Source organism: Dama dama, chromosome 20 (assembly GCF_033118175.1).
Source record: "Dama dama isolate Ldn47 chromosome 20, ASM3311817v1, whole genome shotgun sequence".
In the NCBI taxonomy this organism is placed as follows: domain Eukaryota; kingdom Metazoa; phylum Chordata; class Mammalia; order Artiodactyla; family Cervidae; genus Dama; species Dama dama.
In genome coordinates this window covers 110,502,765-110,646,943 of record NC_083700.1, presented here as the reverse complement: position 1 = coordinate 110,646,943, position 144,179 = coordinate 110,502,765, and the positions used below count along the sequence as shown (strand labels likewise).

Here is a 144,179-nt window from a genome sequence, read left to right as displayed (position 1 = left end):
TAGAATCCAAATGTCCTGACCAGCTACCCAGATCATCCAGCCACAGCCAGACTTGAGATTCACCATCCACTCCTCTTTCCTTGTTTGCTTTTTAAATATTTCTTTTTATTATTTATTTACTTTGGCTGTGCTGGGTCTTTGCTGCTGCACGGGGCTTTCCTCGAGCTGCAGAAGGCAGTTTCTTGTGGTGTGAGGGCTTCTCATTGCATTGGCTTTTCTTGTTACAGAGCATGAGCTCTAGGGCGCGTGGGCTCAGTAGTTGTGACCCCTGGGCTCCAAAGTGCTGGCTTGGTGTTGGTGGCAGGCCAACTTTAGGAGTTGTGGCATGTGGACTCAGTAGTTTTGGCTCCAGGGCTCCAGAGCACAGGCTCAGTAGTCACCGGGCACTGGCTTATTTGCTCTGCAGCCTGTGGGATCTTCCCGGACTAGGAATTGAACCCATGTCCCCCTGCATTACAAGGTGGATTCTTAACCACTGGACCACCAGGGAAGCCCTCTTTTTCCCTTTAGGGGGTGACAATGTGCTCCTACAGGTTCCTAGTTCTCTGGGGAGGGGGAGAAGGGGTCCAAGCTGCCCTATCCACTGTGCCCGCTGCCACGCCCTGGTCTCCGGAGAGGGAGGGTTTGCTGGGTACACACATCCGGCCCCCCACCAAGCTCTCCCCATCTCCCGGCATCTGGCGATGTCGGCTCCCAGTGGACAGCACCCATTGGTGCTGAGATGGACAGGTGCTCTGGTCTTCATCGTCAGGCCTGTTCTCAAAGCAGCACATCACCAGAGTGAGAGGTCAGAGGTGTTCTGGCTTTTTGGCATTCAGATTAAAGCAGTTTGAATGGCATTTTCTTCCAGCCTCTCCTGATGTCCTGACACTCACAGTATAGATTGAAACGCTGTTCTCGGGTCTCCCTGCAGGGTCTGAAGAGGCTGTGAATGTAACAGACCATCCTGAGGAAGTCTTTTTTTTTTTTTTCTCTCTCTTTTTTTTTTCTCTTTCTTCTTTTTATTGGAGTCTGGTTGAAAACACCCCGATGCTGAAAAAGATTGAAGGCAGGAGGAGAAGGGGATGACAGAAGATGAGATGGTTGGATGGTATCATTGACTCAGTGGACATGAGTTTGAGCAAGCTCCAGGAGACGGTGATGGACAGGAAAGCCTGGTGTGCTGCAGTCATGGGGTCACAAAGAGTCAGACACGGCTGAGTCACTGAATGACAACGGTTGCTTTACAATGTTGCGTTAGTTTCTGCTGTATAGCAAAGTGAATCAGCTATATGTTTACGTATATCCCTTCTTTTTTGGATTTCCTTCCCATTTGTAAGGAAGTCTTTATTTCAAGCCTGCTGCTATTTCTGGGTAAAGTTTGGTTCGAGTTATACACCTTGTATTGCTTTACTTTGAAGGATTTGAAGGGTTCCAAACTTGCCACTCCCAAGTATGCCTCTTTGGATTATGGATTATTTCAAGTTAAAGGCAATGGGAGAGCAAGCAGACACAGGAAAAACTCTTCACCTTCCCCTAAGAGGTGAGAGAGAGGGGGGAGGAAATGGACATTTAGAAGGAAATTTCCACTAGCAAGCATACCCAGAAGAGATCTACTTGCAGAGAGAACATGTCCACAGGAGCCTGTTATCAGCATCCGATCAGTATTTACATCCATGTCCTCTCCTCACCTGCCCACTAACTGGGGCTCCTTCCCCCCGACCCCAAGTCCCAATGCCGCCTTCTCTGTCTCTTTCCTCAGCTTGGGAAGCTATATAAGCCTCAGTCATCTGAGAATCACCCTGAATCTCATATTTTTGTGAACACCTGTGTTTAGACACATATTTAAAGTCATTTATTTTCTCCTGTTCATCTGTCTTACATCAATTTTAATTCTTTGATTAACCACAGAACCTCAGAGGATAGAAGTGAAGTGAAGTCGCTCAGTCATGTCTGACTCTTTACAGCCACGTGGACTGTAGCCCACCAGGCTCCTCTGTCCAGGGATTCTCCAGGCAAGAATACTGGGGTGGGTTGCCATTCCCTTCTCCAGGGGATCTTCCTGACCCAGGGATTGAACCTGGGTCTCCCACATTGTAGGCAGACGCTTTACCACCTGAGCCACCGGGGAAGCCCAAAGGATAGAAGGGACCTTTTCCTCACTACAGCTCTGAGGAAGTTAAAAATACTAGATCTTTATTAAGTAGTTGAATTATTCAATTATGCCAGAAATGTAGAAAAGACTTGTTAAGAATAATTTTGAGCCACTGAATTACTGCTTTTTTTAAACCTTGTCTGTAAGATGATTGAATTGGGCATGTCTGTATATATAAAGGGAGTTTTGCTGTGCAGAGAATGGCCTCAGTTGCCTGTGTATCCAAACCTGCCCCCGTGATGTCATCCGGCCCTCTCTTCTCTCTTGCGTGTGACCTGAATGTCACGAAGAAGCCAGAAACGGTGGCTCACTGCAGGACAAGGGTGTCATTTGTTGTTCAATTCTGTGAACCTTTTCTTCTAGCATATTTATCTCCTAGAAATAATGGAAATAAGAGAAAAGGAGAACGCACTTTTGGGAACACCTGCTCTACACTGAGTGCGTCATCTCTGTGTCTTCTTTAACTCTCAAAGAGCCTGATAAAAGACATGTTCACACATTGACTATGGGAAGCCATTCTGGTTTATCCATGAGTTAAATTTTATGCTAACTACAGCAGCCTGTCTGTGGCTTCTCAAACATACATTGCACATCCGCTTTATTAAAGAAAAGGGCGCATTGACCAGAAGTAAAGAATGTGTGCTCAGTTGCTCAGTCGTGTCCAACTCTTTGTGGACCCATGGACTGTAGCCCACCAGACTCCTCTGTCCATGGAATTTTCCAGGCAAGAATACTGGAGAAGGTTGTCATTTACTCCTCCAGGAGATCTTCTTGACCCAGGGTTCAAACTCGTGTCTCATGTGTCTCCTGCATTGGCAGGCAGGTTCTTTATCACTAGTACCACCTGGGAAGCCCCAGAAGTAAAGAATGTCCATGTTAAAAATAAACACTGAATGCCTCCCTGGGACATGAATGCTGGTCCTCCTTCCATAAGACTCCCTTCCCAGGTGCCAAAGCCGTACTGACTCAATAAAATCCTGAAGGAATGCATCCCTAACTTGGTTTAATGTTCTTTGTTCTGACAAGATAAAAAGCTGTTCTGAAAACCACACTTCTCTGGAGCAGTTCCTGAGTGACCTGAGAGACTATCTTCTGGGTTGTGATCCTCAGTTTAGCTCAAATAAAACTTTTCTGGACAGTGAAAGCTATGGTCTTTCCAGTAGTCATGTATGGATGTGAGAGTTGGACCACAAAGAAGGTTGAGTGCCAAAAAATTTTATGTTTTCAAACTGTGGTGCTAGAGAAGAGTCTTGAGAGTCACTTGGACTGCAAGGAGATCAAGCCAGTCCATCCTAAAGGAAATCAACCCTGAATATTTATTGGAGGGACTGATGCTGAAGCTGAAGCTCCAATACTTCGGCCACCTGATGTGAAGAGCTGACTTATTAGAAAAGACCCTGATGCTGGGAAAGATTGAGGGCAGGAGGAGAAGGGGAGGACAGAGGATGAGATGGTTGGATGGTAACACCAACTCGATGGACATGAGTTTGAGCAAGCTCTGGGAAATGGTGAAGGACAGGTAAGCCTGGCATGCTGCAGTTCATGGGGTCGCAAAAAGTGAGACATGACTTAGCAACTGAACAACAAATTCTTACTCTAGATTGTTTATTGACTATTTTCATTGACCAGCCTCCAGATGCAGTTGTTAACATTCTCTTTTTAAAGATGTGGAATCTGAGGATCAGAGAGGTTAAGTTATTTATCTAAGATCACACAGCTGGTAGGTTGCAGACACAGGATTTGAACTGAGGCAACTCGGTTGTCAATACCAAAATCAAAGCTCCTTCTGCTCTAAACATGTCCCCCAGATGTCAGAAGACCTTCACCACTCCTGCAGTTCCCAGGGGGTTCCCTCTTCATCATCTCTACTGCCTAAGTGCCTGTGAGGTTGCGTGAGCTGCTTCTGTTCCATCATTCAGAAACACTGAGAAATAGCCATTCCAGTTAGGTAAGACATCTCATCACACCAAGCAGTTTGTGGATTTAGGTAGGGGACTAGCAGCCAGATTCAGGGTCTCAGCTCTTTTCCTCTCTCTCCCTCTTTCTCCCTGGTCCTCCTGCTGCTCAGCCATCAGTCGTCTTCTTCAGACCCCTTTTCCATGTTTGCCAGTGGAGAAGGATGAGCTGTGGGATACAGGACTGCCATATCTCTGTGGGTCCCAGACAGCCTCAAAAGAGTGAACAGCATCCTGTCTTTTCAGAAGAAGCATCTAACTGGCTCTTTGTCCAGACTGCCAAATCTCCTCTCATCTATACCAACCACTTTGGTGATAAGACACTGATCAAGCTTCGTTTCCGGAGACTGTTCTAACTGGAGGTGGAGGATTGCTTCATCTGGTGGAGAAATTTGTGTGCAATATTTGGGATATACTTATACTAAATAGTGTTTATCTGAAATTCACATTTAACTGGGAATCTTCTATTTTATCTGGCAGTTCTAAAAGGGAGGCAGAAGAGGGGCCATTAAGTTTCCTGGAGCTATTGTCCATGAAAGGTGGATTTAGAAGTTCAGAATTGGATGGTGTTTCAATGCACAACTGTTTGGGAGGAAGTAGTTTCTGAAATCTTTTGAATTCATTTTCCATGAATTAACCATTCCACTCGAAAAGTACTGACAATATTGAGTGAAAAGTGTTGCGCTAATTGGAAACACTGCCATCACAACATCCAAGTATCTTTTTAAGTAAGCCTAGGGAAATCAGTTTCACGGTGCTATTAGCATCCATCAAAATGAGAAGAGAGCCCAGTACCTAGGAAATGCCCTACAAAGTCAGAGGGGATGGAAAAGGAACCAAAAAAAAAAAAAAACTAAATGGGCAAACTTTCTGCCTGAAGTTTCATCAACTCTTGGCACCTGCCCTCTCCCACCAAAGCAGGCTTTTTTTTTTTTTTTTTTTGCCTACGCATCACATGAGGGACTTGGGCCACATCAGCTCCTCAAGTGAAAAGCGAAAACAAACCATCCCTGGGAATATAGATGCTATATAAATGTTTAATGTGGCTGCATTAACAACATCAAGGAGTGCTAATGTTCTGTGGACAAAAGAGTTCAAGTCTGGTGCGTGACAGGAATCGGCACATTAGTAGCTCTTGGAGCTCTCAGGCTTCTGTTTCCAATTTCCTGATGTCATTAAATGGTGTGGTGGGATCTTCACTTGCAAATCTTTCGTGATTTCCAAAGCTGATGGGTTTTCCCATTTGCTTTATAAGAGTCATGCACGTTCTTTACTGAAAACGTTGAATGTTGAAAAGAAAAAAAAATCTTACAAAACCTAGCTTGGAAAATGTTATACATAATCCTACTCTGCCAAACACTTGTAAACTCAGATACATTTCTTTTTGGTTTCTAAAAAATGCTATTTTGTATAGGGTACTTTTTTTTTTTTTGCACATCTTTCAGTTCAGTTCAGTTGCTCAATCATATCCGACTCTTTGCGACCCCATAAATCGCAGCAAGCCAGGCCTCCCTGTCCATCACCAACTCCCGGAGTGCACATCTTTAGGAACTCTTTAAACATCACCTTAAATAGCAACAGCATACTGGAAATGAAAGTGAAGGTGAGATTAGCAGAGAATTGTGTAATGAAGGATCCTAAATATTTGCCAGAGGTGAGCCTCAAATGTGTGAAGTCAAAAACGTAAGCTGTATGAGTTTGCAGGATCCACGGTGCTCATTAAATAAAACATAACATGTTCTTCGGACCAGGACCATACTGATGATACCCCAGGGAGAATTTCCTTCAAGAGTCCTTTGAGGGAGGATCTGCCTATCCTACAATTAAGCTTGTGTACAAAGGATAGGAGGGCTTCCCAGGTAGCGCTGGTGGTAAAAGAATATGCCTTGCCAATGCAGGAGACTAAAGAGATCAGTCCCTGGTAGCGAAGATCCCTTGGGGCAGGGCATGGCAACCCACTCCAGTATTCTTGGCTGAAGAATCCCATGGACAGAGGAGCCTGGCGGCCACAGTCCATAAGGTCACAAAACGGACACGACTGAAGTGGCTTAGCACTCCATGCACAGAAGGATAGGAAGACATTTTCATCCAAGTTTTATTCTTATAACTCCCACATCGCAGGCTGTATCATGAGCTCTTGATGTGAACTTTCCTACAGTTGCCAAAACATATGAGAAAATGGGCGTCACTTTTCTTAGGTTTCTTGTAAATATTCAGTACCCCTTTCTGTCTTTACTCATGGAAGTCCAGCTTCTGTGCCTGAAAGACCAGTCACCAGCTCATAGTGATGCTGTTAATTAAACAAGGAAGCCATCAGAATGATGTAGTTCTGATGCCAAGGCTGCGATGTATACAAACAGAATCTGAACCTGTAAATGCTCCAAGGTTCCAAAATTTAAACACTGAGGATGACCAATCACAACAGCCAGCTAGTCTATAAGCCAGAGCCAATCAATCATCATCTCACTTTGCTTCTGCCTTTTCTCTATAGAACTTTTTTTCCAGCTCCTGGGAGTGGAGTGTTTCCAAGCACTTCTGGTTTGAGGTTGCCCCACGCAAATCAATTTTTACTCAAACTCTCAATTTATCTTTTAACAGTGCACAAATACAAATGTATAAATATTTTCAAAGAAATGTTCTTTATAATTGCCAATGCATACAAAATAAAAATCACCCCACAGCTCGGCATTAAGCAGGTTGGCTAAGGTGGCTCAGTGGTAAAGAAATCCACCTGCTAATGCAGGAGCCACAGGAAACGTGGGTTTAATCCCTGGGTCAGGAAGATCCCCTGGAGAAGGAACCAGCAACCCACTCCAGTATTTTTGCTGGGATAATCCCGTGAACAGAGGGGCCTGGTGGGTTACAGTTTATGGGGTCACAAAGAGTCAGACATGACTGAGCACGCATACAAGAGCAGATAATTGAATATATTGATTATTGATTGAGATTTAAAGGAAACTACAGAAAATACAAAGCACCCACTCAGTAATAGAAAATTATTCAGCCATCAAGAGAAACAACTGTGAAGAACATTTATTGATGCTAATTTTTAAAACCTGGATACCAAAATTTATGGAGACTGGCATTGAGAGTTTATATGCATATAAAAAAACCTGGAGAAAATGGTTAAAATAATAATAGTGGTGGCTGTTTTTCCTCTTCCTGCTCTTAGCTGCTGACTTGTCTAAATTGCCTTGCTTGTTTTAAGTAATCCCGGTTTGGTTTGTTTTGTTTCATCTCCAGTGTTGGGTCAAAGAGTTAAATGACCAGGTCCCTTGATAGCCAGCCCAGACTTCTACTCACCCACACCAAACCTTCTGCAAGCTTGACTGATTTTATCAATTGCAAAGCACTGTTTGTTCTTCTGCAAACTAGGCTGGTTATCATCACTTAGAAAATTTGTTTGCACAGACCTCCCTGTTGCATCTCATAAAACTGACTCTTGCTAATTTGACCTGGAAAAAGCACCATGCAAGATGGAGCAGGATTGGAAGTGGTCTCTCACCTCTGCCAGTCCTCCAGGGATGAGGAGGGTGATTTCTCCTCCAGCACACATCCCTTTATGTAAGACTCTGGGGAGGCAGACACCCTTAGTGGCAGAGACTTGCCATTTTTTCTTTCCTGTCTTTGCTGTTTGGCAGCATAGTTTGTTGGAACCTCACGGTGGGGCGATGGAGAATTAGAAGAAGCTGGGAAGAGTGAGGACCATGGTAGGAGAGACTAGACTGGTGTAGGTCCCCAGGAAGGATGAAAGTCAACAACTCAAACTCATGTACAATGAAAGCAAGTTGGGCTTGAACTGGAGTTGAGTCATCTTTTACTCCACTGGGGCACAGTCCAGAGGTCAAGGTTTGGGTGGAAATTTGGTGGTCCTAAGTGGTCCTTTGGGCTTCCCAGATGGTGCAGTGGTAAAGAATCCACCTGCCAATGCAAGAGATGCAAGAGACGTGGATTGATCCCTGGGGTGAGAAGATCCCCTGGAGTAGGGAATGGCTACCCACTCCAGTATTCTTGCCTGGAAAATTCCATGGACAGAAGAACCTGGTGGGCTATGGTCCATGGGGTCACAGAGTCAGATCCAACAGAGTGAGTGAGCATGTACACATACAAATTGTCCCTTTACAACATGGAGCGGAATCCTCACCAAAGGCTAAGAATCTAAGGCACGGGTCTGGGAGCAGAGCTCCAATCAATGAGCCCAAGAAGCGTATTGAGAGGAAATGCAGAGTAGCAGGGAGAGTCAAAGCATTAGGGCCCACAAGGTGGTGTCTAATGCCAGCCCCTCAACCACTGGCCATGGCACAGCCCGCCCTGTGTCCCCTCCCTTAGGAGCTCACATGGTGGCCAGCTGGCCTGTGACTGCGGTGCCTTTGCTGGGTGGAGTCTACTTCCTATCCCACTGGGTGAGTTTGGGGGTGGGACTTGCTTTGGCCAATGAAATGCGAGCCAAAGTGACCTAGCCTGTCTGTCCCCTGCTGACCAGGTGGCATTTTAAGATCCATTGTCAGAGCTGTTGCTGTGGCTTGCTTTTCTTTTGTTTTGTTTAAGCTTTCTGGCTGTTTCCCTTCACCATGAGAAGAAGACCTTGGCCCCCAGATCAGCTGCCCCTCGGATGTGTTTCTGGACAAGGGCGGACAGAGCCAGAGCCAACCTTCTGCCAAAGTGTAACTTAGGCAAGAAACAAAGCTTTGTGGTTGTGTGCGTGTGAGCTAAGTTGCTTCAGTGGTGTCTGACTCTTTGCGATCCTATGGACTGCTGCCCACCAGGCTCCTCTGTCCAAGGGTTCCTTCAGGCAAGAATACTGGAGTGGGTTGCCATGCCCTCCTCCAGGGGATCTTCCCAACCCAGAGATTAAATCAACGTCTCTTATGTCTCCTGCATTAGTAGGTGGGCTCTTTATGACTAGTGCCACCTGGGAAGCACACTTTGTGGTTATAAGGGACTGATTGGGGAATTATTATTATTACTATTATTTTTGCCAAAGACTTACCTTTAAGATTCAATCCCCATAAGCCAGTTACTTAATCCCTGACAGTGCATTTCATGGGGCTATTTTCTATGGCTCTCTGGAAGATGAACAGGAGAATGGTGGGACTGCATTTAAAACAAAAAATGAAGGAGAAATAAGAACCGTGCCTTCTCCTGGACACTCTGTTCTGGTGATTGAAAGAGGGGTCAGTGGCGAGTTTCCATGACTTCTGTATTGTTTTCCCATGAATTGAAATTTCTTTTCTGCCTTGAAAAATATTGATCTAAAAATGAAGCTGGTCAAACACATGCATTTTTTTGATGTTTTGGAGAAATGCAATGTTCTCAAGGGAGAAGATATTCATTGTGGTTGAAATTACCCTCTTTTTGCTAGCCTGAGCATAACCTCTTGAGAATGAGAAATTGCAATGCTTCCAGGCCTCTAAACTCAGATTTATTTTTCTCAAATAGCTGAGCTAGAAAAACCTGCTTATGTCCCTATGTTACTGAAAGTGGGATCTGACTGCTCACTGTTCTAAAGCCAATAATGGAGAGGCAAGGCTGGTGGAAAGGAAAGTTAGCTTTATTTTGGAGATCAGCAACGAGGATGGGGGGTGGACTGGTATCCAAAGGTCAAGTCCCCCTGACAGTCAGGAGCAAGAGTTTTTCAAGGGGAATTTTAGGGGTGTATAGAGTGGCAGGAGGGAGCTGCATACAGAGCAGCAAAGTCAGCTCTGACAATCACCTCGAAATTGGTCTTGCAGTGGTCTGATCAGGGTCATCTTGATTGTTTTAAGTACACTTATTCTTCAGTTCCCATTCTTTGTTCCCATTATTTGAGATCAATTCTTGGAACTGTGGCCACAGGCTGCGGGGTTCCCTGGTGGCTCAGTGGTAAAGAATCTGCCTGCCAATGCAGGAGACACAGCTTCAGTCCCTGGTTGGGAAGATCCCCTGGAGAAGGAAATGACAATCCACTCCAATATTCTTGCCTGGTAAATCCCATGGACCAAAGACACTGGCAAGCTATAGTCCATGGGGTTGCAAAAGAGTCTGACATGGCTTAGCGACTAAAACAACAGCAAACAACAGCATGTCATGGCTACAGTCTGGTCATCATGTCGTTAATGTCTTCCACCTGGTGGAGGTTTTAGTATCAGAACAGCTCAAAGGAAGTGACTCAGAATATTATCTATAACCCTGGAAGGGAAGAAGTGAGTTTGCTCTGTCTTGTCCGACTCTTTGCGACCCCATGGCCTGTGGCTTACCAGGCTCCTCTGTCCATGGGATTTTCCAGGCAAGAATACTAGAGTGGGTTGCCATTTCCTTCTCCAGAGGATCTCCCTGACCCAGGGATCGAATCCGGGTCTCCCGCATTGTAGGCAGATGCTTTACAGTCTGAGCCACCAGGGAAGTCGAGGAAGAAGCAAACGTCCTTGACTTTGCTTAATGACTAAACTATGATTATCTTGTGCCGTTTGACAATTTTCCTTTGCTTCTGTATTTTCTCATTTCTCTCATTAAAGTTATTCTTTGACTGAAGTTTTTCTACAGACAAAAAGCAGGTGGAGGACACGCTGGGGGAAGGATCAGAGGGCCCTGCTCCATTTCACCTGCAGCTGCTCCTGCGAATGGAAATGGAAGCTTCTCTTGCTGCTTTGGGAGAGAGGCTGATCCGAGAAGGACTGACACTTCAGTCCAGCGTGAGCTGCCACGGTCTCCCTCTCCAGCACCTCCCAGTACTTGAATTTATACCTTCATTACCTCCTACCTGGACTTGGGAAACTGTTTGTGAGCTGGTCCTTCTCTAGTCTCTGCTTCTCCTAAAGACCATGGCTAGAGTCTTCTTCCTAAACCCCACCCCACCAAAGTCTTCCTCGGGTGAAAATCCTTGCTCCCTATTGTCTACCAATACCTCCACCTCCTTTCCTGAGTCTCAACAGTTCTCTCCAGCTTTCCTGCTCAGGCAGAAATTCTACCCATTCATTAAGAGCCAGGCATTTTCCTACAACTGCAATTTTCCTAAACCTTTTCTAGTCTCTAATCATAGGTAATTTCTCTCAACCACGAAAGCTAATTTAGCACTTCACCTTTAGTATAATAATAAATTATAAGATTATTGACAATCAAGGTAGAAAATCTGGATATTTAAGGAAATTGTGGAGAAAATGAAAATTCAGAAACATAACTGCCCCTCGGGAAACAATCACTGTGATCAGTGATTTTCCCCACATAATTGATAAGGACTAAAAAGAATGCTAATCTTTAGGGTGGGCACAGGGGTGAGAGGACTTCCCAGGTGGCGCTAGTGGTAAAGAACCCACCTGCCAATGCAGGAGACATAAGAGACGTTGGTTTGATCCCTGGGTCGGGAAGATCCCCTGGAGGAGGAAACGTCAGCCCACTCCAGTATTCTTGCCTGGAGAATCCCATGGACAGAGGAGCTTGGTGGGCTAGAGTGCATGGGGTCACAGAGAGTCGGACACGACTGATGAGACTTAGCATGCACACATGAAGGGTGAGAAGTAAAAACTATCAAGGAGTTGGGTGTGTACATTGGGTAAATGGCACGTTGGAAGGTGACAAGGAAACAAAAAAGTTTTAAAAATCAGAATTGAAAGATACCCATATTTTTGACCTAGCAATCCTGCTCCTCAGAATTTATCCTACAGAAATAATGGCATAAATATGCAAAGGTACTGGTTGGAGAAATCTCATTGCATCATTATTTTTAATTGCAAAAAAAAATGGAAATGTCATTGATATTCTAAATTGTACTAAGAAATGTTTGTCCTTAGTCACACAAGCCACTATTAAAAAAAGTACCATCAACTGGACAGTTTATAAGCAATCAGAATTTGATTTCTCACAGCCCTGGAGACTGGATATTTCAAGGTCAGGGTACCTGCAGATTTGGTGTCTGGTGAGGTTCCTGTTCCCACTTCATTGAAATCTATCTTTTTGCATGTGTCACATAGCAAAAGGGGTGAGAGAGCCCTCCAGAGTCCCTTTTAAAAGATACCAACCACAAACGTGTCTATGTTTGACATATTTTCTGTTATTCTGTTTGAGAATCATTATGATAACTTGGTCTGAGTATTCTTGACTTACATTAACTTCTCAGCCTTATTTTGAATACTGCCTCTCCCCCAGTGTCTTTCATTGTTATTTCTAGAAAATTAGGTGGCTATATTTTGTACATTCTCTAATTCTGCCCTTCATTTTTTAAACTTCTATTATATATATTTTACCTTCTTAACTTTTCATGCCAAATTTTAAAACAAATTAAGAAATTAAAAACTCAACATTCAAAAAACCAAGATCATGGCATCCCGTCCCATCACTTCATGGCAAGATGATGAAAAAATGGAAACAGTGACAGACTTTATTTTCTTGGGCTCCGAAATCACTGCAGATGGTGATTGCAGCCATGAAATTAAAAGACACTTGCTCTTTAAAAGAAAAGCTATGACAAGCCTAGACAGTGAATTAAGAATCAGAGACATCAGTTTGCCAACAAAGGTGTGCATAGTCAAAGCTATGTAGTCCAGTAGTCATGTATGGATGTGAGAGTTAACCATAAAGAAGGTTGAGTCCCAGAGGACTGACGCTTTTGAACTGTGTGTTGGAGAAGACACTTGAGGGGCCCTTGGACTGCAAGGAGATCCAACCAGTCCATCCTAAAGGAAATCAGTCCAGAATATTCATTAAAAGGACTGAAACCGAATCTCCAATACTTTGGCCACCTGATGGGAAGAGACTACCCATTGGAAAAGACCCTGATGCTCTGAAAGATTGAGAGCAGGAGGAGAAGGGGGTGACAGAGGATAAGGTTGGATGGCATCACTGACTCAATGGACATGAGTCTGAGAAAACTCAGGGAGATAGTGAAGGGCAGGGAAGCCTGGTGTGCTGCAGTCCATGGGATCACAAAGAGTCGGATGCAACTGAGCAACTGAACAACAACTTTTCACAGACATCTTTATTTCTATAATAAATTTACTGGTGCTTCTTGCATTACTCTGTTTTTAAAAATCAGAAGCAACCTAAAGGTGCATCAGCTGGGAATGAGTTGAATCCGTTATCAACGCGATGCTGTGAAGTTGTTAACAGAAGACAGATTGCATTCTAGAGTATCTAGTAAGGTTCATCTGCAGTACTGCGTGTGCGTGTGTTGTTGTTGTTCAGTCGCCTAGTCGTGTCTGACTCTTCGCAACCCCATGGACTCCAACACAAGGCCTCCCTGTCCCTCACCATCTCCCAGAGTTTGCCCAAGTTCATGTACACTGCATTGGTGTTGCCATACAGCCGTTTCATCCTTTGATGCCCTTTTCTCCTTCTGCCTTCAATCTTTCCCAGCACCAGGGACTTTTCCAATGAGTCAGCGGTTCGAATCAGATGCTCAAAAATACTGGAGCTTCAGCTTCAACATCAGTCCTTCCAATGAATTTTCAGGATTGATTTCCCTTAAGACTGACTAGTTTGACTGTATGTGTATTAATATGTGTGTATTGTTTTACTTACCTAAAGTCAGCTCTAATGTACTTTGCCTAGATTGTTTTCACAAACAGAAAAGGTACCATAGGTGTAGAAAAACTTTTTGGAATGAGGTCTATCTACCAGTGATTAATGGTGGATATATCAGAAGGATGAAATTCAGAAACATTCTTTTTCTGATTTGTACATTCTTGCATTTTATAATACTAAATAAAACATTGTAGTCCTGTTCTAGAATAACAATAATAAAAATTCATGACTGGAACTGTTTAAGTGGGATATCTTTACAGGGTTGTTTATAAAATGACTTAATGAAAAAATAAAAACTTCTTAGAAAATAAAATCGTATACTTAAAACTCTCGACTAAAAAATGAATATTCAGGGCCTGAATAGACTTTTTTCCAAAGAAGACTTGTAGGCCAACAGGTACCTGAAAATATGCTCAGCATCAATAATTATGAGGGAAATGCAAATCAAAACTACAGTGAGATGTCACTTTACACCTGTCAGAATGGCTTTAAAAAGACAGCAAATAGGTGTAGAAAAGGCAATGGCACCCCACTCCAGTACTCTTGCCTGGAAAATCCCATGGACAGAGGAGCCTGGTGGGCTGCAGTCCATGGGGTCACTAAGAGTCAGACACGACTGAACGAATTCCCTTTCACTTTTCACTTTTCACTCTCATGCATTGGAGCAGGAAATGGCAACCCACCCCAGTGTTCTTGCCTGGAGAATCCCAGGGACGGGGGAGCCTGGTGGGCTGCCGTCTATGGGGTCGCACAGAGTCGAACACAACTGAAGTGACTTAGCAGCAGCAGCAGCAGGTGTAGAAAAAAGGGAACCTGGTGCACTGTTGGTGGGAATGTAAATTGGTGCAGCCACTATGGAAAACAGTAAGGAGATTCCCCCAGAAATTAATGATAAAACTCCTGTATGATATAGCAATTTCAATCCCGGGTATTTATCTGAAGAAAACAAAAGCATGAATTAGAGAAGATATATGCATTCCTGTGTTCATTGCAGCATTATTTACAATGACTAGGATATGGAAGTAACCAAAGTGCCCAAGAATAGATGAATAGTTAAAGAAGATGTGGTATACACACAAACGATGGAATATTACTCAGCTATAAAAAAGAATGGAATCTTGCCATTTACAACAACATGGATGGACCTAGAGGGTATTATGCTTAGTGAAATAAGTCAGAAAAAGACAAATACTGTGTGATATATGTGAAATCTAAAAAAATAAAGCAAATGAACAAACAGGAAGAATCATAGATACAGAGAACAGAGAGGAGGTTGCCAGATTGAAGGGAGTTTGGGAGAGGAGAGAAATAGATGAAAGAGATTAAGAGCTACAAACTCTTAGTAACAAAATACATGAGTCACAGGTATAAAATGTACAGTGTGGGGAATGTAGTCAACAATTGTGCAATATTTTTAATTGGTGACACGTGCACTAGACTTATCATGGTGATCATTTTGAAATGTATAGAAATATCAAACCCCTATGTTGCATACAGAGTGTTGTACATCAATTATACTTTCAGAACAAACTAACAAACTGATAGAAAAAGAGATGAGATTTGTGATTGCCAGAGGCAAGGGTTGCAGGGAGGGGGAAATGGATGAAAGCAGTCTCAGGGTACAAACTTCCAGTTATAAAATAAACAAGTACTACAAAAGTAATGTACAACTTGATAAAGATAATAACACTGTTGTATGTTTCATAGGAAAGTTAAGAGAGCAGATCTTGAGATTTCCCATCACAAAGGAAAAATACCTTCTAATCTATTTATTTAATGTTATATAAGATGATGGATTTCCACTGAAATTTTTATGGCAATTATTTCATAATGTATGTAAGTTAAAAAATGGTACAAATGAACTTATTTACAAACAGAGTCTCAAATGTAGAAAACACAGTTACAGTTACCAGTAGGGGAAAATGGGGGAAGAATAAGTTGGGAGATCGGGATTGACATATACACATACTACCGTATTGTTGTTCAGTCACTCAGTAGTGTCCCACTCTATGACACCCCAAGGACTGCAGCACACCAGGCTTCCCTGTCCTTCACTATCTCCCAGAATTTGCTCAAACTCATGTCCATTGAGTCAGTGATGCCATCCAACCATCTCATCCTCTGTTGCCCCCTTCTCTTTTTGCCTTCGATCTTTCCCAGCATCAGGGTCTTTTCAAATGAGTCAGTTCTTTGCATCAGATAGCCAAAGTATTGGAGCTTCAGCTTCAGCATCAGTTCTTCCAATGAATATTCAGGACTGATTTCCTTTGGGACTGACTGGTTTTATCTCCTTGCAGTCCAAGGAACTCTCAAGAGTCTTTTCCAGCACCACAGTTTGAAAGTATTAATTCTTCAGTGATCAGCCTTCTTTATGGTCCAACTCCCATATCTGTATATGACTACCGGAAAGCTACAGCTTTGACCATATGGACCTTTGTCAGCAACACTGCTATATATGAAATAGTTAATTAATAAGAGCCTACTGCATAGAACAGGGAACACTATTCAGTATTGTGTAATAACCAAAAGAATCTTAAAAAGAGAGGATATATATGTGTGTGTGTGTGTATAACTGATTCACTTTGCTGAACAGCAAAAAATAACACAACTTTGTAAATCAACTACACTTCAGTAAAAAATTTAAAAAAATCATTATGCTGTATACTTTATACAGTATTGTATCATCAATTATTATCTCAATAAAGCTGAAAGGAAAACTGCACTTGTAAGTGAGGGTTAACATGAGAAGTTAAGAAAGTCCTGAGTGGATATCCTAAACTCTGGTGTAAACGCTCTCTGGGTTCAGCTCTGGGAACTCTGTGAACACTCTGTGAGTTTCACTCCCCTCTCCAACAGGGGCCCTGACTCCTCCAGGATGGGGAGGTGAGCTGGGAGGACCCATGTCTGCTTTCTCCTTTCTGCATTCACCCTCCGGCCACACTTCTTGAGACAAGGTCCTTGAGACTGCCCTAAAGCAGTCAAAGCCCCTTCTCTCCCTTGATGGATCATCTTCACACCAAGACAAGAATTTGCATCAAGAGACTTGAAAGATAAACACCAGTGTTCCTCACCTGCACCCAGTATGGGCTGGGCAGGCAGCAATGGTCTGGACCTTCTCAAGATCTAGGCCTTATCACTGGCGGCTGGGCTTTCTCACTGTGCTCCATCCTGACCTGCCGTTGCCCAGATGTCAGCTTTTCAGCAACAGAGACTTCAAAGAGCAGAGCCTCACCAAACATGCTAGGGAAGCCGGTTTCTCCCATGCAGTGTGTGAAGCTCAGAGGTTTCTACTCTGCGGGCATGGAGCTCTCATCTCGGCCTCCTTAGTGGGTGGGGTATCTGATGGGGCATCCTTCTTGTGGGGTATCCTTCTTGTGAAAGGAAAAACCCCTTCTTCATTGAAACAGAGCTTAAAACAAAGTGTTCCAATCCGCAGAAAACCTGAGGGTTTGTCCATTAAACTTTTCACCCAAAACTGTATATTTAAACCTGCTGAAGCTTTCTGCTGTGTTGCCTAGACAATAAAAGAAATACATTTTCACCTGGGATTCTGAGAGATTTCACACTGATTCTTTTCTGTGGCGGTCTTTCCTGAGTTGCTCCCCACCCCCACCATTTGGGACGAGATTCCTTCCTTAACTATATATATATAGGTTGACTCCAAGGACAAAATTTGACATTCACTGCAGCCTTTACAGATTGTCAAACTCATTAGCGCTGTTTCCAGTGTTTGCTAGAACGTAAGCAGAAGTGGAGATGAACAGCACACACACACACACACACACACACACACACACACACACACACCCCGCCCCAGGCTTTGCAGGCAGGACCATCAGCTACAAAATTAATGGTGATTTCTCAAGGGAGCTGATGACATTCTCTTTCAAGTTTCCGGGTTGCTGGACATTCACAGATGCTAAGTAGGGCTGTGACCCAGGCCTTTGAAGTTTCCAGCCCCACAGGTTGGAAAAGCAGTGTGATTTAGGATGGTCAGCAGGGGGGAAGAGCAGTTAAGTAGACCTCCCCCTCAGAGAGATAATGGCAACCCAGGGGCTTGGGCAGCTTGGTTCCTTTTGTGCCTGGTAGATCCAAGAGGGGGGTTTCCCAGGGGGCAGAAACGGACACAGTGATGGGATTGCTAATATGCCCTAGGATGAGAAGATGATTCTTTGCATAAAGATTAAAGCAATTGTCGATGATGAAAACAGCCATATCTGAGCATCAAAAGATCTCTTGGTGTCCCTAATGCATGATCTCGATAGTTATAAGAAGCAAAAGAATAATTTAAAACAATAAAGAGTGTGTGTGTGTGTGCCTGCCTGTGTGTAGAGGTGACAATGGGTAACTGAGGACTTATTGATGGAGTGAGCGTGTGTGTGTGTGTGTGTGTGTGTGTGTGTGTGTGTGTGTGTATGAAAGGCTAATCAGTTCTGAGCAATGATGAAAAGATTTTACTATGGACCTTTATGAAGGTTTCTACACTTGATCTGAGCTCAGAATTAAAAGAAAAAGATTAAAGCAATTATTTTGGTTTACAGTTTCTCAGAAAGAAGAGGGACTTTGAGGGGGCAGTCTTTTGAAAGGGGATGGGGGCAGAAACTTTGTTCATCAAGACTCAGCTATTTCCATTTGCACTTCCTTCCATAAGCACAGACCAAAAATCCTGAATCAGAACTCTGTCAACCGCTTCATGCCTTTCTCACTGCAGTGCAGGCTACCCGTGTCCAGATACTAAGGTTTATCATCACTCTGCCTGTTCAGAGTAACAGCAAATTCCTCAAAGCCACTGTCTCCCCAGAGGTATTCTGTGATCTCGTGAAAATGTACTTAGGTGGTTTCTGGATTAGCACTGTCCGGCGACATGTGGTGACTCTTAAATTTGAAAGTAATTGTTATTGGGGATCTTCCCAATGAAAAGAAAAAATTAAGCAGAGGTGAAATTTATAGAAGAGTCAATCCAACTTCACTTTCAAAGGCCCAGGCAGATAGAGGCCACCAGGGCTAGGACGCCTCCTTGTCTCCCTGGAAGTGAGTTACTGGACTCTGGGGGCCTTGTCTGAGTGGGAGATGTTCTGATGGGTAGACAGAAGCCCCAGCTCTGTTGGGAACCTCCAGGACACGGTTTCCTAGAGCCTGCTTCCCCTTTCGAAGGCCACAGAATGTCTTGGTTATGAAAACAGGTCCTACTTAGGAAAATTATAAAAAATAGTTTATAATAAATGGGATTTTAAAATTAAAGACTTGACTTAGGCTTGATTCTTATTTCCAGTTCAGAGCTTATAAATCTGTGACTTCAAAACACTGTAAGCTTCAGTTTTCTCAATTTTAAGATGATTATTCTTTTTAAAAAACAGTTTTTTATTGGAGTATAGTTGATTTACAATGTTGTAGTTCTACATAAGCCTATATCCACTCTTTTTTAGATTCTTTTCCCATATAGGTCATTACAGATTATTGAGTAGAGTGCCCTGTGCTATGAAGTAAACCCTTATTTACTTCATATTTTTCATATAATACTTCATATTATTTCATACCTTATGGAATAGTTATCCATTTCATATATAGCGGTGTTTATATGTCAGTCCCAGTCTCCTAATTTATTTCTGCCCTTCCACTCCCACTTTCTCCCCTATAACCGTAAGTTTGTTTTCTACATCTGTGATGTATTTCTTTTATTGTAAAAAAAAAAAAAAAAAAAAAGGATATTCTCTTACACTCATTTCTCCCTTGGTTTTTGTAAGAATTAACTGAGATAAACAAATAAACTGTTTCACCATAATAAGTGCTTATCCTGTAATGTGTTACTAAAAAATGTAAGCTATTGTATATGTGTTGCAGAAATATGATGTATATGGCACAGAGTAGGTCTTCAACAAATGCTTATTTCTATGTGTTTGTAAATAAGATAATGCTCATACTCTTTTAGAAAGATTGTTGTTGCTATTGTTTAGTTGCTAAGTCGTGTCCAACTCTCTTCCGACCCCATGGAATGTAGCCCACCAGGCTCCTTTGTTCATGGGATTTCCCAGGCAAGAATACTGAAGTGGGTTGCCATTTCCTTCTCCAGGGGATCTTCCTGACCCAGGGATTGAACCTGCATCTTCTGCATTGGACTGTGGGTTTTTTACCACTGAGCCACCAGGGAAGCCCTTTAGAAAGATACCAGGAGCCAAAATCCTCTCCCAGCCATCTTACCAATAAGTTTAAACATAAAGAAGGTCTGTTTGTCTGGGGGAGATATTTCTGTTTTCTAACTTATGAATGGATGAAATGATCCTTTCTACTTTTTCCCTTAGGGAGCCAGCATTGAACTTAATGTTATGCTTACTTACTCTGTTGTTTATACAGCCCTTTGAATAACTAATGAGTGCATTGCCTGGTGTCCAGTTGCGTCAGCACAGCAGAGCCTGGGGATCTTTCTGCCCTGTGAACACAGCCAGGGAGAGGCAAGTCTAGACCTCTGGTTGGCAGAGTTTTTCAGAGGCAGGGAGAAGAGCGTGCTGTCTCCTTGCTTTGTGGTTGCTGCTTGGGTCTCTCTGCATGGATAGGGGAGACACTAAGGGTAAAGGAATTGTCCCATTATTATGGTTTATTTTAAACAGCTTCAAGGGCTCTTCATTGTTTCTTTGTTTTGTTTGCTCCAATTGCTTCAAAGCTGGAGTGCCTTTCTTGGGAACAGAAGATGAGGTTAGCAGAGTCCTAAACAATTCAAGGGAGGATGGAGTTGGTGAGAGGACAAGGATGCTTTTTGAGAAACAGTGAAAAGAGAGAGGAGATAAAAAAATAATTAGTATTGTATTTATTATGGTAAGAGATATTATCTGACACTTGAATTCAAAGCCTTGGTAAAGAAAAAGATGGTTTGTATCTCTGGGAATAAATCATCTCACACTTTCTCAGAGTGAACAGTCACCTGGATGGGTTTCTTTAAAAAGCTGATTCACAGGACTTCCCTGGTGGTTCAGTGGTCAAGACTCCACACTCCCAGTGCAGGGGGCCTGGGTTCAATTCCTGGTCAGGGAACTAGGAACTCACATGCCACAGCCAAGACCTGGCACAGTCAAATATATATATATATGTATACACATATATGTACGTGTATATATATATATATATATATATATATATTTTAATTAAAAACACAGTTGATTCACAATACCCACCCCAAGGGGAACTACTCATTCTGTACACCTCTAGGAATATGCATTTTAACCTAGGACCCTGGAGGCCCAGAGCAAGGTGCCTTGAGAAGGCTCACTTAACACAACACAAAAGTTCACAGACAGCTGGTAACTTCATTGTGTGCGAGGATTACTTTGCTCTGGACTCCTCGCCCCCTGAGGTCTCTGGGGACTGGTTAAAGGAAGATTGCACCAAGGAGGATAAAAGAGGGGCAGAATCTTTTCATCCTTCCTGGAAAAATAGCTGTAAGCACTTTGGCAGATTGACCCGCTGGGTAGAGGCCTGGCGTATTGGGAAGGAGGAAATGGAATCAGTCCACTTAGTAAGTGACTCAGGACAGTGGCCGCAGAGTCCTTAACCTGCCCCCAGATGCAAACAGCCTTACAGAACGGGCTCTGACAGGCCCCGCACCTGGCCTCAGGAGTCAAGTGAGGTGCACACAGCACGGGTGCCCACAGGCAACGTGAGTTCAAAGATACAAGAGTAACTGGAAAGATTCACGGTTTACGAAAACAACAAAAGCCGAGGTGGTCTGAACTCACACTGAGGAAAGAGATACATCTCTATAGATATGAGGTCTATGAGGTCATATCTACAGAGAGATGGCTGGACCACAAGGGAAGGGCTATAGGATAAAATGTTCGGAAGACTCTGGGTTAAAATAAGTGGAATAGGACTTTGTTTTTTTATGGCAAGACTTCTCACTGTTCATTGCAGATTTGTGGGTTTGACCACTAGACCCCTTTGGCAAAGATCATCTTTCAAAATTAGTATCTCCTGGACTGGTTCTGGGAAATGCTGGACCACACAGCTCCAAGTATCTCCTCTGGCTCTTACAACCCACAGCCCACAGAGAAGTGAGACATGGGAAAGCCCACAAATGCCGCTGTGAGTGCAGCGAGAAGAGAGATGGCTGTCCAGAACCCTGCAGGCAGCTGGTGCACGAAATGAAACACTAAACGTTAAAAAATCCATACATACCGCTCACAAAATAATTGCCTCTCCAGACAGCATATCAGGTAGAAAAGAAAATCACTAGTGTGTGTCCTCAAGAATCAAAATGAAAACCTACTCAAGTGCATTGTAGTGTACACATTACAAAAAGAGATTACACTACCACAAGAGAAGAAAAGACCCCCGTTTAGCAAACGTCAAGTCTCACTGAAGGAAAAATAAATGCAGTGGCTCTTTGTGACATCCAAATTCTGATGTACTAGGCCTCAAGGAATCAGACACTGTCATGCCAGCAGCAATTGGACCCCACAGAGCAAGGCAGCCCCTTCTCAGAAGAGCACAAACTGCGCTACTTCACCCATAAAAGCAGGAACCTGGGGTGGGGGCTGGTGTCCAGGGAGGTCAGAGAAGGGAGACAAAACAGACACAGACAAGAATACCTTGTACTTTCATTTTTTCTTCTTCTTTTCCATTTTTCTTTCCTTTTTATAGGCAATGATTTGGTAAATTCAGAATCTTGGTCAATGAAATGTGATAAATAGGGATCATTGCTACTGCTAAGTCACTTCACTCATGTCCGACTCTGTGCGACCCCATAGATGGCAGCCCACCAGGCTCCGCCGTCCCTGGGACTCTCCAGGCAAGAACACCGGAGTGGCTTGCCATTTCCTTCTCCAATGCATGGAAGTGAAAAGTGAAAGTGAGGTCGCTCAGTTGTGTTCCACTCTTTGCGACCCCATAGACAGCAGCCTACCAGGCTCCTCCGTCCATGGCATTTTCCAGGCAAGAATATCGGAGTGGGGTGCCATTGCCTTCTCCATAGGGATCATTCAGTTCAGTTCAGTCGCTCAGTCATGTCCGACTCTTTGCGACCCCATGAATCACAGCACTCTAGGCCTCTGTCCATCACGAACTCCCGGAGTTTACTCAAACTCATGTCCATCGAGTCGATGATGCCATCCAGGCATCTCATCCTCTGTCGACCCCTTCTCCTCCTGCCCCCAATCCTTCCCAGCATCAGTCTTTTCCAGTGAGTCAACTCTTCACATGAGGTGGCCAAAGTATTGGAGCTCAGGGATCATTAGAGCAACGCTAAATTTTGCAAATTGAGTAAAGGTAAAATTAAGAGAAGACAGCTTTAAGGAAGGCAGGATTATAGCAACGTTAACTTCAATTTAGAGAAGAAAAGAAAAGTGTAGACCTCATTTTGCCAGGAAATGGGAGTATTAGCTCAGGCTTGAAACAGGCCAGTAACTTCATTTCTCTGCAACTCTGTTCTTTGCTTTACAGTATAATGTCTGCACATAGTGGGACTTCAACAACTTGGAGGTCTTAAATAGGGAAAGATATTTTTACTGTAAGGGAGAAAGGCTATTTCCTTTATTTACTTACTTTCTTTATTTATTAAAGGCTACTTTCTTTACTTATTACTTCAATTAATATAAATCTCAAAGAAGCAACTAGAATCATATTTAAAGCTGAAATGCTCCAGAAAGATCTGTTTAAGATAATACAGGAAAGGATGCTCATTATCACCACTCCTCTTTATCATTATTCTAGAAGTTATAGCCAATGCTATAAGACATGTGAGAGAAATAGCTTTTTTTAGAGAGAGAAAATGCCTATTGTCAGGAGATTACATAATTGTCTACCTAGAAATCCCAAAATAACCAACAAAAATAGCCAACAAAAAATAAATAGAATTATAACTAAAAAAATAGAACTTAGAAAGACATATATGTTAATGATTGTTATCCAAAATATACTAATGACTCTTAAAATTCAACAGTAAGAAAACAAACAATCTGATTTTAGAAATGGGCTAAAGGCTTTAACAAACACCCCACCAAAAATGAATTGCAGATAGCAAACAACCATATCTTATACCAACAAGGAAATGCAAATTAAAACAACAAGATAGCATTACACACCTATAAGAATGGCCCAAACTTGCAACATTGACAACACCAAGTGCTGAATGTGTAGTAACAGGAACTCATTCATTGCTGGAATGAAGAATGATGCAGCCACTTTGAAAGTCTGACAATTTTTTTTTTATAAAACTAAGCATATTCTCACCATATAATCTAGCAATCCCACACTTTGGTATTTATCCAAAGGAGTTGAAAAGCTGTGTTCACACAAAAGCCTAGGTAGGGAAGTTGTTTAGTTGCTAAGTCGTGTCCAACTCTTTTATGACCCCAAGGACTGTAGCCTGCCAGGCTCCTCTGTCCATGGGATTTTCCAGGCAAGAATATTGGACTGGGTTGCCATTTCCTTCTCCAGGGGATCTTCCCAACTCAGGAATTGAACCCTTGTCTCCTGCATTGGCAAGTGGATTCTTTACTAATTAATACCACTGAGACAGGAGGAAACTCACAAGGATGTTTGTAGTAGAGCTATTTATAATTGTCAAAATTTGGAGGCAATGAAGAGGTTCTTCAGTAAGTAAAGAATGAATAAACTGTGGTATATTCAGGAAACAGAATATTATTCAGCACTAAAAAGATATGAGCTATCAAGGCTTGAAGAGACATGGAGGAAACTTAAATGTATATTACAAAGAGAAGAAAGCCAACCTGAAAACTCTGAATGCTATATGATTACAACTACATGATATTCTGGAAAAGTTAAAACTATTAAAGCAATAAAAAGATCAGAGATTGTCACGGTTGTTGTCAGGGAGGGGTGAGGGAAGAAAGAACAGAAAAAGTACAGGGTGTTTTTAAGGCAGTGATACAATTCTATGTGATACTGTGGATACACATCACTATAAATTTATCCAAACCCATAAAACAGACAACACCAAGAATGATCTCTAATGCAAACTATGGATTTTGGCTGATCATACTGTGTCAGTGTAGGTTCATTTGTAACAAATACAGCACACTGGGGTGGGATATTGACAATAGGGGTGGCTGTGCATGTGTTAGAGCAGGGAGAATTTAAGATCTTCTTGACTTTCTGTTCAATATTGCTGTGAGCCTGAAACTGCTCTAAAAAATAAGCTCTATATTTTAAAAAGAACTCAATAGCTTGTGAGATGTACCTAAATAAATGGGAACCTTCTTATGAATGGCAATATCTAGTAGGAAGAAAAATTCACTGTATCTGTGTATTCAACAATTTGAGGGTTGAAAAGAATTGCTGGAGGCTTTCAAAAAGCAAAATTTCAGTTTGCTATGCACTGAGAACTATTTACATAGTATTTATATTGTGTTTGTAACTATTTATATAGCTTTTACATTGTATTAGGTATTTAAGTAGTCTAGAGATCATTTTGGAGAAGGAAATGGCAACCCACTCCAGTACTCTTGCCTGGAAAATCCCATGGACAGAGGAGCCAGATAGGCCATGGGGTCGCGAAGAGTCAGACAGGACTGAGCGACTTCACTTTCACTTTTCACTTTCATGCATTGGAGAAGGAAATGGCAACCCACTCCAGTGTTCTTGCCTGGAGAATCCCAGGGACAGAGGAGCTGTCTTGTGGGGTCGCACAGAGTCGGACACGACTAAAGCGACTTAGCAGCAGCAGCAACAGAGATCATTTAACTTATTGAAGAGGATGTGCACAGGTTATATGTAAATACTATGTCATTTTATATATGGTACTTGAGCATTGTCAGACTTGGTATCCACAGAGGTCTTGGAACTGTATGTATATACAACCTTGTAGATTATGTATATATGTACAAATATGCCTTATGTATATCCAGGAATAAACTTAGCATGAAAGTGTAAGAATCCATTCAAGGAAAAAAGAAAACTATAAAAGATATCTAACAATAAATAACTGAAGAGGCTTGGAGAAACCTACCGTGCTCCTGGATGGAAAACCTCTTCACTATTGTAAATATAATGCTTTTACCCCAAATTGGCTATAGGTTCAATGAGAGGCCAGTGAGCTTCCATTTTTCTTTTTAATATAATGACAAAGTGATTCTAAAGATAATCTGAAAAAGTAAATAGGTGGAAGACCTAATAATTTCTTTTAAAGATGAGTAATGATAAAGGCCTTAAAACATATTATAAACAAAGTAAAATATAAATATATCTAAATAAAGGAGACAGTTCAGTCACAACTTAACGTGAAAACAGTGACACAATAAATTAGTGGAAAAGGAAGAATCATTTAATAAATAGTGCTGAGAACATGGTCAGCATCTTAAGAATAAACAAATGAAATTCAATCCTTACCTAATGTAGTCTAAAAACTAAAGTAACAAGTTGAAGATTTTAAAAATAAAAATGAAAAATGTCTGCTTTCTTGGTCTGCATTAGGAGAAACTGCAAGGGTTTACAAATTTAAAGATCAATATTTCTAGAATCAGAAAATGTTAAACATATAATTTTTGAAAATGAGAATGTTACAAATTAAGCATATAGATGAGAACTAACATTATAGTCAGAGTCAATTTTTGCCTTAAGTTCTGTTATAATTAACCAAGAAAAAATTGAAATAAAGACACTAAACATTCAGGAAAGGAAATTAGAACAAAATTAAGAAAAAAACTAATATGAGAAAATAGTGAAAAGAAAATAATAAAACAAATACACATATTAATAAATTAAAGGCAGCTTTTGACAAATAAATGCTTCTTTAAGAAGCAATTAACAAAACAGATAACACTAGACTGCTTGCATCATGAGGGTAGGAATCCTGCCCATTTCATTGACCCTGGGATCCTCAACACATAAAACATTACCTACAATTTAGTAAGTCAACAAAAGCCACCTGTGAAAGGATAAAAATAGATATACAACTTGAAAGTGTAGTGAAAAGATGACAGAAAACATAATCACATAAAATTAAGAAAAACATGGAGGTAGCATGATAGGGAAGTTAAAAATTTAAATATTTCCATAAATTTAAAAACCTCTATGAAATAGAAAACAGTGTTTATCAAAATGAAGCCAACAAGAAAAAAAAATCCTAAAGTAAAATCGATGAGAAACTTGTTTAAAATATCTCCAAATAATAATCTAGGGCCAGCCAATTCAGTCTGTGACTATTACTTTAAAATCAGAAAAACCTACAATATTCATGTAGTGTAAACTGTTCCAAAATTTAGTTTTTAAAAGTGTGTGTGGAGGCAGGAAGGAAGGGAAGGACAATTCAAGCTATAAACTGAAGAAGAACATATTTATAATATTATAAATATTCACTGTCTCACATCTCATGCTTAAAATATTTTGACTATCATTTTATATGTCAAGAAATGCCTTAAAGAATGATGAGTGAAGTAACAGATTTGGAAAAATACTGGTCATGCCAATAGATAATTAGAGAAAGGAAAGTATATTCCTGACCCTGTATGTTCTCTCACTAAGCAAATATATGCAACAAAAGAAGAGATGCAAATAGATTATAAACATTGTTTAAATATCAGCATCATTAGGGGCTTAAAAATATTAAACAAGATCAAATTGCAAACATGAAAAAAAAAGAAAAGATAATACCCAGTTTTGACCAGGGTTGTAGGAAATAGTACTCACATATAAGGCTAGTTGGAGATAAATTTGAAGAACTTCTGTAGAGGGTGATTTGGCAATATGCATCAAAAGTCTTAAAAAATATTCAAATCTATCAACTTCTAAATCCCACTTTCTAGAATAATACTTTTTATCCAATATGTAACACCTCTTCTTGGGATAACCAGAGTATACCCAGGTTGCAATAAAGATGTTCATTTTAGCATTGTTTATACTCACAAATATGGAACCATGTCTGATATTTTGTTGATATAAATGCTTCAAAGTGTTTTCAATTTCATTTTCTCATTTAATTCTCAGAAAATCTCTTGGTGGTAAGATTATAATGCCCATTACAAAGCTTCAAAAATAATAAAGATCTCAGGAAAGTTATGGAACCTACTTAAAACCCTTGGGCTAATTGAGCTTGAGCTTGGACTGAGCCTAGGTCTCCGGAGGTCTGGTCCACATGGTCTCTACCACGTTAGGATACTAGAGATGGATTTTAGAAATTACATGGTTCATGCAAGCCCCGAGGTTGGATCAGTAACTTAGTCTGGTTAGCAAATGACTGAGCATAACCGCCTTCTTCTTGTAACAATAATCTTAAGACTGTATCAAATGTTGGTCTGTAACTCTCAGAACAGAGCAGAGAATGGTTTTGAGGACAAAGCCACAGGGAAAAGATTTGGGGGAAGCTAAGAAATACTCCAGAAGTTTGTTTCAGCAAATACCCAGCTTCCCCTACAAAAATATTTTTATTTTAAAATAAAGTAGTAGCATCACTCCTTTAAATTATTAATACCCGTGCATGTGTGCTAAGTCATTTCAATCATATCCAACTCTGCAACTCTATGGACTATAGCCCACCAGGCTGCTCTGTCCATGGGATTTCCCAGGGGAGAGTACTGGTGTGGGTTGTCATTTCTTTCTCCAGGGGATTTTCCCGATTCAAGGAGTAAAACTGCGTCTCCTGCCTCTCCTGAATTGGCAGGTGGATTCTTTACCACTGAGCCATCTAGGAAGCCCTTTAAACTATCCAATAGACTTTAAATATCAGAATGAATTAACATACACTATCATCCATTAAAACACAACCAGCAACAAAAAGTTCTTTAGCCATTGAAAATTTTGCATGCTTCCCTTTCTCTTTGAATTCACATTTCCATTCCTATAGAATTGAATCTGATGTGAAACATTTTATGTTTGAAAGTAGTCCATTGATTATATGTCTCTGAATCAAAAACGAATGTGCCCATGAGCAGGAGCTAACATATGTTTTTAATATCCCATGTCCATATGCATTGAGATACTAAAAATTACCTCTGGATCACATTACCATTACAATTATTAGTAGCAAAGAACTGACCAAAATACAAGTAGATTCCATATTTTAATGGATAAATATTAAACATAAAGGGGAAATGTTATCAGAAATTTATCTCTTCATGAGATGAATGATGCTATCTCAATTTTCAATTGTTTCATGAGTAGGATTATTCTTCTTCTAGAGTGAGTGAGAATTCAAAGTGAAACTACTTCTATGTTTTTCATTTTTATAACTACCAGCACTAAGGATTTTTCTCTTGCATGCAGAAGTTGATTTTTTTAATTTTTAAATTTAACTTTTTTTATCAGTCAGTGTCACTCAATTCTTTGAATTTTCTGAGTTATGTGCCAAAAACATGTGCTGCTTTTTCATCAAGAAAGAAAATAATTTTAATGATCATCAACTGTTGACTTTTTGGAAAGCAAACATAGAAATTGCCACCTGGTGTGTGAAAGGATTTTTATCTAGTCATTAAAGCCTTTCAACGTTTTCCAGACCATCACTGACATTAAATGGAGAAGGAAGTGGCAACTCACTCCAGTATTTTTGACTGGAAAATCCTGTGGACCGAGGAGCCTGGTGGGCTACATTTCATGGGGTCACGAAGAGTCAGATATGACTTGGCAACAACAACCAACATGAAAATGTCTTTTCGCAAAGAGTCCTGTGGGTGAGTAGGAGGCAGTTCCTTTATGAAATGTACCAAACAGATAGTGGGAGAGGGGAACCCCAGCTTCATCACCTGCTGAGGACACTGAGACTCTCCAGATGACTCAATTCCTCCTGCCTGGTCCCCACTGGAAACTCTTCTCATTTCTGGGGCTTTGTGGTCCCCAGGCTGAAGACCTCTGGTCAATAGAGCTACTGACCACCTGAATCAGGAACCTTAGTCAAAAAGAATAGTCAAAGAGGCTCCAGGCTAGGATGGCAGACTGACCATCAGAGTCTAGTTTTGTTCTCTCCTAACAGCACCCAGTCTCATTTTGCTAAATCAGTGAAAGACTGGGCAGGAATTAGAGGAGGGAGATGGAGACAGGGCCCCAGGTGAGCAGGAGCAAAGATGACAACACGACCGCAACAGCTTTGGGAGAACTGGAAAGAAGATGGGTGCAGGGATGGCTGAAGAGCTTAAAAAGTTGACTTCACTTTCAGGAGAGAAGCTGAGAACCAATCTGACTCTGAAAGGCCCTGGGAAGAGTCAGCTCTAGGTACCTGTGGAGCTGGGGGTAAACCCAGGACAGCTTGTGTACGCTGACGGAGGACAGTACTTTCAGACTGGAACCCTGTGACTCTGGAGACCGACCGGGTGAGGTCAGTGTCCTGGAGTCACTGATGGATGGTCTGTCTTTTACCTATGGACAGAACTCCTGGGTCAGCCTGACCCATCTGGGCTTGTCTTCCCTGTGTGTTGATGAGGTTTCTATTCTCCCCTCAATATACTGGCCCCTGGTCCACCTGAGATCTCTAATTTTACCTTACAAAAGTGTTCACACTTGGCCTCCTTGACAGCTGGAGGTGAGCCAGCAAGCTCAGAAGCTTAGAAAGTGTGACTAGCTCCCTGACCTTGTTCCTACTGGGGTCCCCAGCCCACCCCTCCCATCTGCCTGATGCCCCAGCGAGGGTGGTCCCTGAGGCTCCCAGAACCCACTCAAGATCTTGCTTATGGCTCCCCCAGAAGGGGCTCTTGTAAACTCCCAGGAAAGCAGAAGCCAGGCTCTACAATAGAGATGGTTCCACTTACTCTCCTGGGAGCTTTCATTTCCAAGCAGGGTTACAATCTTTTCTTTATGTCATAAGCACTAAATTTGTGCTTATTACCCTGTTTCTCTAAACGAAACAACACGTTGCTCAGAAATATATATATAGGTGGTAAAACAATAAAGAAAGCAAGGATGTGTTTAGCCTGAAAGTACGGGAAGGAAGTTCTTGGTGAGAGGCACCAGGCAGCCCTTGCAGGACTGCTAATGCCTTACTTTTTATCGGGAAGGTGGATGAGCGGATGTTTGTTTTATTACTGGCTTTCAATGTGTGTATTTATTTCATAAACACGCGTGCGCGCGCGCGCACACACACACACACACACACACACTCTCTCTCTCTCTCTCTCTCTGTTGAGAGCTTAGCCAGTGCTATTAATTCCCCAGGGAGGACCAATTCAGAATCCCTGCGTAATTGAGGTTCTGACCTGAACATTTAAGGAGCAGCTCAGGGCTTTGGTGACCCTCTTATGATGTCACTCTGGGTGTCCTGTTGCAGGGACTACCCAGTTTCCTTGGTAAGTCTCTGGGTGATTTCACCGCAGCTCCAGAAGCATTGCTGGAGAAGAGCTTCTCTTCTTGGGAATCTGCCCTCCACTACCCCTCCTTGTCCACCAGTGACATTTTCCTCCATGTTTCCTTCAAAGCATCCCGCCTTTCTTCCTTTTGAAGAAATAGGGCAACCAAACTGCCATCAGTCTGGAGGAACCTGTGCAAGCTCCTTGCCTCTCCAACCACCTGGGTTTGAGGCCTTAGAAGCCCTGACTTAGGGAGTCAGTGATGCAAGTGTTCTCATTACTGGAAGTGCTGCCTCCCTGCAGAGGAGAGCAACTTGGGGACCAGTTATGGTTAGTGAACTTCGGGCACTGGTGTTGGACTGCAGATGGCATACCCTGGCTCTGTGGCCATGCTGGGCTTGATTCTCTCCCCTCTGCTTGTTCGCTTGTCTTTACAGAAGATGCTGAGATGCAGCCCAGTAACCCGCCTCCAAACACTGGTCCTTCCGGCCCCACTTAGTTCTCAGGTTTCCAAGCCACTGTCGCGTGCTGCTGAAAGCCAGGGTGAGGGTGTGCCCCTCTTGGCCACGGCAAAGTGGCTTCCAGGAGACATCTCATATAATGACACTGAACGGACGCAGTGCTGGTGGTTCTGAGATTGGGTGGAGCAAGCCTTTGTCATTAAAGGCTCATTTTGGATTCTCCCCCTCTGTTAACACCCCAGGGTTTACAGCACATAAGCTTTTATGAGGAACGCTGCTCTCCAATCATATTTTCCTCCTTCTCACCCTTTATGCTGGTGTTCCTTGAAGACATTGCTTACATGCACTGTGTTTGGCATACAGTTTGTGCTCTCCAATTTTTCATTAACCTGATAAATAAGTGAATGAGCTTGGAACCCAGCAGGGAGCATGTTTTCTCAGCCAAAGCCGTTGATGGCAAATTCCTCCCTCACCTCCACATTGCTAGAGCATAAGCAGGACAGGAACACGCAGAACACAGAGGCCACTGATGCGGAGATGCTGATCCAGGGCCCGAAATCCAGCACTCCCAGCCCAGGACGCTCACCCCACACAGCAGGGAGTAACCTGTTTTGGTGGATGACGGGTGCAGCTTGGTGCAGTGGTGAAGGAGAGGAGAGGGAACAGGAGGTCCTGAGTGTCCTGGAGGAATGTCACACGGGGAGGGGATTCCCTGGAGTAAACCTGCAGCTAAAGACCATCTAGTCAGGGCTATGGTTTTGCCAGTGGTCACGTATGGATGAGAGAGCTGGACTGTGAAGAAAGCTGAGTGCCGAAGAATTGATGCTTTTGAACTGTGGTGTTAGAGAAGGCTTTTGAGAGTCCCTTGGTCTGCGAGGAGATCCAGCCAGTCCATCCTAAAGGAAATCTGTCCTGAAGACACGTTATTCTTTGGAAGGACTGATGTTGAAGCTGAAATGCCAATCCTTTGGCCACCTGATGTGAAGAACTGACTTGTTGGAAAAGACCCTGATGCTGGGAAAGATTGAAGGAGGGAGGAGAAGGGGATGACAGAGGATGAGATGGTTGGATAGCATCACCAACTCAATGGACATGAGTTTGAGTAAACTCCGGGAGTTGGTGATGGACAGGGAGGCCTGGCGTGCTGCAGTCCATGGGGTCTCAAAGAGTCGGACACGACTGAGTGACTGAACTGAACTGAACTGAAAGACGAGCTCCCTCACTTCATCATGTGAATGCAGGGTTGTCCCACTCTGACGTCACACCTCTTGAGCAAGTAATTCGAAGAGGACGCGGATGTGGCTTCAGAGACCCCAGGCCACATGCAGGCTCTGTTGGCTGCTCTGCTCCGGGAGCCAGGGCCAGCCCTGGACCCATCCGAGTCCTTGAAACTGCATCCCCCAAGTGGGGATGATGATGCCTGAATCAATGGGGTGACCGAAGGCAAAATGAGTGTACATTTAAAGTAATTGGCACTTGACCTTTTGAAATTAAAAATTGTTTTTGAAGTTAGAGCCAATGAGACTGGCCAGAAGATTAGATTTGGGGGACAAGGGGAAGAGGCAAAGGCTGTTAGTGGCCTTGACCGTGAGTACAAAGGTACCCAGCTGCTGCTGCTGCTGCTGCTAAGTCACTTCAGTCGTGTCCAACTCTGTGCGACCCCATAGACAGCAGCCCACCAGGCTCCCCCGTCCCTGGGATTCTCCAGGCAAGAACACTGGAGTGGGTTGCCATTTCCTTCTCCAGTGCATGAAAGTGAAAAGTGAAAGTGAAGTCGCTCAGTCGCATCCAACTCTTTGAGACCCCATGGACTGTAGCCTACCAGGCTCCTCGGTCCATGGGGGAACTGTTAAATGAACTAGAGAGCTGGAGGTGGGCAGATTTAGGGGGCCTGTGACTGCACAGACTTCTACCTCCTCCAGACCTCGCTGCCCAGAGCCCTTGTCCATTTGTTTTCCCGAGACAGTCTGTTCCTGTTTGCACAGCTCCTTGTGTCTCTGCAGTTCTCCTCTCCATCCAGCATAAGCAGGACTCTGCTCTGGCTGTGGAATGTTCTGGAAATCATCTCATCTTCAGCCCTCTCCGTGGAGTCCATTGAGGCTTCCCTGAGACTCAAAGCCCCAGCTTTGGCCCCGCCACCCTCATTCCCTTCCACTATGTTGACCCCAAAAGGGGTCCCCACAGACCTCCACTGGTGGGGTCTCCACTCATGCAGCTTCTGGCTTCTGGAACAGATGGGTGGGGCTTGGATAAGCAGACCCCAAAGCTACAAAAACATCCCATAGGAGGCCTAGTATAATTCCAGGTTCAGAGAGAATTGATGAAGCCCACAGCAAAGCCTGCCAAGGGGTCTGGCCCATCAGGCTGGTGGCTCAGCAAACCGGCTACCACATCCTTCAGAAAGGAATGACTTATCAGGTTGCTGGGGAGGATGGAGCCCCTGACACTGTTGTCTTGATCCACAGTGAGCTGGAGGCCGTCGTCCTGACCTTCTCTTGAGTGCTAACCTCTGAATCTGTCACAAACCAGCTGTGTAAGATAAAATGACAAAGCAAAAAAAAAAAAAAAAATACAAACACAAAATGAAGAACTTGTCCAAGCTTTAAAATAAAAAACAGATGCTGATCATCAATGAACACCTACTTTTATTGATTAACATTTAACTTCTTGCTGAGATATAGGAGGAAATAGCCCAGTCTTACGATCAACATGCAATTTATCCCACGGAGGGCTTCTTTCCTAGAAACATGACTAATAGGTGATTTGGGTGTGATCCCTGCTTTCCAGACCACATGACCAGGGGAAAACCAGGGTCAGGATAGCGGTCATAGGCAGTCTTCCTAGGGCGCTGCTGACACTTGCTGTTCTGGGAATATCATTCCCACATTCTAGAAGTCTCTCTGCCCAGCTCTTCCAAGAGGACCCCAGGGCTCTCCAGGCTGCTGCCATCAGCAGTCTTGGGGGCTCCCCTCCCTGCCAGGTCCTAAGCTGTGAGCCGTCACCGGGGGCCGCTCTCCTCTGGGGCTCCCCGCCACGCCTGAATCGAGGCTGCCAGCACCCGCGCCGAGTGCCCTGGGCTGCCTGCGGACCCTGACGGGCACAGCCCGCCGTCACTCTCGGGCACCAGGTGAGCTGCAGGCGGGGCCCCGTGCCTCCGGGTCCCCGGTCACTCCTTCTGCGGGCACTGCCCGTGTGGCGCCCTAAGCGCAGCCCCATCCTCAAGGGCCTCTCAGGCCCCGGGCGCATTCCCCTGTGGCGGCCTCAGTGCTTTGATGGAATCAATCAGAGGAGTGTCCGCAGCAGCTCTGGGGTCCAGGCTCCCCAGAAGAGGGTCTGCGACATGAGCATGGGTGATGAGTGATCTGGGTGAGAGGCAGATAGGAAACGGGGTGTTCAGGCAGGGGGACCCACCTTTGTGCTGGGTTCATCAAGCGCTCCGCACGCTGCCTCCCGGCGCCTACAGAGAGGCTGCGACGCCTCCCTGCCCCTCCCTCACCCTTCCTTGAGAAGGGGCTGAGCGCGAGTTACGGGCAGACCATGCTCAAAACGGCCCTTCCCCTCAGGGCTGTGGGCTAAAGGGCTGTCCCATCTCCTGAGCGGCAGAGGGGGCGTTAGTTCATTGTGTGAACGGCCCAGCCGGCCTCCCCTCGGGAGCTCCTAGAATCCCCAGGTCTTTCCCCCGACAGGATGGGCCCCAAGCCCAGTCTAGCCCTCGGAGGGTCCCAAACACCCCTTTGTCCCAGAATGCTCTTTATGATACAAACAGCGCCAACCCATAAAACGGGTGCAAGAAAGCCCAGTGTTAGGAGTTCCATCTCTTTTCTCCATATCCCTGACCTCAAGGCTTTTGTTAAATGTCAGCTATCATACACTTTCAATCCCATCATTATTCACCAGACCTGCATGGCAGGCACCGTAAGCATGAGTTTTGCCAGTAATCAGCTCCACGCATGTGGCCTCGGTTCACATGGAGACCCTGGCCAGGTGCCTAAGCTCCCACGTTAGAGATCGATTTGGGTTGTCCCAAATATTAGTGGTAGGCTTGGAGCCAGAATATGAAGTCTTTATTTTTCAATTTGATATTTTCATGTATATATTTGAAAAAGGAAAAGTGTGTTCTAAAACAGGGGTCTCCAACCCAGTACGGGTCCATGGTCTATTAGGAACCAGGCAGGAGAGCAGGTGGTGAACAGCAGGTGAAACCAAAACCACACCCCACCCCCCTCCCCCCATCGCCCAGCTGCCCCCCATTCTCCCTTCCCCCTCACTCCCATTCCCCTACCCCCTCACCCCCAGCCTCCCATAAACCCCCACCCCTCTCCACCCTTCCACCAACTCCTCCCCACCCCAGTCCGTGGAGACTTGTCTTCCACAAACTGGTCCCTGGTGCCAAAAAGTTTGGGGACTGTGGTTCTAAAAAGTCCATCAAAACTGAACAGTGTAGCGGGAGGCGGTGGGACCTGAACAGTGTAAAAAGGTACGTCTTTTGGTGGGGGCCTGGCCGTCTGGTCCCCTCCCTCCCCAGTGTGAAAACAGCACTGGTTTCTCACGAATCCCAGCAGGCACAGGTAAACCCGCTCAGTCGTACCCTCTGTGAGGACGTCTGGGACAGGACCCTGTGCTGGGCTGGGCCCAAAGAGGCAGAGAAGCGCTTCTTCAGACCCGAGGCTGGAGGAGGAGGGAGGCTCCAGCGTGTCCGTGGGGACTCATGACAGCAGTGAGCCCACCTGGAGGGCACAGGCATCCTCGCTGCCTTCCCTGCGTCCTGGCCTCTTCACTTGGGGGCCAGCACCACCACTGGTCCTTTGCAGGAAAGGGGACTCCCCTGAACCCTCTCCCACCTCAGTTCTGCTCATCCAGGCTTTCTCCATGGCAGCACTATTGACCTTTCAGATCACTTTTTGTAGAGGGGCCGTCCTGAGCAGGTAGGATATTGAGTAACATCCTTGGCCACTAAGATGCCAATCAGTGCCTCCCTCCAAGTTGTGATAACTAAAAACCTCTCCAAAATTTGTCAGCCATCCTTTGAGGGTCTAAATCGTCCCTAGTTGAGAACCACTGCATTGTTTTTCTCTCCTTAATCTGCCCACTTCCCTTTATCTCTGCCTTTGTCACCCTGTCTGGTCTCCCCGATGGTCACTATGTTTGCCGTCTAGCGTGTCTACACTTTATTATTCCTACTGCAGCAACGTTGACATTTTCTCAACACAAGTCTGGTCATGTCACCCTCTGCTGAAAATGTGTCCGTGGTTTTTGTTGCTCTTAAGACAAAGCCCCAAATCTTCCACAAGGCCCACAAATGCCTATTTGTGAAGTGCGCATGTACCCCAGCCCCATCTTGCCTTATACTCTTCGTTTCAGCTCTGCTGGTCTTTAAGTTTCAGACAGTCTCACAACCCCGGCTTCTCCTCCGTTCAGGGTCCTCTCTGCCTCACTGATTACCTGAGCTGTTTTTCCATCATCAAGTTCATTCGCATACCTGTGTCCTGCCCCATTGAGAGAAGCCCCTGGTTCCTTGCATGTTCGTGGATGGAGGGAGGGCAGGGACAGGAGGCAGGTTCTCCAAAGAAGAGCCTTGGAAATATTCAAAAGTTTGCCAGGGGGTATGCCAAAGAGAAGGCTATTGTTCATGAATCCTCGTGCATTAATTTGGTTTCAGTCCAGATACAGTTTTGAAAGGAAAGAAACATTAATTCTGTCTGGCTTGCTAAGTAGGGAGGAGTCTTCCATGTCAGAGACTGATGAAGTAATCGGTAACCAATGAGCAGAAGGTGGTCCCTTGAGATGAGAGTTGAGCAATGGACACCTGGGCAGATCATGTCTGGGCAGATCCCACCTGGGCAGGCAGCTAGAATCCAGATCAGAGTGAGCACATCCTGAGCTTAATTGTAACTTTAAACTTTCTTCTTGAAAAAATTGTCTCTTATTTGTTTACTGTATAACTATGTATTTGTTGCCCAAATTTTGAGAAACGTACAGAATAGAAATAAGCAAATTTAAATCACCTATAATTTCACCTCACAGTCCCTGCCAATTGGTTCATGTCATTGTTTTAATTGTTAGCTAAAAAATAGAAGTATTTGTTCCATGTTGTTCTGTAGTCCATTTTTGCACCTAAGTTGTAAATCTCGCATTTTCCAGTGCCATTTTAGAATCTCTGAAAATGTGATTTTCATGAACATAGCGTCCTGCCTTGGAGAATGGCAATGAATGGTCTCAGAGCATTGAAATCACTAACAACAATTTACAGATCTTGGCATTTTCAAGGAATTAATCATTTCTTTGTAGACAGGGTTGATTAAAAATGTGTTTAAAGTTTCCCGATTATTTTTGTTGTGTTTTCAAATTTTAGTTACTAATTTCATTTTAATTGCTAAGTTCATACAAAAGAGCCACTTTTGTAATTCACAGTTTTCCTGTGTGCTATTTTTTTTTTTTAATTTATTTTTTCCCCTGTGTGCTATTTAATAGTCACTTTTGTAACTATCCCATGGATGTTTGAAAGAAGTTACATTTTTGTTTTGCATGTAAATCTTTTTAATAATTATCCTTTAATCAATTATATTATTTTGTTATCCAAAATTTCTATGCTTCTTAAAATTTTCTATTCATTCTATGACTTGCAAATGAAATCTTATCTTGGTTTCTTAAAATTTTCAGTTACAATTTTTTTGTATTGAATTTTGTCTTAGATTTTTAAGTTTCTTCTTTAAATATGTCAGTGCTATTTTATTTGGCACATAAGGATTGAAGATCACTAGTTTCATCATAATTATATCTCTAGCAACCTGAAATAACCTTTTTTGTTTAATAATTTTACCTGCATCCCATTTTATCTGATAAAAGATTTGAAAATTCTGCTTTAATGTATTTATGTCTGCCTAATATATCTTTTTCCACCTTAAAAAAGAATCTGTCCTTTTGTTTTGGGTGAGTCTCATGACAAAACACATTTAAATTTTGTTTTTGATCCAGTCTTAGAGTCTTTTAAAAGGAAACTTTGCTAAGTGTCTCAAAAAGGATGTTTGCTCTTACTTTTGCCATCTTATTTTTATGCTTTTTTTTTTAAATGCACACTTGATATCCCTTTTCTGTCTTTTGCTCTATGGAGTATCTTTTTTTTTTTTTTTCCTTACTATAATTTGGAAGATATATATCCTATCCTTCCTGCCCCAGAGGCTTCCTTAAAATTGAGAGATAATTGGTACATTATCTGTGTAAGTTTGAGGTGATCTATTTGTACATCACAAGATGATGACAACAATAGCGTTAGCTAACACCTCGTGTCCCTATTTTAAATTTTACTAACTTTAACTCTAAGTTGTGAGATGCTTCACCCTTTGCCCAAAGCTGACATCTCTTTGCTGCCTTCATATCTACTACAGTGACATTCTTTGCCTGCATTTAGAACCAGGCTGTGGAAGCTGAGGATCCATCCCCAGACTCCCTGACTGCCCTGAGGTTGACAGAGACTTCTTGGAGCCTCAGGGGAAGGGAAGGCCATCAGCCACAGTTCTGGGGTCAGTAGGTATTTGATGAGACCCTTCCCACCTGGAATAGGAGAAGTATTTCCAGACAACCAGGAGTTTCAGGTGGCTTCATTGGTGGGTGAACTTTAAAAAATACAGACTGGCAGAACTGTTGGTGGTTGAGAGACGGAAGTGATCACCTTCACTTGGGGAGGCAATGTCTGGGAAGGGCCTGGCTCCCTCTGGTCTGACTCAGAGCTCTGTTTCAGAAGCCTCATTGTGCATCAGCTAATGAGCATTCCTCAATCTGTCCTCATCTGCACCATCATTGGCAGAAATCCCTCCTCGACTGGGGCCAAGCTTCATGGATATTCTTAGCTTCTGGTGCAGTTGCGATTTTGCACGTGCCTTCATGTGTCTTTCAGTGGGAGGATGGGAGAGGGTGAATCAGGCAACCAGGCACCTGCTCTGAACTCCCGTATCAACCAGGAGTCTGCAGGTTTGGCTCTGAGTGACAGAGTGAGCCATGATGCTGAAAATGTTTGCTCCAAAAGCTTATGGTGCTCATTTCAGCGGATACTGCAGTTCAGCGTTCCCCAAAGTACATATTGGGAGGAAAGAGATAATAAAACACACTGCATTTGGAAAATAATTAAAGCAGGGGAGGGAGAGTTTCCACGGTCAACCTTACTGGGGAATCAGTATGGTCTATGTCCCTTGGACATTCAAGATACACCCCAGTGTCTTAAAGGCTAGCGGTATCCTGCAGCAAACTGATTTCACTTTATCAAGACCAGCACATTTCAAATTTTGGCTTTGAAACCTTTTTGGTAGGGCACCTGGTAATGTCTAACAGAACTGGTGTTTTTCCCCAATGTTTATAGCAGCACTATGTACAATGGCCAAGGCACAAAAGTAACTTAAATGTCCATCCACGAATGAAAGGATATAAAATATGTGATACATATATGCAACAGGATATTACCTAGTCATAAAAAAGAATGAAAATGCCATTTACAGCAACATGGCTGGACCTAGAGATGATCATATTAAGTGAAATAAGCCAGGTGGAGAAATACAAATATCATATGATATCGTTTATATGTGAAATCTAAAAAAAAGAAAAATACAAATGAACTGATATGCAAAACAGAAATATACCCACAGACATGGAAGACAAACTTATGGCCACCAAAGGGGAAAGGGATAAATCAGGAGTCTGGGATTATCAGATACATACTACTGTATACAAAATAGATAAGCAATAAGGATCTATTGTATAGCACAGGGAAGTAGAGTCAATACATTGCAATAACTTATAAGGGAAAAGAATCTGAAAGAGAATATGTATATATACATATATACACTGAAACACTTTTCTGCACACCAGAAACTAACACTGTAAATCAACTATGTCAACGTCAGTCCATGCTCAGCCATTTCTGACTGCGACCCCATAGATGGTAGCCCGCCAGGCTCCTCTGTCTGTGGGATTCTCCAGGCAAGAATACTGGAGTGGGTTACCATTTCCTCCTCCAGGGGATCTTCCTGACCCAGGGATTGAACCCACGTGTCCATCAGCTCCTGCATTGGCAGGCAAATTCTTTACTTCTGAGCCACCTGGGAAGCCCAAATCAGCTATACTTCAGTTTAAAATACATAAATTACTTAGGAAAAAAAAAAGAACTGTTGATTTCTAGAATACATGTGGGGATCTGTGGTTGGGATGGGCGTGAGAGAGTCTGCCCATGGTGGGAAGGCAGCCCGTCTCCTCTAGGCACAGCCCAGTTTCACCAAAGCTCTGGTCTGAGAGCCTAGCTAAGGGCACATGGCTTGTTGATGCTTCTAAAGTTTTCAAATTAGTTAGAGTTCCGGACACCAATATACCTAGAGCATGTTTTCTTAACCTTCCACAGAACCAATGTTACTGACTTATAATTAACAATATGTTTTCAAACAGCAACTGAAAATGCTGACTTCAATGTTACTCAATAGACAAATATGATCTTTAGAGATATATTTCATCACAAGTACAGTTTCATCATAACCACAGATAAATGTGTCTCATTCCCTTTTCAACTATTGAGGGTCATCTGTGTTTTTCTCTTGGCCTTGGTTACCAGGAAACTCAAACAAATACAGTGTTCTTTCTCTAAGCTACTTTCTCACTGTTGTCTGGAAATACTGGATTTCTCTGTTTATTTGGCATAATCTCTGATTTTTTCCCCAGCTTTATTAATATGTAACTGACATATAATATTGTGTAAGCCTAGTTTGTACAACATGATGATTTGACGTAGTGTGAAAAGATGACCACGATAAGATTAGTGTGTCTGTCACTTCCCGTAGTAACCACTTTTGTATTTGCGTGTAATGGGAATGTTAAGGTCTACTGTCCTAGCAACTTTCAAATATACAATACAGTACTGTTAACTATAGTTACCGTGCTGTGCGTTAGATCCCTGGAGCTTAGCTATCTTCTAACTGGAGATCTGTACTCTCTGACCACCTTCACTCAATTCCCACCCACCCCTGCCCCTGATGGTTACCAAGCTACCCCAGGTTTCTATGAGTTTGTGACCTCTGAACTTTTAAATCCTCAATTTTCCTGTTTTGCTTTATGATTATTTCTTATACCATTAAGAATCCCTTTAGAACCAAGTAGTAGTCACATTCTCTATCTTCATGTATTATTTGTGAAAAGGAAGTCAAGAAAAATCCAATATTTCCCAGTCCAGACACTAGAAACAAGTGTCATGAACTCATGAATCAAGAGTACAAACAGTAATGTTAACAAAGAAGAAGAATCTGATAGGTCTATTTTTCAGTGTCAACAAAATCTTGAATTATTCTGATTTAATATTTTAAGCTCCAAGATTATTCTGATGTTAATTTCCATAACTATAGCCAGTCAGAGTTTTCCTTTTTCCTGTGGAAGTTTCAAACATACCCTAAGTTGAAAAACTCCCTGGGCCCATTTGCCAGCTTAAAGTTCAGATCATCAGCATTTTCCTAACAGCATGTCATGTTTTGTATCAATGGTTGTTTTTCAGTTGCTCAGTCATGTCTGACTCTTTGTGACCCCATGGACTGCAGCATGCCAAGCTTCCCTGTTCTTCACCATCTCCCAGACTTTGCTCGAACTCATGTCCACTGAGTCGGTGATGCCATCCAACCATCTCATCCTCTGTTGCCCCCTTCTCCTCCTGTCTTCAATCTTTCCCAGCATCAGGATCCTTTCTAATGAGTCAGCTCTTCGCTTCAGGTAGCCAAAGTATTGGAGCTTCAACATGTCTTTTCAATGAATATTCAGGATTGATTTTCTTTAGGGTTGACTAGTTTGGTCTTCTTGCTGTCTAAGGGACTCTCAAGAGTCTTCTCCACACATTTAAAAACAGTTTAAAGCAAATTTCTAAATCATGTTTTTAACATACTTACATACATATATTTTTAGTATAACCACCATGCCATTAGTGCATCTTTAAAAATTAACAATAATTTTTAATATCATCTTATACTCAATGGCAAAGACACTGATGCTGGGAAAGACTGAGGGCAGGAGAAGAAAGGTGCAACAGAGAATGAGATGGTTAGGTAGCATCATTGACTCAATGGACTTGAGTCTGAGGAAACTCCGGGAGATGGTGAAGGACAGGGAAATCTGGTGTGCTGCCATCCATGGGGCTGTAAAGAGTCGGACACAAGTGAATAACAACAATATTCATTTCATAATCAAATGTCTCTAGTTTTCACAGAAATCTCTTTTCACAGCCAGTTTGTTCAAATCAGAGTCCCCTGTAAGGTCTACACTCTGTATTCTGTTGTTATGTTGGAGATATTCTTACATATCATGACTTTCTGTTGTCTGGAACGAGACAGGTAAGGATGTAAAAGCATTCTCTTTGATGATGTGACTCCTTACGAATGCTACAGTAAACATCACAAAGCAGTTTCCTTTTTATCCTAAACATTGCACCACACAAGTGTAGGGGAGGAGAAAGCTTTCCTGGCCCTTCTTAGAGTCCCTGATTGGATGTGAAAATTAAATTGACAAAGACAGATTAATAGAAGCAAAGCATACCAATTTATTTAATATAACTTTTACATGACATGGCAACCTTCATAAGGAAATTAAGGCCCAGAAGAACGATTTAACTTGAGTGTTTCTATGCTGGGTTTAGTGAAGAATGGGCAGCATGGAAACACGCTAGGACAAAGAGTATGAGCTAAGGTTAGGTAAGTGGGAGAAACAGCAAAGGCATGTGTGTGGCATCTTCTCGGTGTCCCTCAGTTTTGGCAATAATGACGCTGTTCTCCTCCAGGTAGAGGAAGAGCACCTCTCTCATGAGGGTCCATGATCAGCTCTTGGGGAAGATCCCAGAGTTCTTCCTGCACCTAATATTTCCTCAAATCCCTTCACCTTAAAGTATTCAATATGCCAATATTCAAATATGTACCATATTTGAGAGTGGTCTGCAGAGAATCCCATGGAACAGAAGAGCCTGGTGGACTCAGTCCTTAGGGTTGCAAAGAGTCGGGCATGACTTAAGCGACGAAGCACATTAGCATTAGCACATTAGTCCTAAGCCTTATCATGAGAAAATAAAAAATCCTGTTATTACAGTTATGCACTCTTTTTAGTTAAACAGCCAACAGAGTGCACAGTGAATTTCATATTTTCTTTTTATCATGATGTGATATCAAAGCCACTTCTGTTTTACTAGAGTCTGCATAATTATGATTGGTAATAAGTGCATATTATTTCAACTTCTTGGCCACTATTCTATTGCTTTAGCCATTTTGGAGCCCTGGCTTGATCCATCAGGGGATGAAAGGGGGACTGCTAGCCAAAGTTGGAAATTTTTGTCCCCCACCTCCAGGCTTTTGGCCCCCGATATTGCTTTTAGCCCCCATTGCTTATGGGTCTATGGGGGCTTCCCAGGTGGCTCAGTAGTAAAGAACCTGCCTGCCAATGCAGGAGACATAAGAGATCAGGTTTGATCTCTGGGTCAGGAAGATCCCCTGAAGGAGGACATGGCAACCTACTCCAGTATTCCTGCCTGGAAAATCCCATGGATGGGGGAACCTAGCGGGCTACAGTGCGTGGAGTCGCGAAGAGTCATACATGACTGAGGTTACTTAGCATTCATGCAATGGGGGTCTATGGAGGTGAGGAAGAAGAATGAGAGGGTGGGGACAGGGAGTTGAGGGAAGTTAGCCATTTTCCTGGGATGGACCTGAAAGGTGTGCTTCTCTTCTACCCTCTGGGATGAGGTACCCTCTCCCTGAAGGACCAGCCCTGGGAAACCGTGTGTTCACCCCTCTTCTGAGGTTAGTCTTGGTTAGAGAAGAGATCCAATCTGCCAGCTTGTGTGTTCATGACAAGCTTGGAGGGTGCAGGCCCCAATCAGCAAAGAATAGGTAGGGACCACGTCCACTCCAGTTCTGTCCCCATTGAGGACAAATGGGTGACGGACATGGAGTTCAGGATCTACAGAGAATCAAAGTCCTTAATGTTAAATAATGTGATGTCTTTCTTTTTCTCTCTCTTTCTTCTCTCTTTGCAGTATAGTTGACTTACAATGCTGTGCTAATTTCTGTGTTATAGCAAAGTGACTTCGTTTGGCAGATATATTCTTTTTTATTTTCTTTGCCATTATGGTTTATCCCAGGACATTGAATATAGTTCCCTGTGCTCTCCAGGAGGACCTTGTTGTTCATCCACTCTCTATGTAAATAGTTTGCATCTGCTAACCCCAAACTTCCAGTCCATCCCTCTCCCAACCCTGCAGTCCCTTGGTAACCAAAAGTCTGCGCTCTATGTCTGTGAGTCTGTTTCTGCTTTGTACACAGGTTCATTTGTCTGTTTTAGATTCCACATACAAGTGATGCCATGCGGTACTTGTCTTTCTCTATCTGACTTACTTCACTTAGTTGGATAATCTCTAGGTCTATCCAGGTTGCTACAAATGACATTATCTCATTCTTTTTATGGCTGAGTAGTATTTCATTGTATGTACCACATCGTTTTCAACCCTTCATCTGTCTATGGACATAAATAATGCAATATCTTTTCTATCATTAGTTGATCATCTTAGAATAATCCTGTGACCAAAGGCTGGTCTTGCCAGGTGTGATCTGTAGGAAAAAAAAAAAAACAAACAGACACTATCACCTCATTTGTTGTGGCAAATGATGCACTCCACATAAAACAAGGATCACAATCTGGGTGCCTCTTGTCATCACAATTGTAAATAATAATACTTAGATAATATTATTTTTGTTGTCATCAAAAAAAGATTTTCTAGGAATATTTCTGTGCATTTAGATATTTGGGGGATTGAAATCAATCTTGAATTAAACATTTTTTAGAAGGAGAGATAAAAAGGGGGAGAGAGACATATTGTTTATCAAAACAGTGATACTAACCACCGGGAGGCAAACATAAATACAAGGCTCAGATGAAGCCATATTTAAACACCAGTCACAGAGGTTTTAAACAGAAGCAATACAGACATTACAGAGAGAAACACTGAAAACAATTTTGTCGCACACCAAGTTCTTCAAATGCAACCTCTCAGACACACCTCCATAACCCTGTTTTAACGAGAGGAACCTTGACAACAGAATTAATCAAGCCAACAACTCAGTCGGGAAGGACCTGCCGATTGAAGCTCCCAGAGATGAGGTCGGATGTAGGGAGACCACTGGACTTGCAACAGTGGTACCCTGTCGGGGAGGGGCTCAGAATTCTTGCACCTTAATATTTTGAATGTGCCAAAGCCCGAGCCGTGAGAAAAAGCCTTAGAAGTCACCTCACGAAATCATTTTGATTTCTAAAGCGGTGAGTGTCACTCGCAGTATCAGCATAACTAAGCCAGCGTCGTTCAGAAGTCTGAGCGAGGCACACAGCTGGCGTTGTGCGTTCAGACTGACACGCTTCCAGCCACGAGTGTCCCTGATGTTTGTGCGGGAAAATCGAGCCCTGTCACAGAATCTGCGAGACGACGCTTATCTGACAGCTCTGGGAAGTGCAAAGCCAAGCACGAGGGAAAGAAATATGTTCCCGACAGTAAGTAGCAGATGTTCTTAGATCAAATATTTCTGTGAAAAACTATAGAAGAATCAACTGATGAAACAGCAGAGGATATTTTCGTGGCTTACATCATGGTTTAAAAAAAAGAGAAGAAGGAGAAGAACTCTCTCCTGAGCTCAGCTTCCTTGGCTTCTTCATCTGTGGAGGGAGGGTGGGGGCTTCTACTCCTGGTAAAGAACCCGCCTGCCAATGCAGGAGGCGTAAGAGACGTGAGTTCGATCCCTGGGTCGGGAAGATCCCCTGGAGGAGGGCATGGCAGCCCACGCCAGTATTCTTTCCTGGAGAATCCCACGGACAGAGGAGCCTGGTGGGCTACAGTCCATGGGACCGCAGAGTCGGCTATGACTGAAGTAACTTAGCACACACGCACGCAGAGGGAGTGCGGAGGTTGCATTGCTCTGAAAATCAGGGCCCTCAATGTGGTTCTGGGCAGAGGCAGTTATGTGGTCCCAGAAGGGAGTGTTTTACTACCAGACATGGATTAGAGGTATTAGTACTAAAGCAAAGAGGCAGAAGCAGAAAATAAAAAGGGACAAAAAAAAAAAAAAGAAAGAAAACAAGAAAAAGTGAGGAGTATGATGGGGATGAAAAGTATTCTGAAATCATTATTTTACTCAGTGGTCTCCCCAGAGTCAGGTCACCTCTAGGAAAAGTGAAAATATTGTCTCAAACATAACCCTCTTGGCTACTGCTAAAATGCCATGGCATGTGGAATTTTTGCAGTTTGGGATGAAAAAATCAAGAATCCCACAAACCTGGCATTCAAACCAAAGCATTTTGCAAACTTTTCTTTTAAAAAATATTTGTTTTTATTTTTTTGGCTGCACCGGGTCTTAGTTGTGGCATGTGGGATCTAGTTCTCTGACTAGGAATCATCTAACCCGGGCCCGTGGAACCGGGAACGTGGAGTTTTAGACACTGGACCACCAGGGAAGTCCCCATTTTTTCATTCTTCTTGGCCCTTTCTACCTCCTGGCCTGATCTACCTACTACGTGTCACCCAGTCTTGAAACTCGGACCCTTCCTTCAAGAACCCTCTCTCTCTCTAAGCCTGGGAGTGTCGGATATCTTCCCAAGGATGCAATGGCCCCGGGAGGACCCACGGGTAACCCACACATGGCCATCTTTCTGGTCCTTCTTCCCTTCTCACTCCCTCCTCTGTCTCCATGGAGATGGAGGCTTCTCTCCCTCATCCCTGCTCCATCTTTGAACCTGTGCATCCAAACAGGTCCAGGGGCTCTGCTCACCTGTTCTCTGTTTGTCGGGAGTGTTGTCCTGGAGGCCCTTATAGTTGTGAATAACAAAACACTCTGCTTCCTCTCTTGTTTTTTACAGTTCATTTTGTCACTACCAGCTCCACAGTTAAGCATTAAGACAGAGTAAATTTGGCAACTATTTGGGAAGAGAGAGACAGGGAAGCTCAGCCATCCCATGTCCCTGCTGTGTTTGCATTTTGCCTCTGTTATTCCCACCTCCGTATATCTGGGACTGCTAATAACCTGCATCTGCAGAATTGGTCCTGCCCCAGTACTGAATTCTGTGAGAGGCAGAACGCTTGCAGAGATGCACAATCACGTGTCCCTTGTTATACTGAGGTGAGATTAGAATTAAGCAGCCTCCCGGGCCTGAGACTCAGAAGCTCCCTGGCCATCACTGGTATTCTGAATTGTTCTCCAAGTGTCTTTCTACAACAGCACCTCCATCGCTCAGCTTCTCAAACCGGAAACACGAGGACAGGGGGGTCACCTTTTCAGTTTCCACTTGCAGAGGAAGTGGAACTTCCACTTCCACTTTCACCTTCCATGGGATCAAACACTTGGTCTGCCTCTGGGACATTCTCAAACCTGCTCCCCATTTTTCTAACTCCAGGCACCACCCATGTTCATGTCTCAGCAAAATTACTAGGATTGTCTCCTAGTGGGCTTTTCAGACCTTCCTTGCTTATCTCAACCTAACAAACTATTTGATCTTTTAAATAAACGCAAACCTGGTCATGTTAATCTGATGGTTTTCCTTCCGTGTTTTCCATTGAGTTGGGGATAGGAGTGCCTTTGCATTTGGGGTTGCCTTGGCTTGGAACACTTTGCCCAATGCTATTTATATGACTTGATGGCATCACTTTCTTCTGATCTTTGCTCAAGTATAATTCTGACCACCCTACGTAAAACTGTAGCTCTCATACCTCTTATTCCCATGTTTTCCTTTCTATCTCTCTATACAGTTTCTCACCATCTGACCTACTAGAATTTTGTTTCTTTTTTTTTTTATTGAAGTATAGTTGATTTAAAATATTATGTTAGTCTCAGGTGTACAATGAGATAATTCAGTTAAGTTCAGTCACTCAGTCATGTCTGACTCTTTGCGACCCTATGGACTGCAGCATGCCAGGCCTCCCTGTCCATCATCAACTCCTGGAGCTTACTCAAACACATGTCCATAGAGTCAGTGGTTCCATCCAACCATCTCATCCTCAATCCATCTTATTATCGCTCCTTGCTATTCTTTGGAACTCTGCAGTCAAATGGGTATATCTTTCCTTTTCTCCTTTGCTTTTCACGTCTTTTCTTTTCTCAGCTATTTGTAAGGCCTCCTCGGATAACCATTTTGCCTTTTTGCATTTCTTTTTCTTGGGGATAGTCTTGATCACTGCCTCCTGCACAATGTCATGAACCTCCATCAATAGTTCTTCAGGCACTCTGTCTATCAGATCTAATCCCTTGAATATACTTGTCACTTCCACTTTATAATCATAAGGAATTTGATTTAGGTCATTCCTGAATGGTCTAGTGGTTTTTCCTGCTTTCTTCGATTTAAGTCTGAATTTGGCAATAAGGAGTTCATGATCTGAGCCACAGTCAGGCCCTGGTCTTGTTTTTGCTGACTGTATAGAGCTTCTCCATCTTTGTCTGCCAAGAATATAATCAGTCAATCAATTCAATTATACATATGCATATTTTTTCAGACTTGTTTCCATTATAGTTTGTTATAAGATATTGAATATAGCTTCCTGTGCTGTACAGAAGGCCCTTGTTGTTATATCTATTTATATATAGTAGTATGTAGCTATTAATCCCAAGCTCCTAATTTTTCCCTCCCCTCCTTTTTCCCTTTGGTAGCCTTAAGTTTGTTTTCTATGTCTGTGAGTCTATTTCTGCTTTGTAAACAAGTTCATTTGTATCATTTTGTTAAGATTCTACATATAAGGGTTATCATGGGGTATGGGCTTTCTCTGACTTACTTCACTTAGCATGATAATCTCTAGGTCCATCCATGTTGCTGCAAATGGCATTATTTTGTTCTTTCTTATGGCTGAGTAATATTTCATTGTGATACACCACAACTTCTTTACCCGTTCATCTGTTAATGGACACTTAGTCTGTTTCTACCTCTTGACTCTTTAAATAGTACTGTTGTGAACATGGTGTGCACGTATCTTTTCAAATTAGAGTTTTTGTCATTTCCAGACACATGCCGGGGCGGGATTGCTGGGTCATTTAGAAACTCCGTTTTCAGTATGATTCTCCATAGTGGCTGCACCAGCTTACACCCCCACTAGCAGAGCAGGAGGGCTCCTTTTCTCCATGCTCTCTCCAGCACGGGTTGTTTGTAGACTTGTTGATGATGGCCATTCTCACTGCCGGGAGCACTCTATTGTTCCCCCATGACTCCCTCTTCCAGTCCATCCCGGGCCCCCAGTGTGAGCTCAGTAAAGCGGGTACCTTGTACCTTCTGCTTGTTACTCTGGCCTCAGTACCTACAATGGTGCATGTCACATGATAAGCACTCAACAAACATTCACCAAGTGTTGAATTAAATCAAGAACTTAGTAGTGAGTGGTGGATCAGGGTTTAAATTCAAGCAATCAGATCCCAGAAATCTTGATACTTGCCATTAATAAGTTTCTATGTACCAGGTAAGATGCCATCTGTGAACATAAAGTAAAACACAAAATACATTTTGGAAAGAATCACACCTTCCAGAAGCCCATGCGTGCTCAGTCATTTCAGTCATGTCCATCTCTTTGTGACCCCATGGACTGCCAGGCTGCTCTGTCCAGGATTCTCCAGGCAAGAATACCAGAGTGGGTTGCCATGCCCTCCTCCAGGGGATCTTCCCAACCGAGGATTGAACCTGTGTCTCTTTTCTCTCCTGCACTGGCAGACTGGTTCTTTACCACTAGTGCCACCAACAGATCACAATAACAGATCACAAAAGGCCATGGAGATACCCAGGAGACAGGTAGTAAAATGTAATTTTGTAGCATTTATAGTTGAGAATTTTACATCCCATCGAAAGAAAACACAACTCTGTGAAAATCTGTGAAATGGTTTCCAAAATTATCAGAAAATGCTGTGTGGTAAATGTTTGAAAGAGAAACATAAGGCTATTTACTATTTCTGAGTGAGAAGACATTGAACCCAAGCAAGCAAATAAAGAAAAACACTAATAAAACACAGGAAAATGCAGTTGACTGCTTGTCTCGAGACAGATGCAAATGGAAGAGAATTTTCCGTCATCCTTTCTCCGCTGATGGGGGAGAGGAAAGATTCTCCCTGCCCCTGCAGTGGACAGGTCAAAGGCAATCCATAGATGCTGATGGAAGCATCAGAAAGTTAGTTATAGAAAGTAAGCTCCTCCCCTGATGGCTCATCGATAAAGAATCCACCAGCAATGCAGGAGCCACAGGAGACACGGGTTGGATCCTTGGTTTGGGAAGACCCCCTGGAGGAGGGCGTGGCAACCCATTCCAGTATTCTTGTTTGGGAAATCGCATGGACAGAAGAGCCTGGAGGGCTACAGTCCATAGCAATCTCCTCCCACCTGAAGGGTTTGAGGGTGGGGGGATGTCGCAGAGAACAAATAGCTTATTACCTCATTCAGCCAAGACCCTTAGACATTCCTCTTACAAAGAAACAAACTGACACAGGAAGGCAGAGTTCTCTACCCCAGGGCCTTAAATCAAAAGCTAATAACATTAAAAAACACCCTGACTGTTTGGAAATTTTTTTAAAAGTCCCCTAAACAGCAGTTTGAGAATCTTTATCAAAATTAACAATATACTGTCACTATACCCAGCATATCAGTTTCTTTTTTTTAATATTTATTTTTGAAATATAGTTGATTTACAGTATGGTGTTAATTCCAACACATTTGTTTCTGAGTCACCACCCTTCAGAAATATTTGCCGATTCAGCAGGATGTATGCCTCTAGGATAGTCATTGGAGTCTTGTGGTTAACAGTAAAAACCTTGGGGGAATCCAGATACTATCCATAGGGTTGTTGTTATTGTTTGGTTGCTAAGTCACGTCTTACCCTTTTGTGACCCCATGGACTGTAGCCTGCCAGACTCCTCTGTCCCTGGGATTTCCCAGGCAAGAATACTGGAGGGGGTTGCTCTCTCCTTCTACAGGGGATCTTCCCGACCCAGGGATCGAACCCGTGGCTCCTGCATCGGCAGGTGGGTTCTCTACCATCGAGCCGCCAGGCAAGCCCCATCAATAGGGCTGCTGCTGCTGCTGCTGCTAAGTCGCGTCAGTCGTGTCCGACTCTGTGCGACCCCACAGACGGCAGCCCACCAGGCTCCCGCGCCAGTAAATTATGCCATCATTAAGAAGAATTCCGTGACTCAACTTCTGACCTGGGAGAAAAGCTGAGTGGAAACTCCATGAGAGTGGGGATCTTAGTATTTATCTCCTAATAAACATTAAGTGCATAGATCTTTGAATGTATGTTAACTGAAAATAGGAAATCAGAGAAAATTCCAGGTTGTGAACCATTTATGTTCAGGTGTACCATACATGCATGTGTACATATATGTGCATAGAAATGCCTCAGAAGAGGGCAGGAAGGAGGCACCCTCACCTTCCGCCCTGGGAGAAGAGGGGGATCAGGATGGGTGGAGGGGTGGGAACAGTGGAGAGGGACTGCCCCTTCCTGTTCAGAATACTCCTGAGTCTTTCAATATTTTCCAACAAGAATGTTTCCATCCATGTATTTTTTTTAAAGACAAAAGAGATAAAGAGAATAAAAGAGAATGGATACATAAACCTCAAAGCTGGTTCTCTAAGGATGGGCTGGAGAGAGCTCTAGTAACTTCATCAATAAAAGTTATACATGAAAACCAGAAATGAAAAAACAAAATCTGTGGATATTATACTACATGAGAAGACTGGGCACAATCACATGCCAATAAGCTTTAAAGTGTCAATAAAGGGTCATCTTATTCTCCCCTGTGTGTTAAATGAAAAATGTTAATCCAAAGAAAAACATGAATAGATTTTTTAAAGACAAAAAATTTTTAAACAAAATCAAACAATAGAAAAAGATTCGTTTAAGCATTGCCTCACCCCCAAATTCACTAGGGAATTCATTTAAATTATCAAGGAAATGAGTCTCCCCTCACAAATTTTTCCAGACAAAGAAAATGTCACTTTTATTTTATGTAAATAAGCTATTTTCTAATATTAATACTTTTGTCAAAGGTAGCATGTTACTAATAGAGCTTCAAATATCCTTAAGTACCTGAAAATAAATTCATAGATACATACAGTGTTTCCATTTGTCAGGGAAGCATTATTCCAGAGAGTCAGAGGCAACATAATGGTAGAAAATCTGTTAACACAAATTTCAGACTAAAAGATAAAAGCAGAAATGTATCAATTGATGCTGGAGAGACATTTAATAAAGTTCAACAATCATTCTTATGGGGGGGAAAAAACCTCTCAAGTAACTAAATACTAGAAGACCATATCTATACCAAATGGACAATATCATGCTTTAAGACTGAAGAACCAGAAACATCTCCAATAAAATCTAAAATGGAATTCTATCATGTTCTACTACCTAACATTGCTCAAGAAAATCTAGCAATAATACGAAGCACAGCTTTTATTAAAAAGACCACAGAGGACAAAATTATCTTTGAGATATGATCCCTTACTTAGAACACTCATCAGCCACAAATTTTAAACTGTCACAACTAAAAGGAAAGCCCATAAGATGCTGGATTTCAACCATGAACACAAATCAATGATTATAAAATACATTAAGTCTGACTTACAAAAGCAGCCTAAATTGAGGATTCTCAAGATTATGGGTGGCTTACGAACAAGGTTTAGAACGTGGTCTTGCTGGACCTCTATGAACAGGATGGACTGTGGGAGGGTGGCAGCTTGAAATTGGCACTTCATGATGGCCTTGAGCCCACCAGGACTGTAGCCCGCCAGGCTCCTCTGTCCATGGTATTTCCCAGGCAAGAATAGTGGAGTGGATTGCCATTTCCTTCTCCGGGGGATCTTCCTGATCCAGGGATTGAACCCATGTTTCTTGCATCTCCTGCGTGGGCAGGTGGATTCTTTACCAGCTGAGCCACCAGGGAAACCCTGAGACCAAAACAGTATGAACTCTAACGGTTGAAACCTTGGTCATAATTTGAGACCTTTCACTCTGTTGGCTGTTTTGTTGCCCTCTGTCTGTGGTTCCATAGAGATGATCTCTAAAAGAAAAGAAAATCATCTGGCCACCCCTAGAAGAGACCAAGGTAAGAAGTGTCTTGCTTGGCGCCCAGAACACTAATCCCAAAAAGCATTTTGTGTGGCCCCGCCTGAGTGGAAGGCCACTGCAGAGGGTTGGGAGTGATGCCTGAGCCCAAGAGCTGGTCCCAGTGGCTCAGGAGAAGAGACCAGGAGATGACCTGGGTGTTCCTCCTGCATGGCTCTAGGCAAGCTCAGTAACATCCTGAGATGAGCTTCTCCTACAGGAGGCAACCTGATGCTGGTCCTGTGCCGGGAGCCAGCACACGAGATCCCACCCATGACAAGGTCGTGAGGAGGAGACCTGACAAGCAAGGCAGATCAGGACTTCAGGGATTTCGAAAAGCTGCCCCGGCGCTCACCTTAAAGATGATCGCTGTCTTTCTGATGCTTGCTATATTAGCCTACTCCCTAATTTCTGTGACACGGGTAGAAGGCCTTCTCCAATCTCTTTCCAAACAGAATCAACTTAGAACTTTAATTAATATGTCCGCTGGACGGTGGTGTCCTATAAGATTATCCAGGATGAAAGGAGTGTGTCAATTTAGACCCCTTTGCTGGCATTCTAGCCTGCTTGGCAAATGCCTACTAATGCACATGACTGCTCACAACACCTTAACCATAAACAGCATAAAGAACCTGATCACATAAAGGCCCTAATAGGCACAGAGCCCTTCGGGGGCGTGAGGAAGCCCTATTAGAGAACACAAAAATTTATTCTAAAAGTGGTTATAGTTAAAGATTTAGAAAAATAAGAGTTTAGAATTGTTCATTTTAACCAGGAATGCTAAACAGGGGCTGCTTCACTGGAGCTGCAGAGTCTTTGTGTGGTAAACTTTTCAGATAAATTTAACTGATAACTTCTGCAAAAGGACTGATCTTTGTGTTCATTAAAGAATAGATTACGGAAAACAGCTGTGCTTTCACCTAGGTCACAAAATGTCAATAGGCCCCAAGGCCAGAAGATAATGTACAAGACCCTCATAAACAAGGAAGTATGCAGAAAACACCCTGGTTTCGTGTAGGACAAGCTGATGTAATGTTAAACTATCTTCCCCTTAGAAATGTACTAACTTAGGGTATAAAAGCCACGGTAAAAAATAAAGCATTGCCAGACTCTGCCAGACTCGGCTGCACCCCCCGTCTGGTCTCTCTCTCTCTCTCTCTTTCTCTCTCTCTCCCTCGCAGACTTGGCCCTATCAAGGCTGGTCTCACGTCTCTCTCTCGCCGACGCCGTTCATCCTGAGGGTATCCCCTGTATCCTGCTGAGGCTGGACCCCGGCAGTCCTGCTTCCCCTGTGCAAGCATCAGAGGACCAACAGCGTGGCTGGGGGCGGGGGGGGAAGCAGAGTATTGCTTTCTTGGTTTCAGGCAGGAAAACTATTCTTGCCCATTGTTGTCTGAAAGAGTGATTTTCAAAATTGTGGGCCATGATCTAGAAGAGGATAGAGAATCTATTTTGTAGGTGTTGAGCAGCATCATTTAAAAAATGAAACTAAATGGAAGAGAAGAGAATTCAGAACATTAGCTGATTTCACAGATAGTGAGAGCAGTGCTCTTCTGTAACACTCTGGTTTCAGGTGTAAGTGTGTGGGCCGACATGATGGAGAAGTATTCATATTGTGGGTTGCAAGCACCCTTTGCCTTGGTTTTGGAGGAGGAACTGGGCAAACCCTCATAGATAAGGGGCTCCTGGGAAAGGAGTTACCGGCAGTGGAGGAGGCAGGATGCTGTAAGCATGAAGGCAAATGCTTCCTTACATACCTGGAGATATGGAGTCGCTCCAGCCAAGCCCTTGGCATCATCCTTGCCTTCTGTTCCTCTCTCTTCTCTGCTTCTAAACTGTATGCAAATGATGTCTAGTGTCGTTCAGTTGCTGAGTTGTGCCAAACTCTTTGCGACGCATGGACGGCGGCACACCAGGCTTCCCTGTCCTTCACCAAATCCTGGAGCTTGCTAAAACTCATGTCCATTGAGTTGGTGATGCCATCCAAGCATCTCATCTTCTGTTGCCCCTTCTCTTCCTGTCTTCAATCTTTCCCAGCATCAGAGTGTTTTCAAATGAATCAATCCTATGCATCAGGTAGCCAAAGGACTGGAGCTTCAGGTTCAGCATCAGTCCTTCTAATGAATATACAGAGTTGATTTCTTTTAGGGTTGACTAGTTTGATCTCCTTACAGTCCAAGGGACTCTCAAGAGTCTTCTTCAACACCACAGTTCAAATGCATCAATTCTTCAGTGCTCAGCCTTCTTTATGGTCCAATTCTCACATCCATACAGGGCTACTGGAAAAATCATAGCTTTGACTAGATGGACCTTTGTTGGCAAAGTATGTCTCTGCTTTTTAATATGCTGTCTAGGTTGGTAATAACTTTCCTGCCAAAGAGTAAGCGTCTTTTAATTTTATGGCTGTAGTCACCATCTGCAGTGATTTTAGAGCCCCCCAAAATAAAGTCTGTCACTGTTTTCACTGTTTCCCCTTCTATTTGCCATGAAGTGATGGGACCAGATGCCATGATCTCAGTTTTCTGAATGTTGAGCTTTAAGCCAACTTTTTCACTCTCCTCTTTCACTTTCATCAAGAGGCTCTTTAGTTCTTCTTCACTTTCTGCCATAAGGGTGGTGTCATCTACATATCTGAGGTTATTGACATTTCTCCCGGCAATCTCGATTCCAGCTTGTGCTTCATCCAGTCCAGTATTTCTCATGATGTACTCTGCATGTAAGTTAAATGAGCAGGGTGACAATATACAGTCTTGACGTACTCCTTTCCTGATTTGGAACCAGTCTGTTGTTCCATGTCCAATTCTAACTGTTGCTTCCTGACCTGCAAACAGATTTCTCAAGAGGCAGATCAAGTGGTCTGGTATTCCCATCTCTTTAAGAAACTTCCACAGTTTGTTGTGATCCACACAATCAAAGGCTTTGGCATAGTCAATGAAGCAGAAGTAGATGTTTTTCTGGAATTCTCTTCCTTTTCCTATGATCCAATGGATATTGGCAATTTGATCTCTGGTTCCTCTGCTAAATACAGCTTGAACATCTGGAAATTTTCAGTTCACGGACTGTTGAAGCCTCTCTTGGAGAATTTTGAGCTTTAATTTGCTAGTATGTGAGATGAGTGCAATTGTGCGGTAGTTTAAACATTCTTTGGCATTGCCCTTCTTTGTAATTGGAATGAAAACTGACCTTTTCGAGTCCTGTGGCAACTGTTGAGTTTTCCTTATTTGCTGGCATATTAAGTGCAGCACTTTCAAAGCATCATCTTTTAGGATTTAAAATAGTTCAATTGGAATTCTAGCATTTCCACTAGCATTGTTCATAGTGATGCTTCCTGAGGCCCATTTGACTTTGCACTCCAGGTTGTCTGGTTCTAGATAACTGATCATGGTTATCTGGATAATTAAAATCTTTTTTGTACAGTTCTTCTGTGTATTGTTGCCACCTCTTCTTAATATCTTCTGCTTCTGTTAGGTCCATACCTTTTCTGTCCTTTATTGTACCCATCTTTGCATGAAATATTCCCTTGGTATCTCTAATTTTCTTGAAGAGATCTCTAGTCTATTAATGATGTCTGCTTTGCCTTAAATATATATCAGAATCCTATCACATTCCACCCTTTCCTCTGCAAAATGGAGGCCAGAGTATCTAGAAGCTGTCACGGGACGCTGGCATTTGGAGACTCCCCAGGAAGGACATCTTACAACTTTATTCTGGTTAATTACCATGAAACTTGTGAACCATTGAAGGGAAAGGCGGCAGATTTTTATAAAAGCCATGTCACCCCCTGCTTTATCTTTCAGCAGACAATACAGGCTCCTTCTCTGTGATGTCGCCAACCCCAGGACTTCTGTGACGCTAGCTCCCTAGTGACAGCCTTGAAGCTCTTGTGCTTCCTCAGGGGTTTTGACTGTGTCGGGCTTTGTGGAGAGGTTCCCATTTCTGCATAGGACCCTAAGCGACCTTGAGCAGCCTCTGACGCAGATGATTCCACATGGCCCTAGGGGAAGCTGCCTTGCTTGTCTGGGCTGTGGTTTTTCCAGTTTTTTAAAAAAGGGAAAGCAGCTATCCCCTGAGTCAAATTATTGTGACCGGTAGTAACTCCCTGAGAAATGTCTGTAAAAGTTACAGGGTTGAAATCAATACTGGATAAAATTAAGCAGTTTGCTGTGTCTCCTTCTAGAAAAGGATTTTGATCAACATCAACATCAGTTTTCTGGGGAGATCTGTCTATGGGCTCTTCAGATTGGGAGCTGAACTTGCATATGGATCAGGGGGTGAGGACAGGCCAGCACACCCATGATTCCTGATGGGGGGCCAAACTCAAGGTTCCACCCACAGTCCTGGTGGCACGAGCCCCTCCCGCCCCCCCAGGCTAAGAAGCTGTAACTCAATCCAGGAAGGTGTTGGAACAATAAGCTTGCACATAGCGTTGTTGGCTGCTTCCCAAGATGGCAGCTTGAGCCCAGCAGTGGCTTGATTTTGCTGCTTATGCCTAAAATCCTCTGCCTTGGGGGGCTCAAATAAAATCGTGGAGAGATGGCAGTTACTTGGAGAAATGGCAGACTCTTCTCCTTTGCTTCATTTTCCAGATCAGTGCTTCTGTCTCTAGTTCTGTGTCAGATATGCTCAGTGAGCGCTCAGTTGCTCACTCAGTCGTGTCTGACTCTTCGCAACCCCATGGACTGCAGCCCACCAGGCTCCTCTGTCCATGGGATTCTCCTGGCAAGAATACTGGAGTGGGTTGCCATTTTTCTCCCCCAGAGAATCTCTTCAACCTAGGGATCAAACCTGCATCTCTTGTGTCTCCTGTATTGGCAGGCAGATTCTTTACCGCTAGTGCTACCTGGGAAGCCCGTGTCAGATACAACTGTAGGCAAACAAAGATTGAATTATGTACAACTTAACATGTACGGAGGACTTTTTAAAAGGACTATTGGAAAAATGGATCAGACCTTAATCATTTCTCTAGAGAAAAATTTGTTTTACGGTTACAAAGTACAGTGGGTCTTAGTGATAGAAGTCCCTGGTAATTGGGCAACGAGATACCTGCTCAGGGATGAAGTTTGGGGTCTTGGCATGAGCAGGAGAGTGGTGGGTGGATGTGGACCAATTCATCCACACTTGTAGAGGAATCGTGACATCTGCTCATGAGTTGCTATTTTGTTTGTTTTGTTTTGCTTTGATGTGAAGTATTTTTAAAGTCTACTGAATTTGTTACAATACTGCTACTGTCGTCCATGTTCTGGTTTTTCAGAAGTTTCCAAGTCACCGCTAATCCATGGTTGACTGCCCTGGTGGTACATGGGGCCAATGAAATAAAGGAGAACTTAATACTTTAAGACATCCTCCTATGTCTATGAGCACTGCAGTCAGAGTCAGGAGATGAGAGGGTGGAGAATGGATTTATGCAATAAGCTTGCTGTGGTTGCTTGATTTTACATTTGACGGCAGCAGGTTGGAAAGACTGGCTGAATTGTCCCACAGAGCAAAGGGATGATTCCTTTTATGTCACAGCATGCCCACTCTTTCTCAGAACTCTCTAGTCCTTGCCTACCTAGGCTTAAATTCTCACTCTGGTCCCTTTAAGCAGTTACCCTCAGTTTCATTATTTCTGGCTCTGCGTGTGTAGAATCCCAAAACAAAACATGTCTGGTCCCGTGCTGGTTCATGCTAGTGGCTCTGTCAATCTGCCTGTGTAGCCTTGGGAGTGGGAGGGGTGCCCCGTGATTCTGAAGATGCCAGGAGGTAGGAATGTAAAGGTAAGTTACAGAGACCAGGCAGCCCAGGCGAATGAAATGCTGCAGCTTCGGGTTGCACTGTTTCCTCTGCTTAAAGACTCAGCCTCCTCTTGCAGGAAGGCCACCATCACAGGCTGGGGTAGACCTCCATCCCTATGCTCACCTCTGTGGCAGCAAATATCATACAGAGCTGCAACCTTCTGACTGCTTATCTGCCCTTTGTTCCGGGTCCACGAGCCAGGCCTCTGTATTACAGCAGCTTACCCTCTGACGTCCAACACGATGATTAACTGTATATAGGTGTCCAGTGAACAGACACTCTAAAGAAGCTTTCCAGACTCAGGCAAAATTTCTGCCCAAAAGTCGTGTCCACGTGTGTACATTTGAACACTGTGTGTGTTCGTGTGTGTGTGTCTGTGTTTGAGAGTATGTGCTTACCTTTAAGGACTTCCCAGGTGGCTCAGTGGTAAAGAATCCACCTGCCAATGCAGGAAACATGGGAGACACGGATTCGATCCCTGGGTGGGGAAGATCCCCTGAAGGAGGAAATGGCAACCCACTCCAGTATTCTTCCTTGGAGAATCCCATGGACAGAGGAGCTTTGTGGACTACAGTCCAGAGGGTCACAAAGAGTCAGACAAAATGGGACAACTGAGCATGCTTAACTTTATATGAATATGTGTGCCTATGAGTAGGTATGTATATGAGTGTCTATGTGTTTGTGTGTGTATCTGACTCTGTGTGTGTGTGTGTGTGTGTGTGTGTGTGATGAGGTGTATATCTCTGTGTGCCCCTGTAGAGGCAGACGTGTCCTGGGGGTGGGTGCAAGGCATGCAGGGTGTGGGCAGAAGCAAAAACAGAACCACAAAGAGAGTCACCGTTCAACAGACTCATATCAGAAGGAGACATCAGAGCAAGGCACTCCAGGACGAAAATGTTAGCTTCCAAAGCAAAACATGTCCTCGTTTTCTTGCTGTGACATTTGCTGGAGCCACAGCCCTGGTCATTCCATGTGGTCAGTGTGGCTCTTTTCCTCATGGGGAAGCGAGAGCAGGTGCAGGTTTAGCTCTGAGCTCCTTTCCTAAATAACTTCCCGTCTGGGCTCCCCATTTGAGGCCTCAGTCCCCAGACTTCCCCTTTCCCCAAAGTTCCTGCGTCTTTCTGATCTAAGAGTTTAACCTCTGAGACCAGAGTGTGCTGACCCACGCTAAGTCTCTGGCTTGCTTGCTCATGGCCTTTGGGATTTGCAGATAGAGTTGAAAACCTTTGGACTGTTGTCAGTCCTTGGTGTTCTGTCTGGGCAAGAGTGTGTGTGTGTGTGTGCATTGAGAAGGGGGAGAAACTGATGGACACAGATGGGATTACCTTTCAGGAGACAGACAGAAGGAGGAAGAAAGGATAATCAGGCAACAATTCCATATCCCCATGTTACTAAAGTCCTCCTGCCATCATGTTTGTCAGCTTTTCATTTAGGTCAAGGGTTTGGAGGCCAGGTTGTCTTCTCCTCACTTATAGGAAGACTGGTGTATCTGCTCTCTTCTGCCATAACAATACAGTGCAAATATCATGCCCAAATTGGGTGCTTTACTTATCATTCCACTTATTTCTTTTATTAAATTAGTTTATTTATTTTCAACAATTGCGTCTGACCCAATAAGACAAGTCCTTACAAGGGACTGGGGCCTTCCTGGAGACTGTGTGAAATGGGCTGGATGGGAAGGAGGCCAAATGCTGGCTTTGGCGATGGAGGGGCCACAAAACAAGGAAAGTGAGGGTCTCCATGGGCCGAGAACGACCCGTAGCTGATGGTCCTCAAGAAACAGGGACTTCAGTCCCAAGAAATTGAACTCTGCCACCAATCAGAACGAGCTTGCAAGTAGATTTGACCCTAGAGCCACCAGCAATGAAGGTAGGCTACTGACTACTGTGATTTAAATCTTGTGAAACCTTGAGCACAGAAATGAGTTGAGCCCTGCCTGGATTCTGGAACCAGAAATCCAGAACTATAAGCTATAAATAGATTTTGTCTCAAGTCACTAAGTTGGTGGTATTTGTTACATAGCAGTAGGACACTTATAACCCACTCCAGTACTCTTGCCTGGAAAATCCCATGGACCGAGGAGCCTGGTAGGCTGCAGTCCATGAGGTCGCGAAGAGTCGGACACGACTGAGCGACTTCGCTTTCACTTTTCACTTTCATGCATCAGAGAAGGAAATGGCAACCCACTCCAGTGTTCCTGCCTGGAGACTCTCAGGGACGGGGGAGCCTGGTGGGCTGCCGTCTATAGGGTTGCACAGAGTCAGACACGACTGAAGCGACTTAGCAGCAGCAGCAGCAGGACACTCATGTAGCCTGCCTACTTTCTTTGAAGGAGAAAGGAAAAATTCAGAAGGAAAGAACACACATTAATATCTCACTGAAGCAGCCTACCACAGCTGCACTGATACTTGCTCTCCCACAGGGGAGAGAAATTGCTTTAACTACTGTATCTTTGGGCTTCCCAGGTGGCTCATTGGCAAAGACTCCTCCTGCCAATGCAGGAGAATCTGGAGACTCAGGTTCAATCCCTAGGTCAGGAAGATCCCTTGGAGGAAGAAATGGCAACCCACCCCAGCATTCTTGCCTGGAGAAGCCTAAGAACAGAGGAGCCTACTGTGCTACAGTCCATGAGGTCACAAAGATTCAGATGCTGCTGAGTACGCATGCACCATATCTTCACCAGCAATGACTTTTATAATTTTGTTTTGTTGACAAGTGAAAAATGGTGTCAGACAGGGTATCCTTAAAGGCCTGGGAATAATCTGTGTTGGAGTGAACATTGTCGTGGACACCTGTAATTACTCCTTAGGTAATAGTTCTGTGAGTGGGGTAAAACAAAACTATGTGTTTAATGATTTAGATCAGTAACTTCATAGCTTTCCAAAAGAGCTCACAGTCACCATGTAGAAGATCACACTCCTGCCAACATGAGTTTTAGTTGACTTTTTGTTTGTCTGTGTTTGTCTAAGTAAAATTTGTATTGAAATATGGCATTGTGTTAGTTTCCTAGGAATGCTATTATTTGCTCCAAGCAGATGTGTGTTCTCTCATAGTCCTGGAGGCCTGAAACAAAGACTTTGGCAGAGCCATGCTCCCTCCAAAAGCTCCAGCGCAGGGTTCCCTAACCTCAAGGATCCAATGCCTGATGATCTGAGGTGGAGCTGATTTAATATATTAGAAATAAAGTGCACAATAAATCTGAAGCACTTGAATCATCCCCAACCCCTTACCACCACTCCCGCCCAGTCCATGAAAAAGTTGCCTTCCACAAAGCCAGACTCTGATGTCAAAAAGCTTGGGGACTGCTGCTCTGGGGGAAGACCTTTCTGCTGTGGAGGAAAACATTTTCCTTTGCTAGGGTCTTCTGACTGGTTTAAGAATTAAATTTACATGAGACAGATTAACAAGAGAAAGCAAACAAAAATTTAATAACGTCTACATGGGAGAGACCCTGGAAAACTGAAATGGTTGAAGTCCTTCCCTTAAACACGATCTTCAGCTAAAGACAAGAGAGGAGGTTGAGGAAGTAGATGGGGTTTCAAAGCAGAAGAAAGTGATTCTCGCAGAGATAGAAAAGCAAATATCTGGTAAACAACTGTTTGCTGGGCTTGCAGGGACAATGGACACAGATGGACTCTGATCTCCAGGCCCTGCCAGTGTCTCCACCTCACCTAGCCCATATTCTTTGCAGGCATCGTTGGTGATAGCTCTCTTCTGGGAAGAGGCCCTTTGCCTAAATTCTTTAGGCAGCCAAGGGAAAAGTAAAAAGTAAGACTTCTTGAGTCATCCGGTTCTTAAAAATAATCAGCCTAAACGAATCCCCACACCAAAGAGACACATTTTGGGGTGGTCCATATTGTTCCCTGCCACAGCCCTGCCTCTTTCCAGCTCTGTTGTTGGCATTCCTGGAATTCCCTGGCTTGTGGACACATCACTCCAACTTCTGTATCATCACATTACCCTCTTCTGCGTCTGCATTTTCCCTGTTTTTTTTATAGGGACACTTATTACTGGATTTAGAGCCCACACTTAATACTCAACATTCAAAAAACTAAGATCATGGCATCCAGTCCCATCATGTCACACAAATAGATGGGGAAAAAGTGGAAACAGTGACAGATTTTTATTTTCTTAAGCTCCAAAATCACTGCAGGTGATGACTACAGCCATGAAATTTAAAGACTCTTGCTCCTTGGAAGAAAAGTTATAACCAACCTAGACAGCATATTAAATAGCAAAGACATTACTTTGCCAACAAAGGTCCATCTAGTCAAGGTTATGGTTTTTCTAGTAGTCATGTACGGATGTGAGAGTTGGACTATAAAGAAAGCTGAACACTGAAGAATCGATGTTTTCAAACTGTGGCACTGGAGAAGACTCTTGAGAGTCCCTTTAGACAGCAAGGAGAGCAAACCAGTCAATCCTAAAAGAAGTCAACCCTGAATATTCATTGGAATAACTCATGCTAAAGCTAAAGTTCCAATCCTTTGGCCACCTGATGCAAAGAGCTGACTCACTGGAAAAGACTCTGAAGCTGGGAAAGATTGAGGGTAGGAGAAGAAGGTGATGACAGAGGGTAAGATGGTTGGATGGCATCACTGACTCAATGGACATGAATTTGAGCAAACTCCAGGAAATGGTGAAGGACAGGGAAGCCTGGTGTGCTGCAGTCCATGGGTCACAAAGAGTCGGACATGGCTTAGCAACTAAACAACTAATCCAGAAAGATTTCACCCCAAGATCTTTAAGTATATCAGCAAAGACCCATTTTCCAAATAAAGGTCACATTCATAGCTACCTGGGGTTAGGACTCAGATAAATCTTTTGGAGGATCACCATTTATCCCAGTATAGACATCCAAATATAGAAGTCCACAGACCATAAGTGGACAGTTCAATTAATTTTTACATGCTGAACACCTCCATGTGACAACTGCTTAGAATGACACCAGAACTGCAGAGACCCCCACTGCACCTCCTCCCCGCCAGCCCCTTCCCTTCTCCCCAGAGTCACTCTCCATTCTGCCCACTGTCACTCCACTGGCTCTGCCCGCATTTGAACTTCATGTAGGTGGAATGCTGTGTGCACTGGGAGTACACCAACTCTGCTGCCTCAGTTTCCTCTGGCAGTACACCTAGAATCTCAAGAGAGCCACTTAATAGAAGAAATAAGAAAAGAAGTTAATAAAATGACCAAACTTGCTATAAGTCCACCAAAGTAAGTCACTTTTCATTTAGAGATATGTAACCACTTAAATGGAAGAAGAAATGGAAACCCACTCCAGTATTCTTGCCTGGGAAATCCCATGGACAGATGAGCTTGGTGGGCTACAGTCCATGGAGTTGAAAGAGTCAGACATGACTTAGCGTGCTAGGGGGAGGGGAACCAGTTAAAAATAAAATTTTTAAAATCCCGTTTATAATAGCACCCATGAGTAGAAGAGCTAAAGATATCCTTATTAATAAATATGAGGGGGCAAATAAATTAAAGAAAAAATTAAACTGAAAAAATAACTTTGTTTTTAGACAGAGCAGCTATGCATCAGAACAGAAAATGCTCTATTTCAAAGTGAAAAGCCTTCCCAAAAGAAACTGAAAGAGTAAGTAAGTAGAAACACTGAAGAAAATTGTCCCCACAAAGAGAAGTGAAGAACTGGCCTCCCCAGGTTTGTACTGTGTGTCAATATACACCAAGTGCTTCTGAGCATCATGGGTTTAAGAAGCAGCCACATGTCAATGGACAGAGATCAGCCAGAACCAGATCTGCATTTAACATATGTTATATGAGGCATCACTCATTAACAGAAAATGAAAGATTTCTCAATCAAGGATGACCCAATAATTGACAAGCTATTTGGGGGAAACACCTGCTTCTAACATTATCACACACCGGAATAAACTGTAGATTGATCAGAGCTCAGTCATTAAAAAGAAAAAGAAAAAAAACAGAGGGAAAGAACTGTTTGGTTTCTGTATGGAGAAAGGACTTCTAAGTTTAAAACCAATGGAAGCCCATTAAGAAGGAAATGGTATGTCGGCATTCGCATAAAAATTTTATGTCAAATATCACAAAAAACATGAAAGTCAAATTATAGTCTGAAAAAATTTTTTTATAAAGAAGACTAAGAAAGGGTTTAAATGTTAATAGACAGTTCCAAAGCACCAGTGAGAAAAACTGAAATATTCTATTAATGAAATAGGCAAAGAAAAAGCTTAGAAAACTCAAGAAAGATGAAATGGAAGAACTTTATAAACAAATGACAATATAGTCAATCTTGCTAAGAATAAAGAAAAGCAAAGCTGAAGAAAAGGACCAATTTTTGCTTTCACAAGCATTAGTGAAGGTGTGTTAGATAAGCTATACATTTTCATTTCTAGTGGTGGGAGAATAAATTTTTACAGTCTTTTTGAAAATCAGTTTAGCAGTTTGTGTCAAAAGCTGAAAACATTCTAATATACTTTAAGTGGAAAAACACAAGGGTTTGACTTGTATATATATACACATATACATATATGTATATACATATATGCCACTGGGTAAGTCCGATTATACATATATATATTATAATCGGGCTTACCCAGTGGCTCAGCAGTATAGAATCCACCTGTCCTGCAGGAGACACAGGAGACTCGGGCTCAACCCCTGGTCAGGGAGATCCCCTGCAGGAGGGCATGGCCTCCCACTCCAGTATTCCAGCCTGGAGAATCCCAAGACAGAGGAGTCTGTCAGACTACAGTCCATAGAGTTGAACAGAGTCGGACACGACTGAAGCGACTTGGCACACACGCATATATAAAATCAAAGTGAAGTAAATAAAAATACTGGCTTCCCTGGTGGCTCATGGTAAAGAATCTGCCTGCCAATGTAGGAGAATCGCGGTCCATCCCTGGGTTGGGAAGATCCCCTGGAGAAGGAAATAGCAACTCACGCCAATATTCTTGCCTGAAAAATCCCACTGGACAGAGGAGCCTGGCAGGCTGCAATTCATGTGGTCACAAAAGATTTGCACATGACTTAGTGACTAAACAACACTAAAGGGAAGGAAGAAAATATACCCCAAGTTTCCAATATTACCTTCTGAGTATTTGGGGTTCTTTCCTTTTTACTCTTCCAATTTTCAAAAAGGGTTAATAAAACAAGCAAACAAGAATGCTAAGTGCATTCCCAAGGGATTCTCTGATGCCACATTGCAGCAGGAAAGACCCAGAGTGTGAAGATACAAACAAAGCAAAACAGACAATCATACCTGTTTGTTCATAATAAATCCAGTGGCATCATGTTAGCCCAACAATAGGTAGGATTTGGTGGTCTGCAAGTAAATGAAATCTCCTACTAAATGGAATTTACCTCATTGAGCAGAGAAGGTCATATTTAGGCTTGAAAGGTTAATGAGCAGGACTTTTTCAGGTATAAAAGCCAGGGAAGGACCTCAGTCCAAGAATGGCCACCAGCAAAGCTGGGCTGCCTGAGCCAGTTGTGTGGGCAGGACGATAATGGATGAATGATGGACACTGTCAGGAAGAGAGAGGCTGGACCATTAAGAGCATCTGGAACTTGTGCTATATAGAGGGAGACAGGAGTGATGGGGCCACTGGATGGATTTCAAACATGAACGTCACATAATCAGGTGTGTCTGTGGGAAAGATCAGCAGTGCAGAGAATAAACAGGGGGCAGGGGAGATACTGTACAGAGGGTGATGGATTCAGAAGCTTCTAGAACCTTCCTTCTGGAAGATGATGGAATCCTAAACAAGAACAGTCATAGTTTAAGTTGAAATGTTGCGGGGGGGTACTGTTTGGAATGACAGCTCCTCAAAGGGCTTTTGAGATTACTCCCGGTTTCCTCCCCTTAGAAAAATAATTGGCCAATAGCAGACAATCAATAAATGTTTGTTGAATGTATAAATGAATCAGTAAAAAGATACAAGATATTTAGAATACAATACTAGAGAGAACTGGTGAGTTCCTGGATACAAGAAATAATGGTAGAGAACTTTAGGAAAGGTTGAAATCAAACAATAATTCCTCCAAACAATCATACCAAGAAGCAAATTCATCCAATGTTGCCTTATAGCCTTCCTGAGATATTATTGCATTATAGTAAGATGCTTTTGAACTATGGTGTTGGAGAAGACTCTTGAGAGTCCCTTGGACTGCAAGGAGATCCAACCAGTCCGTCCTAAAGGAGATCAGCCCTGGGTGTTCATTGGAAGGACTGATGCTGAAGCTGAAACTCCAATACTTTGGCTACCTCATGCGAAGAGCTGACTCATTGGAAAAGACCCTGATGTTGGGAGGGATTGGGGGCAGGAGGAGAAGGGGACGACAGAGGATGAGATGGCTGGATGGCATCACTGACTCGATGGGCATGAGTTTGAGTAAACTCCGGGAGTTTGTGATGGACAGGGAGGCCTGGCATGCTGCGATTCAGGGGGTCGCAAAGAGTCGGACACAACTGAGCCACTGAACTGAACTGAATTTTAGTTATAATTCTATAGACCATCAAATTTTTTTCAAGGACCACTTAACTGTTTTTCTTCTAAAAGGGAACAGACCCATTCTATGGACATAAGCCCTTTGCTAGGATTAATAGAAAAAAACATTTTCTCCTCGCCTCATTGTCTTATAATTTTAGCTTTTTAAAAAATACAGAAATTTTACATTTTCATATTTTCAAAAGTAACAAGATGTCACTTTGAGAGTTCTCCAGAACAGAGTCATTGGTGTCAGTGTCAGTTTCCTAGTTGTGATATTCCACTATAGTATGTAAAATGTTTCCATGGGGAGAAACTGGGTGAAGAGTTTAGGGGGAATCTCTCTATTATTTCTTACAACTGCAGGTGAATCTTTTATTTTAAAATTAAAAAAAAAAAAAATCCCTGAAAGGCTCATCTTCCTCTCTGAGGATCTTTTCCACAGCAATGCCAAAAGAAAATCTTGGATTTACGTACAGCCCCTGGAAAATGTGAGTTATCTGTACTTTCTTTGTCGATGAGCCCAGAAGAGAAGAGTGTTGCTTGGCTGTTGTATTTGCAGCTTTTCTGTTTTCGGCGGCAATTCCAGAGTAAACACACCTCTTATTTACAGCCCCCAAACTGTGAGAGTGTCACCATGGCTATCCTTGCCACTCTTCTGAGCTTTATCACTTTCACTCCGGATGTGGTTTGCTCTGTAGAAGGCTTGCCACCATTTCAAAGGAGCAAAAATGAATCATTTCTGAGTGCTCTGTGCACTGGTGTGGTACTGCGTTGCGTATCTCGAGGTGGTTCAGTCCAGACCCTGTGAAAAAGGTTCTGGTTCAATCAACATGGTCCCCTGATTATAGGCAATAGCTGCAGAGGTACAGCCCTGGCTGAGTGTGTGTTTGTGGTGAGCTGGGAGATGAGAGAGGGCAGGGAGCTGGGGGACAGAGAGAAGCCTCACCCAAGCTTGTCCTCTTGCTCACTCTCCTGTTCTTGACTCTCAGGATGTCTCTGGTCTCAAGGCTCTTGTAGCCCCAACCTTTTTCCAGCCCCAGGCATTTGATCCAAGGGAGACGCTCTGCACAGGCTGGCTGGCTAGATCGGGTTTCTGGTTGCCCCGTGACCTGTCTTTTGTCTCTATTAGTCACCCATCCATCTTTGGGACCACTACACAGCCTCCCAAACTGTGCTCCCTGTGTGCTCATTTGGCCCTTGTCCAACTCTGTGGTCAGCCAGAATGATCTCTAAAATATTACTCTCTAGGTTAATGCCCCTGGGACTCCAGAGCAGCTCTGGGCAAATATGAAATATGGTGCACACGGACCTCCCTGACTGGACTATGCTCGCCCACCCAGCTCTGCAGGCCACCCTCCGGCTCTGTGTGCAAGGCAGTGAAGAGTGGCCCCACCTAAAGGACCCCACAAAGCAGCTATGGGCACCTAGGATCTTGGGGGTTCCTAACTGGGAGCAGCTGGGTTTAGGGTCCCAACCAGAATCCCATGACTTTGAGAGTGTCCGAGCTCTGAGTCCACTTCCTCCTAAACTGTCTGGGGCTTAGTATCTGCTGGACGGCAGAGGGCCTGGCTTCAGAGTTGACCTTAGATAGTCAGCATCTGGGTGGAGTTGGCGAGGCAGGACCCATGTGTGACTGCGGGGCACCAAGAGGCCACCTGCCCCAAAGAGCTTCACCTCCTGACCTATGAGCCCAGAAAATACCTTGACACAAGCAAACAGCCACTCTGTGGTCCCAACACAGATTTCCAGCTGTAATACCCACTAATCCTCTTCATGGGTTTTCTGATTCAGTCTGGTTGGGCATTCTCAAATCTCCCCAGCCATCCACAAAGCCTCCCTCTGCCTATGAGGGGGAAGGGCAATGCTGGAGCAGGACCGAGAGCAACAGCAGGCTGGGGACTGCTTTTGGGGGACTTCGCCAGTGGTCCAACAGTTAAGACTCCAAGCTTCCAATGCATGGCGGAGGGGTGGGGGATGGATAGGTGTGGGTTCAATCCCTGGTCAGGGAACTAAGGTCCCACATGCCTTGGGGTGCAGACAAAAAGTTAAAAAAAAAAAAAAAAAAGATTGCATCTGGACAAGGACAGAACCAGGATGCTGGCTCCCAAACCTGAGCACAGACACATGTCTGGTAACATCAAGGACACTGCCCAGAATCCATGTATACTGGGGTACTGTGCTGTGCTGTGCTTAGTCACTCAGTTGTGTCTCTTTGCAACCCCATGGACTGTAGCCCACCAGGTTCCTCTGTCCATAGGGATTCTCCAGGCAAGAATACTGGAGTGGGCTGCCATGCCCTCCTCCAGGGGATCTTCCCAACCCAGGTCTCCTGCGTTGCAGGCAGATTCTTTACCATCTGAGCCACCGGGAAGCCCAAGAATACTGAAGTGGGTAGCCTATCCCTTCTCCAGCTGATCTTCCTGACCCAGTAATCAAACCAGGGTCTCCTACACTTCGGGCAGATTCTTTACCAGCTGAGCTACCAGGGAACAGCTAAGTAGTACAGTTTGGCATGTCTAGATAATTGAGCTTGGATATCAGCCAATCCGGCTCCTCCCGTTACAACTGCGGAAACAGGTTCAGAGAGATTCTGAGGCCTGTGCCTCTTGCAGCTAGAACAGGCAGGAACCTTTGTGAACCAGCCAGGGCCCGCAGGCCTGAATCACAGCTTGATCACTACAACGGAGCGGGGCTGCTGTCCGTAACTGTTCAGGCCTTGCCTTGTTCCTTAGAGACTGTAGTAAAAGCAGCACCGCCTAGGGGTGTGCAGTGCCCAGACCGCACAACTGTACAGAGAGTCTGTGAGCCAGAGTCAGGGTGAAGATCGGGAGCGATAGGAGGCCCCATCACTGGGCTGGGTCGGCAGTGAGAATGAAAGCAGGTGGGGTGCAGACGGCTGACAGCAAGGCCCTTCCCAGAAAGAGAGAGCTCCTTGGGCATTTAGTCTTGAGGGGAGCTCTGATGGATCCAAGGTGCTAACCACTGAGCCCACGCACATGGGCCGGGGATCCAGGATCCCAGCCTCGGGGGTCAAACCGAGTCAGGAGCGACATCCAGCAGCCCTTTGCACTAACAGGCCCGGTGCCCAGAAGGAGCACATGGGCAGAAGTTGCGGTGCACACTCCCGGGCAACACCTCTGCAGGTGGTGCAAGCTTGGGGAAAGCCAGAGCCGCTGCAAGGCGTTTAAATGCGGAAAGTAAGCTCCAAAGGATTAGTGACCCTCAGATTCGCAGACCTTTTTCAGGCTACAGATGTTTGTGGATACTTGTTTCACTTCATCCCTGAGACGCGGGGCTCATGGTCCCCCATGCTCCAAGTGTATTTCGCAAGTCCTTTCCTGTGAAAGGACAAAGAACTTGAACAGAATAGTCTGGTTCCAGGTGCCCGGCCTGCACCACAGCGCTCTCTTCTGGCCAGACTGGAAACGGGGGCTCAGTTCAATTCAGTTCAGTCGCTCAGTCGTGTCCGACTCTTTCCATGGACTACAGTGCGCCAGGCCTCCCTGTCCGTCACCAACTCCCGGAGTTTACTCAAACTCATGTCCATCCAGTCGGTGATGCCATCCAACCATCTCATCCTCTGTCGTCCCTTTCTCCTCCTGCCTTCAATCTTTCCCAGCATCAGGGGCTTTTCCAATGAGTCAGTTCTTTGCATCAGGTGGCCAAAGTATTGGAGTTTCAGCTTCAACATCAGTCCTTCCAATGAACATTCAGGACTGATTTCCTTTAGGATGGACTGGCTGGATCTCCTTGCAGTCCAAGGGACTCTCAAGAGTCTTCTCCAACACCATAGTTCAAAAGCATCAATTCTTCAGCTCCCAGAAGGATGGAAGGAGCAGGTCGGGGTGGGCCCCTGACTCAGGCCATGTGGCAGAGAAGTGGGGTGAAAATGAAAGAGACCTTCTAACAGGCGGATCCTGACCACGGCGACAGGGCACTAGTGTCTGAACCTTCTGTCCCCAAAGGCGCCAGAGAGCAAGCCCTCCCCCACAGCTGCTCCGTGGGCATCTCTGTGTGTTTTCTCCAAACCAGTTCCTTTTCGGAAAACTTGCCTCTTTTTGTGTTCACATGTCTTTCTCCCTGGAAGGCCCCCGCCACCAATCCAGGCCAGCTGTTCTGTCTTCTGTGTTTCTTCAGCCCTTTATTATCCTACATTCCATACCAGATTCATTTTAGATTGGCTTGTGATTTTTCTTTTTTATTAAAAGAGTATATTTATGGAGAATGCCGAGAATGTAGAAAAACGCAGAGGCAAAAATAGACATCACCTGCAATCCATCCCCCATGATATCAATCCCATTATAGCTTATATTGTGTGCATACTTAGTTGCTCAGTTGTGTCCAACTCTTTGCAACCCCCTGGACTGTAGCCTGCCAGATTTCTCTGTCCATGGAATTCTCCAGGCAAGAATACTGACATGGGTTGCCATTTCCTTTTCCAGGGGATCTTCCCAACCCAAGATTTAAACTGGGGTCTCTTGCACTGCAGGCAGATTCTTTACCATCTGAGCCACCAGGGAAGCCTGATACTTTGCATTATTTTCTTCTAAATCTTAAGTATATACTTAGATTGACACTTTACAAATAATCTTATATTCTATTTTGCTGCTTAGCATTACACTGCAGGTGTGTTACAAAACATTTTCCAATACTCTTTTAATGGCTTTATCACATTCCATCCTGTGACTGGTCCATAATTTATATTGGACTGTGGTGCTGGAGAAGACTCTTGAGAGTCTCTTGGACTGCAAGGAGATCAAATCCATCAATCCTAAAGGAAATCAACCATGAATATTCTTTGGAAAGACTGATGCTGAAGCTGAAGCTCCAATATTTTGGCTGCCTGATGCAAACAACTGACCCACTGGGGAAAAAAAAAATCAACCCTGATGCTGGAAAAGATTGAAGGCAGAAGAAGAGGGAGACAAAGGATGAGATGGCTGGACAGTGTCACTGATGCAATGAATATGAACTTGGGCGAATTCAGGGAAATGGTGAGGGACAGGGAAGCCTAGTGTGCTGCAGTCTATGGGGTCTCAGCTTGGCGACTGAACAACAAACCTCCCTTGCTGGATATTCTTATTGCTTTGAAGTTTACTTTTGGGGACAATGTTATAGACAATAGCTTGTCAGTGAATTTCTGTCCTTGGGGTAGAATCCCCAAAGTCAAACCACCAATCAGAGGATCCCAACAGCTTGAAAGCTCCTGACATTCCTGCCCAGCTGTACCCTCACTTCTGCAGGTGTGAGCTCACTCACTTCTCCTGCTCACCCTGGATCAAGTGGCTGGGTGACTATGGCCTTTCACTTCTGTTTCAACGTGCATTTGTCTGACTATCAGTCAAGTTAGCATCCTCACTACAGGGATTGCTGAAATCTCTGAAGGGGACCAGTGAATGACAGTTTTTTCCCCTGCCTTTGGTCCAAGAATTTCAGAAATCAGACCAAAGAGGGACGGAGGGGCTGAAACATCACCTCTGTGCCTAATAAAGATGAAGACGGAGGAGGCAGCTTCACGTGAGAGCCAAAATGCCTATGAACTGATGTAAGAATTCAGCTTCATCCTCTCTCTGAATCTTTTCTTTGTATCCTTTCTCTGCATCTGGAGTGGTGCAGGTTGGACAGTTGGCAAGGACAGACCCTCCCTGATGTGGGTACTTCCTCTTGAGGCTCAGTTTAGGGGAGCAGAGGAGGATCACCCTTGCAGGCATCTGGCTCTCGGAAGGGAAATGGAAGTGATGAGTGAGCACCCCTACTTACTTTTCTGAAAGGCCCTCTTCTCTTAGGAGGGGCTTTCCAAGTGACTCAGTGGTAAAGAATCCACCTGCCAATGCAGGAGCCCCAGGAGACTCAGGTTCAATCCCTGGATTGGGAGATCCCCTGGAGAAGGGCATGGCAACCCACTCCAGCATTCTTGCCTGGAGAATCCCATGGATGGAGGAGTCATGGAGTTGGACATGACTGAATGGACTGAGCACATAAACATACTTTTCTTAGGAGAATGTAAAGCAAGAAGCTGCAGGGAGATCAGTAAATTTAGGGAAAAGTCCCCCAATTAGGATGTTTGGAGAGTGGCAATGAGCCCTTTCTCTTTTGCTTTAATCTGCCAATGGTGCTTTCTCCTATTAGTATTTATTTATCAGCATATTTCCATCTGGGTTGACCTGTATCAGTGCCTCGTTGAATAATTTTTTTCTACTTTGTCTTTTGCTCTTAAGTGAAGTGTTATTGAGCTATGAAAGTTTTATGTTATTATTTAGCCAGATCTATCATTTCCATCAGAGGAATCGGCCACCCCCATCTCTACCACATTTGGGAGAGTCCCCTGTGCCAGGCACCCTGCTCAGACCTGTGCGTATACCATCTGAAATCTTCACAGCAGCCCCCATGGGGAAGAAGCGATTCTCCAAACCGAGGTTCGTCAGGTGCAGTGAACCACCAGTAACGCGGGCGTGGTAGGACCAGGATGATCTGACTCCAGTCGCTGTGTCCATAAAGGCCAGATCGCCCTGGAGTCAGGAACGGTGGCTCAGGGCTCACATTCCACAGTCGAGCTTTTGGGAAATGAAAACGCTCATTTTCATTAGGGCTTCTAATTCCTATGCCAGGAAGTGAGCTTGTCTTCACGGATAATTTTTGGTAGGGATGATACAGATTCCAGTGTAGGAATGATAAAAGGCCAGGGAGAGGCTGTGACTCATTTTAATACTGTGTTTTGAGAAACATCAAAGCTGCCGCAGATTTATCTGTCTGCCTGGAGACACAGCTGTTCCCGGAAAGCTCATCCTTGCAAACTTGTCTCAGACTTCATCCAGTTGGTGGCCCCTTTCTTTCCATTTTGTTTTCATTTATATTCATAAATTATATTCATTGAAATTATTCAAAAACTGCGGTAAGGTATCTAAAAATAGTTAATAGCCTACTATCTCCTCTATCAACCTTTTAAAATAATCATGCTTAAATGATAATAAATTCTTGAATAATAAATAACTGGAATAATATTACTTAAATAATTAATAATTCAATAATAATGAGTACTACCGCTCGTGGAATGCTTCTTTTGTACCAAGAATATAGCATCATTCATTTACTCAGCAGAACGAGTGAACGCTACCCTAGCACGCGAGTTAGACGCTACCCTTATTCCTGTTTCACAGGCTAAGAAACTGAGGGGCAGAGAGCTTAGTAAGTTACATAAGGTCCCACAGCCAGAGCTGGGCTTCCACTTTGATGTTTGGCTCCCGAGGCCATGGTCTTAGCTACTCTACCCTGTCCATCTTCGGCAAAAATGGTGCATGTGTTAATGTTCTCTGCTTAGATAAACGTGGAGGAACATTATGTAGCTCAGATAACCACCTTTTCTTTCTTTTCCTCTTTTCTTTGTAGCAAACTTACTTGTTTTTCTTGACACTATACTTGGGCACCACATCAGATGTAAGCAGAGAACTGAGGGAATCTTTTACAGTGGTGGTCTTGCAGTCTGTGATTGAATATTCTGTATGTAACCCCTTCACCACTCAGAGGCTGTTTCCATTTGTTTTCTCTTTAAATAAATGCTGAAATATGTATCCTTACACACAAAACTTCACAAAATGTGCTTTTTATATCAAAAGACTAGATGACTAACATTGAAATTGCTGTGTCAAAAGCCTTGCATATTTAAAATTTTAACACATTAGTCTCATGTGGCCATAAGCTATTTCTACCATAAGCTATTTCTACCAGACTTTTAAGGAAGAAATCTTTTAAATTTTAAACAAACTCCGTCAGACAAGAGAAAAGACGGATTACTTTCAAACTCATTATATGAACTCATAACCTTGATATAATACAATGCCATGACATCACAGAAAGGAAATACTTGGTCCTATGTAACTCATGCATGTAGATATAAAATATTAGAAAACATAGCCCCAGAGTGTATATAAAGATGACATGACACATTTTGCATTTGTGCCAGTTGTGCCAGGATTGTTTGATGTTATAAAATTTACTACATTAATCAGTCAAAAGAGAAAAACAATATAATAAACTCAGTAAATTCAGGAAAAAAACATGTATTAAAAGGAAATGCCCAATCACAATTTTTAAAAAATTCAAAATTTGGAAACATAATTTCCTTGAATAGCAAGCTGTATCTATAAGAAAAGTAGGACAAATGTCTTCCTTGATGGAGGAATGTTAAAAGCATTTTTTTAATTGAAAAACATGAATCAAGGATGCTCTGTCATCATTTCTATTTAACACTGTGTTCCTAGCCAGTCTGTACAACAAAAATGATAGTAATAAATTGAGATAGTAAAATAACTAATTACAAATAGACCATTCATAAACCAATAATGAAAACATCTCATCATCTGAATTAAGGATTATTGCTAGTCCAAAGCTGTGCACCTGAGATCTAAAGAAAAAGGCAAACAACTAAACTCTCATTTATTTCACAAAAATAGACACAATTCCACTAAGTGAGTATGTGAAAATGGCTTTGCATCTCCTCACATCATTATCAGAACATTGGCATGGGTAGCCTTTCCCTTCTCCAGGGGATCTTCCCAACCCAGGGATCGAACCCGGGTCTCCTGCAATGCAGGCAGATTCTTTACCATCTGAGCCACCAGGGAAAACCTCATCAGCATTGGTTGTTATCAGTATTTTTAGATTTTGCAGGTTTATGATTGAGAATTTGGCTGTTGTATTGTTTTTATTTGTATCATTGTCTCAGGTTGTAGAGCATCTACCTGCAGTTTGAAAGACCTGGGTTCAGTCCCTGGGTTGGGAAGATCCCCTGGAGAAGGGAATGGCTACCCACTCCAGTATTCTTGCCTGGAGAATTCCATGGACAGAGGAGCCTGGCAGGCTACAGTCCATGGGGTCACAAAGAATTGAACATGACTGAATGACTAACACTTTCATTTCATTTTCATAACCAGTGGTGAGGGGAACATCTTCACAAACCCACTTTTCCTTGTGTTGGTCGTTCACCTGCACTGTGCAACCTGACGTTTGCTCTTCTCCCGTCTGCTCTGGGATTTTGGAAAATCTTATTTCCAGCTCCTTGCTGACCAGTTTTCTGTTGGATTCAGCCACTGGGAGATTCTGGAAGCAGATCAGAAGGATGGGGGAGGGAAGGTCTCTGCAGCTGGCTGTAGAGAAGGACCCAGAGTTGACAGATGCTTTGGCTGCTGAGCTGGTGGAAAAGTGGGCGATTCCACATTCCACTGATCCAGGCAGGGGCCTTGGATGTCTCCATCTTTGGTCCAGGCAACATCTCTGGTGGGTCCAGAATCCACCCAACAGAGTTTCAAACAGCCCTGGAGTAGGAGCAGCAGGTGGACTTCAGCCTCTGACCTCTGGTCTACAAAACCGCCTCCCTTTTCTCATCATTTCCTTCCCCCTTCTTCTTTGCTCTCCCAGCCCTTCCAAAACCTTTGCAGCTACCTTACTTCTAGGCTTATTATAGCCACCTTATTTCTAGGCTTGAAATATCTAGAATAGTTTCTGATTGCACCTTGCCTAAAACTTTGTGTATATAATTTGCCCCATTTTCAGAGTTGAGTTTATTTTCATTTCTGTTCATTAAAGAAAGCATTCTTTCTATGTGAGCCATTAACTTATCTGCCATATGTCTTGCAAACATTTTCTTCTAGTCCATGTGTGGTTATTAATCTTGTTTATGATGTCTTTTCCAGAGAACTGTCCCCTTTGCCTTATGATTTCAAAATCTGGAGGTGTGACTATATGTCCCCAAGCTTATGACAGCTGCATACAGCATTTTCAGGCTTATCTAATGTCTTTCTGATACCCACTCAGATGTTATTCTTTGTATCCTCCTGAGTTCTGAGGCCAAATTGGTGCTTCTTGTACCTCGGTCATTAGATATGCTGCCTGCCTCACTTCCAAGTCCACTCCTGGTTATAAAAATTACAAAAAATGCAAAACTAACACAAGAAAAGGATATGAAAATTGAAATTATGACTGAGGCACCAAGAAATAGTATATGGTGGTGGTGGTTTAGTTGCTAAGTCATGTCTGACTCTTTGCAACCTCATGGATTGTAGCCCACCAGGCTCCTCTGTCCTTGGGATTTCCCAGGCAAGAATACTGAGTGGGTTGCCATTTCCTTGGATTCTTTATGGACTGAGTCACCAGGGAAGTTCAGTGCTACACAAAATACATAATAATCCATAACAGTCGATTCTTAAGAAAGAGCTCCATAATTTATGGGACCAATATCCAAGCCAAGGAGTGGTGAGAATGTGGAGGGGGTCAGGCTACGTGTGAAGGTTTTGGAGAAAACCTTACTGTGTGCCGTGTTTCTCCCTCTCTCACCAAGAGAGAGGGAGGTGGAGGAGAGCCCGAGCCTTCACCTCAAGCAGAGAGACGGGCGTTTCAACCAGACTAACCACAGGCTCTGTTTGTGAGACCACTGCAGCTGGGGGACCCATGGGACTGTGGACTGGATGGTAAGACACAGGCTGCCTCTCTGCTCTAGGAGTTGCTGCTGCGGTGCAGAGAACTTCATTTCTAGGCTGTGGAGAAGCCAAGAATGTGTAGGTACGTCTACGCATGAGGAATGGCCTCACTTGACTGTGAGTGAGAGTCAGCATGAGTCCTGCCTGGGAGGGCACATAGAGGGGTGCCAGGACCCCAGCAGCAGGAAACTGGGAAGATACTGGCTTCCTAGATACAAGTGGACATGAACCAACTCAGTGAGCATGAACTTCGGGGGAACTCTAAGAGATGGTGAGGGACAGGGACACCTGGTGAGCTGCAGTCCATGGGGTTGAATTGGACACGACTTAGCAACTGAACAACAACAGATACGAGGGACTACCAGCAAGAGAGGAGAGAGAAATAGAGCATTTCCTGCCACATCAGAAAACAAGAATGTCAGAGTCATCAGTGACTTCAGCCCTCCAATGTGAGCTGGTAAGCCCTAAGAGTACTCAGGAAAGAGAAAAATCCTTGCCCATCCAGCAGCCGTCAGATTGCAGCCACTCTCTGTGGCGAGCCCCAAGGGAGCTCAGGTTGTGAAAAAATGCAGGACACTGGCCCAGGATAGCTGAAATGCACATGAAAGGAACAATTTCAGTGAGACCAGACTCTTGCATCTTCCCATACATAGAAAAGCACTAAATTCTTCAACTTGTAATATCTGGATTTCTTTAATTAACAATAATCTTTTGATGTTAAGACTACCTGCCCTTTTTTTAAAAACTTCTATATAACCTTGCTCCTCTACTCACTTCCTCAGAGCAGCTCTCTCAGGACTACTGAGATGTGATCTCTTGGGCTTGAAGTCTGAAAGATTCCCACCAAATAAAACATAGCTCTCAACTTTTAGATTGGGACTATTTTTTAAGTCGACAGTAGTGTTGCCCTGGTCAAGGGAACTCAGGAAAAATAGTCAGGAGAGGGTCAACCTTAAATGCCCACAAGGCAGAGAACAAAGCCAGCCCATGGCAGAACAGAAAATCCACCCAGAGTTCAACCTGCTTACATGAGGGGATATTACCTCTAAGTCAAGTTTATTTGGCTATTCCAGGTGACTGGTTTCTTTAAATTCTGAATTAATACTATGCTTTGTGACTAAAGGCAGCCACAGGTTTGTCTTCACAGAAGAGTGAGCATGTAACATGCAGGTTTTTATTCACAGGCAAAGGAAAAACTTCCCCCACTAAATGGATATTAAAGGGCAGGGAGAGACAAGACTAAAAGTGTGTTGTAATTATAGCCCCTGTATGTGCTTATTTCAAGCAACACTTATAGGCCCAAAAGTCAATAGCTTCTTACTGAGCTCAGAATCTCAGCAGAAAATATTAAGAAGATAATTCTAGGCACAGTAGCAAAAGAAGCAGAATAATTAGGAATAAGATAAATCAGAAAAATGTGCAAGACATGTGAAAACAACCACATATAAATTCTGCTGATGAGTATTAAAAAGATAAATGTGATACAAAGAGATACAGACAAAACCCATTGATTTGTTCTTGTTGTTTAATCACCAAGTCATGTCCAAATCTTTTGTGACCCCATGGACTGTAGGCTACCCATCTCCTCTGTCCATGGGATTTCCCAGGCAAGAATACTAGAGTGGGTTGCCATGTCCTCCTCCAGGGGATCTTCCTGACCCAGGGATCAAACCTGCAGCTTCTGCATTGACAGGTGGATTCTTTACCACTGCGCTACCTGGGAAGAGAGCCAGACCAAACCCATCATTATAAAAACTGTTAATTATTCTCATACTCATTTATGTTAGATATGATCCAATCTGTAGCCCAACAGAATTTTTGAAATGTGATCAAATAATTCTAGGCTTTAGCTGTAGGAAAAATACAACTGGTATAGAATAGCTGGTTATTTCTGAAAAAGAAAAATTATCACAGAGTAAGTCTTTTCACACATTAACATGAGTGAAGTGAAAATTCATTTATTCATTCTATAAATACTTTGAGCATCACCTGACCTGAGCAAGGTGCCATTTGAGATGTGGGTGCCCTCACATAGAAGCAGGAAGCACCCATGGGAGGCTCTTCAGTCTCTCTGTCTCCCTGCAGGGCAATCGAGAAGACACCTGCCCCTGACCAGGGAACTATGTGACCCTGGAGCCAAGGACAGTCTAGATCACCACCTGGGCCCTGAGGAATGGTCCAGCGAGCAAGGGAGGACTTGCATCCTCTTTCCAGACTTGACCTCCAAGTCATGCATCACTCTGACTGCAGTCTGTGAACCGCACACCCACCCAGACTCATGGGGATAAGGCTCCTCAGAACTGCGGAGGGGACTGGGTCTAGCAGAGCCTAGTAGAGGGAGACGGTGACAGCCACCTTTGGGGTGTCTGTCTGTTCCTGGGGAGAGTTTCCCTGCTGGCTCATTGGTAAAGAATCCACCTGCCAATGCAGGAGACTTGGGTTCAATCCCTGAGTTGGGAATATCCCCTGGAGGAGAAAATGGCAACCCACTCCAGTATCCTTGCCTGGGACATCCCACAGACGAGGAGCCTGGTGGGCTACAGTCTATAGGGTCACAAAGAGTCAGACATGACAGCATGTCTGGACAGCAGCAGCGGGTGCTGGGGAGTCCGGTTCAGCTGAGGTGCCCTGGTTGAGTGAGGGCTCCGCGGAACACAGGGAGCACCAGGAGGAAGACTTAAGGAGGAGGAGAAATGTCCACAGGTAACTCAGCAGGCCCCTGTGGAGACTTCCTGGGCCCAACCCTTCCCTCGTTCTCTGCTTCAGCTCCTCTCAGAGGTCACCAGATAACAGCTGGGCTTCCCCGGTGGCTCAGCTGGTAAAGAATCCCCCTGCAGTTCAGGGTACCTGGGTTTGACCCCTGGGTTGGGAAGATCCCCTGGAGGAGGACATGCAGCCCACTCCAGTGTTCTTGCCTGGAGAATCCCCATGGACAAAGGTGCCTGGCGGGCTACAGTCCATGGGGTTGCAAAGAGTCGGACACAACTGAGTGACTGAGCACAGACACCACCCCCCGTGGCAGGTGTTAACTCCTTGATGGCCCTGAGCACGTGGCCCAGGCTTCCTGGAGCCTAAGGACTCGTAACGTTCACCCCTGTGACCCTGCCCTGTTGCCTCACCATCGGTCAGTCAAAGAACCACGCACCAGCTAGTCACCTATCCCGTGACCCCTGTTCCTCCCCAGCTGGCTTTTAAAAAGACTTTGCCGAAGCCCTCAGGGGAGTTTGAGGTTTCAGAGGCAGAAGCCTCCTGTCTCTTGCAGAGTCCTGCAGTAAACCTTTCTCTGCTCCAGACTCAGACATTTCGGCTTCTTTGGCTTCACTGTGCCTCTGGGCACAGGAAACCATGCTGACAAATGGGGCTGGGGCCCAGGAGGGGGCGTGAGGCTCCTGGGCACCACTTTTAAGAAGGTGCTTACTCTTGGGCCAGGGACTGATTGCCTCCCTCAATCTGGCACCTCGCGCGCCCCAGCCTAGTCCCGAGGCCATGGCAGCAGGAAGAAGGAAGCTGCATGTTGCGGACGTGAGCCCAGGTCACCTCCTGAGACAGGGCCGCTGAGAGCGCCGGGGCTTGTCCTGTCCCTGGGCTCCTGGTCAGCGGCCTCGAGGAGGCCTGTGCTCAGCAATCTTCCACCAAGAACCAAGTAAGCAGGATGAGCATTTTAATGTCATAAAAGGATACTCAGCTGCATTCTCTGGAGACTTATCCAGGTTGTTAACGTATCAATTGTTCCGTCACTCAGTCGTGTGTGTCCGACTCTTGCGACCCCATGAACTGTAGCCTGCCAGACTGCTCTGTGCATGGAATTCTCCAGGCAAGAATACCAGAGTGAGTTTGACATTCCCTTCTCCAGGGGATCTTCCCGACCCAGGGATCGAACCCTCGTCCCAGCAAGTGGATTCTTTACCGTCTGAGCCACCTGAGAAGCCCGATGTATCAATTGTTCTTTCCTTTCCGTGGCTGAGCAGTGTTCCATTGTGTGGGTGTCTTGGGGTGTTTAATTATCCGCTCTTCAAAGGGCATTTGGGTTGTGCAGTTTCTTGCTATTTTGAATAAAGCTGCTGTGGACATTCACATGCAGTTGCTGTTGTTCCGTCACTAAGTCGTGTCTGACTTTGCGACCCCATGGACTGCAGCACGCCAGGCTTCCGTGTCCTTCACTGTATCCTGGAGTTTGCTCAAACTCACGACCATTGAATGGGTGATGCCATCCAACCATCTCACCCTCATGCATATTCAGTTACATTTTCATTTCTCTGGGATCAGTGTTGAAGGGTAAAGGTTTTAACCCTCGATATAGCAGCTGGGGAGAGCGAGATGTTTCTAGTGCTTGGACAACAGAAGAAATGCTTTCTGAGTAAAGGAGGAAAGAGCAGGAAGAACCAAACCGTGTGCCAGCCTCCTTCATGGGAGCTGTGAGTGTGGGTAGAAGTCACACAAGTGTTTCCCCATCTGCATTTCAGGGTCTTCTTCATGGGCACAGGTGAAAATAGAAGCACAAATAGCTGGAGGAAATGAAGTCTGTGAAACCTGCACTTTAAAAATTAATTGTAAAACATGAAACTGAGAGCTCTGCAATTACTACATCATTTATAACTGGGGCCGTGACCATAGACCAGGAGTGTCTGGTCACGCCATTCTGTAGTTCGCCTGCAGGTATGAATGTGGGGAGTGATTTAATCAGGGGCCTGTGATAAAGCTGAGTCACAGTGACTATGTAGTACCTGCAAAGCTCTCAAAGAAAAAGGCATCTTCTTAGCATACATATGTTTATTTAAAAGAAATTTAAAGAAAATTTGACTTTTACATGAATCCCATACAATGATGATAAAAAGATAGGTATTGGACTTGTATGTGAATCAAAGCTTGGTAGCTAAACAAAAACTTTCTTCAAAGACAATGAGCAGATTTCCCTATAAAAAAATCATATCTTTTCGCATGAAGCAAAATCTTGAGAAATAGCCTCAGAACATAGAATAAAGGATAAAGAAGTGAAAAGATGATAGATAACAAATGCGAGAGAATTTAATAGAAAAAAAAAAAAATTCCAACCATCTAACAATATTCCCCAAAAAGGAAAAATAATGCAGAAACAATGTCTGAACATAGGAAAAATTAAAAAAAAAAAAAAACAACTTTCAGACCTTTCAGCTCAGTTGCTTAGCTATGTCCAACTCTTTGTGACCCCATGGACTGTAGCCTGCCAGGCTCCTCCTCTGTCCATGGGATTTTCCAGGCAAGAATACTGGAGTGGGTTGCCATTTCCTTCTGCAGGGAAATGGAGACTTCAATGTAAAAAAAAAAAAAATGTGGCCAAACTCTTAGCAAACTTAATTAAAATCTGGCCATACCTGACCCTGATCTGAATTACATTTCCCGCTTTGGGCTGAGCCGTGCAGTTTTTGGGATCTTAGTCTCCCGACCTCAGCCCCCCACCCCCAGGGACTGAACACATGCCCTCTGCAGTGAAAGCATGGAGTCCTAACTATTGGACCACCAGGGAATTTCCTGAATTACATTTTTTAAAAAGCCAGACTCTACAGGAAGAGTTTTTCCAGAAGATAAAAAATAACTCCAAATGTGTAATGTGTTACCTTCAAAGAATAAAAACCAGATTGATCACAAATTTCTTTGGAAGTTCAACCTAAGAAAATTAATTTGCTTTGTAAAAAAGCCATAAAATGTGGACCCTAGTAATTTTTAATTTAGAGGATTTGCAATTGATATTTGCAAGCAAGAAGCTGGAAAACATTTTTAATGCATAACTTCCCTTGGAATACAAGATCATAACTCCTTCTAACATAATAATTGATAAATATTCTTGAGATTTCATATACAGAGCCATATTTAAGAATGATTAAGCTTTGTTGAAAGAAATTGAGTAGGTCATAAGGACTAAAATTAGTTAAACTTACAAATAATCACAATAATTCTTTTAAATTTGCACATGAATTTTGAAATCATAGCAAATAATAAATGAAACCTATGAAAACTAATAATAAAAAAATAATGATGTGATGTGGTTTACAAGCTCAAATAAAATTGCAGAAGATTGGATGATGTTGGAATAATACATCAATTGGTAATCTTCGTCTCCAATAAAAAGTAAAACACACTTGATTTTTCTTTTAGCATGAAAATATTTAAACATAGGTTCAAGACTTTTTGAGAAACTGTAGCATAAAAGCTAGTAAAAGCTGAACTCAGATTTTAAACTTCCAATTTCTGAAGAAGTGAAAGGAAATAAAACCCAGTGTTTATAACAAAAGAGAAAGAAATGAGAGGGTGAAACAAGAGGATACATAAGATCTAGCAAAACACTATGCTAATAAAAGGGTTTTGCTTCTCTTATCAAAAAGCATGATTTGTATTATGTTTTTAAAAACTCATTAACTAGATTGCTACAAGAAATCTATGCAAGAGAAATAGATGGTTAAATATAAAATAAACTCTGGACCCAAAACAACAATAACAGCAATTTTAAAAAAAATATATAAGTATGGCAAAATTAATATCAGACAATTTTAGGAAATAAACACAAAGCAGGACCCAAAGTTATCTTATTGATTTATTTATTAGTTTTGGTCGCACTAGATCTTCATTGGTGCAAGAGGACTTTCTCTAGTTGCAGCAAGAGGGGGCTACTCTTCCTTGCAGTTCATGGGCTTCTCGCTGTGGCGGCTTCTGTTGTTTTGGAGAACAAGCTCTAGGCCCTTGGGCTTCAGTGGAAGTTATAGCAAGTGGGCTTTAGTAGCTGTGGCACATGGGCTTAGTTGCTCTGAGACAAGTGGAATCTTCCTGGATCAGGGATTGAGCCCATGTCCTCTGCACTGGCAGGCAGATTCTTATCCACTGCCCTACCGAGGAAGTCCCCAAATCATTTTATATTTAGATAAAATCCATGGCTAAGCTACATCATAAAATATATTTATGTGATTAATAGCTTAATATGGATGGAGAAAGAAGTGGCAACCCACTCCAGTATTCTTGCCTGGAGAATCCCATGGACAGAGGAGCCTGGTGGGCTACAGTCCATGGGGTCACAAAGAGTCGGACACGACTGAAGCGACTAAGCACGCAGGTTAATGTGGAAATTCAGAAAAATAAAACTGGTAAATTTCTGTTATACTGCGTGAGTAGAAGACCTCAGCACTACTCTGAATTGCTGTCATCATGCTATGGAAATGAAATGGCGTAGCTTAACCATAAAAAAGGCAAGGGGTCTCACAGATACAGTCTATGCCTGGTGCTCTAGATGGCTTCACAGAGTTAACAGTAGTTTTGTAAGCATTGAACTTTTGAACATGAGATTCAGGCAAAGCGCCACGGGAAAACAAAGTCTGATTCTCCTTAGGCTAATTAGCCATACAACTTCTTTGATAGTTGCTCTTTTCTGGAGTTTACCCCCAGTGTCCCTGTTCACTCATGATTCCTTTGTTTCTCAGGCACATGGTACCAACCATGTAGGGATCTTTGATCACACAGAACAGAGACCGCTGGGGCCTGGAAGAGCTCTGTATTAAGTTTCGGTGGTCGTGTTTGTGACCTGTCTAGAGGCATATTTCAATCTCTGCTGCGAGTGTAATTACCATCTCTTTAACCACTTACATAATCAACCACTGTTTACTAGGGCCAATGTATATTTGACCTTAGGGTGACAATGTGTTTTACCCATCAATATCAAACAGCCCAGTTGGCCTGGGTGTGTTAAAAATAGATTTTGATTTGGGGGGAAGAAACTAGTTTTTAAATTATACACAAGTAATACATGAATGGGCTTCCCAGGTGTCTTGGTGCATAAAGAATCCACCTGCAATACAGGAGATGCACGGGACTCAAGTTCAATCCCTGGGTTGGGGAGATCCCTTGAAGGAGGGCATGGAACCCACTCCAGTATTCTTGCCTGGAGAATCCCCATGGACAGAGGAGCCTGACGGGCTATAGTCCATGGGGTTGCAAACAGTCGGACATATCTGAAGCAGCTGAGCATGCACGCATGCAATTCATGAATACATTCTTATTGTTAAAGAATCAATGATACATGAATACACTGAGGAGATTGAAATAAGTCACGATCACAGACTCAACCTGGATGCTGGGGTACAGTGTTAGCCACTCAGTCGTGTCCGACTTTGTGATCTCATGAACTGTAGCCCTCCAGGCTACTCTGTCCATGGAATTGTCCATGGGATTATCCAGGTAAGACTACTGGAGTGCATAGCCATTCCCTTCTCCAGAGGATCATGCTGACCCAGGGATTGAACCTGAGTCTCCTGCATTGCAGGCAGATTCATTATAGTCGGAAGTTGGGGTAACAGTGGTGCCCTGAACAGACAGAATCCTTGACCTTGCAGTGCTCCCTGCTCACAAGACAGCCAGCAAGTCTGATTCTTTGTGAAGCAAAAGTTTCATTGCTATGACAATAACACTCAACACCTCTCATCTGGCCTCTGCTGGGGAAAACACAGTTTCATCTATTGTTTTATTTTCATTTTCTTCCAGAAGATGGAAAGCCATAATTGCTGAGTGTGTGGGTTTATTTTTCTGTTTTTGTGCTGCTACGAGATATTTTAAGATAGTCTTTGAGAGGAAAAAAAATAATTCCAAGAAAGAACCTTCTGTTGTTGAAAACTCTAGGTTTTTCATGTGATAATATGTGACATGAAAGCATATAAGAAAAAAGGATTCTTTTAAATTTTTCACTGTTTTTGAATTTCTCCATGAAAATATGTGTGGTTTTAGGCCCAGAATTGCTGACGTTCACTAACAGTCCAAATCTGCTTCTGCTTAGAGTTCAGGATGCTTGGAGACTTGAAAGCAGGAGCTGGAAGGAAACTTCGAGATCTTGGAGGGCGGGGTTGGCACATGCATCTTAAGGAGGGAACAGGTTCTGTTTCACGTGGTGCCCGTTCCACATGCCTGTGGGTGTGGCTCCTGCCATTCTCCTGATGACAGGCTGAGGCCCTTCTGGACTCGGCTGTGACTGAGGGTCTATAGCGGCTCAACTTCCAGGCCAACCTGGGAAACCACACTCGATTCCTGAGAGCCCAGGGTGGTGAGGGTTGTGAGTGCTACACCTCTGATGGGGCAGACAGGGGGATGGTGACCCCCATGACTGTCATACGGTTTAGCAGCATTTATCCTTTTGGCTCTGTTCACCCAGCCTGACCCCATCTTCATCTGCTTCTGGTTTATTCTTTTATTTTGAAGGTCACCAATTTTACCCATTCTTGCTTTCATATTTAGTTATAGAAAGTAAGAAATATAAAAACCACTCAGCTCCTCCAGTCTGTCATCTAGTACATAGCTATTCTTTACAGGGGTAGCCTTCCTGAATTCCTCCTAATTCATTCAGAGCTATTTATATTCATTGGTAGACACATTCATATAAAACATTCATATAAAACATGTGTGTGTGTGTGTGTGTGTGTGAACTCTGATGCACACAAATATAATTTTTTAATCAACACTCTCTAGACATATTTCTAGATTAGTATGTATATCTACCTCATTTTTAATGCCTTCCTAGAGTTCCTCTATTCAGCTCTACAGTGATTTATTCCATCATTCTATTCTGCTACAAATTAAGGTGTTTTTCCAGTTTTTCCCTTATTTTCCCCAATTATTTTCTAGCAATACAAACTGAACATCCTGCAACATTATTTGTGCAATTATTTCTGTAGTATGGTTGCTCTGCAGTGTTATTATGGAGTCAAAGCATATGGTATTCCATTAGCCTATTCAAAACAGTGTGGTTGATACCCTAAAAATAGACATTAAATGAAAGAGAATACATAAAAAATCTAACATATAGGAATTTAATATCAAGAAAATGTAGCTTTTCTAAATGCTAATGGAAGTATAAATTCAAATAAATATCATTACAATTAACTATCTATTTGCAAACGTACACTTGATATCCTCCTCAGACAACATATAAAGTAATTTCCATGTGGATTAGAGAGCCAAATGACATAACAGCTATTTAAATATCACCAGAAAATATGAAAGATTTATTTTCTTAACCAAGGAGGAGTTAGGGGTAGAGATGGGAACAGGATGGAATGCCAGCATATACAAGGAGGAAGCTTGTAATAATAATATAATAACATAATAACATGGACATAATTGAATTCATGAAAATTAATGCTGTGCATATCACACACACAAAGTGTAAAGTGAAAGGCAAATGACAAACTGATCATTTCAGCATATTTAAGAGCAAATGTGTCCAATAGGTAAAGATTTCCTATAAGACAAAGATAAAAATTCAACCAAAAGAATATAAACAAATAATTAACAGAAATTGTACAGAGAGGTAATGCATTAGAAAAAGATGCTCAACACTGCTAATGAGGAAAATGAAAATTAAAACATCAGGAAGGAACTATTTTTCTACCTTATATTAAAAAAAAATTTTTTTTAAACTGATAATAGCCAGTAGTGGTAAAACGTTGTACAAATGGGTATTCTTATACACTCTTAACTGAGGTTTAAATCTGTGTTCTTTAGAAAATAATTTTGCAGATTTTATTTAAATATTATGTTCACTAGTCTTCCTCTTGATGAAATGACTTTCCCTGGAACGCTAGCCCCATTCTAGGCTCTTAGGGAGAGCTACAATTTGAGTACCTCTGCTTGCTCCAAGGAGTTGGTAGATACCTACGTCTCTAATACCATAGAGGCGATCACCCTGCACAGGCAGACTGTCTACCTGCGCTCATCTCATTCAAACAAAATGTCTTTATTTGAGGCTTACTACCCTCTATAGTTGGCTTCTCTGATAACTCAGCTGGTAAAGAATTCACCTGCAATGGAGGAGACCCTGGTTCAATTCCTGGGTCGGGAAGATCCCCTGGAGAAGGGATAGGCTACCCACTCCAGTGTTCTTGGGCTTCCCTGGTGGCCCAGATGGTAAAGGATCCACTTGCAATGTGGGAGACCTGGGTTCGATCCCTGGATCGGGAAGATCCTCTGGAGGAGGGCATGGCAACCCACTCCAGAGTCTTGCCTGGAGAATCCCATGGACAGAGGAGCCTGGTGGGCTACAGTCCATGGGGTCACAGACAGTCAGACACAACTGAGCAACTAAACTCACAGAGTAGTTGGAGGTGCTTCTTTGCTAGAAATCTTGATTTCCGAGCTCCAACTTTGTGCAAGCGCCATTGTCTGTTTGCTCTCGGATACAAAGAAAGAATGAATACATTTTTAAAATAAATGTTGCATTCTTGATGAAGAAGTATCATGCAAGACTTAAGTAATACTTTATAAAATAGTTAAGAATGACAGGAAAGCTTAATAGCCATCAGGTATCCTTCTTTCAATAAACTGTGGAAAATTCTGAAAGAGATGGGAATACCAGACCACCTGACCTGCCTCTTGAGAAACCTGTGTGCAGGTCAGGAAGCAACAGTTAGAACTGGATAAAAAATAAATAAATAAAAATCTAAAATAAATAAATAAATAAACACAACAGCAAAATCATACCTCATGAAATAAATAGATTATAAATTATAATAGATTATTTTATTACAATCAATAATTATAATAAATTATAATTATATGCTAAAAAAAAGAACTGGACATGAAACAACAGACTGGTTCCAAATAGGAAAAGGAGTACATCAAGGCTATATATTGTCACCCTGCTCATTTAACTTATATGCAGAGTACATCATGAGAAACGCTGGGCTAGAGGAAGCACAAGCTGGAATCAAGATTGCCGGGAGAAATATCAACAACCTCAGAAAAGCAGATGACACCACCCTTATGGCAGAAAGTGAAGAGGAACTAAAAAGCCTGTTGTTGAAAGTGAAAGAGGAGAGTGAAAAAGTTGGCTTAAAGCTCAACATTTAGAAAACTAAGATCATGGCATCTGGTCCCATCACTTCATGGGAAATATATGGGGAAACAGTGGAAACAGTGTCAGATTTTATTTTTCTGGGCTCCAAAATCACTGCAGATGGTGATTGAAGCCATGAAATTAAAAGACACTTACTCCTTGGAAGGAAAGTTATGACCAACCTAGACAGCATATTAAAAAGCAGAGACATTACTTTGCCAACAAAGGTCCATCTAGTCAAGGCTATGGTTTTTCCAGTGGTCATGTATGGATGTGAGAGTTGGACTGTGAAGAAAGCTGAGTGCCAAAGAATGGATGCTTTTGAACTGTGGTGTTGGAGAAGACTCTTGAGACTCCCTTGGACTGCAAGGAGATCCAACCAGTCCGTCCTAAAGGAGATCAGTCCTGGGTGTTCATTGGAAGGACTGATGTTGAAGCTGAAACTCCAATACTTTGGCCACCTCATGCAAAGAGTTGACTCATTGGAAAAGACCCTGATGCTGGGAGGGACTGGGGGCAGGAGGAGAAGGGGACAACAGAGGATGAGATGGCTGGATGGCATCACTGACTCAATGGACATGAGCTTGGGGAAACTCTGGGTGTTGTTGATGGACAGGGAGGCCTGGTGATTCATGGGGTCGCAAAGAATCGGACATGACTGAGTGACTGAACTGAACTGACTGATCCTTCTTTCATTTATTCTTTGTTAGAATGAATAACGGTTTTTCTACTATACTGATTTTTTTTAAAGAAGCACCACTTAGAGATATTCCCCAATTCTACTTTTCTATTTTCTATATTAACCTCTCCTCTGTTCTGCTTTTGCCAAGCTCTCACTTCTTAAGTTGCTTTTAATGCATTTTAAAATTAATGAACATGTGGAAAGTGCTGAATTTATCTCTAGGAAAGACTTTGGCTGAATTACATTACTTTGATATGTAATATTCTTGTAGTTTTCTTATGATATGTAGTATTGTAGTATTCTTATGTAGTATTGTAGTATGTAGTATTCTTATGACCATTTTCTAAGTAATGGGCTAGTGAGGAAGTAGAGTCAATGAGTATAGATGATCCTTTTAAGACAGAAAGGGGAAGGAGCATGGAGGAAGCAGATGGAGAGGAGTGTGCAGTATTGTAGTATGTAGTATTCTTACGTAGTATTCTTATGTAGTATTTGATATGTAGTATTCTTATGACAATTTTCTAAGTAATAGGCTGGTGAGGAAGTAGAGTCGATGGGTATAGATGATCCTTTTAAGACAGAAAGGGGAAGGAGCATGGAGGAAGCAGATGGAGAGGAGTGTGCAGTCAGGAGGAGTCTCGTTGAGACTAGAAAGAACTAAGCACTTGTAAATGCTAATTGGGAAGAGCCAGTGATGGGAACGTTGACAGACAGCACAGAAATGGGGAGAGATGCCAATAGAGTGAGGCCCTGAGGGTGGGAATTTTGAGCACTGTCCCTGATGGCTCCTTTCAAACGAACGGTCCCTCTGACCATGTTGCCTTGGCTGCCTCCAGAGAGACTCAGAGGTAGAGAATGGACTTGTGAACACAGCTGGGGAAGAAGAGGCTGGGACAAACTGAGAAAGTAGCATTGACATACATACACTGGTTGGTTGGTTTGGTTGCTAAGTCATGTCCAACTCTTGTGGCCCCAGGGACTGTAGCCTGCCAGGCTCCTCCTCTGACCATGGGATTTCCCAGGCAAGAATACTGGAGTGGGTTGTCATTTCCTTCTCCAGGGGATCTTCCTGACCCAACAATCAAACATGTATCTTTTGCATTGCAGGTGGATTCTTTACTGCTGAGCCATCAAGGAAGCCCATATATACACTATGAGAGTTGGACACGACTGAGTGACTAAACATACAGTGGGTGAAATAGACAACTAGCAGAAAGCTGCTGTATATCACAGGGATCTCAGCTTGGTGCTCCGTGATGAATTAGAGGGATGGAATGGTAGGAGAGGGAGGCTTAAGAGGGAGGGGATATACATACATACATACATACATGTGTGTGTGTATATATATATATAATTATGACTGATTCACATTGATGTATGGCAGAGACCACCACAACATTGTAAAGCAATTGTCCTCCAACTAAAAAAAAAGGAAACACGCCAGCTCTGGGCCCCTCTCCTCTGTATCTGCCCATCCCCATCACTCAACCAAAGCTGGCTCGTGTTCTGGATCCACACGGTGCTACAGGAGGAAGCGGAACAATGTTGAGTCCCCATGTGTAAATTGTCTTTGCTGGGCTGCTCCTCAGACTTGGTTTGGGCTGAGCTGGCTGGCTTGGGATGCACAGACCAGAAATGAGAGGAAAGGAGTCCAGTTGGAAGTAGACTCAGGTCAAGTTGCAACCAGAAACCCCACATGCCTGCTCAAAACAGAGCTCTGATGGTCTCATCCTCCCCTAAAGTCTCTGATGGCTCTCCAGTGCCCACCCAACACACCCAAGCCCTCCCAGTGGCTTTCCAGGGCTGCTGCTGCAGAGCTGTAGGTAACACTTTTGGATCTTCCACCAAGCTCTTTCTCTAGGGGGCTAGAATACTGACCTCACTTCCTTTGTTCATGCCTTAAATGTAGGATCCTCTCTTTCCTTCAAATTTATTGCAAAAGTCACTTCCCCCATGACGCATGATCTGGATTCCCACGCACAGAAGTCACCTTCATTCTCCTCTAATTGCCATCACTCTTCCTTTTTGTCCTCTTTCCACAAGGATTCCCATCTTGAGCCTAAACCACCTCATTTGGAACTCAGCCAAGTCTGGACCCGTCTGTAGGATGCCTGGGATGAAATTTTCAGAGATCAATTTACCTGGGAGACCATGCACCTCTTGACAAGAACTCATCCTGAGAGAACAGAATCAAGGCCAGCAGGAGATCAGTGACAATGAACTTGAAGACACCAGCCATCTGGGCACCAGAATCCATACAAATATTAGCACTGGGGTTGACCTTGGGGGTGAAGACCAGCCCCAGGGACTGAATAAGATCTCAGAGGCCTTGGCATCAGTGTTAGCAGCTCCAGGGAGGATGTCCAGGCCATCTGATGGCAGCAGAGACCACGGTGGCAAATGGAAGAATGTGAACTTGAATCCACCTAAGTCAGGAAGGAGGATGTATTGGCTCACACATCCTGGAAAGATTGAAGGCAGGAGGAGAAGGGGACGGCAGAGGATGAGATAATTGGATGGCATCACTGACTCAATGGACATGAATTTGAGCAAGCTCTGAGAGTTGGTGATGGACAGGGAAGTCTGGCATGCTGCAGTCCATGGGGTCGCAGAGTCGGACATGACTGAGTGACTGAACTGAACTGACTGACATCCTGAAAGACCAGGGCAGACTTGGCCTCTGGGAACCCAGACCCCACGGTGGAGATGATACCCTCAGGTATGACTTTGCTCCCTACCTCATCCTTCTATGCTCTGAGCTTGTTCCCTTCATGAGCAGTGGGTTCACCCTATTCAGCCAGAGACCTGGCCATTGTTGGCACTGCCTACTATCATCCCAGCTTGGTTACCCAGAGCACACCTCGGTACTTGCAAGGATGGATTGCGCTTGGGGAGAACCCCTGTGCCCACTCACAGACTAATCAAAGAGGCCAGTGGAAAGAACCAGGAATACAAATGGGTAGTCACATGGCAGTGAACTGGTTGTAGTAGAGGAGGAAGCGTTCCCATAGGAAATGATGATCTGACTACCCAAGGAGGGCAGTGCTCTATGGAAGTGTCTTCAGGGGCACTGGGAGCAGAGCTGCAGAGGAGACATCCCTGGGACCCCACTGGAAGAGGAGAATGGTGGTGGATCTCCACAAGGACACCACAGGCCATGTTTCCTGAACCCAGAAGACTACCAGAGCCAAGTGGGAAGAAGTTACAAGGGCAGAGATCTCATAACTTAGAGGTACCCCTCTTGTGATAGTTTTTATCCCCTGGTTGTGATGCCCTGAGTGAACCGGGTCACAGTGCTTTGTTATAGACATGTGTAGGTGCAAATTACAGTTCTTACAAAGTCTTGAGCTTCTTGGCAGCCGGACCTGTTTCTGCTCCCCCAGAGGACACAGCCCAGCACCTTACATAATGCAGAAGATGCAATTAGCAGTCAAATATATTCATTTTTATCCTGATCAAAAGGCCCAGCTTTACTTTTTTATCTGACATTGTCATTTGGGACATAAATTAATCCTTAACAGTGAGTCAGCCCCAAATAGCCATGGTGTTGGGGGTCCCTATTATGGAGCTACTCAGGTGTTCCTACCAAAGTGCCACGGGTGGAGGTTACAACATCTCAGACATAATGGTCCTTTCACCCTCCTACTGTGCCCTGTGGATTTCAGAGAACCTCTGTCAGCTGGTCCTCAGGGTATTTCCAGGAGGGAAGGGATGTGCAACTTGCTCCCATTCCAGATAAAGGTTTGAGGCGGGTCCAACCTCTGCATGTTTGGACTCTGAACCCAGGGCTTGTTTCAACACATTGCACTGCCTGCTAGTGAGGATGGTTCTGGGTGAATTACATCTTTCTGAAGAGCGTGAAGTGTTTGCCAAACAGCTCTTTTCCTTTTGCTGGAAACTACAGCTTCCCTGATGTGTAGACACTTGGTGCCATGAATCAACGACCCAGACCACTTACCACAAATTACAAGTGACAGACTGGAATGTGCGTTGTCATGTGAATTTCCATCTCAGTGCCTTTGGAGCTCTAGGAAAAGCCACTTGGTGTCCCACCCAGGTCACTGGAAAGTTGCCTGATGAAAATGGAAAGAAAAAAATGTAACCCTCTCTCTTTTTGCTCCTGCCCACTGCCTCACCAGACCCCTGCCCCCCATCTCCCCTCTGTTTCACATCCTATGACTCACAGGACCTGCAAGTGAGTCACTGAGATCCCCGCAGGGAGCGTGGTTGGCCAGGGCCAGGTATCCTTCTTGTCAGGAGGTGCCTCCCACGCACACTCCTTATGACATGCCCCAGCAAGCCTTGGGAAGAGAGCGACCTCAGAGCTGCTGTCTGCCTGCTCAAGATCTCTCTTCTCCATTGAGAGACATCCTTACACCCACCCTCCTGGCTGAAGACAGGTGGAACTTCCTGTAGTTGAACAGCTCTTGTGGGTGGTAGATGGTTTTTCAAACACAGCGAACACTTCCTGGTCTCCCCCTCACCTGGGCAGGGTCTGAAGACAAGGCCTCCATGTGTCTATCTGCAATGGTGAGAAATCTCACAGACCCTCACAAGCTGATGATTTCTGACAAAATGAAACCTAAGTTGCTTGGTTGAATGTGCTGTGTTCAGTCGCTAAGTTCTGTCTGCCCCTTTGTGACCCCATGGACTGTAGCCTGCCAGGCTCCTCTGTCCATGGGATTCTCCAGGCGAGAATACTGGAGTGGGTTGCCATTTCCTTCTCCAAGGGATCTTCCCTACCCAGGAATGGAACCTGAGTCTCCTGCATTTCAGGCAGATTCCTTACTGTCTGAGCCACCAGAGAAACCATAAGTTGTTTGGTTAATAGAGCATATTTGCAGAAAATATTCTTGGCACAGTACCTGAGAATTGGTACCTCTACATGGATTAAATTTCTCTTCCCTTCCTTTCCTTTCCTTCTTTTTCTCTTATTTTCTTTCCTTTTCTTTTCTCTATTAGAATGCAAGCTTTTAGAAAGCAGGGTGCTAACTATCTGGCCCAACTCCTTGAATCATGCTTGGTGCATGCTGAGCTCAACAGATATTTGGTTTATTGACCGATTTTTCAAAATTGATGTCAGAATGTTCTGAACTCAGGGAAGTAATGGACCTTCTGTTTTCTTCCCCCAGTGAGTCACCCATAGATTCACTGCAGGATAACAGTGGCGACGTTTTATGTGCCAGACACACTGTTACACATTTCACATAGGAGCATCTCATTGAATCCATGTAAAACCCTATGGTGTTGGCATTGCTATTATTTGCATCTTTACCAACAAAGAAACTAAGATTCTGGGCTTTCCAGTCTGTAAGTGGATGAGCAGGGATTTGAACCCAGGCCCTGCTGACTGCAGAGGCTATATCCATCCCTAGTTGTGTGTCAACAGGTCAAATTAATCACCTTTATGTGACCCAAGTGGAGAAGGAATTGACAAACCACTTCAGTATTCTTGCCTGGAGATCCCATGGACAGAGGAGCCTGGTGGGCTATAGTCCATGGGGTCGCAAAGAGTTGGACACGGCTGAGCAACTAACACATATGTGACCTGAGAGAAGTGACATTTCATTCAAGTTTCAGCAAGATTGCTGGGACATTGAGTCAATGACCAAGAAACCCATGAGGGCAGGCAGTCTGAGCCACACAGCCCCCCAGTATCATAGAGAAACCCCCAGTCTCACAGAGAGACTCATGGCCTCTAGAGTGGCCAGGACGTGACCAGGACTCTACCGAAGAGCAGTTATTCCAGGAAACCAGGTCACAGAGAACAGGATCTTCACCTTGATGGGAACACAGATTGCCCTCTCCATCACTGATGTGCAGCCATCTCAGGAGTCATGGGATTCCTCTGCCCAGACCCACAACCTGCCCCAGGTGAGGGTAAGTGTGCCCCATACCTGATCTCATTTGGTCTTTGAACTTCATGTGGGCAATCTCTGTGTCTCTTGGCTCAACTCAGATAAAAATGACTTTTTCCAGGTGAATTTTATCACAGATGAATATCTATGCCTATCTAGCCTAAATATGTATGTGTATATATATGATATTATATACACACTCACACATCCCTACTGAACCCAGAGTTCTTTGCCCAGTATAATTGAAGACCAGCAATATCCACACACAGTACAACCAGACTAGGAACACCTCAGCTCCTGGACCAACATTCCTCTCCTCCAATCCCCACCTGGTCTATGGCTGGTGGGCTGGGGTTGCTTCTAACAGGGACGTTTGCTTTGCATTCAGACTCTCCTCACCTCAGCAAGAAACATCATGGCTTCTCAAGTGCCCGTCCAAATAGTCAGGCATAGAGAGGTGTCTCTGATTCGCTCTGTAAGGGCCACTCCCAGTGGTGTTCGGCCCTGAATGCTGTTGACCCGGTTTTCCCCTTTGACCTTGGCCCGGGTCACCAGGCCACCCTACTCGAGCAGCTCCGGCACCGCTAATGCAATTCCTATCAACGCTTCTGTTTTAAATGAGTGACTCTGGATTCTTTGTTCAAACAAGTCTTTCTTCTGAGCATCAATAATTAACTGCTAAACCGGTTAAGTCCAAAGCCCTCTCAGAAAAATTGTTAACATTTGAGCATGAAGACAATCCTGGTTTACATTTAATATATATATTTTTCATTATATTGTACAGACTCTAGCAAATCTAATCATTTTGATTTTGCAGCTGCTTGATAATCATATCCTAATCTTTCTTTCACTCAGTGTATCCTTGAAAGTTCTAGAAGAACATATGTTAGCCTCAAATACATTTCTACTAAGCCCCAAGCAGACCCAAGATCCTGACTGTGCTCCAAACCAAATTTTACTGTTAAGTATAAATTGCTACTTTGTTGAGGTTCACTTTAATGTTTTTAATAAATGTTTCTCCACCAAATTTGAAAGAGAGCAATTGACATGCGGTGAACATATATAACAGGCTCCTTTGTGTAGTTAAAGGGCAATGCCATCTGTATCCTCTTTTATTTAGCCAAGGTAACTCAATTTTTTCCATCGATAACAATAAACAATGAAACCTCATCTGTTTGGGGAATTGTGCAAAGGGACTTCGGATCCAATTCCATGTTATAGTTATTAATCATCTAGCTAATTGGCTGAGCAATACCATTGCCTAGGGCAGTATAAATTCTTTCGACCCAACAGTATTTGCTTAATCAGATTTTACAAATCAACTAATGGAAAAATAAATAAATGTGTACAAGGCTCTAAAGGGGACATTAGATGACTGACATCTGTCCTTGTGTTTAAGAATCTTACAGTCTAGTTGATGACACATGACATGACTTTTCTGAGCAAGATGGCAGACCATGATTCTCATTTAACAACCACTACATAAATTCCCTCGAGTCATTTTTGAAACAAGCATCCTTCTGTATCCCTTTGTCTGTGTGTCCATAAGTACATGCAAACACTATATGCCCTCATTGCAGAATGAAGTTAAAAATTAGCCACCTCCCAGAATCTGTGGGGCATTTCTGCAAATACAGTGTTGACAGGACAAGAGAGAACAAACCACTGACTTCTGAGAAATTCTTCATGTTCAGAGGTAAACATGCCTGTGAAGGAAGTAGGTCTTATTTAAGGCGTGGGCTCTCGGGGACTTTCCTGGTGGCCCAGTGGTTAAGACTGCTCTTCCCCAGCAGGGGACATGGGTTTGATCCCTGGTTGGGATACTACGATCACACATACCATGCAGTGCACCCAAAACAAGAAAATTTTTAAAAAATTAAATTAAATTAAAGCATAACATAGGATCTTGGAGGATGGGCTATGCAGGGGGCAGCCTGGGTTCTCCAAAGTCCCCTAATTTGACTTTGCTTCCCACATGCACAGTAGAGGGCTGAGGCCCTACCAGTCATGGAGCTTGCTACTGATGCGTTGGCATCCCAGGCAGAGGACCCAGGGTATGTGTATGGGTGTGTCTGTGTGAGTGTGTTTGTGTATGTGTGTGTGTGTGTGTGTGTGTGCAAGCCCACCTGTGTAGTGACACGAGCACTTTCCCTCCCACCAGTATCTCTCTAGGGATCCAAACCAGGGTCAGGATGACATGAAGCTCCTGGCTGAACCCCATCTCCTACTCTGGCAAGCCCAACCACCAGACTTCTGGGCTCCCAAACTGACAATCCACCACCAACCCTTCTCTCTCTTAGGGCTGCTGGACAAAATATTGGATGCCCAGTTAAATTTGAACTTCAGATAAACAACAAGAATTTTAAAGTAAAAATATGTCCACAACATTCCATAGGACATGGTTATGCCAGAAAAAATTGTCGTCCACGTGAAACTCAAATTTAAATGGGCATCCTGCTTCTTTTGTTTATTTCTTCATTTCTGCTAATCACTTTACCCTTGAATGCCTGGGATGGCATGTGAACCATCTCAGCAAGGCAGAGTTAACAGTACAGGCCCCTGGTACAAACTGCCTGCACTGTAACACTGACCCCACCACTTACAGGCTTCAAAACCCCAGCAAAAACCTCTCAGGGCCTCAGAGTTTTCATCTGTAAAATGGCGATGATAGTAGCAAATACCCACCCAAGATTTTTACTGATTCAAAACCTGATGGGCAGAAAGGAGGATGGCTATCAGATTGACCGAGGTGTCCACTCTGGTAAAGATTCATGAGCACAGACTTGAACCGTGAGGCTGAAATGTGTCACCGACTCCCATCATATATTCCTGCCATTAGTTGCACATTCAGAAGAATACAGAAACCATAGAATCGAGGGGGCTTAGCTGTGTTTTTTTTTTTTCCTTTCACAATGAAAACATGAATTTCACGCATTATAATACAAACAGATAAAATCTTCTGATGAGTTGGCAGAGCTGCAGCCCCCACACGGGACAACATTAATGGGGAAATAGCAGGTGCTTGCTTACTGCGTCGTTCCCATGCGTGGTCCTGCTGCTAACTTGGCAGCCACCCTGGAAATCGTGAAAATGACTGACATGTCTATTTTCACATGTTTGTCTGCCAAGAATGAGGCTAGACTAAAACAATTGGATTTTTTTTTTCTCGGCAGGATGTGGTTCCCCGGGGCTGGGAGAGGAGGGGAGGTTGGAGGGGCTGGGGGAGGGCTGTTCATCTTCCCTAAGCCACTGCTGTGACCGGGCTGGTCTCTCTGTCCACTTCTGACCACCCCTTGGGAATACAGATCCTGTTGCAAGTTCATTTCAAATCTCCGAATGTGTGACTTAGGAATTCTACTGCTCCTTGCCTGCCATCTCTCCTCTCAGAACACTGCGTGAGTGAGTGCTGTAAGTCGCTTCAGTTGTGTCCGACTCTTTGCGACCCCATGGACTGTACCCCTCCAGGTTCCTCTGTCCATGGGATTCTCCAGGCAAGAATATTGGAGTGGGCTGCCATGCCCTCCTCCAGGGGATCTTCCTGACCCAGGCTCTCTTAGGCTTCCTGCATTGGCAGTTGGGTTCTTTAACACTAGTGCCACCTGGGAAGCCCCCTGGAACACAGGTGTGTGTTCAAAAGAGAATAATGAGTGTCAAGGGCAAGGTGATGTTGAAAAGAGGGTGGGCAGTCCACTTAAGTAATGCCGGTGAGTAGGGAATGGGAAGAAGCAACACGGGATCCTCACACCCCACAGCAATTTCTTCATCCAAACTCTTCCTGTGCAGGTGGTGTGCTAGGTGGGTGAAGGGCATAGGAAGGAATCAAAGGAAATAAGGCAATCACATAGTGACATTTTCCTGGGGGAACCCCTGATTGAGAGATGAGGGCTGGGAGGGGTTTTTCTGCATTTCAGGAAAACCAAAGAGAAGTTACCTTGCTCATCAGTGGCCTGCACATTATGCTCTCCTTTCAAAAGCAAGCAGACATTTGTGTATCACGCATTACAGTAAAGTAAGTGGATTGTAATTGCCACAAAAACAGTTCATAAAACCAGCCTCAGCGCCGCACATCGCAAGGGAGCCAGTCCAGGTTCACTTTCCATGGTGATGCTGAAGCTTCCAGTTCAGCAATCAGGCTGCCCATTTCACACCATCATTCCTTGTTTTCTATTTTAGCATTTTTAAGAGAGATTTCTTATAATTTATTAAGTGTTATGTTTCTTGAATCTGATTGACAACACAAATCACGTTTTCTCTATGCTTGTTCATTTTCTTCCTTTTGAAGAGAAGTTACTTCAGAGGAAGGCAGGTCCCTTGGGTCTGCCAGGACCCACTGATCTCTATTTCTGATATGGTGCTGAGTTATCTTGGCTTGAGGATCCTTACCCAATTTGTCAGAACAAGTTCTGTGCTTTGCCAGCCTCGACTTACAGACTGGTAGGTGTTCAGCTAGACTCTGCCAGAGATCACTGTAGGTTCTGATAAAGTCCTTCAAGAAGGAGTTCCAGGTCGGTCCGAGAAAGGCAGGGGAGGATGAGAAAAGGCTGGACATGACCGGTCAGTTCAGGGCCTGGAAACCTGGGGTGGACCCTGGACTCAGAGCTTCATCCTTGGCTCCTGATGGAGCCATGATTCCACGGAAAGCTTCCCCATGGTGCCCACCTCTCTGCATTGTCTGATGGGCCACACCTGGCCCACACACTGGCCATGATAGTGCAGAGCTGCCTGTCATCATGAGAGGTGGCAGGCTCATGGCCACCGAACTGTCATCACCCCTTCACCTGTGGCATAGCAGCTTTCACATCTCTGTGATCATTTAGGGGTGTCAGATGCTCACTGGACCTCCCCCAGGACCTCTGGTGTTTCCCTCTTTTCTCCTCCTCTCTGCTGCAGACCTCTGCTTCCCGCCCTATTGCCCTGAGGTGGAATTGAAGCTAAGACGAAGCAAATCATCGCAGATGGGATGAGAGCCACTTTTGTCCTTCTGAACAAATGCAGTTCTGGGACTGAGAGAGCTTCTGATCATTCAGGGCTTCCTGCCAGTTGCTTGGGACGTGCGCGTGCTTTGGCACAGAAGTCGATAGTGGTGATCTGGAAGCATTCTTTTCTCTTTTGCTTGTCTCCTTTTCCACAGTTCTATTTATTTGCTTATTTTTGGCTGTGCTGGGTCTTCGTTGCTGCATGGGCTTTCCTCTAGTTGTGATGATCAGGGGCTATTCTCTAGTTGCTGTTCGGGGGCGTCTCATTGAGATGGCTTCTCTCGTTGCAGAGCTGGGCTCTAGGACACAGGTGCAATAGTTGTGGCACACAGGCTTAATTTCTCCGCAGCATGTGGGGTCTTCTCGGACCAGGGATCAAACTCATGTCCCCTGCGCTGGAAGGGAGATTCTTTACCACTGAGTCACCAGGGAAGCCCTGGTTTTCTCCTTTTAAAAAAACAATTATTTTTTAATGGAAGAATAACTGCTTTACAGAATTTTGTTGTTTTCTGTCAAACCTCAACATGAATCAGCCATAGGTATGCATATATCCCCTCTTTTGAACCTCCCTCTCATCTCCCTCCCGATCGCACCCATCTAGGTTGATACAGAGCCCCTGTTTGAGTTTCCTGAGATATACAGCAAATTCCCCTTGGCTATCAATTTTACATATGGTAATGTAAGTTTCCATAAGGTTTTTGTCTTTTTAAAGAACTTTGTGTTTTAATTGTATTGTACAGAGTTAACAAACACAGATCGATTTTCAAAATCATAGAGGATCTTCCCAGACATTCCAGTGGTTAGGAATTCACCTGCCAATGCTGGGATCCCTGGTCAGGAAGCTAAGGCCCCAGGTGCCTTGCAGCCCAAAAACCAAAACATAAAACAGAAGTAATATTGTGACAAATTCAATAAAGACTTTAAGAATGATCTGTGTGTGTGCCTACTAAGTTGCTAAATCGTGTCTGACTCTTTGAGACCCCAGGGACCATAACTCGCCAGGCTCCTCTGTCCATGGGGTTCTCGAGGCAAGAATACTGGTGTGAATTGCCATTTCCTCCTCCAGGAGATTTCCCCAAACCAGGGATTGAACCTGAGTCTCTTGCATTGGCAGGCAGCTTCTTGACGACTAGTGCAACCTGGGAAGACTTAGAAATGAAAAAAAAAAAAGAAAGAAAGAAACGGTCTACATAAAAATAAACAAGCAAACAAACAAATAAATATGAAATCATAGAAATCATCACCTAGAGCTAATCACTCAGGATTTTGATGTGTAGTGTTTTCTATCTGTATTTTCTAAGCCAAGCTGGACCATACCCAGTGTAGTGTTTTGTTAACTATGGACTCACACTTGACAAAGACTTCCTCTAGTGGTGGTTTAATTAATTCTGCTACATTTCCTTGGTTACAGGCATGTGCTACCCAGTCTTAAATCAGAAGATGGGCTCTTGGGAGGGCTGGGAGGCCAAGAAGTGGAGAGGATTCACAGAAAAGAATCACAGCTCCCGCTGGAGGCTGTACGCACTCTGATGAACCATTTGGATTGGTGACTCTCTCTGAGATCCCATGACCTCTCAGAGTCTTCACATTTCCCACTTCAACCCCTGTGGAAACCTTTTCATCATAGCATTTCCAGCACGAGGCAGCAGAGGCAGACTCCGGGTAAGTGAACATGCTTGCATCACCCTTCTATTTTTCATCAATATTGAAAATGATACATTTACAAAGTCTGTTGACTTGGTATGTGTTGAAACCAGTTGACCAAAGTTAGCCTGTAATCCTAATCTCCATTAAAATGTGCTTCTCCATAAGTCGTTTCCCCAAGTATGTTTCACTTGTGAATAAGCCTTAAAAGTATGGTGTTTAGGGCCAGCCTTAGCAGGCTTCTGAATCCAAAGTCAGGCCTCTTATTGGTTCCGGTCAACTTTCTGCATCAGAGCAATCAATCTGAAACATGTGAGTTGGAATTGGCATAAAAGGGATGAACAGTGACAGTTTGAATGAATAACAAAGTTGAAACATACTTCTAAGTTTTCTATGGCCAACCAGCCTAGGGGCCCTGGTATATGATTCACTCTCCATTTCCTGTTATTAGAAATGTTTCTCACTATTGAATGTCTTTTACTTGTCAGGGCTGAACCTTTTAAATAAGTGAGGGATGAGCTGTCAGTTCAAAAACGATTAAGGAGTAAAAGTGCTATTGCCTGGCTTTGTATTTTTAAATGTGGTGGCATCTCTTGTCTTCAGGTCAAAGGGAGGAAGAAAAATCTGAGATAGTTTCCATGTATAAACCGGGCAGACAGAATGTACAGCAGGTGAGCTCTCATCACACCAAGTCCAAGTCCATATGTCAGCGCCCCCGAGGCTGACTCTGCTCTGCAGTAAACCCTTCCCCACCTTCACCATCACAGGGACCATCCAGTCCCTGCTGCTTCTCTGCATCTGTGTGAAATTGCCTTCTAGATGTAATCCCAGCAAGAGCCGTGAGCACCCCCTAGCCCTGTGCTGGTGAAAAACCCATGAAACAGCCAGTATATACCCCAGGGAGATAGTGAGAAAGGCTGGGGTTACTTGGAGCAGTTTATCAAGAAGTTGCCACCAGGAAGGCGAGCATCATTATTTACAGAGTCAGGAGACGGAACGCGATGGAGCAAGACCCATCATGTCCAAGAGGCCCAGGGCGATGGGTGCTAAAGAGCTGCTCTGCTACAGACCAGAAGACAAGGGAGACGGGTGCAGATGGGACTAGATGGGATGCAGACGTCTCAGGGAGCTACAGAGGGACCTGGGCTCAGGTGCTTAAGTTGGCTGTGATCTCTAGTAAGATGCTTGCTTATTTAGGCAAGGCTGGATAATGAGTGTTTTGTAGGATGTAACTAGTGCCCTTCTTAGAGTGTGTGCCCTTCTGAAGTCCCGGATGTGTTGTAAAACAGCCCATTTTACCCCGTTTAAGATCGATTTAGAGAGTTTTTGTTAAAGATGCATTTCTGGAGGAAAAAAATGAAGAAGAAATGGAAAATATCTTAAGGACAAAATGATCTTTTTTCCTTCTAATTGCACTCATTGTAGAAAATTTGCAAAATATAGGAAAACATAAAGAAGAAATATAAAACAAGCACATATACACCAACTGATGGCAATGAATTTTATAGTTTTCAGGATTTGTCTAGTGAATTTTAACGTGGTTGTGTTATTGAGCAGAGTCCTATGGGGCCTTGTGAGAACAGACCCTCACCCCGATCATGTTCCCCACCTGCCTCTTGTCTGTGGAAAAATTTCAACTTCCTAAGCCCTCCCCAAGTTCCAAAGAGTAAATTTAATCAGAGAAGTGAGAAAATGCAGAAAGAAAGGAAAAGTTCAATAAGACAAAATAATAGTAGCTGAGCCTTTAAACAAAGTCAAGGACTTTTGGTTCCTTCTCTAGGGCTATCGATAATATTCTGAACATTATCCTCTAAGCTGTTTTGCAGATATTGGAACCCCCTACCAGACTGAAGAAGTTAACTGTATGCTGATTACCAGGATCTAGACCCCAGGCTGGTTGGAGCTAGAAGGCTGATAAAGCTGACTCCTAATTACCTCACCAGCAACCAATCAGAAGATGTCTATGAGCTGATTATGTATAATACATAAGGGGAAGACAGAGGATGCGGTGGTTGGGTGGCATCACTGACCCAGTGGACATGAGTTTGAGCAAACTCTGGGGAGTTGGTGATGGACAGGAAAGCCTGGCATGCTGCAGTCCATGGGGTCTCAAAGAGTCAGACATGACTAAGAGACTGAACTGAACTGATGCATAATACAACTCCCCCCCTGTCTTTAAAAATCTGTCCCTGAAAGCCTTCAGGGAGTTTGGGCATTTGAAGCTCTGGACTTCTTGCTTGGCACCTGCAGTAAACCCTGCATTTCCCTCACCACAACCCAGTGTCAGTAGATTGGTGCTACAGGGTGTGGGTGAGCGGACCCAAGTTTGCTTGGTTAGCAGTTGTCATCATATTAAAACTATAGTTTGCATCGTGCATGTTTGACTTAATAATGCAACACATGTGTCTGTCTTTGCCATTAAGAGTCTCTTTTGGAAAGCATAATTCTTAATGACTATAGCCCATTCCACTCTACTGAGGCACCATACTGTCTTATCTTTATATATTTAACTGTTTCCAAAAATTTAGTGACTTAAGCAGTTTTGTAATAAATATATTTATACATAAGTTTTCGCTATGATAGGATTTTTTCTTGGAAAAATTCTCAAAAAGAGTTAAAATGCAAAAAGGATTTTGAGATCATTCACTGTACCACCATGGGAATGCTAATTTCTTCCTAACTATTATTTTGCACTATAAATAAAATACTAATTGACCACATATAGTGATCTTTAAAACAATATAACAAACACATGTCTACACAAGGAAGACTTTAGCTATCAGTTAGAAATTCTGTTTAGATACAATAAATGAAATCTGCTTAGTAGAGGCTTGGGTGAATTTGTTTCAGGTAATGAAAAGATGGAGGGTAAGATGTCCAAGAATATTGTGGCTGCTTCAGAGAATCCAGGCTATTTTTATTTTCCTGCTTTGTCACCATCAGCCTGTACCTTTCAGTCTCATGATCGCAAGACGGCTGCTGGGCTTCCCTCTCTCTGTTCACTCTCCCTTTCTTTCTTTCAACAAAATAGCTTCAACCACTGCATGATTTGGTTAACACTAGCTGAGAAACTTTGAACGAATCACTCTCTGTACTTTTAAAGTCTGGATTTCATCAGGTATAAAATTAAAGGTTTTGGATCAATCTTGATTACTCCTTAAGCATAATAATCAATGTATGTTTATCATAAAAATCTTGCCATTCTCTTAGGCTGAGATCCAGAAACAGAGGCCGCTTTCCTAAGTCACATGAGAAGTCTGTGGCAGAGCTGAGATCAGAATACAGGTTTCAATCAGTGATGTGGGTTTATTTGATTTTGCCACTATCATGTCTGAACCTGATTCATTAAGAAACACAGTTGAATTTAACAAGAATGACAAAATTAAGGTTGCTGTTCAATTTCTCATCTCTCCTATGTTCATTATTCAAAGGGGGGGGGGGGGCGGAAATAGTCCTTATCAAGCTACTCAGCATAAACAGAAATTACATTAGGTTATTTCATCTTTTGTCATATTGTTAAATCTGTTGTGATTGAATTTAAATATGCATAGAGCATAACATTGTCTCCCAGATTAAAGTGATTTATAATAAATTTTTGAGATCCTCTTGAGTGGTTAGATAGTGTTTAGTTTAACATCTTTATTTTAAATCAACATTGAAACTGTTGAGACTTTCCCCTGAATATTGGCTTCTTTGAGGAACATTCCTGGTAAAAAACGTAGTTTGTGAGTCATCCTGTTAATATATCATCACACATAAAGAAGGTTTCACCAAACATATGGCTTCCCCCCCCCCCTCCCCATTCATTCAGTCTCTTGAAAGTGTGACTTTCTTAGGAAAACAGTAATTCACTCATCATGCCTTAGCCAAGATGCAAAGTCATCTGAGCACCAAATCCATCAAAGTCTTGGAAAACCCACTATAACCACTGAACACTCAGGGGGAGATTTGGTCAATGAAACAACTGACTTTTCCCCCCATGTTCTCAGCTTCTCTTCAGTGAAGTTCATTTTACAAGACTGGGCAGGGAGGCAGAGCAAGCCTGGGACTCAGGAAGGAGTGGTGAGTGGGAAGGTACAAGGTCCCAAGTGGCGATGCCCTTAGCTCCCTGCTAAAGTGGGTCCTCTTTGGACAAAAACATCTCAACAGAAGTCCCTGGGATTGCCTCAGATTATGTGCAGATGAAAATAAATTCAAAATCAGTTCCAAAAGGCAAAGAAATAAGCCACTATCAGTGAAAGTAGCAAGCAACAAACTACAGAATAAATTCTCCAGATGTGAAGTTCATAATCCTGAATTAAAAATATTACTGCTAAAAACATAATAAAGAGTAGCACTTTCAAACCAGAAGAGGGGGAAAATGAAAGAAGAGGGTGAAGGAGGTGAGATGAAGGAGAAGAGGAAGAGGAAAGAAGAAAAAGAAGACTTCATACATAATAATAACAGTAGATAAAAATAAACTTTCCATTGAAAATACAGAGTGTTTCAGTAAGTAAATAAAATCTACTATGCCCTATTTAAATGAGACTTACCTACAGCACGAGGATTCTGTAAATTAGGAGCAAACGAATTAAAGACACAGGCAAATACTAGAGATATCTGGAGAAGCTGTTAAAACATCAGACAACATAATCTATTGTTAGGAATAAGAATGGAGACTGTATATTGGTGTAACAATTCTAAATTTGTATTACCCTAAATAGTTACAAAATATATAAGGCAACAATAGGTAGAACTGCCAGAAGAAATGGACACACTCTACACCAGGGTGAAAGACTTCAACATATCCTTCTAAATTACTGATAAGTCAGAAAGGCAGAAACATTAGTGCAGGTGTACAAGATCTGTTCAACCCTGGTTAACAAACCCATCTCAAAAGCATTCAACATTGGGGAAATATAAATTCTTCCTAGCATTCAACAATGAGGAAAAAGACATTCTTCTTATGTACAGATGGAATATCTACAAAAATTGAACGTGTTGTAGACCAAAAAGAAAATCTCAAAACAAAAACATCCCACACTTTACAGAGCATGTTTTCTGACAACAATGTAATCAGTTCGAAATGAATTTAAACATATGTATTTTTTTTTCAAATGTATAGTTCCATGTATTCCACAGATAAGGTGGTTTCATTGAAAAAGATAGTTGAGGAATATTGGGTTAAAACAAAGTTTAATGATAGTAATAATAATAACAAAGAAGAGGAGAAGGAGCAGAATTTTTGCTGTAGGAGTAACATTTGCCTTAATATGGTAATGCAATCAAACATTTCTAAGTGAAGATGTTTTATGCAATGTTTTCTATGTTTATTGTACCAAACAATTTTCCACTCATGGAGTAATGCATGGAAACGGTGTTCTGTGGAACACGCTTTAGGAAACATAGCCATCCCTGGACGTACTTCATGTGCATCTGTGCCTGCTAAGTCACTTCAGTCATGTCTGACTCTTTACGATCTCGTGGACTATAGCCCACCAGGCTCCTCTGTCCATGGGATTCTCCAGGCAAGAATACTGGAGTGGGTTGCCATGCCCTCCACCAGGGGATCTTCCCAACCCAGAGATAGAACCTGCGTCTCCATCGACTTCCGCGTTGCAGGTGGATTCTTTACCACTGAGCCACCTGGGAAGCCCAGACATACTTCATATAAACCATCTGTTTTATTAACCCTATATACTTTATCCTAGTAACTGCAAGGCAGTTTAGGACTTCTCCCAGGAGGTATCTAATAAAACCATGAGCTGATGCTCCTGATGAGAGGAGCAAGACTCCATCTTACGCAGCACGTTGTGACCACCAGGAAAGAATCATTTCATCAGGAAGAAGACATTCGAAGATAGGAATACTTTAAATTGTCTTCATTTTTCAAAGACACTCCAACTGCTCTAGTCCCCGTCAAAACTCTGAAACCTGCTGTACAATCCCTTCAACTGCTCCTCAGACTTGTCAGGACAGCCTGTCTCTTCTGGGTTTGACCCACATCCAAAACAGCTCACCTTCTAAGCAGTTAAGAGACTTGGCTTTCTTTCCAGATCAGTGAGGCCATGACAGGGCAATGAATCACTCTGTAGACCAAGAACTAATCCGTTATGTCGCCTGGAGCAATACACTATTTTTGCCTCATTCTTGGTCTTTTTCGCGGTCTCTCCCTTTTGCATTGAAATAATTATCTAGATCTACTATCAGGGGCCCATCAGTATCACGTTAAAGAGGACCCCAAATGGATCACGGGCTGGAAAAGCAGTGAACCCCCTTTGGGAAGGGCCAGCTCTGAGGAGTAGGTTTTTCCATGCAGGAATTTCACATTCTAGGATATGACATAAGCTCACACATGATGGGGCTTCCTCGGTGGCTCAGCGGTAAAGAATCCACCTGTGATGCAGAAGCTGCAGAAGACATGGGTTCAATCCCTGGGTCAGGAAGATCTCCTAGAGGAGGGCGTGGCAACCCTTTCCAGTATTCTTGCTTGAAGAAGTCCATGGACAGAGGAACTTGGCAGACTACAGTCCATAGGGCCGCAAAGAGTTGGACACGACTGAAGCGACTTGGCAGGCATATGTTATGAGTTCACGTGATAGTATTTTCACATACCTGAGGAGATACATGTGTTAACCCAAGACGGTGTTAACCCAAAATGTGTCCAAAAATTCGAGATATTCCTCCCTTCACAAAATAGAGCTTAATTCTCCTTCCCGTGAGTGTAGGTTGAACTGAATGAATCATACCTAATGAACAGAAGGCAAAAGTCAAGGGATGTAATTTCAGAGATGAGATACAGAAGACTTAGTGGCTCCCATCTTGGGTGTGCTCACCTCTCTCTTACATCTCTTCCTTTGGGGGAAGCCATGTCATAAGCACCCCATGGAGAGGTTGGAAAGGCAAGAAACTGAAGAAATTGAATCCTCCTGCAACAGCCACATGGCGGGGTAGGGGGAGGGATGCTTAGAAGGGGAGCCTCCAGCCCTAGTCAAACCTTCAGAAACTCAATTCCCTATAGACAGCTTGAATTCAACCTCATGAAAGACCCCGAGCCAGAACCACCCAGCCAAGCCATTCCTGGCTTTCTGACCCTCAGAAACTTAGTTCATAAATTTGGGGGTAATTCCATATGCAGCAATAGGTAACTGGTATACCCAGTGATCAGAGCTGCTTAGGGCATAACAAAGCCATGACAAAATCATCCCTGGTAATCCGTATCTACTCCACACTTCTGGGATTGTACTGGGCTGGCGGGGAAAGGAAACCTTATCACCAGATGGCTAAATCAGTGGGGAGGTGCCGAGGATAGAGAGATGCTTTCAAGATACAGGAATGGTCTCTGCTGCTCAGGTCTCTACTGAAGGCAGACAGAAGGTGTGGTCCTGACCACATGGACACAGCCACAGAGTTGGCAAATGTTGGAGGTGGAGGTGGTGCTGGCAAAGGTGTCCTTGAGGATAGTCTCCTCCACTCCAGGAGAGAGAGACCCTGGTGTGGTAGAGGTGTGGACAACCCTGAGTGCCAACGTTAGATTTGGCCAGCTGGTGACGGTACATATGGTAGTCAGCAGGAACTGGTAAGACCCCAACGGGCCCCACCAAAGCTTGGCCTTCAGTAGACACTGCCCAGCAGACCAAGTGTTGGGGTTATTGGCAATGATGGTGTAAAGATGAGAGCTTGTCAAGGTGTTGGCTAATCAATGCCTTGGGCTTCAACTGATGGATCAGTCTATGGGGAGAGATCTTGATTTCTACTGCCCACAGAGGTGAAATCTCACATTCGGATATTTGAATTGGAATTTGAAAATTAAAACCCAAGATGTACTTATCCTTGTGAGGTTGGGATTTACTTAAACTTTACGATATGGGTCCTTTCTTTATTGTCTCTTCAATAATTTATTTTGAGATTTAATTTTTAAAAAATGAAATGAGCTGGAAAATAAGTTTAAAAAATCTTAAAGAAATAAATACAATTTTAATAACTTATTGACACAAAGCTTCCCACCACCCAATCTCATGACAATTCTAATGTGGTACTGTTAAAATGTATATATGTCTGAAAAAATTTTTAACATGGAATTTGTTTTCCATTCCTGATGGGTTAATTATTCAAACATTGACAAGTTAACATTCTCACTATATTTTTCTGGGTAAAGAAATTGATTCATTATTGTGAAACTTGTTTCAGGAATACATTTTGCATTAATTTATTGAGTGTCACTGACAACTAAACTTGGTAAATCTGCAGTATAATATCAGGGTATATAGAAAAATGAAGAGCAAATTTATCTATTTTTTTCAAAATATATTCACTGGACATCTATCATGTGTCAACCAATGTGTAAAACACATATAAAGTGAGTAGTTAATAGCTTGGAACCAAAATGTGGTTGCCAGTAGAAAGGTAGCCACAGTGATGCTTCAGATAATGGTGAAAGCTAATAGCTATTCACTGCTCTGTGCCTTGAGTTGTACTGTTGTACAAGAATCATCTACCAAATTGCTACAATGACACTATTAAGTTGTTACAACTAAGGTCCTCATTTTGCAGATGAGGGAAAAAAAGAGGCTTATCAAATTGAATTAACTTGCCCAAAGTTACACATACAGTCTGAAGCCCATATCGACAAACAAGGTCAGTCAGATTTCAAAGCCTGTATTTTTAGCTTCTGTATCAGCAAGAGAAATAGAACGGGAGCTGCATACACTGAGAGAATTTTATTAGAGACTCTAGATAAAATTTCAGAATTAAAATCTGTACATGGAAGCAGTAAAAAGAATCAACATCTGTGATGTGAAGAACCAACTGAGAAGTTCTCACAGAATGCAAATGAGAAGGACAAAAAAGAGAAAACTCAAACACTGGAGACTGTGAAAGCTATATGGGAAATTGGATTTTCTGTGGAAGAGATCCGAATCCATGGGAAAGAAGTAATACATGAGAGAAAAAAGTTTGTATTTCAGAAAAATCTGATTCTGCACCTTGAAAAGTTTTGCTAAATACAGAGTAAAATTGCTGGAAAATATAAACAATAAATGTGTTCTGTATAAATGTCTTTATTTTTACTGAACTGCAAAGAAATGCACAGATCTTAAGTGTTTGGGGGTCTATGAGTTTTGACCTACAAATGGATAGAAAAGAATTCCAAAACCCTAGCAAGTTCTTTTGTATTCCTTTCTAGTCAATCCCTGCTCCAGAGGAAATCATCCTGATTACTCTCATCATAGATTAATTTTGTCTGTACTTGAACTTCATCTAAATGGAACTATACAGTAAGTAACTGTCTGGCTTCTTTTGCTCACCATATGTCTTCATAATTCATCAGTGGCTTATTTCTTTCCATTGCTGAGACATCCTCCATTGTATGAATAAACAGCAATCTGTTTGTCACTTCTTTTGCTAATGAACATTTGGATTTTTTCCAGGTTTGGGCTGTAATAAATAAAGTTGCTATGAATATCCTGGTGCAAGGATTCTTGGAGACATATGTTTTCATTTCTCTTGGGTAAATACCTAGGAGAGGATTCGCTGAAACAGGGCAAGTTTAGGTTCAACTTTGTAAGAAACCGCCAAGCAGTTCTACAAAGTGGTTGTATTGATTTACATTCTCACCAGTGGCATGTCAGAATTCCAGTTGCTTCACAGACTGGTCCGCATTGAGTGCTATCAGCATTTTTCATTTTTGGGTCTGAAGTGGTTTCTTGTGGTTTCAGTTTTCATTTTCTTGAACACTAATGATGTTGAACATCTTTTCATGAGCTTAATGGTCACGGTCTGTCTTCTTTGGTGAAATGTCTATTGCAATCATTCGCCAGTGTTTAATGTAGTGATCTCTCATAATAAGCCAGATGAGAAATTGCAACAGTTTGAATTGAGGAAGTCACACTGCTGATCATATAAGTGTTTAAGTCTGGCTCAGAACAAGCTTAGCTGTGGGCTAGCTGTTCTTGTTGGTGTGCTGTGTGCTAAGTTGTTTCAGTCATATCCAACTCTGTGACCCCATGGACTGTAGCCCACAGGTTCTTCTGTCCATGGGATTCTGCAGACAAGAATCCTGGAGTGGGTTGCCATTTCCTTCTCCAGGGGATCTTCCCAACCCAGGGACTGAACCTGAGTCTCTTAGGTCTCCTGCATTGCCAGGTGGGTGGGTTCTTTACCCCTAACGCCACCTGGGAAGTCATGAGTCATTATAAAAACTGTCTTTGTAATGAAGACCTTTGTAATATAAAGAAGCCTTTCATGAGTCATTTCTGTGGAAGTCCTGATACCATTATTGGTCTTCATTTCTAATTATCTCCCTTCATTTGACTGTATATTTGAATACATGGCTTCCTTTGCAGCTCAGTGCAGAATACCTGCGTTCCATCCCTGAGTCAGGAGGATCCCCTGGAGGAGGGAATGGCAACCAACTCCAGTATTCTTGCCTGGAGTACCCCATGGACAGAAAAGTATGGCGGGATATAGTCCATAGGGTCACAAAGAGTCAAACATAACTGAAAATGAAAAATACTTTCACTTTTCACTTGAACAGATGATTTATTATAAATGCTTTTAGGTGGAAGTTCCCAAAGCAAGAAGCGAAAATAGCTCAATCAGCTTTATCATATTTATCTTTGTTTTCACTTAGCTATTAAATGCAAATTATGAAATTAGTTTTCTAGTAATCACATTAACTAAATATAAGAAATAAGTTCATATAAAATAACACAAATATGAAGTGAATTCTAGATGGTATAAAAGTAAGAAAATAGTCTATTATCTCTTAAATTGCAGCATCTGTACCATGGATTCATGAATTGTGTTCTCTATGTGCTTCTTATTTCTGTGGTATCTTGCTTCATTTTGCCCTGAAAAGTATAAGAAGATATGGTTAATCAGAGCTAAACTGTAATAAAATACTGTATTAGAGCAGTTCATTACAAAATAAAATTTAGACAGTAGAGACAAGAAATCAACTCTAAACATAAAAGAAATTCTTAGAAGCAGAAAATGTTGAGAGCATAGAAGCAATTCTCATAGAAATAATACAAGAAACCTCTTAGCTGAAGATAGTTGCAAATCCTCAAATTGTAAGCCCACTAACACCAAGAAAAATAAATGAAAGGAAATCCACACCCAGTGATGATGTATTTCAAGAGTAAAGAGCATTTATTTTGTGCATCCAGAAAAACATGTGAAAAGTGATCAATAGTCAGATTAGCATCAAACTTATCTTCCATGGTACAAAGTGCTAAAAACTAATACATTGATATCTACAATTTTGAAGGCATAGTGTTGCGACCCAAGTATTCTATAACTTAAGCTATTGCTTATTTTTGAGAGTAACATATAAATTCTCAGATACAGAAGAATTTAGAAAGAATATGCATTGGAAGGACTGATGCTAAAGCTGAAGCTCCAATACCTCAGCCACCTGATGTGAAGAGCTGACTCATTGGAAGACTCTGATCCTGGGAAAGACTGAGGGCAGGAGGAGAAGGGGATGACAGAAGATGAGATGTTTGGATGGCATCACTGACTCAATGGACATGAGTTTGAGCAAACTCCAGAAGATAGTGAAGGACAGGGAAGCCTGGCATGCTGCAGTCCATAGGGTCACAAAACGAGTCGGACATGACTTATGGACTGAACAGCAAGAAAGTATATTGTTTTAGCTTCCTAATGCTGCTTTAACAAGTTACTGCAAACTCAGTGGCCAAAACAATTTGGCCACAGATTTCCTCTTTTTCAGTCCCATAAGTCCTAAAATCAAGGTGTCAGCAGGGCTGCATTCCTTCTGGAGGGTCTAGAGGAGATTCCTTTTCCTTGCATTTTCAAGTTTCTAGAACTCATCCGCACTCCAGGTCTTATGATTTTTCCATCCCCCCTCAAAGCCAGAAAAGTTATATCTCTCTGATCATCTTTTGTCATTATGGTCCCTCTGACTCTCCTTTTCTGCCTCTTTTCCATCTAAAAAAGACCCTTGTGATTACATTGCCTCCCCCAAAACAATCCATAATCTCTCTGTATCTAGATTTTAACTTGATGACATCTACAAAAACTCTTTCGCCATGTTAAGTTACCATGTTCACAGGTTCTGAAGATTTACATGGAAATTTTTTAGAGTTGGGGCAGGGGGGCATTATTCTGTTTAGCACCTATTATATACTAAGCAGGGCCCTTCTTGAAAACAAGTAAAGATCATATAAATTTAAATTTAAGTTGGAATAAAACATAAAAACAGTCAAACAAATTTCAAAACAGAAAAGCAGTGATTGGGGCATGCTGTAACAATCTCTAAAATAATTGGAGAGCTACAGTACTATTAATGGGGTTTCCCAGGTGGTGCTAGTGGTAAAGAACCCACCTGCCAATGCAGGAGACATAAAGAGACGTGGGTTCGATCCCTGGGTCTGGAAGATGCACTGGAGGAGGGCATGACAACCCACTCCAGTAGTCTTGCCTGGAAAATCCCACGGACAGAGGAGCCTGGTGGACTACAGCCATAGGGTCACAAAGAACTGGGCACAGCTTACTCCTTGGAAGGAAAGTTATAATGAACCTAGACAGGATATTAAAAAGCAGAGACATTACTTTGTCAACAAAGGTCCGTCTAGTCAAGGCTATGGTTTTTCCAGTAGTCATGTATGGATGTGAGAGTTGAACTATAAAGAAAGCTGAGCGCCAAAGAATTGATGGTTTTGAACTGTGGTGTTGGAGAAGACTCTTGAGAGTCCCTTGGACTGCAAGGAGATCCACCCAGTCCATCCTAAAGGAGATCAGTCCTGGGTGTTCATTGGAAGGACTGATGTTGAAGCTGAAACTCCAATACTTTGGCCACCTGATGCGAAGAGCTGACTCATTTGAAAAGACCCTGATGCTGGGAAAGATTGAAGGCAGGAGGAGAAGGGGATGACAGAGGATGAGATGGCTGGATGGCATCACCAACTCAATAGACATGAGTTTGGGTAAACTCCGGGAGTTGGTGATGGACAGGGAGGCCTGGCGTGCTGTGGTTCATGGGGTCGCAAAGAGTCGGACATGACTGAGTGACTGAACTGAACTGAACTGAGGCGACTTAGTACACACACTATTAACAGTGGAACAGACAGAAGGACCTCTAATAGGCCCAAACATCCATATGAATTTAAGTCAACAGGAACACGAGAAAGAAATCCAGTATTAGGAAAATTAACAAATCATTTAAGAAAAAAAAAAGTTTAGATCCTAAACTAACTCGTGCCCATTGACAGTAACAAATTGAACATACATATTCAAAAAGATGAAACCATGATAGCATCAGGGGAAAGTTTAAGTGAATAATTCTATAATTTTATAGCAAGATAAATTTTTCAGTATAACTACCAAACCAAAAACTCTTTTGGATATGTTTGAAGACATAAACAGCTAAATAATAATAATTTCTAACTGACCAAACTATCTCAGAGTCAACGGTTGAAAGATCAATGGTACATTATTTGTAACAAAAGTGACAAAAGTTAATATTCTTCTTACATAAGAAAAAGTTTACAAATCAATAATCAAGAGACAACCACAAGAATAAATCGACAAGGGACATAAACAGACACTTTGGGAAAATAATTGGATAAAACCAGTAAACACGAGGGAAGCCTTTGCTATTGTTTAGTCACTAAGCCATGTTCAGCTGTTTGTGACCCCATGGGTTGTAGCACACCAGGCTCCTCTGTCTTACCTATTGTATGAACCAATTTTTTTTTTAATGATAATGCTCCGTTTTGGTGTGAGCAATTTTAATTGGCTCGCACTTTCCACAAGGGAACTTTACAACATGTACCAGAATTTCAAGTTTGCAAAGTCTGTAGCAGCACATGGAAGTCTTCACCAGGTGGCTGGAGTAATGTCTCAGTAAGCAGGGGCAGGTTAGGCAGCTCCGCACGGGCTCCTCTCTCTCTGGGATGGTGGGGCTCTTGTTTACAAACGCCTTCCTTCCCTCCCTCCTTTGGGACTCCATCATCTGCATTGGCCCTGCATGTCTCTTCAATGCAGGCTTCACTATTGCAAATTCAGGGAGTGGGGTGGGCAGTCATGGAGGCAGGAATGCTGTTGTCATTGTTCAGCCCCTCAGTCGTGTCCGACTCTTTTTGGGACCCCATGGACTGCAGCACACGAGGCTCCCCTGTCCTTCACTGTCTCCTGGGGTTTGCTCAAATTCATGTCCATTGAGTCGGTGATGCTACCTAACCGTCTCCTCCTCTGCCATCCCCTTCTCCTTTTGCCTTCAATCTTTTCCAGCACCAGGGTCTTTTCCAATGAGTCGGCATGAGCGTGGGCAGGCAAAATGCACCCATTCCTGTGGTCTTTGCCGGGTTTGGTGAGGCGTGACCACCTGGGCAGTCTCTGCTCTTGTTTTATCCCCAAATGCAGCCTTTTCCTCTGCATTTGAAAGGTTTATGGCAAATAAGTTCCACTCCTCTCTCCCTCTCTGGAATACTTTGGGGGTTTCAAGCTCCTTAGCCATCAATAGGAAAAAAAAAGGGTGGGAAGTGGCGGTGTGAATTTCTTATTTACTTGAAATGCAAAACAAATGCTTTTAGATAAACACTAAAAACATCACAGCCCTTTTTCTTTTAAAATCTCTGTAGTTAGAAGTTGACACCTTTGAAGATGCAGGCCCATCCTCCCCTGGGAAAATTCAGTCTTAAAAAATGAATTAGCTGCTGCTAAGCCAGCACACACCAAGGGCAGAAAATACATTTCAATAAATTAATCCTTTACATAATTAAAATATTAACACTAACTCTGGGGCATGCACATTCACACATACAGATATATACTGTCTCCTCCAAAAAATCAGACAGCATTTTTCACTAACCACATTTAAACTTCAAATAGACCCAACAGAGCTATATGTATAGATTCAAAGTCTGAGACTTCAGGAGACTCCAGTCCAGTCTACCTTTGCCCCTCTTGTCCCAAGGGTATCTCTCACCAGCGGTCAGACCCACAGCACTATCTTCCATGCAACTTTGCACTTCCATTGGGAATGCATATTTTTAATTAAATTGTTTAATTAAGAGTTATGTGTATTATATGCAAATTCCATTTTTTCATAGAAAATTCAGAAAAAAAGCAAGTAATTCAAATCCTTGAGAATCCTACAAGATCAAGTACTATTAACATTTTATTGAATATCTTAGAGAAAATTTTTTTCTTGGAAATTAAATCATACTGTTTGACACCTATGTTTTAAAATGAAAATTTGATTAAATTTTCCATGATATGATGTATTTAGAATTGTTTTTTAACTGATGCATATTTTTTAATTGTTCCATTCTGTGGATTGCTACATTTTATCTTAACCCTCTGATAGGGACAGAGTAAAGGGACAAAGTAGGTGATTAAATAGTTAATCCCCGTAGGGGACTGTAAGTATAAAAAATATGAGAGACCCCTGTAAGTTAATGATTACTAAGAGAGCAGTTTTCCTTAACCACAAAACCAAACAGGCTTGCTTAGCAACAAAACCAGGCAGCAGAAGCACCAGGCATGCCCCAGAACAATAAGACGGTGACTGCATGGGACCCACACCCTGTCCTGTGAGCTCAGTAGTTAAAGATCCTTAAGACATGTTCTCTGCACACATGAAGACATGAAAAACAATAATCTGTGGACATAGCTTGACCATGTAGGGACAAGAAAACTCTGCTCAACCTGGAGGAGGAGCTGATGATGGAAGAAGGATGTCTACTCAAGAAAGACAAAGAAGGTCTTCTCCCTTTCCCTGATTTGATTATAAAATTTAGCAGCCCACTAAGTTCTCGGGGCATGGCGTGCCATTTCTTGCCCACCCTCTTGTAAACCTCAAGTGTCCTAGTCTAATAAGTCACTTTTTATCTATCGCTTATCTATCACTTTGCCTCTTGCAGAATTTTTTCTGTACTGAGATATAAAGGACAGAATTCTTCAGAGTCCCTGAAAATGACATCTAAGGTTTCCCTCCCAGCTGTTAAATGTTTTGTATTTTTTATTTTTCACTATTTTATAGAAACCAGCTAAAATCTATGTGCAGATTCATGGTTACTCATATAAGGATAATTCCTAGCAGTGAAATCCTTCCAACTTTACATGCTTCATTTTTTTTTTTTTAAATACAAAGTCATTCTGTGAAGATGTGTAGCGATGTACACTCCCATATGTCAAGCCACTCAAGACGGCTGTTGTCTTGCTCTCTGTACAGCTCCTATTGGACCAGCCCCTGCGCCTTCTCTACTCCACTCACCTGGCTGATCCCTCTTCATCATAAAGCCTAATCAGTAAATGCCTACACACTTGCCTTTGACCTCAGCTAGAGATTGTTCTAATTTTTAGATCAGAAGTATCTTTACTATGATAGTTTATCAAATGGGGAGGACTTCTGTTCTGGTTTCCCTGGCAACCCATGAGCCAGCCTGATGTTGACTCCCTGCTTAACTGGTACCCTCCCTCTCCCTCTGGGAGGGAAGACAGCTGCCATGTCCTGCCTGCTGTCTGCCACCCGTGGTGGGGCGTTGCTCCAGGACCTTGCTTCAGATGAGTATCCTTGCTTCAGATTCCCCACCCACTAAACTGTCGATGTCTCTGAAGCTGATTCTAGACTCTTTCTGAGGCTGCGGTGCGGCCCAACAGCTCCTAAACTCTGTATGAAAGTCCTAGTTTCCTGATATCCTCACCAACCATGGGGATGGTGTTTTAAACTTAACCTAATTTGATAGGCAAGATATATGCAGACATGTTGCTGATGATTCTGTTCTAGGAATGCTTCAAATGGAAAGATATAAATTTTATATTTTGTGTAATTTATATGCTCATCAAAGATATGGAACATTCAACAATGATATAATCATATAGAAAAGCAAGAATTAATGACCCACATTTATTTGCTGACCTTGATGTGATGTCTTTGAACGGTCATGAGGGTGAAATGAGAGAACTTTAGTACATAGGTTATTTCTGAAATCAATGAAGAAAAGTGGTACCCTTCTTTAGGCAGAATTCTACATGTAAATGCATGAATTGTCAAGAAAATGGAGCTGTAGGGAGTGAGTAGTGCAATTTGCCTGAATATAACTAACACTGATATTATTTAGATGGGTTGTTTCTAAAACTTCCAAGGGATGATGAATTCCTGGTGATAGAAGACTTCAGTATCTGATTTAGTTGTTTCTATGGCAACAACTTATGAGTAAATAAAGCCTGATGAATAGCATCTATCATCAATGCTTAACCACTTAGGGTATCATCAGAAAACATGAAAATGCTGAAGTTTTTTAATTTTTTTTTTTAGAGAATGAGAAGTTCTAAATGTCTTTCTTACAAGCTTCTCTCCAGCATTCTAAGAAAAAATTGCTTAAATTTCCAAAGGTCTTTAAATTATTCAGTCACTGAACAACTTTTATTCAGGGCTTCCTTTGCACCAGGGTCCTGAAATAGTTTATTATACTTGGCTTCACGCTCAGTTCTGGCCAGCACATTTCTTGGATGCTAGAACATTACGCAGTTTATACATGAAACACTCTTTCCCTTCTTACTGTCCCTCTCCTCCAGCCAAGGATGTAAATTTGTTATGAAAATGAAGGGTAACAATTGATAATCCTTGGGCAAAGCTGAACTGGCTCCCTGAATTAAAAACAAAGAGAAAAAACCATTTTGGTGAGGAGGAGGTCCAAAAATTTTAGGTGTCTGCCCAGTTTTGTATTGTCTTGTACAGGCCAAAGTTAAAAGGGGAAGTTCTAAACCAGATCCTACAACTGATCAGCTGGGTGGGCAGTTGTGTATTCTAAGATGGATGCCAAGGAAGGCATAAATGTGAATCAGCTTTATTCTTAATAAAGCTTAGCAAGACTGGCTGAGATTGTGGAATTCTCTTCCAGCAGCCTTCAAGTTCTTGGCTAAATTAAGCTTTGTGCTGAACTGTGGTGCTAGAGAAGACTCTTGAGAGTCCCTTGGACAGAAAGGAGATCAAACCAGCCAATCTTAAAGGAAATCAACCCTGAATATTCCCTGGAAGGACTGATGCTAAAGCTGAAGCTCCAATCCTTTGGCCACCTGATGCGAAGAGCTGACTCATTGGAAAAGACCCTGATGCTGGGAAAGATTGAAGGCGGGAGGAGAAGGGGATGACAGAGGATGAGATGGTTGGATGGCATCACTGACTCGATGGACATGAGTTAGAGAAAACTCAGGGAGATAGTGAAGGACAGGGAGTCCTGGTGTGCTGCAGTCCATGGGGTCACAAAGAGTCAGACACGACTGAGTGACTGAGCAGCAACAAGCTGAAGGGCTGTCTGTGCTGAGAGGCGATGTTCTGGGTGACCTCATCCTACACCATCTCTGTCATCCGGGTTTCCACCTCTGGGTATTGCTTCTCCGCAGGACTCTCAAATTTCATGTCTTCACTCTTCCTGAGAATAGAATTTTTTTTTAAGTGGAAACATCCTGTAAGATGGGCTCACAATTATATTCAAGAGCCATATCTGATCCTCACAAGGCAGCAAGAAAATGTTAGGATATTCTATTTCCCAAAATAGAAATAAGAAAACCCCAAGAACTAACTTTGCTCACTTGTCTGTAATTGATCCAGCTCAGCATTCTCATTAGACTAAAATCCTCCTGTCTTTCACTTGGATAAACCATCCTCTCTGCCTTTCCATTGTGAAGAGGTAGGCAAGATTGGATTGCTTGTTTCAGTGTAAGATATGTAATTTTCTAAAAAGGCCTCTTGTGCATATGCATTTTCAATCAAGGGTGCAGAGCTCAGAAAAAAATGTTGATTGATATTCCATTGAGGGCTTCAACATATGGTTCTATGTTTAAAGGATTTTAGATGAATCAGTTCATTGAGGAAGATGCAACTCTGGTTATAAGAGTATCTGCTCTTTCATGACAATGCAGCTGAATGTGTGTGTGCTAAGTCACTTCAGTCTGTCTGACTCTTTGTGACCCCATGGACTGTAGCCTGTCAGGTTCCTCTGACCACAGGATTCTTCAGACTAGAATTCTGGAGTGGGTTGCCATGTCCTCCTCCAGGGCATCTTCCTGACCCAGGGATCAAACCCAAGTCTCTTCTGTTTCCTGAACTGGCAGGAGGGTTCTTTACCACTATTGCCACCTGGGAAGCCCCTGACCATGTAGCTACTTTAGTATAAAGACACCAGATACACTTAGTAGCATAGGATGTAAGTGCCCTTGAAGGCAGGAACCTGGTGTTATTCGCAAGAGATCTCTAACATGTAGCTCAGTGCCCCAAACACAATAAGGGTTAAATGAAATGCTTTTGTGGCTGGTGAGATACACAGGAACTGTGGGCAGAAAACCACCAATGTTGGATGGATATCTTGAAGATCATATTCCTGCTGGCCCTGCAGAAACTTCTGAAGTTCTCAAGACTTTCCTGGTGGTCCTAAGGTGGTCCTAAGGTGGTCCTAAGGTCTTAGGTGGTGAGCCTAAGACCAGCTAAGACCACACTCCCAGTGCAGAGGCTCAAGTTCAATCCCTAATCAGGGAACTAAATCTTGCATGCTGCAACTAAAGATCCTTTGTGCTACAATTAAGATCCCTGCAGCTAAATAAATACATATCTAAAAAATTATTTACAAAAAAGAGAAACTTCTAAAATTCTTAACTGGAACCATTCATTCAGCCAGCATCTGTTGGGTACCTACTCTCCACTAGACCCCAGACACAGCCAATAGCCGTCCATCGGGACACGCCCTGTCTCCCTCCTGTGCACACAGTGAGTTGCCTTCTCCTGCCTCCTTTCCTGTGACTGAGGCCTCAGGCCTGGTTCCAGCGCATGGGATGTGGAGACAGGTGTGTGCCTCTCCCAGGCCTCACCCTTTAAGGGCCCCTAAGTGCCCTCCTCCTGCCCATTCTCCCTTCCAGTTGGCTGGAATGGGAACAACCATGGAAGCTTTGGCTGTGTGCTAAAGATGATAGATGCTGCTTCTTTCAGCCTGGGCTCCTAAGAGACCCCACCAACCTGCCTGGGACTGTCAGGTAAACCAGAGAAGAGCTTCTATTATGCTAAGGCCAGCCCCGACTCACACACCTGAGATGCAGAGTCATAGGACATGTGGTCCCGGCATCAGGGAGCATCCAATCCTAGCCTGGACTTCGATGATCAGAAGACCACCACGTGGCCCTTCAAGCCTCCACAGAAGAGAATGGCAAACAGAGAGAGCCCTCTGTGATACGCCCACTCCATGAACTGCAGGTCCTTCAGAAACCTTCACGAGAAGGCCCTGGGCAGAGACCACCCATCAGACCACCTGTCCACAGGGATGAATCAGTGTTCTAGCTGGACAGAGGCAGGGGCTGAAAATCCAGGACCAGTTTCTGTAGGAGGCCAGAAGGGTAATTCTGATGCCTCCAGTTTCACCAAAGTGAATCATCAAGCGACTGCAAAAGAGGCCTCTCATCAGGAGAAGCAATTCTGACAGAGGCCCAGCTCCAAAGCATACGGCAGGTGGTTTGCAAGCAGGCGAACTGTTTCCACTGTGATCATTTAAAGGGCTTTGGATTCCCAACATAGAGACCAGACTTGTGGTTGCCAAGAGCAGGGGGTTGGGGGAGGGGTGGAGAGGGAGCTTGGGATTAGCAGATGTAAGCTACTATATGTGGAATGGATACCCATTGAGATCCTACTGTGTATAGCACAGGGGGCTATATTCAGCATCCTATAATCAACCACAATGGAAAAAAGAATATTTTAAAAAAGAATGTATGTATATGTATAACTGAGTCACTTTGCTATACAGCAGAAATTAACACAATGTAATAAATCAACTATGTGTACACCAATAACCTGATACGAAGAGCAGGTTATTGGGAAAGACCCTGATGCTGGGAAAGATTTAGGGCAGGAGGAGAAGGGGGCGACAGAGGATGAGATGGTTGGATGGCATCACCGACTCAGTGGACATGAGTTTGAGTAAGCTCCGGGAGACTGAAGGACAGGGAAGTCTGGCATACTGCAGCCCATGGGGTCACAAAGAGTTAAACACTACTAAGAGAATGAACAACAATATATCAATGAGAAATAATTAAGTGGCTTTGGTGACCTCAAATATTAAAGTACTCTTCTACGTATTTCTCATCAGTTCTCAAAATGACCTGCTGACCAGTGAGGCAAGTCAGTTCAAGGCCAAGCAACCTTCTCAGGGAAGAAGTCAGAACACAGATCTGACACTGACTCAGCATTCTTTCCCACCAGGCCAAGCTATAGTTCATGTCAGAGCTGAAGACGCACTTTCTTCAGCAGTCCCTCATATTTCTTAATATCCTCAGTGAGTCCACAGACCAGCAGCAGATAGGCTCAGTCAGGGCCAGGACCACACGATTGGCGCTCCGCCCCACCCCAGCCACCTCAGCACCCTTGAGACGACCTTATAGCTACACACAGCATCGGGAAAATGTCACGGGGTAAGATTTAAATGTCAGGATATCAATCTGGACCTCAGATCCAGTTCCCCAGACAGAATACCAATGAGGAGGACCTGAGGATTACAACAGGGGGTGCTGGGCTATTCGCTGAGAATGTCAGGGTCTCCGAGGTTTAACTGGCTTGTCTGAATCTCTGTTTCAGTGAAAGTTAGAAACTCAGCCATTATACTTCCTTTCTTTTTGTTCTTCGCAAACATTTCCTTCACATTATTCATTTCGATTCAGTAAGTATTTACTGAGTACCCACTAAGGGAAAGGCTTTCTGTCAGATGGCCATTGTCCATGTCCTGGATGGCATTAAGGCCAATGTGGAAGATAATTATTAAAAACATGAAAATGGATTGTGCCTGGGTTCTCCAATCTTCTGGAGGCCCTTTCCACTATACTTCAAACTGCTTGAGCCCCACTAACAAAGGGAAATCCAGCATTCAACTGGCATTTGAGTATTAGAGGGTTAATACATAGCAGACACGGCCCTATTATCATACAAGTGTATATTATCAGCCCAGCTCTCAAACTCAATTTTTTAAAATTGTTTTTCTCTTCATGCTCTATTTTCTGAATGTTTTCAATGAATATGCATCACCTTTCTCTTTAGGGAAAAAAAAACCAGCTATTTGCCTTTGAAAAATTATAATTTTGAAATGTTTAATTAGGTTTTAAGCTGTTGTAAGAAACCAAATGCTCTCATGTAATACTATGGAATTTTAAATTCATAACATATTAACAGGTGGGAATTTGACAATATATACTTTGAGTCCTAAATATGAAATCCATTTGACACCACGATTCCTTTGCTAGGCATTTCTAAAGAAATATGCATATATACCCACAAAGTCGTGTGCTCAAAGGTGATGGTTAGAGTTCAAACCCCAAAGATTCCCTTTCCTCCTGCAGCTTCTATCATGTACCTACACACCCAGTGTTAACTGGGTTCCTACTAGTTCCCAGGCAACCAACATTCTGTGTGATGAACAAGAGCACCCTGCTCTTGTGACAATCTCGTTATGACCAGGGAGAAGGCAATGGCACCCCACTCCAGTACTCTTGCCTGGAAAATCCCATGGATGGAGGAGCCTGGTAGGCTGCAGTCCATGGGGTTGCGAAGAGTCAGACATGACTGAATGACTTCACTTTCACTTTTCACTCTCATGCATTGATTGGAGAAGGAAATGGCAACCCACTCCAGTGTTCTTGCCTGGAGAATCCCAGGGAAGGTGGAGCCTGGTGGGCTGCCACCTATGGGGTCACACAGAGTCGGACAGGACTGAAGCGACTTAGCAGCCACAGCAGTGTTATGATCAAGGGAAAGATCCAGACAACTAATACACAACTAATTACACAGTAGAAGCTATTCTCTCTTCATCCAAAACATGGATACGTCTACTCCTGGCTCATTCTCACAACCTCGAGGCTCTTGTGCACAAGATTTTACTGGAGGCTAGTGGAAAACCCAGAGGGATTCTAGATTAGAACTAAGAATGCCTTCAAACTGAGTGCTACTGTTACTAAACATTTTCTGGTCATCCCACACCACCAGGCTTGCTTTCATGAGATCCAGCCTCTGGGCCTCCCATCCCTTAACCATTTTTTTCAATCTCCCCCTTTTTAGGGATTAAATTGTGTCCCCCCAACCCTCCCTCAAAAGATAGAACGTTGAAGTCCTCACACTCAGGACCTCAGAGTGTGATCTTATTTAACAAGTGAACCAGTGAAGTTGCTCTGACTCTTTGCGACTCCACGGGCTGTAGCCTACCAGGCTCCTCCATTCATGGAATTTTCCAGGCAAGAGTACTGGAGTGGGTTGCCATTTCCTTCTGCAGGGAATCTTCCCGACCCAGGGATCAAACCCAGGTCTCCCGCATTACAGGCAGACGCTTTACCGTCTGAGTCACCAGGGAAGCCCCGATCTTATTTAAAATGAGGTCTTTTCATGGGTCGTCAAGTTGAATGAGATCCTCAGGGTGGACTCTAATCCAAAATGACTGGTATCCTTATAAGAAAAGAAACACTGGGCTGATGTGCACAGAAGGAAGATGATGTGAAGATGCACAAGAAGGCTGGAGGAAAACAGAGGATTAGAGCAATACATCCATAAAGCAACGAATGCCCAAGACCGCCTGCCCTTCACCAGAAGCCAGGAAGAGGCAAAGAAGGAGCCTCCCCATAGGTTCCAGAGGAAGTGAGGCCCTGCCACCTCCTTGATCTAGGGCTTCAGCCTCCAGAGCAATGAGACAATACAAATCTGTTGTTTCAAGTCACCCAGTTTGGGGTGCTTTGTTACAGCAGCCCAAGGAAACTGATCCACTCCCACTATTGAGATTCAAACTCTACCTTCCCATCCAACGGCTGTCTGCAGAAAACCCAAGCCTTCTAGACTTCACCATATAGGGCAAAAATAGCTCACTTCAATCTCCTATATGCTGATCTCCTTCAAGGCTCTCCCAAAGCAAGAAGTTATTTACCCCAGTGATAAATTTTGGTCATTTTCCTATAAGGAGGAAGCGGATGCGAGCAAATCAATTCAAAGAGATGAAGCCCAGAAGCTCTGGATGTAGTTGGCGTTGGGTCCTGGATCTCTGCCCACCAGAAGGCCGCTAACATGCAAGGAACCCTGGGGTCACAGCCTCCACTGCCTCTGTCATGGCGATCTCTGCAGTTCGAAGTCCCTGGACTGGACCCCTCTGGGGTCACCAGCTTCTCAGAGACCCATCCATCAGCATTGTATCATGTCTTCCTCTACCTGGGTCGCCGGTACTGTTGATGCTGGAAACAGTAATAGCAGCCATCCTTAGTGAAGTTGCTGTTGTTTAGTTGCTAAGCCGTGTCTGACTCTTTGCCACCCCATGGACTGCAGCATGCCAGAGCAAACTCTGGGAGATAGCATCCTCCACTACCTCCCAGAGTTTGCTCAAATTCATGCCCATTGAGTCAATAATACTATCTAACCATCTCATTCTCTCTTGCCCCCTTCCACTTTTGTCTTCTGTCTTTCCCAGCATCAGGGTCTTTTCCAATGAGTTAAGTCAGAAACCCAGATTTGAGAAGAAAGGTGGTGGGTTCCATTTGGTATCCATGGTGCTACTTTTCCTCCTCTGCCCTAGGGTTTCAGTATTTGATCCCAGTGGGTGGGGGGTGGGGGGGTGGGTATTCTGAGCATGCATGTGGGCTTTCTGTACCTAAAAGGTATAGAAATTTCTCATCCAGATCCCGTTTTAATTTCTAAAAATAAGCTAGACTCATAATCCTTGGTTTCTGATTTAAACACCTAATAGAGGGTTTGAAGGTAAAAAAACACCAGCTCTTCAAGAAAAGTCACAAAGATGAACGAGCTGTCCACAAAACTGATCTCTGTGGCCCAACACAGGTCAATGACAGTTCAGTGAAAGGTCATTAACAAATACAAACTGTGATCAATTATTTAAACATCATTTAAGACAAACGTAGTGCAAAGCCTTTACAAACCAGACACAATCAATTTACTGAAAATAATGCTGTGCTTCCAAGAGACCAGCCAGGCTCAAATCGATAAAATTACCTCCAACCATAAACCTTTCCTCCAAGGACGATTTATCATTATCCATACCTTTTAACAAAACAAGCATTTGATGATGATTTTTTGTGGTGATTTTTCTGAAAAAGCTTATTAGCCAAGAGAATAATTTGTCCCTCTGTTCACACAAGCTGTCCCTTCTTGGTGAGATTTTTGTTTAAAGGAATTGAAGGGAATCTGTCTATTCTACACTTTTTTCAGAATGGAAACTGCAAGATTCAGAGTTCAATTCAACTTGATGATCACTAATTGGGCATCTAAACAGTGGATCTTAACCTTTTTACTCCCCACCGCCAGACAAACAATGAATGGTGCTCACACCTATAAAATCTTCCCCCAGGTGACCTAAGACAACAGTGATTCCATATCTTTCAATCACATTGAGGAACAGGTGTCAGAAAGCAAGAGAATGATTGTGACAATATTACAAGGATAATCTGAAATACATTCTAATTCTTGCCAGTGAAAACGAAACTCACAAACTGTGGTGTCTCAGCTACTGTTAGAGCCACTATAATGACTCGTTAGTGAAAACCACTGATACAAGATGCTCGGTGTTCGTGATCAAAGCCGTCTCTGTGAAATATTCTTTTAATGACTTTTAAAAAGGATATGCATTCATGGAGGAGAAAGGAGCATGACCTTGGAACCTGTTAATTCGGGAAATGAACGTCTGACTCCTTCATTAATGGCTCAAAACCCAGTCTGCCTCCGCAGCGTGGATTTGCAAATATCTTCTCTGAGATCGTGCAGGGAATTTAACTCTTTCGGGGCAAATCTGATTTTCCCAGTGGTCAAGTCCTTTCTGCCCTCCAAACTGTCAACTTCTCTGTTGCCCTAATATACCAACCACGCTAGAAGGAGAAAGGGGAGAATCCCAGGGGACTGTGTAATAGAGGGGACAAGAAAAAGTCTGTCCGCAGATCGAGGTCCCCTCTGGCCATTTCAGCAAGACAATCAGTTAGCGTAGGGGGCAAGGGCCAGAGGTTGGAGGCGAACTGGTGACTTTGGGTCCCAGTGCATGAGGACTGGTCCTCAGCCAGAACACAGTGGTGGGGGCCTGAGAGTTACATGCAGCCTTTTCATTGTTCAGGGATGTCTTCAAAGCACATGTTCATTACACTTTTTAACCTTTCACTGTGAGAATTTTGAAACATAAAAAAGTAGGCAGAATAGTATAGTGAACCCTAGCTGCTGCCTCCAGCCTTCAACAGTTATCTGCTCCTGGCCCATCTTGTGCATCTATCCCCACAATTGCCCTCTGAAACTGGGTTTCCTAAAGAATTTTTTTTTCCTTTTGGCATGGTGCTAGGCTTGCAGGATCTTAATTCCCCAACCAAGGAGCAAACCTGGGCCCCAGCAGTGAAAGGGCTGAGTCTTAACCACTGGACCACCAGGGAATTCTGACGTGAACAATTTTAATTTATCCCAGATAGTCATTACTCACTTGATCAGTTTGAGCCAATTACTTAATCTCTTCAATCCTCAGTCTCCTAGTCTCAAAGGTAAGCACATTTCCTCAGGGAGACTGTGACGTAACAGGAATGGAAGTCTTAAGAATCAGGGCTCAAATGGTAATAAAGGCAACCTTAATAGGAAAAGGAGTATGTCAAGGCTGTATATTGTCACCCTGCTTATTTAACTTATATGCAGAGTACATCATAAGAAACGTTGGGCTGGATGAAGCACAAGCTGGAATCAAGATAGCTGGGAGAAATAACAATAACCTCAGATATGCAGATGACACCACCCTTATGACAGAAAGTGAAGAAAAACTAAAGAGCCTCTTGAAGAAAGTGAAAGAGGAGAGTGAAAAAGTTGGCTTAAAACTCAACAATCAGAAAACTAAGATCATGGCATCTGATCCCATCATTTCATGGCAAATAGATGGCGAAACAGTATCAGACTTTGTTTTTCTGGGCTCCAAAATCACTGCAGATGGTGATTGCAGCCTTGAAATAAAAAGACGCTTACTCCTTGGAAGAAAAGTTATGACCAACCTAGACAAGATATTAAAAAGCAGAGACATTACTTTGCCAACAAAGTCATTCTAGTCAAGGCTATGGTTTTTCCAGTAGTCAAGTGTGGATGTAAGAGTTGGACTATAAAGAAAGCTGAGCACCGAAGAATTGATGCTTTTGAACTGTGGTGTTGGAGAAGACTCTTGAGAGTTCCTTGGACTGCAAGGAGATCCAACCAGTCCACCCTAAAGGAAATCAGTCCTGAATGTTCATTGGAAGGACTGATGCTGAAGCTGAAACTCCAATACTTTGGCCACCTGATACAAAGAGCTGACTCATCTGAAAAGACCATGATGCTGGGAAAGATTGAAGGCAGGAGGAAAAGGGGACAACAGAGGATGAGATGGTTGGATGGCATCACTAACTCAATGGACATGAGTTTGGGGAAACTCCGGGAGCTGGTGATGGACAGGGAAGCTTGGCAAGCTGCAGTCCATGGGGTCACCAAGAGTCAGACATAACTGAGTGACTGAACTGAACTGAATTAACTTCCTGCTAGGTGCTGTCATGGAATTATGAATGTAACCAGCACAGTGAACCAGGGGATCCATGGGACAGAAGGATCCAGCAATTTTGTCTTCTTTTATGTCCATTTAAATGAATTCCCATTTCCCCTGCTCCGATGAAGACTTGGGAATAAGTGCCTTGCTTTTTTCTAGTCATTCTTAGGGAACACAGAGTCCCTCGCTGGTCACCGGAATATCTAGTCCATGTAGGGCTGAAGCTTAAGGCTTCTTTCAGATACAGCCCCTCCCCCTCCTCCCATGTCCATGCAGGGGGTAAGCCGCACTGGGGCTGGGGTGTGGCTGTTTCTTCTTTATTCCCCTCCTTCCTGGTCTCTCTTAATCACTCCCTGCACACAGGCACACACATTAAAGAGCCACAGGCAAGAGGCAGTCGTTTGAGCCACGATGTTCCGAGTTGAAGGGCAGAGGCTTATACTGACTCGTGGGAGGAGTTTCTAGGTTCTTGGGAGAAACTCTGTTCCCATCCCTGAATACTGCTTTCCTGTTGCTCCATAATATAGACAGATTTCTAACTGCTTTCCTCTTCCGCACCCCCTGTCTCCCATCCCAGGGCCATCACCAGGGAGCCAGCAGTACCTTGAGTTTCTCTCTGACGAAGAATATTGCTGGACCTGACACCTTCCACCGTGGGCTCACCTATGTGGACCTGTCTGAGTAAATGCTTGTGGATTCTTTGTCCCAGCACATTCTAGGCTTGCGGGTCAGTCCCGGGATGCCCACCTCCTGCAGCTCACCCATCAGCAGCTGACCAGCTCTTCTCTGCCTCTTACACAATCTGAGGGAGTCAGGGGCCAGATCTCTGTGACCCCAAACTGCAAGGGACTTCATACCCCTAACTCTCCAGGGCTAACTCTTATCCTGGTGAAAATCCTCAAACCACACTCGAGGTAGGAGCAGGTACCCCTTATCCTCTTTGTAAAACCTTCCTCTCAGTTGCCACATCCTTTATTTACTGTGGGTGAGGGTCTTAAAAATTGTACACATGGGTTTCTTAATCTATGTTCAAATCTCTGCATGGAGGTTTCAGTGGGCTGTGCATCTGTTGTCTTCAAGTTTCAGTTGAACCAAGACAGGAGTTTTAATGTATCGCTCCATCATTTTACAACCAATGAATATCCTGGACATCACAAAGCATGTGGCCAGAGTTTGACTGGAATCTGTCTCTTTTCTTTCTAGAGAGGGTCTTCTTTTAGGAAATGCAAAACTTGGTACATTTTGATTTTTTTTTTTTATTCTTCCAATACAGACACCTTTCTTCTATGTTTTCACATTATTTCCCTCTCTTGGCCACCTGTGTTTCTGTGGGTATGCCGATGACTTTTCTGTGTTGGCCATTTGTTTTTCTGGATGGAGTTGTTTGTTAATACTGGAAGTTGAGACTTGTTTTATTAGAGATAATGTGAGGGTATAGACAAATATTTCAGTATCAAACAGAGAAAAGTAATATATATACCTATATATATAATTACAGAAAGCATAAAAAAGTATAAAGCTTCCATGAAAAGCCACCAAAAACAACCTTAAGATTAATGACAATCTCGGGAAAATAGTTTCAACTCACATGAGCTTTGCTCTCATAAAGAACTCTTAAAAATCAGTTAGCCAGAAATATTCTCAGAGGAAAAGAAAGGTGTTTAATTTAAAAAGAAGCAACATATGTACATTTCAGCATTAATTAACAAAGTGAAGATTTAAATAACTATGTGATGTTGTTTTTCTTTTTTTCATCTCTAAGTTTAAGGATAAAAAATAATCATATTTCCCGTTAGCACAGACTAGAAATTTTTTATATTTTTCTCCCAGGAATATAATTTGATATAACTTTTCCTAAAATGCATTTTTTCCTACATGAATCAAGAAGCCTAAACATGATGCCTGTCATCTGAGGAGTGGAGTCTGGCTTAGGAGAAGGGCAGCATTCCAGGTCAGGCTCTGTGCCCTGAACCCCAGTGCTGTCTGGCTGGGGAGAGCTGCCTCAAGGATTACAACACAGTGGCGGGTGCCTTTCCAACTAGGTCTGCACAGAAGTGTGGCCAGGCCAGGCTCTTGGAGCAAATTCCAGTGGGCGACATAAGAGGCTGATCCACACCAAGGATCACGTCTAAGGGCTCCATCCTAATTTACCTTTCTGTAAAAGTGAAGTGAAGTGAAGTCACTCAGTTGTGTCCAACTCTTTGCAACCCCATGGACTGTAACCTACCAGGATCCTCAGTCCATGGGATTTTCCAGGTAAGAATACTGGAGTGGGTTGCCATTTCCTTCTCCAGGGGATCTTCCTGACCCAGGGATCAAACCCGGGTCTCCCACATTGTAGGCAGATGCTTTACCATCTGAGCTACCAGAGAAAACTTTCTGTAGTCCTCATCTTCTACTTCCCCCAGACATGCATTTGTTTGTCATCTCCAGCAGATTAATTTAGAAAGTAGAATACAAACAAAGGAATGTATCAATTCAGTCACTCCATTGTGTCCAACTCTTTGCAACCCCATGGACTACAGCATGCCAGACTTCCCTGTCCATCACCAACTCCTGGAGCTTACTCAAACTCATGTCCATTGAGTCGGTGATACCATCCAACCATTTCATCCTTTATCGTCCCATTCTTCTCCCACATTTGATCTTTCCCAGCATCAGGGTCTTTTCAAATGAGTCAGTTCTTCCCATCAGGTGGCCAAAGTACTGGAGTTTCAGCTTCAACATCAGTCCTTCCAATGAATTCAGGACTGATTTCCTTTAGGATGGACAGGTTGGATCTTCTAGCAGTCCAAGGGACTCTCAAGAGTCTTCTCCAACACCACAGTTCAAAAGCATCAATTCTTCAGTGCTCAGTTTTCTTTATAGTCCAACTCTCACATCTATACATGACTACTGGATAAACCATAGCTTTGACTTGATGGACCTTTGTTGGCAAAGTAATGTCTCTGCTTTTTAATATGCTGTCTAGGTTGGTTATAATTTTTCTTCCAAGGAGCAAGTGTCTTAATTTCACAGCTGCAGTCACCATCTGCAGTGACTTTGGAGCCCAAGAAAATAAAGTCTGCCACTGTTTCCATTGTTTCCTCATCTATTTGCCATGAAGTGATGGGACCAGATGCCATGATCTTAGTTTTTTGAACGTTGAGTTTTAAGCCAACTTTTTCACTCTACTCTTTCACTTTCTTCAAGAGGCTCTTTTTAGTTTTTCTTTACTTTCTGTCATAAGGGTGGTGGCATCTGCATGTCTGAGGTTATTGATATTTCTCCCAGCAATCTTGATTCCAGCTTGTGCTTCATCCAGCCCAGTGTTGCTCATGATGTGCTCTGCATGTAAATTAAACAAGCCGGGTGACAATATACAGCTTGATGTACTCCTTTCCTGATTTGGAACCAGTCTGTGGTTCCATGTCCATTTCTAACTGCTGCTTCCTGACCTGTGTACAGATTTCTCAAGAGGCAGGTCAGGTGGTCTGGTATTCCCATCTCTCAGAATTTTCCACAATATGTTGTGAACCACACAATCAAAAGCTTTGACATAGTCAATAAAGCAGAAATAGATGTTTCCCTGGAACTCTCTTGCTTTTTCAATGATCCAGCAGATGTTGGCAATTTGACCTCTGGTTCCTCTGCCTTTTCTAAATACAGCTTGAACATCTGGAAGTTCACAGTTCACGTATTGCTGAAGCCTGGCTTCGAAAATTTTGAGCATTACTTTACTAGCATGTGAGATGAGTGCAATTGTGCGGTAGTTTGAGCATTCTTTGGCATTGCCTTTCTTTGTGATTGGGATAAAAACTGACCTTTTCCAGTCCTGTGGCCACTGCTGAGTTTTCCAAATTTGCTGACATATTGAGTGCAGGACTTTCACAGCATCATCTTTCAGGAATTGAAATAGCTCAACTGGAATTCCATCACCTCCACTAGCTTTGTTCATAGTGATGCTTCCTAAGGCCCACTTGACTTTGCATTCCAGGATGTTTGGCTCTAGGTGAGTAATTACACCATCATGATTATCTGGGTCATTAAGATATTTTTTGTACAGTTCTTCTGTGTGTTCTTGCCTCCTTTGCCTAGTGTCTTCTGCTTCTGTTAGGTCCATACGATTTCTGTCCTTTATTGTACCCATCTTTGCATGAAATTTCCCTTGGTAGCTCTAATTTTCTTGAAGAGATCTATAGTTTTTTCCATTCTATTTTATATATATATATATATTTCTTTGCACTGATCACTAAGGAAGGTTTTCTTATCTCTCTTTGCTATTCTTTGGAACTCTGCATTCAAATGTGGATATCTTTCCTCTTCTCCTTTTCCTTTCACTTTTCTTTTCACAGTTATTTGTAAGGCCTCCTCAGACAACCATTTTGCCTTTTTGTATTTCTTTTTCTTGGGGATGGTCTTGATTACTTCCTCCTGTACAATGTCACAAACCTCTGTCCATAGTTCACCAGGCACTATGTCTATCAAATCTAATCCTTGAATCTATTTGTCACTTCCACTGTATAATCATAAGGTATTTGATTTAGGTCATACCTGAGTTGTCTAGTGGTTTTCCCTACTGTCTTCAATTTAAGTCTGAATTTGGAAATAAGGAGTTCATGATCTGAGCCACAGTCAGCTCTTGGTCTTGTTTTTTGCTGACTGTTTAGAGCTTCTCCATCTTTGGCTGCAAAGAATATAATCAATCTGATTTTGGTATTGACCATCTGGTGATGTCCATGTGTAGAATCATCTCTTGTGTTCTTGGAAGAGGGTGTTTGCTATGACCAGTGTGTTCTCCTGGCAGAACTCTACTAGCCTTTGCCCTGCTTCATTCTGTACTCCAAGGCCAAATTTGCCTGTTACTCCAGGTGTTTCTTGACTTCCTATTTTGCATTCCAGTCCCCTATAAGGAAAAGGACATCTTTTTTGGGTGTTAGTTCTAGTAGGTCTTGTAGGTCTTCATAGAAGTGTTCAGCTTCTTCATAAGTAAGAATTCATAAGGAATACATAAATAAGTGTTTATTATAATGAAGTTGGATTTAATTTGCTTCCATCTACTCATAGTTCTTAATAGAGACATTCTTGAAACACATTCAAAGTATTCCACGCACATTCTCCTTACTGACATCTCCTACATCGGCAGGCAGGTTCTCTACCACTAGTGCACCTGGGGAACCCAATAATGGAAGGAGCAAATGCCAATAAGACAGATTTAACCTCAGGTGTGGGAGGCGGGGGGTTGAGCAGTGTCGATAGAACCCCCTGTTCTTCACCATCTGTGTTTTGAATCAATAAGATATAGGAAGAGCTGCCAGGCCAAGATGAGACTAACAGCTTTGTCACTGGTAGAAGCTTCCTGAAGACAAGGCCTGAGAGTCTTAGCCAGGTGAGTTCATGGTGCTTTGTCATATAAGTAGCAGATGCCCACCTGGCCATGAGCAAAGCTAGACACCCGAGGACTTTGCCCTTAGGGGCTGGACCTAAGTTCAGGGCAGGACCATGGGCCAAAGGACACCTCTCTACAGGCAGGTTCCCAAAAGGAAGTGAGAAGGCTCAGACCGCTCTCCAACTATCACCAATGAGCCCCTGATCCTCTGACTCCTGGGGAAGATGTGAATGACAGGTGAGGAAAAAGAAGCTTAGCCTGACTTGGTATTTCTCAGTCCTAGCCTACCTGCATGCTAAAATCACCTACGCTCTTTCAAACACAGATGCCCATACACAATCAGCGGATGGGTGGAGGTGGAAACCAGGCACCAGCCTTTTCAGTCCCTCCTCCCCAGGTGATTCTGCTGTGTGACCTGTCCCTGCTCAAGCTGAAACCCACCTGTGAGGAAGCCTCATGTGTGGGTACCCAGAGCCACAGACTGGATGGGGGACTTGCTGAAATGTATTACCAGGTGGTCCTCGTGATGACTCCCCAGGCCTCCCATATCTGTGCTTCCTGCCATCCAAGGATGATCTAACCAGGACCATCCATGTTCTGAACCTTCTGTAAAATAGGCCAGTGACCTCTGCATCAGCCATCCTGACCATACTGGTGCAACCCATGGTCTCCGGCATGCCCGGGTAACAGAGGTTCACAGGAAGAGCATCTGGAATATGGGTGTTTTTGCAACTCATTAAAGTCCAGATGATGGCGACAAGTCCAGCAAGCCTGACCCCTGCCACTGATACACTGAACAGAAAGGAAGGCAGGCACCCCCTCCCACCGCTGCAGCGTTCCGCGGGTCTACACAGGCTCGGAGACTGTTCACAGAAGGCTCTAATCACACAGTTTCAATTAAAGGGAAGTAAAAGCAACGACATCACTGTTTGACAACATGTAGGCTGTAAATAGTGGGTGCTGATTTGCACGAGGGAGAAGGGGATTATTGGAAGGCATTAACCGTAACAAAGCCTCTCCATCAGGATGACTTGCTACTGCTGAAACGGGCACGTCTTTGAAACTGATTCATATGAAATATCCATGTCCTTGGGGATCAGGGGTAACAACTATGGCTTTGCTCACCGACTATCTTTCGGCGCTGTCCTCTGGTTGATCTGAATCCATCCTCTGGGACTGGGGAGGGAGCAGGACAGGAAGGAGGTAGGCCACCATGCTAGTTTCCTAGAGAGGGCGTCCTGGGCTCTTTTTCAGTGACTTTTGCTCCCTTCTCCCAGCAAGCTGACCTCTGGGTAGAGAGCAAAGTGGACTTGACCTCACAGCATGGGGGAGGGAGGGTCTTGAACCCACAACTGACTCCCGTGCTGCCCCGGGGTGTCCTTGGACCCAACCAGTAACTGCAAGGCAAGGAGACCTACAAGCCCTGCAGAGTCTCCATCCTCCCCATTCTGCTCTGGATCCTGCAGAGCTGACCTGAGTGGTCCCCTTCTTTACGTCTCCTTGCCCTGCAGCTACTGCTTGTGTTCAGTAAGTGGGGATGTTGGCAGGAGATGGACGGGGGAGGAAAGTGTGACCAGGGAATTGATTTCCCTGGCTCTTTCTCTGTGGGGTCCCTGGGGGCTGCCTTGTCCCTAGACTTAAGGTCTCAGCTCCTGGGAGGAAGCCCTCTTTGTCCCCACGTCCAGGGTCCATTCCCACTCCTGGCCAGGCACTTTGGGGTCCCCACTGGTGCTCGCTGTTTCAGTGTCTCAACCTCGGCTGTGGGGCTTGCCCACCCCTGTCTGTGGGAACTTCCAGACTCCCAGCCCCCGTCTTCCGCATCCGTTTGGACTTCAGAGTGGTCTCAGCCCAGATGTGGCAGACTGCTCCCTGCTGCTGTGAGGAAATGGGCCAGCTGGTCTGCGTGAACCCCAAAGAGGAAACGGGACGAAAGCCCCTGCTTCCACTTTGACTCTGGCTTTTTGAGGGTCTCCATCCTTGTCTAGTCCCCATGAGAGCTCAGCCCTAGGGGGAGGCAGGAATCTGACTTTTCCCCTCCTGGCCCTCCGCTCCTCCCCTCTTCCTCCCTCCCACTCTGCAGGGCCTCCTCCCCGCTTCAAGCATCCCTGGGGACCTCCTCTAGCTCAAATTGTCCCCTTCATTCCCCGGTGAGCCCCTCTCACCCTCTTCCTCTGGGGCACCAAGCCACAATCCTGAGTCTTAAGGACAGATGGGTTTACTGAGCGAGAAGCTTACCTACGCTGGACTCTTCCTCACTATACCAATGTAGGATCAGAAATTCATATTTAACTAACATTTGGGGAAGTATCTTCTTTAGGGCTTCAGGCTATGACAGTGGAATATGTGCTGTGCTGAGTCCCTCAGTTGTTCTGGCTCTTTGTGAAGTCGCTCGGTCGTGTCCGACTCTTTGCGACCCCATGGACTGTAGCCCACCAGGCTCCTCCGTCCACGGGATTTTCCAGGCAAGAATACTGGAGTGGTTGCCATTTCCTTCTCCAGGAGATCTTCCCCACCCAGGGATTGAACCCGGGTCTCCCGCATTGTAGACAGACGCTTTACCATCTGAACCACCTCTTTAAGCTCTCCTAAAAAGTAACTTGAGAAAAGCAAAAACAGGCTCCCCCTGCACCACTGCAGGACTTATCAGAGCCTTGGCTATGCTGCTGTGCTTTAAGACTCTTTAAGGGGGGGACACATAGAATGCCCTCTTGTTCATGATGTTTGACCTCAGATGTCTTTTTCCTACAGAGCATCTCACAAAGCTCGTGTTCCACCAGGCGCTCTGGAAAGCACTGCTCTGATAGGATTACATTTAGAATGTCAAAGTTCAAAACCATTTCAGAAAATAAGAGCAGGCAAAACCTATTTCTCTAAGGCAAAGGGCAGATGAGAAAGAGAGCAGCGGGGAGCATTAAAGCTGAGAGCACAAGACGCGACCGCACAGAGGGACAAGAAATGGATTAAACCTACTTATTAAAATATCGAGATTCTCCCTGGTGTGCTGCTTACAAAAATACCTGAAGGGGAGAGACAAGGACAGGAAAAAAGAAAAAGATGGACAAATACAGAGCGTGCAAATATTAGCACGTAAAGAAAAGAAATAGAAACAGAATTGCCGAGAAATTGAATTCTAAGTAAATACTATGTAATGGGGCAAATAGGGCCATTTTCAATGGACACAAAACCCAATCCAATATGAGAAGATAATGATGGTGGAGGTTTACATGCTGGCTTAAGCCAAATAAAGCAAAAATTATTGTAATTGCAAAGGACATTGAACAGAAGAGCAATTGTAAGATTTTAAAGCAATATTGTCAGCTCAGAAGACAGCAAACACAAATATTGACACAAGAAATTTGCTCAATGTAATTAATAAGAAATTTATAGACATGCCATGATTTTTTTACAAATAAATAAGCTTTATTTCTCATTTTTAATATCCATGAAATTTTAAAACTTGATTATATGCTTCCTTCTACAGAGCTCATATATTCCCCAAAGGAGTGTACTAGACACTTTTTTTTTTTTTAACCATGACACAATAAACTTACAAACTAATAATATGGGCTCAAAAGAAAGTACCAAGTCACTCAGAAATCTACTTAGAGAAAGAACTTACAGCTGCCTGTACAGCCTGGATACCCATTTAAAATGGATAACCAGCAAGGACCTCCCGTAGAGCATTGGGAACCCTGCCCATGTTATGTGGCAGCCTGGATGGGAGGGGGCTTTGGGAGAGAATGGATCCTTGTGTATGTATGGCTGAGTCCCCTCAACGTTCATCTGAAACTATCACAACATCGTTAATCGGCTGTACCCCAATACAAAATAAAAAGTTTGAATAAATACATAGAGGTGAAAGTCACTTGCCTAAAAACCCACAGGAGTAAGAAATAAATAAAAATATACAATGGTGAGCTACTTAGAGGAGAACGAAAATGAGAACACACCATTTCAAAATAGCACGTGTCATTGCCACTGAGATAATCAGAAAGAAAGGCACATTTTCTAAAAATTCACTTCAGGTTTTCTTTTTTGTTTTTAACCAAAATTAGTCCTAAGGACACCTAGAGAAGAATAAAAAATACAGCAAAAATTAATTAATTGGAAAAAAGATGGGAATCCATACATATAACCAAGGGATGTTCCCTTTTATAAATTAACAAAATAGTCAAAACTTTATCAAATCTAATTTTTAAAAATCCAAAATATAAAGAAACAAAATAGAAATTTGTAAGTTATTATAAAAAATATATGACACTTTCTTAAATATGAGTCTACTTAGCAAAGTTGTTCAGTGATAAACTGGAAAATGTGAAAAGAAATATCTTGGGCAAATTTTTAAATAACAAGACTAGCAATCAAAGAATATTGTAGAAGTTTGCAAACAATTGTTCCTTATAGACTCTGGTTTTAGTCATCCTTTAAAACAAATTGCAATGATAATAAATAGAAAATCTGTGAAATGCTAACTAAACTTGATTTCAACATTTGACCAGCAAGTATGGCAACTATAGAGCGGCTTCGTATTTGGCAAGAATATAAAGATTCTAAGTAAAAATCCTGCTACACACCTATGCTCTAAATCTGAACACACACACACACACATACACATAGATTATATAGAATTTACCCCAGGAATGGGATAAAATGTAAATAATGCATTCTATTAATATTCAAAAAGAAAAAATATATATAGCCCTTTCAAAAGGTGTTGAAATGCATTTGATATATTTCAGTTACCTTTTCAGATATAACTTTTTGAAAACCAGGACTGGAACAGATTCTTGCCTCACAGATTAAGAACAATTATTTTAAAACAATGGTCATGATCACAGTTGGTGATTCACTTGAGGCACTCAGTGAGGATAAAATGAGAACTGTGACTATGGCTACTAATTTATCCATTTTAGGAGAGGGCATCAATTCTGAAATATTCTGAGAAGAAGAAATACCTTGAACTTAATCTTAAAGAAGCAACTAGAAATATCTACATTTAGAACATATTCTACAACAAAACTAGTCTCTATTCTTCAAAACAGTTCCATGCAAAACAAAAATAAAGATACAGATTATTTATTATAATAAAGATATTAATATTATTACAGAATAATGTATAATAAAGATATTCTATATTATCTAATAAGGATATCTTTATTATTATTAGAAAGATAATAAAATCTTTATTCAGATTAAAGGAGACTAAAGATAAACGACAACTAAACGCAATATGTGATCCTAGATTAGGGGAAAATGCTTTTACAGAGACATTACTCGGACAACTGGTGAAATTTTAATATGGATTGTATGCCATATCAGTTCAGTCACTCAGTCGTGTCTGACTCTTTGGCACCCCATGAACCGCAGCACCAGGCCTCCCTGTCAATCACCAACTCCCAGATTCCACCCAAACTCATGTCCATTGTCAGTGATGCCATCCAACCATCTCATCCTCTGTCGTCCCCGTCTCCTCCTGCCTTCAATCTTTCCCAGCATCAGGGTCTTTTCAAACGAGTCAATTCTTCACACCAGGTGGCCAAAGTATTGGAGTTTCAGCTTCAACATCAGTCCTTCCAATGAACACCCAGGACTGATCTCCTTTAGGATGGACTGGTTGGATCTCCTTGCAGTCCAAGGGACTCTCAAGAGTCTTCTCCAACACCACAGTTCAAAAGCATCAATTCTTCAGTGCTCAGCTTTCTTTATAGTCCAACTCTCACATCCATACATGACCACTGGAAAAACCATATCCTTGACTAGATGGACCTTTGTTGACAAAGTAATGTCTCTGTTTTTAAATATATTGTCTAGGTTTGTCATAACTTTCCTTCCAAGGAGTAAGCATCTTTTAATTTCATGGCTGTAATCACCATCTGCAGTGATTTTGGAGCCCAGAAAAATAAAGTCAGCCACTGTTTCCACTGTTTCTCCATCTATTTGCCATGAAGTGATGGGACCAGATGCCGTGATCTTATTTTTCTGAATGTTGAGCTTTAAACCAACTTTTTCACTCTCCTCTTTCACTTTCATCAAGAAGCTCTTTAGTTTTTCTTCACTTTCTGCCTTAAGGGTGGTGTCATCTGCATATCTGAGGTTATTGATATTTCTCCTGGCAATCTTGATTCCACCTTGTGCTTTTTCCAGCCCAGTATTTCTCATGATGTATGCTGCATGTAAGTTAAATAAGCAGGGTGACAATATACAGCTTGGATGTACTCCTTTTTCTATTTGGAACCAGTCTGTTGTTCCATGTCCTGTTGGAACTGTTGCTTCCTGACCTGCATACAGGTTTCTCAAGAAGCAGGTCAGGTGGTCTGATATTCCCATCTCTTTCAGAATTTTCCACAGTTTATTGTGATCCACACAGTCGAAGGCTTTGGCATAGTCAGTAAAGCAGAAATAGATATGTTTCTGGAACTCTCTTGCTTTTTTGATGATCCAGCAGATGCTAGCAATTTGATCTCTGGTTCCTCTGCGTTTTCTAAAACCAGCTTGAACATCTGGAAGTTCACGGTTCACATATTGCTGAAGCCTGGCTTGGAGAATTTTGAGCATTACTTTACTAGTGTGTGAGATGAGTGCAATTGTGCGGTAGTTTGAGCATTCTTTGGCGTTGCCTTTCTTAGGGACTGGAATGAAAACTGACGTTTTCCAGTCCTGTGGCCACTGCTGAGCTTTCCGAATTTGCTGACATCTTGAGTCCAGCACTTTCACAGCATCATCTTTTACTGGACTGGAATGGGGGAATTTAACTCGGATGACCATTATATCTACCACTGTGGGCAGGAATCCCTTAGAAGAAATGGAGTAGCCATCATAGTCAAAAAAAGAGTCCAAAACGCAGTACTTGGAGGCAATCTCAAAAACAACAGAATGATCTCTGTTCATTTCCAAGGCAAACCATTCAATATCACAGTAATCCAAGTCTATGCCCCTATGGGTAATGCTGAAAGAGCTGAAGTTGAACCGTTCTGTGAAGACCTATAAGACCTTTTAGAACTAACACTCAAAAAAGATGTCCTTCTCATTATAGGGGACTGGAATGCAAAAGTAGGAAATCAAGAAACACCTGGAGTAACAGGCAAATTTGGCCTTGGAGTACAGAATGAAGCAGGGCAAAGGCTAATAAGAGTTCTGCCAGGAGAACGCACTGGTCATAGCAAACACCCTCTTCCAACAACATAAGAGAAGACTCTACACATGGACATCACCAGATGGTCAATACTGAAATCAGACTGATTATATTCTTTGCAGCCAAAGATGGAGAAGCTCTATACAGTCAGCAAAAACAAGACGGGGAGCTGACTGTGGCTCAGATCATGAACTCCTTATTTCCAAATTCAGACTTAAATTGAAGAAAGTGGAAAAACCACTAGACCATTCAGGTATGACCTAAATCAAATCCCTTATAACTATACAGTGGAAGTGAGAAATAGATTTAAGGGACTAGATCTGATAGACAGAATGCCTGATGAACTATAGACAGAGGTTCATGACATTGTACAGGATACAGGAATCAAGACCATCCCCGAGAAAAAGAAATGCAAAAAAACAAAATGGTTGTCTGAGGAGGCCTTGCAAATAGCTGTGAAAAGAAGGGAAGTGAAAAGCAAAGGAGAAAAGGAAAGATACACCCATTTGAATGCAGAGTTCCAAAGAATAGCAAGGAGAGATAAGAAAGCCTTCCTCAGCGATCAATGCAAAGAAATAGAGGAAAACAATAGAATGGGAAAGACTAGAGATCTCGTCAAGAAAATTAGAGATACCAAGGGAACATTTCATGCAAAGATGGGCTCAATAAAGGACAGGAATGGTATGGACCTAACAGAAGCAGAAGATATTAAGAAGAAGTGGTAAGAATATTCAGAAAAACTGTACAAAAAAGATCTTCATGACCCAGATAATCATGATGTTGTGATCACTCAACTAGAGCCAGACATCCTGGAATGCAAAGTCAAGTGGGCCTTAGGAAGCATCACTATAAACAAAGCTAGTGGAGGTGATGGAATTCCAGTTGAGCTATATGCCATATAATAGCAATAAAAAATGTTAAATTCCCTGCATTTAACAATATTGTGATTTTGAAAGAAAATACTTTTATGTCTTAGGCATCCCTACTTAAGTATTTAGAGATGAAGAGATGAAGACTTATAATGTCTATAACTTACTCTCAAATGATACATGAAAAGGTCATAGATATTATAGATAGATAGAACAAATGT

The 144,179-nt window shown here is 43.2% G+C and overlaps 1 long non-coding RNA gene, 1 other non-coding gene and 1 pseudogene across 2 annotated transcripts; all 3 read left to right on the top strand.

Moving 5' to 3' along the window:
• The first annotated feature begins 17,777 nt into the window (after positions 1 to 17,777).
• On the top strand, positions 17,778 to 17,857 carry LOC133041858 (small nucleolar RNA U2-19). Its single transcript, XR_009689414.1, has one exon. It is a non-coding gene; the product is annotated as a small nucleolar RNA U2-19 (small nucleolar RNA).
• Positions 17,858 to 18,019: 162 nt separating this feature from the next.
• On the top strand, positions 18,020 to 18,083 carry LOC133041856 (small nucleolar RNA U2-30; annotated as a pseudogene).
• Positions 18,084 to 34,140: 16,057 nt separating this feature from the next.
• Positions 34,141 to 105,333, top strand: LOC133040401 (uncharacterized). Its single transcript, XR_009688955.1, has 3 exons — positions 34,141 to 34,388; positions 102,860 to 103,110; positions 104,908 to 105,333. It is a non-coding gene; the product is annotated as an uncharacterized LOC133040401 (long non-coding RNA).
• Positions 105,334 to 144,179: the final 38,846 nt, after the last annotated feature.